Source organism: Equus przewalskii, chromosome 28 (genome assembly GCF_037783145.1).
Source record: "Equus przewalskii isolate Varuska chromosome 28, EquPr2, whole genome shotgun sequence".
NCBI classification, from domain to species: Eukaryota; Metazoa; Chordata; class Mammalia; order Perissodactyla; family Equidae; genus Equus; species Equus przewalskii.
In genome coordinates, this window is record NC_091858.1 from 14198575 (window position 1) to 14342753 (window position 144179).

The 144179-nt window shown below is 43.4% G+C and overlaps 3 long non-coding RNA genes across 9 annotated transcripts in view; 2 read left to right on the plus strand and 1 right to left on the minus strand.

Moving 5' to 3' along the window:
• LOC139080003 (uncharacterized) overlaps window positions 1–7186 on the plus strand; it is a 24006-nt gene extending 16820 nt beyond the window's left edge. For both annotated transcript variants that reach the window (XR_011534100.1, XR_011534101.1), the window contains one exon: window positions 1–7186. This exon is cut by the window's left edge. This is a non-coding gene — a long non-coding RNA (uncharacterized lncRNA).
• Window positions 7187–48768: 41582 nt separating this feature from the next.
• Window positions 48769–69439, plus strand: LOC139080004 (uncharacterized). Of its 6 annotated transcripts, none has more exons than XR_011534103.1 (6): window positions 48769–48991; window positions 52740–52836; window positions 55670–55847; window positions 56329–56400; window positions 65507–66005; window positions 66397–67496. It is a non-coding gene; the product is annotated as an uncharacterized lncRNA (long non-coding RNA). The 6 variants fall into 6 exon arrangements; XR_011534105.1 differs by having other exon boundaries at window positions 66552–67496; XR_011534104.1 differs by having other exon boundaries at window positions 65845–66005.
• A 769-nt stretch (window positions 69440–70208) lies between these two features.
• LOC139080005 (uncharacterized) lies at window positions 70209–117924 on the minus strand. Its single transcript, XR_011534108.1, has 3 exons — window positions 117733–117924; window positions 84439–84560; window positions 70209–74400 (listed from the first exon to the last, which is right to left on the minus strand). It is a non-coding gene; the product is annotated as an uncharacterized lncRNA (long non-coding RNA).
• Between the last annotated feature and the right edge of the window lie 26255 nt (window positions 117925–144179).

Genomic DNA, 144179 nt, shown 5'->3' on the forward strand with positions numbered 1-144179 from the left:
TCGGGGAAAGCTTGGCTACTGATGGAGGTGAAGCCTGGTAGGTCCAGGGTGGGGATCCCAGAGGGATGGAGACAAAGATAGCTGGTTCTGAACCCAGGTTCTTTGACAAGCATTTCCAAGCATGTGTTCCGAAGAGCATTAATCCTACCAGTGCTCTGGGAACAAAGGGTCTCAGGGTTCAAACCCTTTCTTGGACATTCTAAATCTTTGTTTTTAACTTTCTATTTTGAAATAATTATAGACTCACAGGAAGCTGCAAGATAGTACACATAGTCCCGTGTATCCTTCACCCAACTTCCCCCATGGGGACATTTATGTAGCTGTCGTACAATATCAATCAGGAAATTGACACCGACACACTCCTAATAACTGGACAGCAGGCCAAGTTCAGTTTCCCCATTGTTTACATGCATTCATTTATGTGTGTGTAAATAGCTCTGTGTAATTTTATCCCATGTATTGATCTGTGTAACCATGACCACAATCAAGGTATAGAACCATTCCATCACCACAAAGGGACTTTCCTACATTACCCCTTTGTATTCACACACCCCTCTCTGTCCCTGAGCAACCACTAATCTGCTCTTCATCTTTATAATTTTGTCATTTCAACCATGTTATACAAATGGAATCATATAGTACACAACATAACCTTTTGGGATCAACTTTTCACTCAGTATAATATCCTCAAGTTTGGTCCAGGTTGTTGCAGGTATCAATAGCTTATTCCCCTCTATTGCTGCATAATTAATATTCCATGGTATGGATGTACCAGAGTTTGTTTAACCATTCACCCATTGAAGGATATTTGGGTTGCTCTCGGTTTTTGCCTATGAATAAAGATGCTATGAACATTTGTGTACAGATTTTTGTACGAACATAAATTTTTATTTCTTCAAGATAAATGCCCCAGAATATAATTGCTTGATTGTATGGTAGTTGCATGTTTAATTATATAAGAGACTGCCAATGTACCATTTTATATTCCCACCAGGGAAGTAGGAGAGAACCAGTTTCTCCAACATTATCATTGTTTTTTGTTTTAGCTGTTCTAGGAGGTATGTAGCAATATCTCACTGTAATTTTAATTTGCAATTCCCTAATGGCTAATGATGTTGAATATCTTTTTCACGTGCCTGTTATTCATCTGTATCTCCTCTTCAGTGAAATCTCTGTTCATGTCTTTTTCTCCAGTTATAATTGGATTTTTTTGTTTTATTATTATTGAGTTTGAGAGCTCTTTATATATTCTCTGTTCTGGTCCTTTGTTAGATATTTGATTTGCAAATATTTTTTCCCAGGCTGTTGGTTTCCTCTCCATTCTCTTAACTGGATCTTTCACAGCACAAAAGATTTTAATTTTAATGAAGTCCAATTTACTTTTTCTTTTGTGGACAATGCTTCTGGTGTCATGGCTAATAACTTTTCACTTGGACCTCAGCCCAGAAAATTTTCTCTTATATTTTCTTCTGAAAGTTCATAGTTTTACTTTACCTTTAAAGTAAAGTTTAATTTGATCTGTTTAAATGTTATATATAATTCTAGTTTTACACTTAAATCCATGATTCATTTTGAGTTAATTTTTATATAAGGCATGAGCTTTAGGTCAAGGTTCATTCTCAATGCTTTTTAACATTTTAAGGGCTAATTAAAGTTCCATAATCAAAGACATCTATTTTTAAGTTTAACCTGAGTTCCCCAAAGTTGGCCATCTATCCATGCAGCAAATATTTGTTGGGCTCTTTCTACGTACAGTCACAGGGTTGGGCGCTGGGGTAGAGACAGCATCTCTGTTCTTCATGAACTATTTGTGTATGCCTAGTTTGCACAGCACTCTTGGAATTGTATTTTGTGGAAATCCTTTAGGGAATTCTTTTTGAGACAGCAGACAGACTCAGAGGCTGAGCTGGATACGGGTATAAGAAATGAGAGATGCAAAATCAGAAGAGTGCCCAGGCAAGAGCCAGCATGGAGGGCAATCTGGAGTCAAAAGCCAGAAGAGTATAAAAAAGAGCAAGGGCTCAGGAGCTGGAGAGAGAACACCAGGGACAAGTCATGTGCTGGTGGACCGCGGCTGTCTGCGCCCCGCCCGCATCTTCACTTTTGAAGATCTTAGTTGCCTTTTTCTGTCCTTATTTGCTGGGCTCCTCAATGCCAGTGTCTGGCTACAACCAGCTATATTATACATGTGTATGTAGGTATATGTATGTGTCTATATATATGCCTGCATATACCTACACACATATATGTATATATACACCCATACACATATATGTATAACATACATATAATACACACACATATGTATATATATGATATATAAACTTAAAAGTTTTTTAATGTAAAAATGTTTTCTAGTTCATACCATTTTGGAGGTAAAATCTATGGTCACAGTAACCCTTATAGCACACTTATCTGGCATTTCAGATGCCTCACATCCTCTCCAACCGTTGTGGAAGACCCAACATGTTGCTCTGTGCTCCACAGTCTTTCCCAGTGTCTTGAAGAAGGACACCTGAGCTCTTTCCTGTTCCAGCTCACAGTGGCAACACCTCACTTGGATGTTGGTGTCAAGAGTGCTGCCGATGTTGCTGGCTCTCACTCTGCCCGCACCAAGGGAATGTCCGCCACAACTCTGCCTCTACTGAAGAGAGCATTTCTGATGCGCAATAGCTTTTAGTGTTTTCTTTCTACTTTCTGCCTTTTTCTCTAAGACATGGGCATTGGTCCGTGGGGCTGGCCTAAGGTGAGGTGTCCATTACTTAGAGTCACCTTGCTCCCTGAACTTGCCTCATGGTCCAAGAACCAAAGTGTGTCCCTGCTTGTCCTCCTCGGGCACATCAGTCCCCTTGCAAACAGCTTTCCCGTGGGTCCTCCGGTCATTTAGAAATGCCCTTCCTTATCTGAATCATACTTCTGGTTCAGGCCATTTACAAAAGAACCTGCTGTTCTCAATTTACAGGCAGGTAAATTCTGAAAATAAGCTGGTAAGCCATTCATTTAGAGTTTGGGCCTCACATCCCATAGCTACAAAATTATACATCATGGCAGAGTTCCCAGGCCAGCCCACAAAAGCCTACTTATCCAAAACGCAGCTGAACTGAGGTGATAAAGCTATGTGCAGCCTAACCATGCTTACCAACGTGCTTCTGTTGGAATGCATGTCTTGTATCAACCAGGAAGCCAAGAAGATAGAGGGAAATTAATCTTGAATTAAAGTCTATTTGGTTGTTGGGATTTCGTAGCCAGGTACCAGTAAACCAGGCCCCAGAAGGGGGAGGAATCTTAGATGGAGAAGCCCACAGAGTCGTTTATCAAATCCTGGGAGCTTCCAAGGAATGTGTAAAATTATGGTTTAGGTATATGGAGGTACAGCCTTAATATAACCCCATCTGACAAAGCTCTGCAATGTCTGTCATCTTGGGATGAAGTTGAAGACCCAAAGTCAAGAGAGGATGAAGGCACCCTGTTTGGGGTGGCACCAGGTTCTGGAGCATGCCTAGATGAGTAGTAGATGGGCAGAAAGGCAGTTGAGGCTCTAACAAAAGCAGTGTACTCTTGGCCACCTGGTTCGGGAAGTGGTTTTATTCCATCTCGATTACAACTACATCATGTTCTCTGTTCCTAGCAGATGGGTTTCTCTTTTAGATTTGCCCACTCCCCACTTCTCTGTATAAGAACATCCTTATCTCACACTGATCAAGAGAACAGGCCATTAAATAATATGAGGAAAAATAACATTAGAGAGAGATTATCTTTAAAACTGACCAGATGGCAGAGACATCTTGACCAAAGGGGAAATAATGGATTGAGTACCTACCATGTGCCAGTCACTGTCCTGTGTCTTTTCACCTGCATATCTTTATTTATCCTCCTAAAAATCCTAGGATGTGGGCATTATTATCTCTATTTAAGTGATGAAAGCTGAAGCCTGAGGGGTTATGCTAGACTGAGGATCTTGGACCAATAAGTAAGCGTCATTGCAGGGCTTCCAACACAATTTCTGGCTCCAGAGTAATACTCTCTCCGTGACCTCAGCACCTCCTACCATAGAAATAGAGCATTTCCCTGTCACTACCCTAGAAACAAATACATTTTACTCATTGTTTTCAACCAGTAAAAAAAAAAAAATTATTCAAAAAGCAAGGATGATCCTATTTCTCTTAGCTACATATTCAAAAAAGGGAAGATGATGAATGCGCAAAGTAGGTTTGGCATTGAGCAGGCTTAGCTATACGCTGCTGGGCAGACTGAATGAGACGGTCAGTTTCCTGAGAGCCCTGGCAGATGCTGGCACTTGTGAAATTGACACTGAGCTAGCCAGCACTAACGAGGAAGGAGCCGGCCCACTCCTTTGACTATGTGTGGTACCCAGCTCAGCCAGAAAGAAGGGAAGATTATATGTATTATTTTATAATAGAGAGAGAAAAAAAGGCCTGTGATGCAGAGACAGTGTTTGAGCTTTTTAGATCACAAAAAAAGGGAGCTGGGACATCCACTCTGACAGAACCCATATTAAATCGAACCACAAAAATCATATCGAAGCCAATGCATAGAAGAGAGTTGTGTTTCCAGTTAGAAGACACACACACGCACAAATCCAGTTTCTTTCCGGTTCAGTCTCTTCGATAACAGCGCCTCCTGGCGCCCGTGCTGCCTTAGAATCTCCCCCTAGTGGAAAGCTGGCACATTTCAGTGTCAAGGCTTGTTGGATTCACAATAGAAATGGCTCAGGGTTTCCATTTTAAAATGTTTCTTTAGTTGGGGCTGAGCAAAAACTGATACCAAAACAAGTGGATTTTTATGGAACGCAGGTAATAGAATTCTTTCCCCTCCCCTCAGGTTTATGCTCAGGAAATCCTAATAGACCACACACATTGAACGTACAGGAATAACTCAGCCGTCTCATTCATGCCTGTGCACGTATTAGTCTTGCTCAATCCCTCGCCTCCAGGGGGACCCAACAACAATATGGATCCCAAGATGTGGTAAACACAACAGAAAAACAGAGACAATCCATTAGAAGGGCCCTTTCTAACCCCTGCTAAGGCCTGACTCTGTTGGGTAACATTCCACTTAAGTGTCTGCACCGACTTTCTGCTTGAGGGTTGCCCTTGGCTTACACTCAAAGGGCTGCTGACAGGATCCGTCAAGTGACAGTTTTGTGTGCCCTCTCCCTCTTACTTCACTAATAGGTGAGCAACTCGAGCCAAATATGAGGAAGCCACTTGCTCCAAATCACAGTGGGAAGCTGAGCATATGACCGCTATGGAAAATAATGGGGCACCTTCTCATCATGGCAAGCTGGCCACCAGCAGTGCCATGGAGCAGCCCTCAAAGAGAACCGCTGTCTCTCCCCTGATGAGCTGGACAGAGGGATGTGGGTCACTCTGCTGGCCAAATACCCTGCTCCCTTCTGGAGCGATCCAACTCCCTGTTAACTTGGACCCCTTCCAGGAGACAGACATCCTATACTAATGTAACCCTCAAGAAGAGGGAATGAAAGGTTTAACCACACTTTCCAGGCTGTGTTACCAGTCTCTGTACAAGCGAACTCTTTGAATTCAAAAGCAGTGCAGCTTTTGATGTTAGGAAACAGGAAAATTACGACAGAGAAAAGGGCATTTGAGTAATAGCTGAAAATCTTCTGGGGAGTGCTCATTCCCATTAATGTGTTAGCATTAGGGCGGCACCTAAGTGGCAGAAAAAGTCATCACACAGCCATCTGATGTGTTTCCAGCTCTCACAGAAAGAAAAATTCTTGTGTTGCATAAATTTGTGCAATATCAATATTGAAAGAAAGAAATAAGGAAAGTTATCAACACGTTTTAGGCGCTGAATTTTGAGAGTTTGTTGATAGAGAAGTTGAGCATTCTGAAATTAGCACATTAGCATGAATGTGGCAGAGGAAACCAGCCCGGGGAGACTCGAGAAGAGGATGAGGGACCTGGAGATAAAGTAGAAGGATGGGAGCAGAGAAGCTGTGATGAGGGCCAGGCTGCCAGACCCACACTTCGCCCTTCTAACAGGGGCTTCCCAGGACCTTGGGGTCAGGGGTTAGCCATGAACTTCACTGCACCCAAAGGGCTCCCTACTGCCAGAGAACAGGGAGGGGAGGCAAGGAAGGCCTAGGCAAGCCTGGCTGGGGAGGGCTTCCCTGGGTCTTTGTGGCGGACAGGAACTCCTGTCCACACTTGAGAGACTGCAGAATCTAGAAAGCACAGAGTTGAGCAAGAAGCTAAGGTCAGGGAACCAGACAAGAGCGTCTGAAGGGATCTAGAAGTGGATATGAAAAGTTGAGGTGTTAAGCCAGGGATTAGAGCCTGGGGATCAGCGGGTCTGGAGGATGAGTGGGAGGCCAGTGCTGGACAAACACGCTGACCAGGCACTAGAGCCAGTGCTGGCTCGGGGGTGCCAGCTACAGCCGCCTCATGGGGGGCTGGCTGCGTGTGAAGGATCCAAGCGCTTTAAAAAGTTGCCTCCCTAAGCCATGGAGGTGTCAGCCAAACCTGCCTTTAGGAGTGGCAAGAGGGGTGTGTCTGAACGAGTCCTTCTACTGGCCCTGGTCCTGGTTAAGTGTTCACATGTGTCCTTACGTTAAATTGATCATCCAGAGGTTGGTTTCATTCTTTCCTTACCTTCTGCTGTCTCCCTGAATCCATGCAGAATGGAGACCCCTCGAATACCGTAAGAGGAGGTATGTGAGTTTGGGTTGCCCCAATTGGTCCTGTGAATTTATTTCGTCGAGTCATCAGGGATTGGTTCAGATTGGTTGGTTGGTGAAGTTGTTAGTTAACCAGAAGCTGAGAAGGGGAGAAAGCATTGTAAACCCCACCTGGTATGAGCAGTGTGCACCAAACTTCCAGGAAGCTCCCATCTCTCTCCAGCACGGTCCTCGCAGGGAAGTCTCTCCATCCCGCAGGATACAGATGCAAGTTTACAAGCTCTGGAGGGCAGGGACCATGTGATGCAATCCTTTATGTCCAATACGTCATTATCTAACATGGCAGCCACTAGGCACACGTGGCTACTGAGGACTTCAAAGTGGCTACTCTGAACTGAGACGCGCTGAATTCAAAGACAATGTGGAAATATAATGGAAAAGATCTCATTAGTATGTTTTTATATCAATTACATGTTGAAATGATAATATTTTTGTTAAATGAAATATATGAAAAGTTTCTTCTATTTCCTTTTCCTCTTTTAAAAATAGGCTTTATTTTTTAGAGCAGTTTTAGGTTCACAGCAAAACTAATGAGAAAGTACAGAGTTCTCATCTATCCCTTGTCTTCACACATGCACAGCACCCCACGCCCCCGTCAACATCCTGCACCACAGCGGTACATTTGTCACACTCGATGAACCTCCGATGACACATCATTATCACCCAAAGCCCATATCCTTTTCCCGTTTAATGTGGCTATTTGAAAATTTCAAACTACACCTGAGGCGTTATATTTCCTAAGGGCAGCACCTCTCTCTACCTTTTCTAGTGGCAAATCCCAAACAAAGACCCTTAGATCTGTTCCATGGTAAGTCCACACTTACAGAAGAGTGAACTGATCTCAGCGCCTTTGAGATCTTAACCCAACTAAAAACTGACTGTTGTTCCTCTTTTTTATAGCCAGTTAGGAAGGAAATTACTCAGAGAAAGATTTTCATATATTCTCTCAACCAAAAGTCTTGTCTCGGACCCAGACTGACTTTCAACCCATTCCTGAAATTCAACAATCCAGCAGGAGCTTGCTGTGGCTCATCGAGCTGAGACGGGTTGAATCCTTCTGGAAAAAGGGGCTGTCTTGAGTGTCTCTGGGTGTTTCTAGCTTCTGGCCGTGTTCTCTCAGAAGGCCAGTTTCAATGTGAAAGCCCACAGGTCACGCGCTGGATCTGCTTCTCCTCCATGTCCCTCAGGGGCCTGCTCGGCCGGGAGAGTCAGGGTGACGGTAAGAGTTATAGCTGTTATTCTTCTTGGCTCCTATGAAGCCACGCTGAGTACTTATGTTTAGATTGTTTTTCCTTCCTCACTTGGTGTTTGGCTGGGGTTATATGGAAGACTTGTGCCTTTAGCAAATTGGTTTTCCACACCTCACAAACCAACTCATGCACTCGCTCCCAGTGCTCACAGAATAGCCAGTCTAATTTCTAAAGTTGGCCTGCGTTTCAAGCCAGAATCATCATGAGCTCCTGTCCAAGGCCTGGTGAGAAGGGCCTGTTGGCCTAAGAGGATTAAGCAGAGCACAGTCAGCTAAGCTTCCATGGAGACTGTTTAATGACTTCAGCTCTAATCTCTTACCAGTGTGAGCCTTGTCGACAGCGCCCAGTCCCGACTGCATTTCTTTATGACTACTGTTACTAATCTGAGCCTCTCTCTTCACGCCCTCTTTACTTCCCCTTCACAAACTCCGTTTTTATTCTTCCGAAGAATGTAAACTATCTCTCTCCCTCTTCTCTCCTCCTGCTTCTCTCATCCCACCAGGTTAGCCTCCTCAATGCCCCCTTCAGAACCTACTGGAATTTTGGACAGGAAGTAGAACTGTATTGACGGGTTCACATCATCATTTTGGAAGAACTTACTTAAACAGAACATTCACTTTCACATAAGAAACTTCTCCCAGATTGGAGAAAGCAGAGTCAATGCCTGGGTTTGTGAGCAATCTCTGCCCCTGGCTTTTCTATGACTTACAAAACCTACTTGCAGGGCCGGCCCCGTGGCCGAGTGGTTAAGTTCACACGCTCCACTTCGGTGGCCGAGGGTTAGGATCCTGGGCGCGGACATGGCACTGCTCATTAGGCCATGTTGAGGGGGCTCCCACATGCCAGAACTAGAAGGACCCACAACTAAAATATACAACTATGTACTGGGGGCATATGGGGAGGAAAAAAAAAAGAAAGAAAACCCACTAGCCCGCAGCCAGCCTCTTAACTCTGATCTACTACTCTTTCACCTGGTGGTTCCAACACTGACCTTGATCCAAAGGCCGTGATCAAAAGTCAGTTTTCCCACAATGCCCTTCTGTATTGTTGAAATATTTTCTTGATTTCTTTCTTTTGTAATAGAGCTACCTTTTCCTCTTTGGTCAAGGAGCTGATAGAAAGTGTGTCAGTTTTTGAGCCAGCCCTGAAGCCTAGTGGTTAAAATTTGGTGCTCTCTACTTCAGCAGCCCAGGTTTGGCACCTGGGCGTGGAACCATACCACTCGTCTGTCAGTAGCCATGCTGTGGTGGTGGCTCACATAGACAAACTAGAAGGACCTACAACTAGAATATTCAGCTATGTACTGGGGTTTTGCAGGGGAAAGAAAAGAGATGGCAAAAGATGTTAGCTCAGAGAGAATCTTTGTCAATAAAAAAAAGAGTTACAAAAATTTTTTAAAAAGTGTGTCAATTGCAAAAAAGAAAATCCTAACTCATGTATTGATATTTTATGTATGATTTTTGCATTAGATCTATTAGTAAAATTAGTCTGCTGTTTTTTTGAGTTCTGTGTGTGCATAACACACCATCACTGTCAAATCTGGGTATCAGCGTTACACTGGCTTTATAAGATGACATTGGAAGCACTTATTTTGGTTATTCTAGAAAAGTTTTTAAAGTATTAGAACAATCTATTTCTCAAAGACTTAATTCATTTTGAAATTATGTGGGCTTGGCATCTAGACAACTTCTCACTTCGTATATGATAATTCCTTAGGTTTTCACATTTGCTTGCTAGGAGTTGAGCATGGAGTTTTCTTTGAACTTTCTCCATCTTTGTGTTATTTCCCCATTCTCCTTTCTAATTTTGTGTATTTGTATTTTGTCTGTTATTTGGGAGGGGGGGTACTAACAGTTTATCTATTTCATTTAAAAGCATTAGATTCTGGATTCGTTTACTTTCTCTTCCAAATATCTATTTTTTAAAAAATTTGTTCATTTCAGCTCTCATCATTATTTATTTCTTCTTTTGCTTTCTGTAATCACCTGGTGTTCTTTTTAAACTTTCTTGAGTTCAATAAATAATGCATTGTTTTGATTATTTTTTATTTATTAGTGCTAAGAGCTTAAGCCTAATAATTTTCCCCTAAGCATGGTTTTAATCATAGTCCTTGGTTATGGAGTACAGCTTTCAAATTTATTCATAATTATTATTGTCTAGGTTTTCTGCACAGATGTCCTGTACTCTTTGCTCTGAATAACTACCTGGTTTAAGTTTTTGGCTTTCCCCTCCTTTGCAGCCAGGAGTGCTTGGCGTGGGGATGGGATCTTAGAACACACAGATGGCTTACCCTAGGTTCCATCCTATGACATCCGTACCTCCCCTGCCATTCTGAATGGACAAACTTTAGAATACCACTATGGAAATGGTCCTTTTTCCTCCTGTGTCCTCTCCAGGAATTTGAGCTTAATTGTTCCAAGTTCACACTCTTGCTTGGGTTTTAGAGAATTCTTTCACTCAGCATCAGGGATGTGAGCATCCTGCTTTAGATCTGGAGGGTCAACATTTACCAAGTGTCAAGCACTGGCCTGATTGTTGGTATTCCTTGCTCTTGTTACTCTCACTCAATCAGCTCTAAATATTCTTCAGAATGGTTTACGGGTTATACATATTATTTTCTGTGTGTTCCAGAAAGGGAAAGAGACCAATAGCATTTTATTCCATCATCTGTTACCAGATATATCAATGGTTAATTTTTTGAAGAGTACTTGAAAACTTTTTTTAGACCCATGGGACTCATATGAAACTTAAGCTTGATTTCCAGTGACCACCTCACAAATAGAAAAAGAATTCTCTAGGCCTAAACATTTCCTAAGCATTAATTGATCTTTCATCTCCTAAATATTATTCATCCTTCATGCCTTTTACCTCCCATTAAGCGAGTAGGGTTTATTGGCCTGATTTATCCTGTTGAAAACATGGGGCAGGCAAGGCTGGTAATAAAGGGAGAGAGTTGACTTCTGCCCTTGTCCAAGGAGAATACTGACTCCCAGACCTTTGTAGACCTGACTTTGAATTTGAAAATGTGCTTAGCTTCTCTTGTGATTGCCAGAGGCTGTCTAAGGTGGCCTGGCAACAACAACTAATGAGGATGGTCAGTAGGTGTGTCAATATTGTCTTGACTTTTTTTTAAAACCTGCACAACTTGCTTTGGTCAAGAGTGAGCCTGAGAAAGAGGACCCATCCATCTTTGGGTCATGTGATTCCTGTGGCTTCTGGTTAGGCCTAACTCCAATGAAAAAGAATCAAAAACTAATCATAAATCACACTGGTGGTTTTACATAAAACCAGAGAATAATCAGATGGAGTAGTGTGTTTCTCAGGCAGATTTTTGCTTGGGGCCCACTAACTCATCCGTGTTCATGGCCTCCATCGTCTTTTGCTCGATGCAATGGGCTTCCAGAGAGCGGCTTGCAGACTGAAGCCAACTCTGCATTCAGGGAAACCTAAGGCAGTGCCAGGTGAGGTTGTACACACTTTTCAGCCACCTGCCTTGTGTTAAGATGCTTCAAAATGCCTTCAGGCCAGAGATTCACTTCATATGCTGGCTCAGGCTTTTGAAATAAAAAATCCTCCTAAAATAAGAGTTGGCAGGCTCTCCTTTAGGGATGTAACAGAGGCAGGAACCTTGGCCCTGTCTCCATACGGCTTTGGGTGATGCAGTATCTTTGAATTTAGCCTCTATTTCTAGTGCTTGCTGAAAGAGGAGAGTATCAGCAGGACATCTTCCAAGGCAGATGGCTCTTCTATTTATTTTCTCAAAGCAGGGTGTAGGAAATGGAGAAAAGGTGATTAAAGAGATGGTGGTGGGAGTACACGATCTCCAAAGCACTGTGTTTGTGTAGGGTGAGAGCTCAAGCACAGGATAGTCAACGCATGGATAAGGACTTTGCAGAAATTTTCTGGGAGATCTGGAACTGACTTCTAGAAAATGCTTTCCTCCTGGACCTGGCTCTCTTAAGAGGCAAGATTCACCTTGCTGGGCAGGAAGGCAGCAGAGAGATAATAGCAGCATTAAACTTTTCCCAGCACAGGGCAGCCTGACCCTTCTGGAGAACTAACAGAGGTTCTGGGCTAAAAATGACCTCTCTTTCTACACCTATGTTTGAAACACTAAATCTGACTTTCGTCCTGAGAGCATTTATCAAACTCCAGTGGCCAGGCCACAGGAGAAAAAGCCTAAGGACTTCACAAAGTACAGAACCTAGTAGAAGATCTTCACATAGAACCTGGAATCCCAGTGGGTTATATCTTTCGTGTGAGCATGAATTAGATATATGCTTCCTTCCCCCTCCCCCATCATTGCCCTAGCCATCAAGGAAAATTGCCTTTTTCCAGCCTTAGTACTTGGGTTAAGGGAACAAAATCTCTGCCTTGATTATTCATAAACATAAGGCCATTGTAGAATTTTCCAACTTGAGTTCATATGATCTGAGTAGAGCCAAGAAACTCAAGTTGAGAATTAGCGTATCATGCTGCTGAGCTGGAAGGGGCCCTAGGCTCATGGCACTAAGAAAAACAAATCCTCTCAGATTTGCCTTAAAGAATTCCCATCGATAAAACTTTTGAGAAACATGAGTTTACCTGCACAGATCACAAAACTCACAGAGACCAGGCTCCATCAGCATAATACCACTGAAAAAAACAGGCAAGAGCTTCAGCTTCCAAAAGGTTTCAGATGTTGGCTTATCAGTCAAAGAATATAAAAAAAGTATTTTTAACTATGTTTAAAAAAAAGACACTGAGGGGTCTCTATGAGTTTACCAGGCCTGCCGTAACACAGTGCCACGACTTGGTGGCTTGAACAACAGAGATTTATTTGCTCACAACTCTGGAGGCTAGAAGTCCAAGATTAAGGTGTCAGCAGCGCTGATTTCTTCTGAGGCATCTCTCCTCAGCTTGTAGATGGCTGTCTTCCCTCTGTCCTTACATGGTCTTGCCTCAGAGTGTGTTTGTGTCCTAATTTATTCTTCTGATGGGGACACCAGTCATATTGGATTAAAACCCACTGCAATGACCCCATTTAACTATAATTACCTCTTTCAAGGGCCTATCTCCGAATACAGCCACATTCTGAAGTACTAAGATTAAGACTCTAATGATGAATTATGAGGAGACACAATGCAGCCCGCAACAGGCTCTGTCAAATATAAGTGAGGAATAAAAAAATAGAATAGTTATCAAGCAGATTTGAGGAAAAAATCCAAGTAGAACTTCTAGAAATGAAAAATATCGTAGCTAAAGCTTTTTATAAGCTTCAATGGGTGCTTTGGGAGAAGATTAGCACAGCTGAAGAAAGAATTAGAAAACTGGAAGACAGATCAGCAGTTTATCTGTTACAGAGTCCCGAGAGAGAGCAAGAAACAATTAGAATTGGTGAAAGACTCCAGTCCCCAGACTCAAGCATCCTGAGGAATGCAAGCAGGATTTCAAAAGGAAGAAAGAAAAAGAAAGAAACGCACACCCAGATATAGCGTAATGAAACTTCAAAACACTAAAGCTAGGGAAGATCTCAAAAGCAGGCAGAGAAGACAGATTACTCACAAAGGAATGACAGATTTACAACTGACTTCTTAACAGCAATCGTACAAGCTAGATGATAGTGGAAAAATATTTTTAATATGCTGACAGAAAATAGCTATCACCCTAAAACGATATATGCACCGAAGATTTCTTTCAAAACTAAGAGTGAAGTAAAGACATTTTGAGGTAAGAAAAAACAGATTGTGATTAAAAGAAATTCTAAGGGCTTGTTTTAAGCAGAGGGAAGTGAAATCATATATAAATATTGAGATGAAAGATGGCATAATGAGCCAGGAAAGTGGCAAATACATGAGTAAATCCAAAAAACATTGACAATAGAAATGAAATAAATAGCAACAATAGCATATAAATTGAAAGGGGGAATAGGATTAAAGCGTTCTAAGGTCATTGTAGTGTACAGAGGAGGGAAAATTATTAATTAAATTTAGATTATGGTAAGTTAAGTATGTTTCTTAACATTCTAGGAAAATCTCCAGGAGAAGAGAATTACTTATGTAACTTTCAAAGTAGTAGGAAGAAATGAAAAGAACTCAGTCCAAAAGAAGGCAAAAAAAGGAGAAAATAAGAGATGTAGAGAAAGTCAGATTCTTACAAAACACGAAACAAGATATAGAGGTAAAATATTTCAGCATTTACATTTAAATGATGGACTAAATGCCTCAGCTAAAAGCCAGAGATGTCAAACTGGATTTAAAACGCCTAGTTAAATGCCCTTTCACAAGAGACATGTCTAAAACCTAAGAATCAACAGGTTCAAAGTACAGAAGGAAAGAAGATACAATAGATAAATCTAAAACATTTCTGAGTCCATGACTTTAGTTGAATTTCCTGTTTGGAAAATTGTTAATTCTGTTATTTCTCTATCTACTTCTTAAATTAGATGTTTAATTCCTTAATTTTTAGCCTTTCTTCTTTCTTAATATAGGAACTTAAAATCATAAATTTATCTCTAAATAATACTTTAGTTATACCTATAAAACTTGGGGAGACGAGAAGGATTTTTTTCACAGTACGCCACTTTGCTCTGAAAAATATTTAATTTCATGGGAGTATACTCATGATAATACATTGTTAAATATAAAAGCAAATAACAAAGTATGAACAACATGATTCTAATTATTAAAAAAATATATAACTATTAATATTTGCATCATATATACATAGAAAACGGACAAGAAAGAAATACGCTAAAATATATTCAGCGGTAACTCAGGGTAGTAGAGTTACATTTTTAGTTTTCTTTATACCTTTTTACAATTCCTTTACATGTTCTGATATTGCTATAATGAATGCAGATTATTTTTATAATCAGAAAAGAATTACAAAAAAAAATCAGCCAAGCAATATTTATAGCATTGATAATTTAACATGAAAAAGTATGCTGGAAGGGGGAAACAGTTTGCCTGTGTTATCCTCAATAAGTATCATTAGATTTCCCTTTAGTGTCCCAACCTCATGGACATGAGCATACAACACAGAGATAATGAATATGCCCCCAAAGAACTTATTGCCTTCCCAGGTGGCTAAGAGCTGGCCTGTGCCTGGTTTTATGATCTCATGTGCCTCTCTGCTGTGCAACATGCAGTCTCATTCTCTTCTCCCTCAGAGATAATGTGGGGATAGAAGATTTGACAGTCTATAGTAAGCATTCAGGATTTCGTTAAAAGACTAACAAAAAATGCTTTGGGAACCTGAATATTTCACATGACACATACACAACTTCTTATGACATTTCCTTATTGCCATGTTTCCCTTTTGAGCTAGATTTGTTCTTTTCCTAGCTGGGCTTTCTACCAGAGGGAAGAAAAAGGAAATGGCTTTTCTGATGAAATCCCATGAGAATGCTCTGAGGACATTGGAAAATCTTTCCTGCATTCATCCACTCACTGTTGACTTGGGAAATATGTCTCCTCAACTTCAGAAAAGAGAATAATACCGAATTCTTCTGAAGTCCTGAGATGAGAAATGATATATCGCCAGAAATTTTGATATTACTGAAACAAGGGATCTTCCATCAGTGCGGGTCTGAGTCCATCTTTCCATCCGTCTACTCACCCATCCAGCCACCCCTCCATCCACCCATCCACCCACTTATCCGCCTATCCACCCATCCTCTCATCCATCCATCCATCCATCTATCTGTCCATCCATCCATCCATCCATCCATTCATCTATCCATCCATCCACCTATCCGACCATCTACCCACCCATCCATACATCTATTCATCCATCCACCTACCCATCCAATCTAACAAATATTTGTATAGAAAGAATTATGCATCACGCATAGTGCCAGGTGCTGAAAGGAAGGGAATAAGATATTATCATTGCCCTTGAGAACCTCATGAGCAAACAAACAGAGGCATGTAGAGAGCTAATTATAATGCAAGTTAGACTAAGTGCTGGTGTTTATCATCTGTATATAAAATGCTGAGGAGGAGATAATAGGAGAGCGTAAGTCATTTCCCCGGCCTTCCAGTGACTGATCATCTCACTAGGGATATAGAAAGTAAGCCAGAGAAACAGCTACCGAACAAATTCTGGTGATATTCCCATGAGTGACCTTGCACTCAGAGTTCAAGGACAGCAGGTTAAAGGAAGTGCCCTTCCTGGTCCAGAGAGATGCTTTTCCCCAAGTCCTCGGAGGCAACAATGGTATGTCTGTAAAAATGTGCATCTCCTCTGTGTGTGGGCAAGTCTGCTGGCACAGGCTTTTACAAGCTGTTTGCATCAGCTTCCCACCTGCTCAACTGAAATTCCCAGACCTCACGAGACCCATTGCTTAACCAGGGCAGAGCTTAGCTCCATGTTGGACTGACAAGGCTGGCATTTAAAGCAATAACAACAGCAGGTGGATGCCCTAACCAACCCAGGAGCTCATTTTCTAGACCAACTCAGTCCAACAGAACTCTCTGCAATGATGGAAATGCACTGTCTGGTACTGAGGCCACTAGCCCATGTTGTTAGTGAGTACTGGAAATGTGGATAGTGAGGCTGAATAATGGAATGCTTAATTTTATTTAATTTTAACACATTTAATTCAAAGGCAAATACCTTAATTTTAATTAATTCAAATTTAAATCATGGCAACTGAATTGGACTGCAGAGTTCTAGATCATGAAACTGAAGGACATGGTGAGGTGAAGAGTTTTTCTTGAACTAATAGTTGCCCCTGTAATTCACAGACTCAGCTACCAAAGTGGCTAAAAGTGGACCTCGGCTTTCAACAGCCAGTTGGGCCCATGCCAGAGTTCAGCTTCTCATCGCCCCTCCACCCCACCCCCAACTGCAATCTAGAGGTTTCCAACAATTTTTACTCTGGTGGAACAGAGGACTCCCAAGACCACTTAACTTGAATTTCATTAACCTGAGTGCCAGCCCCCTGCCCCCTGCCTTTGCCACTTCAAGACTTTTCATCAGCATGAACGGAAAGATCAGGACACTTTCAATGGCCCATTGATAAAGCCTGGGATGGGGCCAAGAATCTGAAAAGTATGTCTAGGTAATTCTCCTGTGCTGCCAGGTTTAGAGACCATGTTGCTTCATACCAGAAACAGGAACACGGTATAGAGCTTATCATAATGGGAGCATTTACTCACACAACAAGTATTCATTGAGCGTATGATCTGAGCTAGGCATTAGCATAAGTTCGGGAAATAGCAGTCAACAAGGCAGACCAGATTGCTGTCATATGATCTGCTGTGGGAGACAAAAATAAACTGTAAACAAATAAAAAGATAATTTCAAGTGGAGAGTGTTAATTGACATGTAGGAAAACAAACAGTGTAATGAGATAGAGCAGGACCAGGTTTGGGAGCTGCTCCAAACTATGTGGTCAGGGAAACTCTCTCTTAGGAGGGGACAATGAAGGTAAGACTTGAACAGTGCAAAGTCAATAATGCCAAGGTCTGGGGGAAAAGCATTCCAGGCAGAAGGAACAGCACATGCAAAGACTTTGAGATGGAAATAAGTCAGGGCTGTTTGAAGACTAAAAAGAAGGCCAGTGTAACAGTGTAGTGAACCAGCTGAGAATGGAGGTGAGGAGGACAGGGGTCTGATCATGTAGGGTCTTATATATGCGGCAAGTGGCTTAAATTTTATTCTGAAATGTGGTTAGAAACCATTAGCAAGATTTATATGGCAGATTTACACTCTTAAGGGATTATTTTTCCTGTTAGGCAGAGAATGCGTTATAGTGGGGCAAGTGTGGAAACCCAGAAACAGGCGCTCTTGCTGCGGTCCAGGCAGGAGACGTGACTTGCATGTGGTGACATGTAGTTAGATTCTGGGATATACTTTGAAGTTAGAATCAATAGGTCCGATTGATTGAATGTGGGTTGTGATTGAAAAAGAGGAGACAAAGATAAGTGATTCTTGAGATTTGGACATGAGCAATTCCTCACAGAGGAATCCTGGGGGAGAAATCGGCTTTAGAGGGACAACAAGAGTTTAATTTTGGACATTTAAGTTTGAGATGGCTATTAGACATCCAGGCAGGGATGTCATATAGGTGGTTATAGATATGAGTCTGAACCTTAGGGGAAAGATAATGCTGGAAAGATAGATTTGAGAGTCGTGAGTATACAGATGGTATGAAACTGAAAGAGATTACCTGGAGAAAGAGTGAAGAAGAAAAGAAGGAAAACAGAAGAAGAGAGGAACCAAGAGACAGAAAGGAAAGAGAAGAGATCTGAAGACCCAGTCCTGGGGGATCTGACATTAAAAGGTCAGGCAGAAGAGACTGGGAAAAGCAATAAAGTAGTAGGAAGAAAACCAAGAAAATATGGCATCACAGAACCCTAGAGAAGAAAAAGTTTCAAGAAGGAGGGAGGGGTCAACTGTGACAAAAGTTGCTGGGAACTTTCGTAAGATGGAGTAGAAATCTAACCTCTCGTTTAAGCAAGCAGAGGTCAGTGGTTCCACTCTAATGGAACTGAGAATGAGGAAGCTGGTTGGGAGAGAATGGGAGGTGAGAAACTAGAGACAATGAGAATGCATAACTTTTGAGGAGTTTTCCTATAAGGGGAAGCAGAGAGGGGCCATGGTTGCATGGGAACATAAGGTTAAAGGAAAGCTTTTGTTTTGTTTTAAAGATGAGCATGTCAAGTCAGATGTATACGTCAATGGGGATGATATGGGAGTAAGAAAGAGTTTGATGGTGCAGAATGTTGAGCAAGTCTCCTATCCTGTGAGAAATTAGTCTGTCGTCACCTGGAGAATCCTTACAGACCACCACTTGTCTCTGAGTCACAATGAGAACTACTTCTGTGGACACTCTTGAGTTTCCATGTATGAGAATAAAGGCTTTTAATTGGATTGGACAATGGGAATGTGGCCACTAACAGCTTGACATCATGGTCTTGTAACAACTCTGGGTTGTGATATCATCAGTTGACATAAATCTTACCACCCAGTGAGATGTGCCACTCACGATACGGCCCCTGGAGGAATGGGAAGCACTGGGAGATTCACCAAGCCTGGTGCCCCCTCAAGTGAGAACCAAACACAGGGCAGTCTCTTTGGACTTTCATCTGCTACCGCAACCTGGTGCCAACTCTCCCCTCCCCCTGCCAAGACAGCATGGACAGGGCTGGGTTTTAGGATCATTCATCTACTCAGCTGAGGTTGGCTCCTTTCGCCTTCATCCCTGGTTGTCCTTTTTGCCCAAACCTTCCCTTTCAGGCAGTAGACACACAAGAGGTACCAGGAACTTGGTATGGGAGGGCTGGTTCCTCCATCAGTCTCTTAGTTTTTCCTGACTTGCTCTGCTATAAGAGGTTGAGAAGAGGTAGGAGGTGGAGATGGAGCCAGGCACACTCTACACATTGATATGGATATGTTGCCACAGAGCCGGGCCTCTGAGATGGTCTTTCTAAAAGAAATAGATTCTTTCTGCTCTCCTCTCAAACCCAAAGCACACCCATGATAGAGCCAACAGCTACCCTCCAGACTGAGGACAGAGTGGCAGTAGGCAATAGATGAGATCCTTCTCTAGAGTCCAGTTTGCCAGGAAGCAACACATGTTACTATCTGACTGGAGAGCTGAGGGCTGCTTTCTAAATGGCATGGCGGGCTGCATTTTCAGTCCACCCTGGGAACAACGACCTCAGCCTTGCCAAGAAAACCACCAGTAATCCATGCTGGCGAGTGCGCACTCCCATCCTGGGATGCCCAGGCTGAGAAAGGAGCGCCTCAGTACTGTTCTGGAGTAACTTATAGGGCCACAACACTCAGAGCCATTTGTGGTTAAAATGGAGTTTACTTACTCAAAACAGAGAGCTTTGGCCATCACTTTCGCCCTAGGAAGCCACTTGGGCAAATATGAAAATGCACAGCTGTGTGGTGCCCTGCAGTGTAACTGCCTTCTCTTGGGTTTCACACCAGCTTGTGTTTGAATGAGAGAGCTCCGGTGGCCATTGGGGGACAATAGAAAGAAAGATCGGATATCACCATGTAAGCATTAAATAACTCGCTACTCCAGGAAATGCCATTGAGGCAAGAAGCCCGAGGAACAGCCCTGTGCTGGCAGCCTCTGGACTGAAATCTTGCTTGGCTTTTGTTTCTTTATATTCTTGAGGGTCTTGGAGAAAGGCATTACTACAGAATTGCAGAGCAGTTGATGTAATAACTTATAAGCAATATCCATTGAAATAGTGATTTGCCCCTGGTTTATGACTAATAATAGAATAAAAACATTGCAATCATCATGCTGTCGATGCAAATAATCCATAACCAATCTATAAATCAAAATTGGGGTGAGTTTATTCTGTTCCAGATCTGAGGACTAGCCTGGGGCCTTCCTTCCCCAAGGAAGGGCACCAAAGAAATGGGATGTACAGAGTGGTTATATACCATCTTGGAACAGAGAGCATACATCGTATTTGGTAGGAATGTCCCTTTTACAATTGTCATGAGATGCTTAGCTGGCACAGCAGGTTGGTGGTGGGCAGATCAATGGTCACAAGGTGAGCACAGCAGGTCGGTAATTAATCTTTAGTTCCCAGCAAGAGATTCTTATCCTTAAAGAAATGCCAATAGAGAGGGAAGTCACATCCCTATGTTTAAAGGCATCATTCTTGTCTTTGGGACATAGTAAATGTTTAAAGCAGATGTATAATGCGTGCTCAACAGGCCATGTCAGGCCCTTTTGGAAAAACAAGGTCAGACTGAATTAGTTTAAAACCAAATGGCTCCCTCACATATCCTATTGCTTTTCACTTATCTATCAATGCCGATAGTTACAAGTGGAAAAGATCCTGATGAGGGCAGAATATTTAATTCAGAATGAGCAAAATGCTAGAAGCAGGAGGCTCTGGATGGGGGCATCTGGCCTCCCCATGTTCTCACCAAGAGGGATTCTCATCTACTCCTCCAGCGGAGAATTTAACCCCTGCAGGGCAAAACCTCAAACTCATGGTTGACCAGGACACCAGGGAGAGGCTCAGCACAGTGACATATGGCGGAGTCACATCCTGGTTCCTGTGCAAAAATCTAGTAGGATGCGTAAGGTGTTCTCAGTGCAGGCAACAGGGTTCCCGGAGGCTTGGGGGCTCGCTTAGCTATGCATTCAGCTTCCATGGAATTTCTACCGCCTCTGCTTTAAATAGTCCTTGTGCATCCCAGGGGGACCAGATGTGACAGAAATCATGAAGCTGATCTTCAGCAGTTGCCCTCACCTCTGCCTACACTTTTCCCTCCTGTGACTAGGGCCCCATAGGCGCTCATGCCTTTGGTGAAACAGAGAGGGCCTTTGAAAAGAAAGAATAGCTTGGGTTAGCAGCCTGGACTTTAGAGGCACAAAGACTGGGCTTGAGACCCAGCACAACTGGACTGGTTGCGTGACCTTGAGTGAGTTATTTCACCTCTCTAGGCTCAAGTTTCCTCATCTGTAAAATGGGGGCTTAAACACCTACTTTGTAGGGTTGCCATGAGAATTTAATGATCAAATACATGTAAGATGCTTAGTACAGTTCCTGGCATGGAGGGTACTCAGTATGTGTTAGCTATTACAAGTTTTACTTGATACATCAAGAGCCACTAGAAAATTAGTGGGTTTCTCAGCAGATCTCCCAGAGATGAGTATGCATTAGAAACAGGTGGGTTGGCGAGCCAATGCTTAACCCAAAGAAATGCATGCCCAATCCTGACCTTCCAATGCCTGTGCACACTGGAAAGACTTCTTAGCAGGTACCTTCAAAAGATGACAAAGTTTATTCTACTGGATGTAAGGTCATCCTTGGCTCCAAATCCCTGGGTTGCTTCATGTAGCTTTTCGGGAAACCCCTTCTTGTCTGCATGCCCTTTGAGGGGCCAGCCAGGAATCCAGAAACTTGAGTTTCTCTGCATCATGCAAGGCCACAGAGAATGGACCTGGATTCTCCTGGTGGCCAAACTCACTATGAGTCTGGGGCTCCCTCCAGCAGTCAGGGGCCTCATTCAGGTCTCGGCACTCAGCAGGGCCACTGCTGTACCAGATCCAAGCATCTCTTGTTTGGTTCCTTTGCACACAAAAGGCCCTTGTACCTCCCAGGACTCACATTAGGGAAAACACAACTAATTAATGTAATTTGACTTTGCTTGGTCCTTGATGTTTGCTATTTTTTTAACAAGTGCTTCTTTAGCCACAATGGCTAAAACAAAAGCTGAGATTAATGACTTGCCAATGTAGTATTTTCACAAATGCTTATAAGCAAGTTTAAGAGGAGACAAAGGTAAGTCATAAATCATACTCAAATGTATTCGCTCCCTAGGGCTGCCATGACAAATCACCATAAGCCTGGTGGCCTAAAACAACAGAAATCTACCCTCTCACAGTTCTGGAGGCCAGAAGTCTGGAATTAAGGTGTCAGCAGTGCCGTTCTCCCTCTGAAGACCTAGGGGAGACTCCTTCCTTGCCTCTGGTTGTTTCGGCTTCCGGCGGCTCCTAGCATTCCTTGGACTGTGGCTGCATAGCTCTAACCTCTGCCTCCAACGTCTTCCTCTCTCTGGTCTCTCTGTGTCTCGCTCTCCCTCTCCTTTCTCTTATAAAGACATCAGTTATTGGATTTAGGGCCCACCCTAAATCCAGGAGGATCTCATCTCAAGATCCTTAACTAATTACATCTGCAAAGACTCTATTTCCAAATAAGGCCAAACTCCGAGGTTCCAGATGGACATGAATTTTGGGGGGTATTATTCAACCCAGCATATCAGAGAACATATGATTTAGTGAGAGGAATAAGACAAATAGCTGTTAGCTGGAAGACATGATAGAATACAAGTTCCATCAGAGACTTGCAATGAGTTGTGGGTATACAAAAGAAGGAATATCCCCATCCAGCAGTTCTGGAGGAAATGGGGAGATAAAGTAATTTGAGAGATAGGCCTTGAAGGATGAGAGATATTTTGAAAGGTAGGGCATTTCCAGAAGAGGAAAAAGCCTGAGTGCAAAAACAGAGAAAACAGAGGCTGCTCAGGGAACACGGGATTCTGCTTCCTGTATCATTTTGAAGAATAATCATTGGCCACTGTGTGTGTGTCTATGCCGTTGATGACAGTGGCTGGCACAGTGCTTTGCACACATCAGGGAGTTGGTTAATATTTGTGGACTGATGACACGGGAACGCTTTACTGCCCCTCCTCTCCAGTTCAAATTCTTGGTTTGCTAAGCTAACCTTCGTGCTCACACAAATTATCCTTCACCAACAGGCACTAAATAATATAATCAATGTAATGATGACAATAAAATTAATTCAAATAAGCAGCTAATTAAAGTTGAGTCTGGAAGGGTAACGTGGGCCTGATTACTAAATTGGTTAACTGTTATCCCTCTTCCTGGAACAAGTTCCTACTTCATTGCCCTCCTTTCATGTCACAAATTGAAGGCGTACAATGTGAAAGGCACAGACTAGGAAAATCAATCATGAACAGAATAGAATGGCCGGTCCTGTAACCCTAACACCAACATGCCTTCCACCAGTAACAACAACACGAGGTCACTTTTTCTTTTATATCCAAATTATGATGACTCTTGGTTCCTACCTGCCAACTTAACAAGGGTCTCCTTCAACAAATATTCCTGAATGGTCCTGAAGTTGCCTACCTTGGTTTGTGAATTGGTGCTCCTTGCCCTTTGCTAGCTGCCGACTCTGGAGGCCAGAGACTCAGGATAGTGCTCTTCGCCTGACTCCTAACTGTTGCTTACAGACTGCCCTGCCTGCAGGAGGGGGATCCTGGGGCCACTGCCAGTCCTGCCTAGTCACCCTGCTTTCTGCAGAGATTGCTCCCTGCCTTTCTCACCCAGGCACGGTCCGGTCTCTGTTAGCATCTGTGGTCCCCATGGGGTTAAGGCTCTGCTTGGTTACTTCGTTGTCTGAGCTCCATTTCCTCCTCTCATGCTCGGCCTCCTCGGGTGCAGCTGTTGTTTCTCAGCTCCCACTTGCCAGGTGTTATCCACAAAATGGCATTAGGTTGATCCACATACGAGAGTCTCAGAAAATCACAGAATGCTTTACCTTCACAGAATGCAAGGGATTTCATTAACCACTTGCTCCAACTTCCTCATTTCACAGAGTCTAAAAGATTTTTTCCAAGGCCACAGATATAACTCCTTAATTTTATTAAGACTTAACTTTATTATCAATCGATTGTATTCATATCCTACGGTTGCTGTGACAAAGTGCCACAAACTGAGTGACTTAAACAACAGAAGTACACTATCTCACACTTCTAGAGACTCGATGCCTGAGATCAAGGTGTAGACAGGGCTGGTTCCTTCTGAGGGCCGTCAAGGAGCATCTTTCATGCCTCTCCCCTAGCTTCTGGTGCTTTGCTGGCATCTTTGGTGTTCCTTGGCTCGTAGATTATGCATCACCCGACACCTGCCTTCATCTTCACATGGCATTCCTTCATGTGTGGGTCTGTGTCCATATTTGCCCTTTGTATGAGGACATCAGTCATATTAGATTAGGAGTCCACCTTACTCCAGTATGACCTCTTCTTAACTTAACTGACTACATCTGCAATGACCCCATTTCCAAACAAGGTCACATTCTAAGGTACTGGGAGTACTTAGGTACTTAGTACTAAGGACTTAGGACTTCAACATATGAATTTGAGGAGACATAATTCAACCCATACCATCTGTCCTCACTCCGATCAAAAGATGGGGTGGAATGGGAAGTCATCTCTATGTGTGACTGGAGTCTGTCAAGACAAAAATGAAAGACAAACAGGTAATGTGTTTGCATTAAAATATGTCTGACTTTCAAAACAAACTCCATCTTCTTTCTGTCTTTTAAACTACTTTGCATCAAAAACATTGAGTGGGGGCTCCTCCATGTTGATGCCTCTCAGGAAATGTAGGGTGTCTAAGAGGGATGGGTGCGATCAGAACCACTGAGCTCTTTCAGGGGAACAGCCAACATCTACACCGTTTGTGGCTGGCCACTGTATTCCAGCCTGGCATTCGGAGCCTCCCTGAGAAGCCATCGACATTTGTTTAGAAACTAATTGTGCTGCGGTTTGGGATGTGGAATGGAAAAAGATCAGTTCACATTGCAATCCATCTTGGAATGAAATGGCTGTTGTGGCATCAGAAGAAAATTGTTCCATTAAGGCGAAAGCAAACCTCAATTTGAAGGACAGAAAGGCCAGAGCCTTGAGATGAGGGTCTCTGTGCTTCAGAACCGTCACTGCATTTTAACAGAACTGCAGTCATCAGGACGCTCCATTCCTGCTGCCTGTAAAATGCCTTCTTTTCTCTCCCTCCCTTTCCCATAACCGCTAATTCTCAATTATCCACAAGCATTTCAACCACAGCAACATTCTACACTCATGCTGGTTTGACCCTCCAATTTTAAGAAAACTAAGCTTTCCCTCTAACGTTTGGGGGTGTCCCCATTCCCTGAACCACAATTGCCTCGAGAATCTGGAGCCCTCATTCAACACTTAGCAGAAAATCTTGTACAGCTATTTTTCTGCACACACACATCTAATTTCTCCTGGGAGCATGTTAGAAATGCAGAATCTTGAGCTCCACCCCAGATTTACTGAGTCAGAATCTGCATCTTAAGGTGCCTTGTGAGTGGGGTGTGCCCTGAATTCTAAGTGGCCCTCTCAGGGTTACAGCTGGGAGCAGGCCTTCAATGGCTAATTGTCAAACCAGTGAATGACTCCTTCTTATCTCTCAGGCACATATTCCGTCCTTTCTTGGCTGACCACCATTAGTGGTCATAGAATGCAAACTACTAATAACATTAATTATTCATCTCCCCAGACCCACTTAGTTCTCTGCAAAACAATCAACATTTTGATGACAGATGGGATGGTCAATCTGAATTTCTGAATCAGACATAAATGCTTTCTTGATTTTCTGCTGTTTTGGATTCTCTGTGCCATTGTTCTAAAATCTCTAGTAAGACTGTCATTATCATCAGTTGATTCAAACTTTTTATAGTTTGTAAGTTGAGGATTAGAGAATGTTAACCCTAAAAAGGAACTTAAGGGTCTTTGGGATCGACCTTCTTACTTGACAGATGGGGAAACCAAGTCATGGTAAATTCATAGCCTAGACAAGTTCACCTACACCTTTGGTCTTGGGTGTGTGCGTTCTGTACCACAGTGCACTGCTTCGTTCTACCCTGGGCCGGTTAGTAGGTTGCACAAGATGTTTGGCTTGGTAACATCCCCCCTTATAACAAAACTGAGAAGACTGGAAACTGAATGAAGTTTCTTCTGCTATACCCTCCACTTTAAGCTCTTCTCAGAGCTCACTGGCACAGACTAGGAGAGGAGAGTGAATAAAATGGGAGTCCCCATTGTTTGTTCTCACTATCTTAATAGAAATGTTACTTAAGGTGTCTGCAACCTATCCCAGGTACATGGGACCCGTGCAAGGGGGACAATTCTGTTTAGACATCCAGAAACGCTGAGAGGCCCCTCCACCTCCAGTTCTACTTAATTCTTTGCGAAATAACTAGACTTCAAGTATGGCTTTATCTTTCCGTCTTCTGTGTGTTTTTACAATGCCAAAGAGCCATCAGCAGTAGAGATGTTCGGGAATCAAGCTCCCAGGTTCTGATTATTCTATTACTTATGCAACTAATGGAGGCTCAGGAGGTCAGAGATGTTAACCAGCTTGCTCTTGGAAGACGAGGACTGTGGGGTCTTCCAGAAGGTCATTGACATTGTGCCCATCGAACTCTCTGAGTCCACAGCACCACCAGAGCATTGCTGTCTCCTCACCCATCAGCCCCACTTCCACCCACGCCATTTATTAACCATCTGCCTGTGTCAAGCCTGGGCTGGGCGTTCGACATCTGTTATTAATGCCCACCACTAGCCTTTTTTACTGATGCGCATCCTGAGGACCAGACGCTGAATAATTTTTATCCCAGTGAAATCAAGTTAAAACATCTATCAAGGGTGGAGAGGAAATTATAATGTATGAAGCCTGAGAAATGTGTGAAAAGCAGAAAGGAGCATCTCAAGGTTGACCTAGGGCTTGCCCAGGAATAAATATATTTATATTATATACTCAAATCAATAAATATTTATTATTTTAGGTAAAAAAAGATATAGCTGGAGCTCATACATACACACACAAGTCTCACATAGATGTATACATATATTTCATATCTCATACATATTTCATACATATAAATATCCTATATATGTATATATATACAGACAATCTCTGAGACTATGGGTCTAATCTGTTCACACTCTCTTTGGATATTTTTCGGGGGGTGCACTTCGTTCCCGGCATCCTCACAGGCCTAGAAGGTTGAAATGGATGTTAGAAGGAGAGTTCATTTTCTCAGAGTACTGACTAGAAAAAAAAAGAAAAATCACCATCATCTGTAGTGAGTAGGTCTGTCCATGAGGTGGTGGTGTTGGTACAACGGAAGCAGGAGGGAATAAGGTCAGGGCCCAGGGAGGTACCAATCAAATTGATCGTGGAATAATAAATCCGTGTCACCTCCACAGACTCCCATCCCCCACGTCTGATGAATGCCCGGCATTGGGTGCCAGGGTGTAGGCGATTTCCCAAACAGAGCATCTTAGCTCCTAGTCCAGCCTGACTGAAGGCTTGGAAGCAGCCCAAGCAAGGGGACCTGAGAAGCCATGCGGTGTGCTGGCTGTGTCAAGTGGACTTGAGTAGAATGCTCCCACGGTCCTGGACACTCCTCCACATTCTCTGGTGTGTGGGTGGTTGTCTTCTCTGGTCACTGAGCACCATGGGAAGCATTCCAGCCAACACACAAAGCCTAGCACTGGGTCTCCTGGGGCCCTTGGCAAGCTTCTTCTGCCCTTTCAACACAGGAGCTGGAGGCTTCTGCTGGGTGGAGGCCACAGAGACAGGACCCAGGTCAACAAAAGAGCTCTGCATATTGAAAACATTCCTGAACCTTGCTTTTTGCAAGCAACTGCTGCATAAGGCTGAACCACACCGACGTAGATATTCTCTCTCTGCGTGGTCTTTGAAGAGAGAAGAGATGCTATGGAAATAATTCACTACTAAAGCCTACCCTGGGGCCACGGGCTTGCCTTCTAGTTTTATGAAGTTCCATTACCATGTAAAGAAAAAGTGCTCTGTGTGTGTCTTTACTAGAGAGAAGGGAAAAGCACTCTTGGTTGACTGTCTGCTACCGGCCAGGCTCTTTACAATATCACTTTCAGTCCATTCAAAGGCCCTGCTCTCTTGGGACTTCATGGACTGCGAAGTCGGGGTCTGGAAGGTCATGGTACTCACCTGAGGTCACGCATGTGTCAGCCACAGAGGTGGGGTAAACCCAGATCAGATCTCGTTGGCTTCCTTTGCTCTGTTGCCGGCTACATAGATGATAAACAACCGGCTTTTCAATGAAAAGTAGTAACAGTTATATAATAACACCCCTTAACATTTGGGTGGCCCTTGACAGTATACACAATGCTTTTCCATTGCCCAAGACCTACTCAGATGAATCCTAGCACTGACGTCTACCCCCTTCTGCTCTGGCTTTCTCTCTGACGCCTCCTCGCCAGCTCCAAGGATATGCCTCCTCTGAGCTGGCTGTTGCTCCCGAATTCACTGCAAGCCTGCTGACTGATTGAAGGTGGGAGGCTGCCCCCAGTGGCCCTTCCCTGGGAGTGTTTTCCAGGGCAATAGATCTTGGGTGGGCCTGGGATGGTAGGGTGCTTAGAAGGGAGCAGCTCAATGGAAGCAAATTTGGCCTGTCTTAGTTTTACCCAGGGCTAGCTTTGGCTGGTGCTGGGCCAAATGTCAATGATGAGATGACTTCTCAGCATAGCCTGGCTTCCTTCCTCACCTACTAACAAAGGGGGTCTTTTGGCCAAAGCCCATTTAATTCAGAAATTGTCTTATATGTAACTCCCAAGTTAAATTGGACCCAAGAGTAAATTCGATCTGTATTGAAGAGGAACCAGAAATCTAAGAAGTTCTGGGGTACCATGAGTTTGCTACATAATAGTAATGATAATGATCGACATTTATTGAGTTCTTAATGCAGATCAAGCTCTGTTCTAAGTGTTAACTCTAGCAAATTCTTACCTCACAACCCTGTCAAATGCATATTGTTTGTGCCCAGAAAAATGAGGCGCAAAAAGATGGTGTGACTTGCCCAAGATCCCACAGCTAGTAAATGAGGACTTGGAACTTGAATTCATAACCACCACTCTGCAGTGCCAAAATGGCCCTTGACCCCCCACAGTTCACACTGTGGTTTTCTATGGGCCCTGAAGCTCCACCAAGTTCCTGGCATCTAGGAAGATCTTGATTCAGATCTGACCTTTGGGAGAAGCCCAAGGACAAATCAACCTCTGAGGGCCAAATTGGGTGAGAAATAAAGTTGTTGGCAGCCCACACTGAGTCTTGGAGCCCTTCTTATCTTCTGTCTTTCCTATCTTTCCTCCCAAATGCTTCCCACATTGTCCGTCATTCAGCTAATCCACTCCAGTGAGGCCGATTGAGAGAAGGAGGCCTGAGCACCCTAAGTCATAACTCTCCATTGTGTTGGAGTTTTGGTTATTTTAAGGTCAGCAGCGGCAAGAATGAGGCAGCATCCCTCCTGAAGGACCATATCAAAGTATACTCTTTGTCTTAGTCTGTTCAGGCTGCTGTAACAAAACACCACAGACTGGGTGGCCCATAAACAGTAGAAATTTATTGCTCACAGTTCTGCGGGCTGGAAGTCTGAGATCAGGGAGCCAGCAGTCAGGTGAGGGTGCCCTTCTAGGTAGCAGACTTCCCGTTGTATCCTTACGTGGCAGAAGGGGCGAGGGAACTCTCTGGGGTCTCTTTTACAAGAGCGTTAATCTCATTCATGAGAGCTTCACGTTCCGAAGTCCTCATCTACTAATACTATCACCTTTCAGGGTTAGGATGTCAACTCCTGAATTTTGGCGGGACAGAAACATTCAGACCATAGCAATCTTTAATCTTGACTCTGGCCCCCTGACTTGGACCCCAGCCTGCAGCCTACACAGGTGGAGTGTACGGTGTCCGTCCTTATCTTGGCAATATGGCCATGTGGTTGCTATATACGTTGGCCTTTTTAGCCCCAGCACACCGGAAACAGGTTTAATTGAAGCGATAAAGTGAATTTGTCAGGAACACAGAAAACACTCTCCTGCATGTGCTCACTCGGACAGACACTGTCAATCTAATTAGAGGGCTTTAATTATTAAAGTTCCCAGCCACTTCGAGCTGCAGGTCACCACATCACCATGCACACGTGCCTAAATGACATCAGATTAGGAACCAGCAGGCTCACCCCTGGCTGTTATTGTGGACTCTCAAATTTGTTTGATCATGACTCGTCTCAGTCATGAAGTCCCAAACATGGTCTCCCAGGCCTGATCCTGCAGACAGAGCTCTAAACTGGCTCAGGTCCTGGATTCTGGTCCTACCTCTGCAGTTGACTCTTGGGGTCTTTGGTCAGTCCTGTTTCTTCTTGGGGCCTCCATATTCCCACCTGTACTGTGTGGCTACAAATATTTGCTTAGGATCATTTTAGCAGCTGTGAAGCGTCCTGGGATCTTTGAATGAAAGACGCTCTATGAAAGCTTATGAAGCAAGTGACGGCTCTGGCCCCATCCGCCCAGCACAGCCTCTGCAGGAGACAGACTGGACCCATTCATCCTTCATACAGTCCTAATTTTGTTCCAAAGCCTCACTGTGGCCGAGGCAGCGGGGCTTTTCAGAGAACGGAGCAGTCTGAGCCCTTTCACAGTACCTTCTGTTTGGGAGGGTTGCTTTTTTTCTTTCTTCACCATTGCGTATTAGCACAGGTAAAACTACCATGGAAGAAAAAAGAACAATTGTCAAAGAAAGAGGCTCTTCTCAAGGGAGATCTTCTCTTAGGTCATTAAAAAGGTCAAGGAGGCCATTTCGCCCGGGGTTGAGGTTGATACTATTAGCATATTGGGCACTTCTGGGGCCCACCTTGCATAAATATCAGGGTGCCGTTTCAACATGTATCTTTACAGGCTTGTGCACGCTGTTTCAGAGCATATACTGTGCGGGAGAGCAGAGCTGAAAATGAACAGTATGGAAAATCCAGGGCTGGCTAGGGTTAGTGGGAGTATTTTTGTTTTTCTAGTGTGGCTCCATTGTTGCAGCCCCAAACCTTGCATGTGTCTTGACGCTGCGATAGCACTGTTAGTGTTCACATTGGTCTCCAGCCTTCCTGGATCCTTGGAGCTCACATGTCCAGCCTCTCTGAGTCCTGGGGCCCTCAGCCTCCTCAAAACCCCTCCTCTCTAGGAGGACTGGCTGAAAGATTAGGTCTCTGCTTACTCCCTCCTGGATCCATTTGAACTCTTCACTAGCCCCAGGAATCGGGTGTCCATCAAGATATCATCCCCGGGCTCTGGACATCTAAGAAACTCAGCAGTCACTCACCCCTTCAGGGCCTGTCTGCACTCTCTGTGTGATTTCCAGGAACCTAGATAGATGCTCAGACACTGTGGTCTCTAGCATTGCTCTTGTTCTGAGTCTGCAGAGCATGGCTTCCTGTTGGTCTCAGATGGAAATGCAAACTTCTGATGCAAACTTACCAAGGCCTTACGCAATCCCGCCTGTGTCCTCCTGTTTGACCTCATCTCCTCTTGCTCACCACTTTGCTCATCAAGTCTGGTCACACTGTCTCCTTTCTGTTCCACAGCCTCGTCTAAGTTCATTCCCATGTTAGGGCTTTGAACTTTTGCTGGTCCCTCTACCTGGGATACTCTGCCCACCAAGACTGGCATGTTGACTTCTTCTTATCATTCAGATCTTTGCCTAAATGTCATATTCTCAGTGATTAATTCCTTGAGCATCTTGTTTAGATTGGCCCTTCCCACTCAGTCGCTTACATATTGTACAGCTTAATTGTCTTCAGACTTTTAAAACCATTGACAGGGGCCAGCCCAGTGGTGTAGTGGTTAAGTTCATGTACTCCGCTTCAGCAGCCCAGGGTTCCCCAGTTCAGATCCTGGGCATGAACCTACACACTGCTCATCAAGCCATGCTGTGGCAGCATCCTACATAGAAGAACTAGAAGGACTGACAACTAGGGTGTACAACTATGTGCTGGGGCTTTGGGGAGGAAAAAAAAAGGAGGAAGAAAGATTGGCAACAGATGTTAGCTCAGGGCCAATCTTCCTCACCAAGAAACAATTAAAAAAAAACTATTGACAATTTTTGATGCTATGTTTGAGTTAACATAATATATTTTCTCTGTCCCTCTAGTACTAGAATACAGATTCCATGAGCAGGGACATAGTCTGACCTCCTCTGTGCTGTATCCTCAACACCATGTAATGTATCCAGCACTTAGCAGTCTCTCTATACAAATATTTGTTAAGTGAATCAACGAATGGACAACATGGAAATACTTTTTATGGACTCCTCCAAGACGTTGCCAGTGAACTTCATCTCTCAAACCTCATAGTCTGGGAGTCCTATTGGACTCGTTGTTCAGCAAGTAGAAGGCCATGGTGCTGGACCAGGGCTGGTTTTCAGTGTCCCCGTCACCTGGACTGTGTGGGGCTTGCTTGTGGCTAGTAGGCCATGATACCAACGCAGAGCTAAGAAGAAATCTCCAAAACTCATCAGAGAGTCTAACCACTCATTGGAGGATGGGCAGAGTAGCAAGATCTTGGTATGAAGCGTAGGCTACAAAGAGGGGAAACCAGGCCAGAATGACAGCCTGGAGGAACTCCCAGAGCCGTGGGAACATAGGTTCTTTGAAGAAGGCCCCCAGAGTTTTGAGTGAGCAGGTGAAGGGGCAGTTAGAGTCGCTTGGTTGAGATACACAATGACCTCCAATCCATCTCTTGAAGGCACGAGCTGCTACAGCTCCAGCTCGCCCTGCTGCCGAGGATCTGACCCCAGGTCCTGGCAGCGGTTCTGGGAGGGGTGGGGAGTATTCACTGCTGATTAAGCCTTTCCTGCTGCTGGGTGAGGGTGGATTTAGAGGAGGGGAAGGGTCTCACAAGAAGACCACCAAGGAAATTATTTCACTGTCCAGAAAAGAGAGGACAAGAGCGGGCAATAGCAGAAGGGAGGAAGGGAAAGAGATTCATGCAAGAGGAATTACTAATTCAGAATTGAGAGAATTTAAATGAGATCAGGTTAGGTTGATGGAATGGGGAAGAAGGAAGACACCATGAGGACCGGGAGATCTCAGCTTGCTCAGCTGTGTAGAGGCTGTCCATGTCTTGACTAAGGACAACAAGGAGGGGACAGGTTGGAGGAGGGTAATGTGATTTATCTCTGAATGGGCTGAATTTGACAAGCTCGTAGTCCCTCCAGAGAGAGGGTTTTTCCATAAACAGATGGAAATATAAGCCTGGAGAACAAGAGAATGGAAGAAATTGTATTACTTTGAGTAAAATGAGGCTTCTAAAAGTAACCAGGAATTTTAGTGGAAGGAGAGGGAACCAGGGGGACGTTTTAACTTGAATAAAGGTAGTAGTGATTGAGGTAAAGCTTGAAGCTGGAGGATGGTTTCTTATTCAAATGGAGGGTTTGGGATTTAAGTTTTAAAATCAATCATGTGGTTTCAGAAACCAACTGCCTTTTTGCTTTACAAAGAGAATGCCAGAGTATCTTTAGCGGGGCAGCAGCCCAGGGACAAAAGCCCAAGGCAGATCAGAAGAATATAGCTCTTCCCAACAAGGGGAGAGTTCTCCCCTGCAAGGCAGCCGTCCTCGGCACAGCCTCCTGTGAAGAGCACGTTGTGCACGTAATCCTGAAAGCATCAGGCTAAAAAAAAGAAAGTCACGTCGCTGACACTAAACATGAAAGCAAAACCAAATTAAGCTCTCTTCTTTTCTTCAAGTAGAGAAAACCGGTGTTGATGATGAAAACAAGTAAGACAATACACAAAGACGCAAAACCAGATCAAACCCTAGAAAGCATGCACAAAACTAATGAAAATAATTACAAACTATGTGAGGTAGAATATGGAACGATAGGAGCCCTCAAAGAAACTCCCCCAAAACCAAAGAGCAACTGAAATGTGTGAGGAAAGAGAGTAATATTTCCTAAGCCAGTGTTACAGCAATGAGGCAGTATTCATGATGTCACCTTGGGCCCTTCTTGCTGAGTTCTTGTGAAGAGCTCTGGGCCAGAGCTAAAAATATCAAGAAACAGGAACAATAAGGAGCTAGCGATGAGCTTCTGGCCAGGAGCTGGTCACGTGGGGTGAGGCAGATGGGAAGCGGGGCAGTTCTTAGCAAAGAACAGGAAGCGATGCTCCTCACGTGGGACCCAAAGGCTACCGCGTCAGGTGCAGGAGCAGAGAGGAGAGCTGAAGGCCTTGCCTGACTGGAGCCCCTGCTGCTGCTGCTTCCACTTGTTCCTGCCTCACAGGGTCCCTCCAGCTTCCCCAGAAACTGGCATTTTCCTCTTGAAATATAGTGTGGGCAGACAGTGGACTCTAATATTTTTTGAGGGTCTTGGAGGGCCTCCGGGAGATGTGGACCAGAAAATAGGAGGGAGTTTGATGGTCAAATCAACTTGAGAAATGTTATATATAAAACCTCCTTTGAAATCACTATGCTTATTAGCATATTCAAAGCTCTGAAAAGTCCTGCTGCTGACACGAGTTTAATTAACCCCAAGGAATATGCCAGAAAGCTAGAGATCCACGAAACATGCTTTATCGTTCCTGCCTTACGGTTATTATTCTGAATAACAAGAACCATATTCGTGGTCACCAAATTTGCTTTGACGGACCTAACTGGTTGTGCCCATCTCTCTCACTGTCCTACGTTTCTGCCCTGAAGTTGCCTGTTAAATTGAAGGGAACCACTTTCTCCAAGGAAGTTATCTGCGCAGGTCTGCATCCTGCCTGGAGCCTCTGAGCATGCCCGTGGAAAACTGCAATACTCATTCTCAATGCATTTGTAGCATCCTGGGTGTCCCAAAGCACTTTTCCAGAAATTCTGTCACCTCTCCTCTCTCACTGTAATACAGTGATGTCACGTAGCAGGCTGAGCTGACTGCATTCTAGGAGTGCAGCAGAACAAGTGTGCTTCATGGAGGGCTTAAGTCAGCAAGCTAAAGAGCTGGGACAATTAAACCCCTACTTTCCACAGCAGCTTCCACCAGTCCGGAGTGCGCCCACTGCCTGCTTTGGAGGTGCTTACCCGCTGATCCCTTCTCATGTTTAATCTCTAATTGCTCAACGAGGATGCTGGCTGCACAGGTGGTTTTTTATTGAAAGACCTAAAACTCATATTATTTTTCGGTCCCTTGCTGAGTTGTCTGATGACTATACCATAGCCAACAGGATCAAGTCCAAATGCCTTAGCTTCTCTTCACATGTGACAGCCACACAGCTTTCCAGCATCATCTCCCATCACTTTCCAGCCCTATGCCCTGTGCTCCAGCTCCCCACAACCACCCACCATTTCCCGAATAGGCTCTGCGTCCGCCAGCTGCTGTCCCTCAACAGACACACTCTGTGTTCCGTTCCTGGCTGGCGTTCTTTCCTTTCTCTGCCTGCAAAGCCTTCCTCGGGACCCCAAGGCAGAGCTAGTTGCTTCTTCCTCTGGGTCCCACAGTACTCTGTGCCTAGTTTTAGGTAGCACTGATCATTTTGGAATTGCTCTTGTGTCTGCCTGGAGCTTCCTGAAATCAGGGCCTTTCTTGCATTCATCGTTGCACCTCCTGGGCCTCGCGCAGCACCTAATGGCACATAGATGATGCTTAAGAAACATCCATTGCATGGGTGACTCATTTAGCCACTATCTTTTACTGCGGGACCTCTGGATTTGATGTTTAGACAAGAAAGCTTCCTGATAACCAATCACCAGCAATCAATGGAGAGCCGGAGAGCTGTGAGAGGGAGGAGCCAGAGCTGGCACTCCCACTCAAGTGTGTGGATGGGACAGGTCTTGGCCCAGGGGATGCCTATCACAACCACTGCGGGGGAGGAGAGATATGCGAGATTTTTAAAAATGCTTTTAAAAAGGAAAATGGATTCATAGAGGATGAGAAACAGTGGCCCAGAGGAAGAACGTATTCAAAGCGAGCCACACTGGATGAGAGAGAGGGAGGAAGAGCTAGGACAGGCCCACCTGCCCAGATGGGGGGCTCCTCCCACACTGTCGGGGGCTCTCCTTGGCTCAGGGACCGCCAGGCTGGGGGGCAGGCTGAATGCACCAGCCAAATACAGCCTCCTTGGGACACACAGGGCTCATTGCCGGCTTCCCCAGAGAGGAAGGAAAGCTAATATAGTGTTTGTTACTGGCTTTTCACCTATTTTTATGACGTTTTGTCTTCCTATTTAACTTTCCATGATTCGATTAAGATCTCTAAGAAGCATTTAGTTCCTTCTGAACTCTGTCTACCCTTGTTATCTTTCCTCAGAATTCCTGGACTCAAGGGGACCAGAACCAAATGTCCAGACGTTTAGCTCAGCCATGCGAACAGCCTCCAGGAATTACAGGCAAGTGGGAAGACAAGTAGCAAACAGGGCAGGCAGCAGAGGCTGCCCCTATTGCCTCCTGAGAGTATCCATGTCAGAGAGTCAGAACTGATCGTGAAGCTGTGTTTGTGTACAAAAATTGCTTTACCTGTTTGAGCCTAAAAATCCAGCCGTGCACAAAAGGAGATCATGGACCACAGCAATTAAAAAAAACTTCAGAGTTTATTTAGTTCTTCCCATCTCATTTCACAGGGTAGAAAGCAACAGTGGGAAAAGTGGAATTCAAACATTTATAACAGACGTAATAGAATTCTGTGGCTATTTTCCCCTGGAGAACTTCGACTCAGTTTAAGGTACTTTAAAATAGCTGCCATTTCTGATTTTATTCCGAAGCAGGAGAGCAAAGGTGAGGATAGGGACTGAAGTAAGAAAAGCATGCTGAACAATGGACACGAAAGCAGAGCGATGGAGAAGAATGTGCCTGTGCTTATTTAGATAATTCCACTCTAAGGAAGTCCTCGTATGGAGGAAACACCACAAAATATTGATGAATTAAAGGGGCATACTGAGTTGCCCACGCCTTCTTAAAATGTGCTCATGAACGGATCCAGTGATTAAGGTTACATATCTTAATTGTTAATTCAATAAACTTCATTGAGCATCTACTCTGTACTAAGTCCATGGGGATTAGAGTAAAAGAAAGGATATAAATACGAATTAGGAGAAGAGCAAACACTTATTGACGGGGACCGTCTTTCAGGCACCAGGCCAAGCATTAGCTCATTTAATCTTAACAGTAAGTCTGATTGTTTCTCCATGTTATAGGTAAGGAAACTGAGACTGAAGACAATGTAGTAACTTGCCCAAGGTCACAGAGCTGGTAGGTGGCAGTGCTGAGTTTCTGATTCACTTTAGCTTGAGTTCCTAAGCTTTATGTTCTCGTGACTTCCATGAGACTAGATCCCTGGAACTTGTAGTTGAGTGGGTGGGGCACTCCTCAGCAAAGAGTCCATAGGATAAAGGACTCCAAATGCGAAAGGGATGGTTGAGGAAGAGTCATCGGGAAGGTAGCTAGAGCAGGAGCTTAAATAATGAGGGAGGAGATGTCTATTTGGAAAGAGGTGGGGAAAGGCACTTTAAGCACAGTGCCAGGATAAACAGGAGTATCCTGCCTGATGCTAAGGAAGAGCCAGATGGTACTAGGATCAGACCAACATACCCCAGGGGCTCAGATTTGGGCCCAAAACCAGTTTAAGAAAGCAAAAAATCCTGATGCAATCAGGATGAGGAGTAAGATCTGTGGACCATTGGTGGAAATTGCTCATGGCCATCAGAGCTCTAGCTTCATGTAGGTTGGTCCACCATAGCCGTCTCAGGTAGCAAGCTGGACACTGCTCTGGAGTAGACTAGCCTAGGGGGTTGTGCAGGGTTGGCGAGCAGCTAGACAGAGCTGCCAAGAACCAGGGAAGTTACTGAAGATAGTGTCAAGTTAGTGCCTCTTCTTTAAAGCAACCTCCTTTGCCATAGCCCATGGCTTTATTCAGATAAGCAATGTGCTGCAGTCAGGGGATCTGGAAGAATGACAAGAAGCACGACAAAGAAAAGGCTGGGGTCCACACGTGCTATTTATGCCCAAGGTTCTAGCAGAGTTTGCTCTTTGTTCATTGCTATATGCTTACTCAAGTAAGTCATCAAGTTTATATGATAAAGACCACAAATTATGGCTAACATGTGGACACCAGCCAACTGAGCAGCCCCAGGGTCTCTGGGAATATTTGCTCACTTCTCCTTAGAGAGGCATTACTATTTTTTCTTGCACACCCTGGATTTTCTCTTTTTCCATTTTCTGCCCTTAATCATCTCTAATGCTTCCTCTTCCATTCTTCTTGCAATGTCTCCCATCAGCCTCTGGTGGACTAGATCCATGGCTGCACCTCCAGGTCCAGGCTTTTACCCTGAAGGGCGTGCCCCCTTGTGGTCACGGACCACCTGAACCTGAATTCCCTCAGAGAGCTGGATTAGTGCAGACCCCTGGGCCACACTGCAGACCCACTGAAACAGTCTTGCTAAGCTCGAAGCTGCATTTTAAACAACTCTTCCAGGTCACATTTTGCTCACTGAAGTTTGAGAACCACTGCCCTGGGAACAAAGATTCTGGAAATGACAATGACCCAGGGCTCATCCTTTCCCTTTGTTTTGTGTTTACTTGTCTGTCTCCTCTGTTAGACTATGAGTCCCTAAGGATAGGAATCATGTTCTACTCAGCTCTCAAACCCTGGGTCTTGGGCAGTGCATGGGTTTGTGGCATGAATAAATTGTTAGTGTGTAGAACTCTGTACAATGTTTGTGGAATGAATAAATTGTTGATGTGTAGAGCTCTCCTCTCCCTCCTTGCCCTCTTCTCCTATCCTTTCCTCCTCTCTTTTCTCTTTGGGCCCCCTCGGTCTTGGGCACAAAACGCAAATGTTTTAAGAGATGGTTAATGTTTAAAGGGAGAGAGTCAGACCTTGGCAGCGCCATGGCAGGTTGCTCAACTGGCAAACAAACCCACCTTCTCCTGTTCTTTCCTAAGCCAACAGGAAGCAGCCAGAAGACGGTCACTCACCCAGCAGCGGCTCAGACCAGCATCCAACCCGCCCCACACAGCAATTGTGCAATGTGGATGCAACAGTCTGAGGCTATAAGCAATCTTTATTAAGAAGTCCTATCTGACATTGAACAGGCCTGATAGTTGGCCTTTATTTGTTGCCCCTTCAAACAAGTGGAGAAAAATTTTTAAAAGTGTCACTTATAGAATCTAAGCCTGAGGCGAAGTATTCTATCTCCATCTTTGACTTCCGCCAGTTCTTGCAGGTCGAGGCTGCGTCGTGGGGTCTCCATGGGGATGCTTTCTGCTTATCATTAGCCAATATGTCTCTGAGTTCCACTGATGTAACGATAATAAGGAAGATCATGATAGCAATTCTTTAGTGATTCTTTTTTTCCCCCATTCCTATCACCCCTATGCTTGTCTAGTCTCTTATCTCTTATGCGTGGACCACTGTAGTTCTTTCCATTTTGATAGATGGCCCTACCTCCCTCCAGTCTACAGATTGATTCTCTTACACACTTGTTTTTTTCACATTTTTCTCCTGTTCAGAATTTGTCAATGACTTCCCATTACTTATAATGGTGGTCTACAATGTTTTTAATGCATACGTTATTCTTAATTTATATATTTATTTATAAATTAAATGCATGTGCTACTATCAATCCATATGAACTATTAGAAAAGTTTACTTTCATTGTTAATTTCTGACAAACGTAAATATAAATAGGAGTTTTAATATTTTCTCCCTGTACCCTAACGGATAATTTTGAATACCGCACAGTGGACACCACAGAGGATAGCTGAGATTGAATCGTTTTGCTGGGCCATCAAAGGCTTGTGAGAGCTAGGTCCATGTCAGTCCTTCCTTTGCTCAACATTTTTTAGAGACCACTATAGCCCAGCACTGGGCTAGGTGGAGGGTAATATAGGTAGTCACAGCCCCTATAGATGAGGAGCTGACAGACCAGTGGAGGAGGTAAACACATTAATAAATAACTCTTGGAGAGTCGTATACATCATCATAGAAGTTTGTATGAGAACTTAAAGGAGAACAAAGAAATAACTTTGCCTGTGAGAGTCGGGAAATGCATCACAGAGGACTATTTGAGCTTGGTTTTGAAGGATGAGTAGGATTTCACCAGGTCATAAAAGGGAGAAAGGGTCTTTCATGCACAGGGAATAGCATAGGTGAAAGCACAAAGGTGAAAAAGAATATGGTACATTTGACAAGGGACAAGGAATTCACAGAGGCTGGCAGAATATGTGGGGAGTGACAAAAGATGAGGATTAGAAAGGGAAGTTGAAGTCAAGTCACGGAGGACCTTGTCTGCCATACCAATAAGTTTAGATTTTATCCTGGAGTTAGTGGGAGTCATGGGATGTTTTGAAAAACTGCATTCTCCCCCAAATGTGTTTTTACCTCTCTTCCCCACGGGAGTAGTGGAATGTGAAGTAGAAATAATGAAATCAGCAGCTCTTCACGGCAGGCCTGGCATACCTTCCCTTCCCTGGATGTGCTACCCATGGATGTCTCTCCCTTCTCGGGGCCCCTATGAAGATGATGGCCTGTTCCACTCAAGAGGCCCCAGACCGATGGCCACAGCCTTAAGACAGCAGGAAGAGCCCCTCCCCAGAGTGTAAAGTTCAAGAATGTCTGGTGTTAGGACTAAAGCTGACAAGGGCTCAACTCCGTGTCTGGGATCAATGGTCATTGGGAAACCTTCTTGATGAGATCAGGATGCCTCTCACCTATCAAAAGTCAATCAACCCAAACTTTAGTAAAAAATTAAAGTTTTGAAATACAGCACAATTTCAGATGCATGTAGTACAATGAATCCCAAATTGGAGAGTAAGAATTTTTCATTTCTTTATCTCCATAGTTTTCAGGTGGGGGACACTGCCATCTATTTTCTCTCTTTATTATGCTTTCATTAAGAAATTAATGTTTTTACAGTGTTCCAAAATAAGCTATTCACTGTTTAGGTTCATTAGCTTGTCTAGCTCCTCTCCTAAGAAGCTTCACCTTAAAAATCTCCTTTGAAGAGTTTTCGTTCATTTAATCAACCTTAATTGTCCCTAATGATTGCCAGGCACTGACCTTGGCTAGCTTTTCATTTCTAAAGGATTTTCCTTCATACATGAAAATGATGCAGACATCACCATCTCTACAATGGGTACCTTGGGTAGTTTTGCCCAAGAGGGATGATGGACTTACCCTGAGCCATCTACACTTTCCCTCTTGTGACCAGGGCCAGGCATTTATAACATCCTTGGTCTGTGTTTGAGGTGGCCTGTGTTTGAAGACTAGAGCTTTCCTCTGCAGAATAGAGCTCTACTCTGTGCCATGCTCAAACAGCAGTGTTGAGCTTTTAGCCCTATGTGCTAACAAAGGGAAATAATCATTCAGAGAGAAAACATTGTGTTGAATTAGAAATGACAGAGATCTTCATCTGAAGTGGGAAAAGACGTCTTGAGATCATAAAAATGAAATGACAAACACAAAGTGTAGCTGTGTGGGGCAGCTGACACCCTGGGAGACAGCAGAGTGTGGTAGACAATGGACTGGATCCAAGTCAGAGACTGCACTGCTGGTCTCAGCTCTGAACTCCAGCCATCTTCTTGAAAAGCTCACACCCTTTCTGGCTCTCCATCTTCCCCTCTGTCAAAAGAAGGTACGAGGTGGTTGCTATCAAGGAACCTGGCTCTGAAAGACTGCATTCATTTCATCATAGTTCCACACAGTACCAGCAAAAGCAAGATTCGTGAGGTCAGCACTGCCTCTTGCACGGGTATATCTGAAATCTGGCGGCTTTCATCATTCTAGTCTAGAAAAGTGTTGTTCATCTGCCATTTCCCCTTGGAAATACTTTGGAAGGGACGAGGATGAAGCAAACATTCTTTGCTCTCTGCTCTGCTCATCCAGGCTTCATTCTGCGGCTCTTCTAATAGCTTCACACAGGAGGGAGGATGGGAAAGAAGAGAGAAACATACAAGGGAAGCAGTTATCTAACTCCTCATCAGAGACAGAAGGAGCCAGAAACCATTGCTCCACTCAATCATGGGAGTTGACTTTAGAGTCTTGAGTGCTATGTTTAAATATTCTTCATCACAATTCTCCTCTTTGCCAATGACAGTGATAAAGCCAGCTTACCTCACTAAGGTATTATGGGAGAAATAGTGACAAAATTTAAACACACACTGTCCCCAACAGACTGTTTGTGAGCTAATTGCCATATATAACATTAATTGTTTCTTACCTGCGCAGGAGTGGCCCCCAAATAAAGGCCTTCATCCCATTCTCCCTGCAGGAGCTACGCCCAGGCAGCAGTGGCTAGGGAGGCAGGATGGTCAGCTGCCGTTATTATGAGGGCCCAATGAACCTCTTAGGCACGACAAGCAGCCTAATTGAGGCTGAAGGCTGGCCTCCAGTTTAAGACCACAGATTCAGTCAGCACGGATGCTCTAGCCTAGGCAGTGAAGAGCTCAGCAAATGGCAAGATAGTCTAGGAGCATCTGAACAAGATGGCCTGTGGGCTGGGATTCAAGTAATTTCACCAGTGGGGGACACAAGTCAGAAAATACCATGGATATGTATATTCGTTTATATTCATACACTGTCCATATATCATTTATTTATTAATGCTTATTTACATTTAGACTTATCACAACCACTGGAGGCTGATCCTCCGTCCAACCATCTCCTGTGGTTTGTCTCCAGTAGAGGTTGGCAAACCGCAACCCGTGGGCCAAATGCCACCTAGGGCTTGTTTTCGTGTGGCCCATGAGCTGAGAATGATTTTTACACTTTTAAAGCGTTGTAAAAACAACCCACAAAGAAGAACGTGCCACAGAGACCTTATGGGATACATAAGGCCTAAAATATTTACTACCTGGCCCTTTGTGGACAAGCTTGCCCACCCCTTGATCTTATTGGTCTCTTGTGTATAATATGATTTATGGTTGTTTTCTCATTTTGTCCTGTCAGCCACCCTGTGAAGTAGGTAGGAGAGTTGTTGTGATGTCCATTTTAAAGGGGAGGATGTAGAAGCCTGGAACAGTTACCTAACTACTCCGAGGTCATGGACATGGTGGACAGGCTGGGAGTAGACCCGAGGTCCCCTAAGTCCCATCCGGGACTCTTATCAGTGGATCACGGAGAAAATGACTGACCCAGTTTATCTTCCCAGGGAGAAAAAAAATTGAATTGCATCCAAACTGATTTGGGAGGATTGGGTCTGTCCGCCCTTTCTCAGCAGGCAGCTCATTGGGGAGAAAATCGTGCAGAGTATTTGGAAATGCTAGACGTGTTTACTTAGCCTCATTACAGACTCAGGCGGGACAAGCAACAAAGTTCACGTTCCCCTGCAGCAAGGTCCCAACTCCCCAGGCTGATGGTGGCCCTGCAGTTGCATGGCACTCATACAAATGGCTGCTTTCTCCCTTCTGCTTTGGCTCCCCCATTTCATTCACTCCCCTCTGCACCCTCAGTGAGCCTGCCCTGTGAGGAGCAGCTGGAGGCAATGAATGCCCACATTATCCAGCCCCGGCTGTCAGCAGCCACAGGCCCGGGCGGGCAGCGGCAGCTGGTGTGGAGCCCTGTGTCCCCGACATAAACAGCCAGCCAGGCTGAGTAGCTGCTTGTTCTCCTTGCTGCGCTTGACCAAGGTCTTCCTGACCCTGGGACCCCCCTGCTGCCCCAGGGCTGAAGAGGGGCTTTGTGCCCTTAATTTAGCCCTTAATCCTCCTGAATGCTACCAAGGTGGAGACCTGTCATAAAGGCACCCATGGCCACTGGTCTCGAGTTACCTACAGGCAGAGAGATCAGAAGCTGCCAAGGTGGATGATTTAGGAAGTTTGGGTACAAACGGTAGGAGGTTGGACTCGGTGCCTTTGGGGATTTTCTAAGAACTTACAATTCCAGGTCTTCAAATATCTTCCTACTGGCCTGCTACGGAGTCAGAGAATGCTGCTCTTAGAGATGGGCCTCTAAGGAGCCAATCGGTTCAGTCATGAATTTAGTCATTCTGGTCATTTAGTAATTTAGTCCTCACTGTGCAGAGACCAAGCCCCAAAGGAGGAAGAACAGAGAAGGGAAAAGGAGGAAGACAGGCAAGAGGGGGTCCCTGTTGACTAAGTCAGAGCCTGAGAGCCCTGAGGATGCAGAATGAGACACGAAGGGAGGGGTCAAGGTCAGGGAGGGGCATCCACAGTCCTGAGGGGGCTGCAGGAGTAAAGTCTTGCTCTCCTTATAGGCGGCCTTGATGTTTCCTCCTATTTCCTCTTGAAGTGGCTCAAACCTAAGGAAGTCCTCTCCACGCATCTTCATGCAAGTCAACGTCTTCCTGTCTTGACCCCAGCAGCTGCCCTGTCCTTTCTTCTTCACTGTCACAGAGGTCACAGAGGTCCTTTTGCACGTTCTAGTTCGGAATCTGCAAGTCTTATCTGAAAGAGCACGTGGATCTTTAGCTCCTTTCTCAGGACTCACCCCTCCCTGCCTAGCACTTCTTATGGCCCTTCTTTCTTTCAACCTTGAGTTACAATTTTCGGAGCCCTGCCCTTCTTCTGACTTTAGCCTGAGAGCCACTTGAGGGCTGGGCCCCGTCTGACTCAGCAGCACCAGCCACTTGTCTAGCCCATAGTAGACAAGCAACAAATATGGAGCCACTGCAGTATTTCCTCATGAGTCTTCCAGCCAGTTACTAAGAAAAACTTTTAACAGTCTAGGTAAGAGCCAGCTAGGGGATTTAGATCAGCTCTAAGTCTAAGAAAGACTCTTTCTAGTCCAGAAACTTCTTTTTTTAAAATTAATGTTATTCAGGACATCAGGTTGCATCAGACACTAACAGACATTTCCAAACTTCTTGGCAATGCACCCGTCCAATACTTCTGCCAGTGCAAACACTGCCAAGGATGGGGGAGAAGAAAGAGCCTTCTTTTTCTTTCAAAGTCATTCACATATAAAGATCAGCTAAGGTTTATAGGAGACAATGCTTACAAAGGGGCTCACAATGCTTTAGCTCGGAAACTGCTTTTTTCTCTCTCAGTCATATACCATGCAGGCCCCTTATTATACTTGCCAGGAGAGAGAACTTGCTGTGTCTGCCTATTTGCTGAATCACTGTTGATTTAAACTCAGCAAATGGCAACAAAACGCTGTTTTAATGAGATTTTAAAGTTCAGCTGTGAAAATGGAAAAGCACCCAGCACCCAACCACTCAACCACCTGAGAATATTGCACTGAAATGTACTTGTCACTCACAGGGGTTCTATTTGTGACCCGCCAGATTGCAGTAATGGGAAAGAACCACAGGCAGGAAGGATGGGGAGCCCTTGGCTTGCTAGGGACGCCCTTGGGAGAATCAAATAAATAATGTTTGCAAAGCGCCCAGCATAGTGCATGGTAAGGAGTAGATGCTCACTAAATGTTGGTTGTCCCGTCTTCACTCCTTTTTCTTCTCTTCTCTTAGATCTCATCTGAGCAGGGTTCATTGCCGTGTTCAGTATTCTTCAATACAGAGCTCAGAGTATGAATGCTTTCTTAGCTCTGAATAATTGCATAAATGCATTCACTCAGACACTAAAAGAAGACCATGCAGGGGCCAATGATGAGAATGTGCCACAAATCAAGAGTTATGATTAATCTAATTCTATGTACTCAAGATCTACTAAAAACAAAAATATAAATTAATCTTTTATTATTTCAATCAATCACTTAGGCCCTAATTTGTCCTATTAGTAGGAAGTCAAGTATCACCCTCTTGAGGGCCTCTATTTCTCATTCAAAAAGTATTCCTGTGTCTCAGGGCTAGCTCAGTCCAAAAGTGCTGATGCTCAGTCCTGGTTTCAAATCCAGGCACAGGCGGAACCAAAAACTTTTACTGGTCAACTCCAGTTTCTCCACGTCCATGCCATGCAATATTGTAGACAAAGCTTCACATGGCACAGTCCACAGATGCTTGCCCATGCAGTGGCAATGCCCTGAGTTTCTGCCCAGGCCAAGTAGTGCTCTGCTCCTGAACTCCGGTATTCCATCTCCAGCATCAGCCACATGCTCTGCAGAAGGCAGTCTACCCTGAGGTTCAGAGGCTGACAGATGCGTGCCTATAGAGCAGGCAGGTGCAGAAATGAGTGGCATGGACTGGATTTAAGAAAAAATCAGTACACCGGCTTTACAAATGTTTAACTTTAATGCGAGCAGGTTATACATATATGTGTGTAATATTGATTACATTTTATATTTATAAAAATACAAATTGAGACCTAGAGATGTTTAATAATAAATCAAAACAAATGTTTGTAATTCTTTTCTTCTTTAATGTGAAAATGGAAAACTGACACCTTGTCTTCTGTACCAAAATGTCTAGTGTTCCATTTTGTGTTCTGAGCATGAAAAGAATATGTGCACTGTTAGAATTCTGATACATCAATCGTATCATGTTTAGTTTTCAGTACTATTTTGCCCTAAAATTCAATAATGTTAATTTATAGTGCTTCCTTTCTTCTATTAAGATTAATCGAGAAAAGTAAACAGCAGTGTTATTTCATTGTGATTAAGTCTGAAATACACTTGTAGGAGTTCGGTCTTCAAATCTACAGTTTTGAGAAAGAAGTTCAGGCTATTACTTTTATTTCTGGAAAGCTCATTCCACTGTAGTTAAACCGGATTATTCCCAACAAAATGAGGTTCTCAGTGGTAGTTTTTTAAGAAATGAGTGAATTGATCTTACATTTTTTAGCTACAGTGTATAGATCCATAACTCACAGACACTCTTGAAAAGAAAGATTCCAAGTGTTTCAGTGGTCTAGTTTTTCTGAGTTGGATGGAGATTTTTCCTTGGATCATATGAACAAGTCGGTTTCTTTCAACAATACAAAAAACTGTTCCCAACCCAAAACCGCTTAAACTGATCCAGCCAAACTCCATGAAATACAGCAGAATATGACATCCGTGCCTCAGTAGGGTCACACAAATCATTGCCTATCAGCAGTTGAAGCCACAGAAGCATATCCAGTGCTGGTGTTATTTACTACATCCCTGACATTTTCTAGTTCTAACCTTTTACTACTAAGCTATTGGTGGTGATTAAAGTAATGAAGAGGCATAAGTTCTATGTCTTTATTCATGTTGCCTTACTAAGTTCACAATAAGTCTGACATTAACGCCAATCAGATCACAGATCACAACATGTAAGCAGGCAGATTAATATTGACTACTCTACCTTCAAACTATCAAGATTAGCCTGGCACCCAAAAATAAGTCATTTCCTGATAATTATGTCCACCATAATGGTATCATATCCAAGCAACCTTCTAGCCATGAATCCTAATCAACTCCATGAAAAAAGATATATATGCTGTATAGTATATGTAGTATATATATGTACTAACATACTAAGTCATCAGCTAAAACACTAGAAATTATTTAACTTTCTTATATAATTTGTGCTGTAGATTCTTAGCCATATTTTTAAAACACTAAGCGACAGGACTTCCGGTTGCTTCTGTTTGGGATATATCATGTCTGTTGCATTCAGTAGACAGTCTTTAACAAACTCACCATTTATCAGTGGTTTCGATGCCCAGGCAAAATTTTCCTTTAATGTATTGTGGCATTTAACTACAGTGTCATTCAGTGTATTCACATAAAAAAAAAACCACACACACTTTTAAAATGCCTGCCTTCTTTTGAGTTTAGAGTTTTTCATCATGCATCTTTTTTCATACAGAACATAGTCAAGACTGTATTTTATGGCATAATGTATATTTTTTTGACATAAAACACAACCTTCTCTGGGTACCTTTCATTTCAGAAAAGCAGTGCACGGGACTTTAGTAGATCTGGTGTGTGACATTGAACCAGGCAACTTAACTTCTCTGGGTCTCAAATTCTCTGTAAATGATGGCTGGTCACCGGATAAACTCTAAGGTCCTACCAATTCTAATATTTAAAATTTTTATGGCCCTAAGTCCTAATGGATCCTTGTGGTCCCAGTGACTCCTCTATCTTAGAGGCAAGCTACCTGCAAGAGAGACTTTTCCCAAGGAAAATGAGCCTGTACCCCAAGCTGTAATACTCACAGCAAAGCAGTAGAATTATTAGCAGCTCGAGCATTGCCTAACCTTCGATGTGACCACCTGCAAAGTATTTCATTGCTTTTCACTTTGTGTCCACCTTTATATAAACTAGAGAAAGGGAAGAAGGAAGATGGGGGAAATGGAGGCGGGAGGGAATCTAACGTTGTGCACCTACTGCAAAGTCAGGAGTATGCTTGGCCTTTGATATACAAGGTCTCATTTAATGCTCCTGATAAAACCATGTATGCAAGAGATGGTAGTATCCTCACTTTACAGATAAGGAAAAGAAGCTCAGAGAACTTAAGTATTCTGGCCAAGGTGACACAATTAGCAGCAGATCCAGGACTCGAGCAGCTCAGTTTGGCCCCAAAGCCCATGTTGTATCCATTATTCATTGCGTGATTCTTGGTTCTAGTGCACAGGATTCCTTGCTAGGGAGTGTCCTTCGGTCACCCATCTTCTAGGAAATCCATGCTAAACAAGAATTCTCTCTTCTCTTATGCTCATTGGGCCTGGAGGTTATGGATCAACCTTGGATCAACTGGCCAGAATGAGGAGAGACAAAGCCAGGATGAGGAGCCTGGTGTGGAGGTAAACAAGGCCAGAAGCTGAAGGTCCAGGCAGAGTCCCGAGTCCAGGCTGGGTGAGTCTGTAGGAGGCAGGGTCAAGAAGAGGCTGACAGTCAATGACCAACCAGGAGAGGCAGTGAGCCAGTCCAAGGCACAAGATCTCATTGTACGTAGGTGCTGCCATACCTTGTGCCTCAACTCAAAAGTGGTGACTGTCAGAGAGTCAAGTCCTTTTCAGAAGGAGATGGAAAAACCAACCAATCATACTGATTTTATACCATCTAACACCCCGTGCTGCCTGGCATTGACAGAACATCAGTGGTTAGCTATAGTAAGAGGTAATCTCTTGATGGCATTTGGCATTTGCTTCTTTTCCTTCTTCCCTCCTTCCTTCCTCTCTCTCTCCCTCCCTCCCTTTCCTCCTTCCTCCCCTTCCTCAGGTTTATCATGAACATTGAAAAAAAAGACAGAAAACAAAAGAAACCAACAGAAGGAATTATAATGAAAAACTACAGTTGCCCACCCACCCTTCCCCGTGCTCAGCCCTAGTTGTTGGAGGTAAATGCTTTCTGCTCCTCATTCTCGTGGTTACAAACCTGACTCTAAATAATTTATATACTATTTCTTGACTTACTAATCCAAGACATTGTCTAGTCACTCAAAGGATTTAACTCACTTTTTCCTCCCCTCTTCTCCTCTTCCCAATTTTTGACAATTATTTTTGTTCTACTATTTATTTCCTTTGTCCTTTTGGAGAATGTAAACATATATTTTCATATTCCATCACCCTTAGAAACTGCTTCTTTTTTTTTCCAGCTTCATTGAGATATAATAGACAAATAGCGTTGTGTAAAGTTAATGTGTACAACATAATGATTTGGTTTATATATATATTATGAAATATTGACCACAGTAAGGTTAGTTAACACATCCATCACCTCTTATAGTTAGTTTTTTTGTGTAATGAGAACATTTGAGTTCTACTCTCTTAGCAACTTTCAAGTACACAATACAGCATTGTTAACTATCATCACCATGCTATACATTAGATCCTCAGAATTTGTTTATCTTAAAATTGAAAGTTTATTACCGTTGGGCCAACATCTAGACATTTTCTCAACCCACCAACCCCTGGCAACCAGCGCTCACCATTCTAATCTCTGCTTCTATGAACTTAGCTTTTTTTTTAGATTCCACATATAAGTGATACCATGTGGTATTTGTCTTTCTCTGTCTCACTTATTTCATTTAATATCCTCGAGTTTCATTCATGATGCTGCAAATGGCAGAATTTTCTTTTTTTAATGGCTGAAGATTATTCCATTATATACATGCACCACATCTTCTCTATCCATTCACCTGTCGGTGAACTCTTAGGTTGCTTCCATGTCTTGATTATTATGAATAATGCTGCAATGAGCACAGAGTTCAGGTATCTCTTCAAGATAGTGATTTTGTTTCCTTTAGATACATACCCAGTAGCGGGAGTGCTGGATCACATGGTAGTTCTATTTTTAATTTTTGAGGAACCTCCATACTATTTTCCACAATGGCTGTATCGATTTACATAGAAAGTGCCTCTTGATTTCCAAATAAATTAGATTAAGATATGAGTGCTCCACCCTTCTTCTCCCCATATCCTTCTCATTTTCTAACATGTGGAATTTGTTTTTACATTGTCAGAGTTGATCATATTACATTTTTTTCTCTAACCATATTTCAGTCTTCTGTGTTCTATTAGGCTGATTTTCAAAGCTGGAACCCAATAAACTTTATGTTAATATAAACTGAAATTATTGGTACATACATTAATCAATATTTTCCATAAATATTGAGATAGCACTGAGCTAGAATTATACTATGGGCTCAATGTCATGAAGCATGTGCTGTGCCCTCAGGGTAAATGGATTCCATTCATGACACTCCCCCATGCCCCAGTACCATGCCACTGTTTGATGGGGCTTGTTAGTGGGCAGGCTTCACTTTGGTGTGAGCAGAAAGAGGAGTCTGGCTAGAAAACTCTTGAAGTCAAAAGTGTGTGTAGGGAGGGGGCGGGGAGGAGTTGGCTACACCGAAGTCTAGACGCCCTGATTCTCAGAAAGAACGTTCAACATCTGCAGAGAAGGAAGCTCTGATTTTTGCCTGGAGGTTTAGCTGCCAAGGCTCCAAACTCCAGGATGGGTGAGGAGAGTGTGGGGCGCCACCAACTGGTCAATTCATCTGCAGAAAATCTCTACAACCTCACCCCTCTACCCTTACCACCATTCTGGAATATGGCTTCCTTGATCTGATTATCCATCAACAGGCATTTATTTTCTTTACTTTTTCTGAAAATGTATTGGGATCTCTCCTCCATTGTCTTCTCCAATTACCTTGACTGTTACGAGTTTATTCCCACGTTGTTATTTTACTGAGGTCTCCGGAAGGAGGAGTAAACCATGGTCATATGTGTATTTTATTTTATTTCTGATTGTAACATAGTTCAACTTTGTTATAAAGAAAAATTTCAAACCATCAAGAAAAATATAAAAAGGAAAGGAAAAATCCATATAATCCTGCAACTTGGAGACAACCACTGTTAATATCTTGATAAAAATCCTTCCTGAATCTACCAGCTTTTCTGGCTCTGCGTGAAATTTTCAGAGGGGCTTTGCCTATAATTTTCTCTCTGAGTCTTCACTTCTCGGGGAGCCAATAAGCCAAAGATGGGAATAAATAGTTAAATGGGGTGCTCCTCATGTTCCGTGTTGTAGCCACAATGCAGAACTTTCTTGAAAGAGGAAGCATTTAAGGTAAGAGATTTTTTTCCCCAGGATTATCCGTCCTTCTCTACTTTGACTGCTTCTGACTTTTGGAGCATCTTATGGTGGACACGTTGCGTCCCCTAAGCATGCCGAGTCCATCTGCAGAGATGGGCTTTCTAGAGCAGATTCTTCTGGACTCTTCTTTCTCTGGGTCAGAGTGTGAGCATATGAAATATCAGATAGTTTGGTTTATGAAATTGACATTTCACAGATTGATCAGGCTCACAAGTGTTCTTATGATTTGAAAAGAAACATTGCCCATCTAGTTTCCTTTGCCTGGTGTATGGGCTTTCTCTCTGAAGCACAGATCCTGGGGTGGAAGGGAGAGCTGGTCAAGATTCAGAAAGCTGAGAGAGAAATACTCATGGAATAGCTGTTCTGACCATTCTGCTTCCCTTTAGGAACAAGCTCTTTCTCTTTCTCCTATCTTGCTAGAGTTGTGTTTGTCTGCTTGTTTGCTTTGGATGTGAATTGGAAAAGAGACAAGTTGGACTCTTCTCCAATTGATTGCTGCACCAGCTAGAAGTAGCAGGAACTAGCTTTTCCTTCTGCTGTGTGGGGTGACTGGGTCAGAGATGAGAGAACGCTCCACAGGCGTGGGCCTAACAGACCCAATTACTTGGTTCTTCACATGAGCGGTCCATGCAGGCACCCATGCGAAGGTGTCAGATGGCTCTGTGCTTCTCTGGGCCTTCAGTCAACTCGCCGAGTCTGCACTTTGCCTCTGACTTGGCCCAAGCTCCTGGCAGAGAAGAGGCTGCAGAGCGGGGACAGCCTCAGTCGCTCAGGCACAGACAGGCTTAAAGGAACAAAACCGTCACGTTTCCTGTCTGAGGAGAACAATGGAATTTTCCTTAAGTGTTGATTCTTTTCTCCTTTACTCCCTTGTGAGACACTTTAGACGAACTCTGCCACCAGGATGCTGAGGCTCTGTGCCCAGGCCGTCAGAGTGCAGAATTCTGCCTAACGATGACAGCTTGGAAAATGTGCTCTGTGAGGCCAGGGAGCATTCTCTTACGAACATTTGTCAACTGTCACAGGGATCAGGAGACAGAAATCTCTCAGCTTCACGAATACCCAGATAATTGGAGTATTTGCTGAAACTTTGATCGAATCACACATTTTTTTGAGTTATAGTTCTTGTGGAGATGGACCATTTTATGGTTATTGTGGAAGTGAATTCCTCTATAAGAAATGTGCATGTTCTGAATTTGTTCTTCTGGCCAAAAATTCTGTAGCTATAGCCTGGCAGTGAACGCTTTCCAACTTTTTTTTTCCTCAGTGCATCAGCTGATTGGACTGAGATGTCAAACGTGGAAATAGGAACACAAGAATAGAAAAGTCACCTTGCCAAGCTCTCCACACCCAGGAGAGAACTGGTAAGAAAGCAAGGGCCCCAGGAGAACAACTACTTATCCTTCTAGACTCAACTACCTTCCTTTATGCAGTGAAGGCTTCTTGGACCCTGAGAGGTAGAATTGGACTCGCTGATCTTTGTGTTTGTAATATATTTCTTATTACACATTTTGCAATTATTTGTTTATGTTCTTCTTCCCTATTCGAATTTGAGCCCCTTGAGGGTAGAGACTCTTACCTATTTTTGTATCTCTATCACTGAGTACAGCATCTTACACATACAAGCTAAAAAAAAAGTATATTAAATGAACAAATGAATGAATGAATGGCATGTGGATCACAGACTTTCCTTTCCAATTCACAAGTCCAAAAATGCTGTTGTCTCCTTGAAACATGTTTTCAGGCCATTAGTAATAACAAAACAACAGCTACAATTTATCCAGCGCTTAATCTATGCCAGGGACCATGCTAAGCACTTTATACATGGTATCTCATTTAACCTTGATCGCTCCCCTAAGTTCATATATATTGTTATGTGATCTTAGGGTGCCCTGTACTTCCCCATTGTACTATCCATCACACTTACAAATAATTGTTCTCTATCTTTCCTTGGACTGAAAGCCCCTGAGAGCAGAAACCTTATCTTTTTTTATATGATGCTTAATCCTCCACATATGGGCTACATATGTGTAACCTGTATAATAAATGCCATGTAAGACATACTGAATTAATTTTTGTTACTGTAATGAATTCTTATAAATCCCTGTTAGGTGTTATTGTGAGTATTCCCCAGTATAATTGTTGCAATCCTTTAGCTCTGTTCCTTTCCATTCCTCAGACAGAACATGAAAGCAACACTCAAATTCTCCTCCTAGTAGCTGAACACATTGGTGACCTCTATTATCACCATTAGGTTACTCTGTACCTCAAGCCTTGAAAGAGACGCCTCCCTGCTCCTTTTGGTCACTGTCAACACACCTGTGTTGTTGTCTTCACCAACATGACATTGCTTATAGGCGTTGCCACTGCTGTTTTGGGATCCCAGGCACCAACAGAACCAGACCTAGGTAGGCGCATCCGCAGGCAAGACAGGGCAGGACAGGGTTCAGTGCAGAAAGTGCAAGAGTCCGATGTTGACATCACCACTCCCACCAGTCTTAGGTGTGTGCCAGCTTAGAAAGCTTAAGGCACTTCCACTTTCCTGGGAGGAATAAGGTGGGTCTCCATTTCTACCAATCGGAGGGAGGGAGCTAGATTCCATCTCAACCAATTTTCCCCACTGATTACCACACCCAACGGTTCCACCCTAATAGGATTTTCTGCACTGTGTCTAGAGGTTTGTTCTGCTCAGTGGGGCTCCTTGCTATCATCATAGATCCCAACTTCTCCTTACTGCTCTATTTTTGAGCACAACCATCTCTTCGTGGTCTATTCCTAAGGCCAGGAAAGAGTTGAGTAATTTCCGCAAAGTGGGCTAGGAACATTCCCAGTGTAGCCGGGCGCTGAACCAAGTTTCTGAAAATGGGATGCTCACTGTGTGGCATTCTCCCATTCACCTTCATGAAGTCCAGAAATCCAGATTACCTCCACAGATCCTGGCCAGACACTCCACTGACCTCTGGATCAGGGATCTAACCATTTCAGAAAGAAATTGGCCAAGAGTGGCAGAAGTGTGATTTCAGCTGGCACTGGCAGTGTCTGGTATTTCAGGCTTGTGGCTGGGATCATGGAGAGGAACAGTGGCAACTCAGAGTTTCCATTATAATAACAACCTCCAGATGCCTATTTAAAGTGCCTAGGCATTTGTTTTAAAGCTTGGGAGGCAGCATTGACAGTGGAAACAAACTGGACTAGGGTCTGGGGGTCTTGGTCACCCACTGTGTGATCTTCACAGAGTCACTCAATCTTCTTGGATTCCGTTTTCTCATCTATAGCGTGAGGGACTTGACAGGATAGAGGTGTTAGCTAATGCTATGGCAGTAATCATTTTGTAATATACCAATGTATCAAATCAACACGCTGTCACCTTGAACTTACACCATATTATACGTCAATTATATCTCAGTAAAGCTGGAAAAAAATGAGGGAGTTGATCGGTTCATCTCTGAGTTTCCTCTCAGAGCGATGGGTGGTTCTTTGAATGTCTTTTATTTCTCCCATGAGAATCACTTTATCTTAAGGCAAGCTACTTTCCTGTTGCCTGTCCCTCTCTCCTGTCTTGTCCCTTCGCATTGTAAACTACTTCTGCAGTCCCATGAATCCAGATCTTTCACCTCAGAAGACAGGTTTCTTTTTCTGAGCCACACTCTGAAAAGGGCCTTCAAAACCAGTTCCTGGTGTTCCTGAAACTATCTTGTGTCTTCTCTCTTTTTTTCTTTTTTTGAGGAAGATTAGCCCTGAGTTAACATCTGCTGCCAATCCTCCTCTTTTTGCTGAGGAAGACTGGCCCTGAGCTCACATCAGTGCCCATCTTCCTGTACTTTATATCTGGGACACCTACCACAGCGTGGCTTGACAAGCAGTGCCATGTCCACACCCGGGATCTGAACCAGCGAACCCCAGGCCGCCGGAGTGGAACATCTGCACTTAACTGCTGTACCACCAGGCTGGCCCCTATCTTGTCTATTCTGCGTCATAATATACAGCTTTATGTCAATGTAGGATGACAGCTCCAAATGAAAAATAAAACAAGTATTTCATGAGAGATCATCTTTGCTACTTATTCAAGATATTCCATGCCTTTTAAAAAAAGTTTATTTCTTGATTATAAAGGGAACTCATTTTCTAATATAAAATTTAGAAAATTATGATAAGTTTAGAGAACAAGGTAGGGTAACATTATTCTCTTTTTTTTAGAGAGGAAGATTATGCCTGAGCTAACATCTGTGCCAATCTTCCTCCATTTCCTTTTTTTGGATGTGGGATGCCATCACAGCATAGCTTCATGAGCAGTGTATAAGTCCATGCCTGTGAACCCTGGGCCATCAAAGTGGAGTGTGCAAACTTAACCGCTATGCCACCGGGCTGACCCGAGGTAAAATTATTCCTAATCCTATACTTCTGCCCCTTCCATAGAGAAATTCCCATAGAATCTTGGTGTATTCTCTACTTTCTATGTAGCTTTTTACATTGTTGAGATCATGCTATTTATGTTATTTCATCATTTTTTCTCACTTAAGATTATGTAATTAGCATTTCCTCATGTCATTGAAGTCATTTATAAACAAATTTTAATGGCTTCATAATGTTCTATATTGTGGGCATTGTCCTGAGGTTGATCAGTTAGGTTGTTTCTAGTTTTATTATTATTTTTAAAAATTTTTTATAAGTGATGCTGAGATGAACATTCACGTCCATATATCTCTGTGAATTTCAGATTATTTCCTTAAAAGGCATTCCAAGAAGTGAATTACTAAATAAAAGAGTATAAATAGTTTTAAGACTCTTGATACTGTTTTGGTCTTAATTTTTCAAGCGTATTTTATGCTTAATATCACCATTTTTTTCTCTTAAAGAGTATACCCATCTTAATCATGAGAAAACTCCAAGTGAAGAGAATGGCTCTCAACTATAAGGATAGAAAATTAGTAAGTGCAAAAAATCTTAAGCTGTATTTATCAGAGGCCCTATTCAATGCACTGTGCTTGAAACATTAAAATATAATAGGAAATTACTAGGACAAGCTGTGTGACTTTGAGTGAGTGCCACAGCCTGGCTGCACGCCAGTCTTCTCCTGTGTAAGGAGAGAAGCAGGAACCCAGTGGTTTATACGCTCTTTGCAGTCCAGCTTTAGATGATTCTGTATTCCTTCCCAGCAGCGTGTGGATTATAAGGTAACATCTTAAGGGTACTTTGAAACAATTTTGAGTTTGAAGTTTTCTTTGAAATGGTGATTGTTGGAAATGCCGTCTTGGGGGAGTGGGGTGTTGCCAAATGGAGTATAGGTTGAGTTTGGAATCAGACGGACTTGGGTTTGAATAGAAGCTTTGCTAATTATTAGTCATGCGTGTCCTTAGGTCAATTACTTAGATCCACTGGTTTCTTCAACTGTGAAAGGGCTGATAACAGAGCCTATTTCACGGGGTGGTTGGGGCTTAGGTAGACAAGGCGCGTGACTAGCACACAGGAAGTTCTCAAGAACCTTCATCGTGAGAACTGCTAAGTTTGGTGTGCCAGAATGAGCTTTACTCCCAGGGCAGCAGGGGAAACTGAGGTTTGGAGAAGTTGCCTCTTGAGAAAAATTAGACAGCAAGTTAGTAAGGAAGCCAGAAATCATCTGTGGTTTACTCGTCCCAGTTTCATACTCCTTCATCATCACATAATTCAGGAAAAAGCTGAATGAAGACAAAGATTTCTAATGGAAGTTTGGGTGACGATATCATTGCTTTCCTAACCATGACCCAACACCGACTGCCAGTATTATGTGTGTACAATCATATTTTATCCAAGTAAGATGGGAGAGTCATGAATAGACGCCACTGACCAACACAGATGAGGCCTACACTCTTCTACCTGGTGTCCAAGATCTCCCTTAGCTTGGCCTCGGTCAACTTTTCCATGCTCACTTCCCATTACAACCCCTCACGGGCCCAACGTTTCAACTAAAATCCATAGCACATCATTCTCTTAACACAGGGCTTTCACCATGCCTCTGCTAGAGCTGCTGCCTCCTTCTAGAAGACCTGAACTCTGTGTCACCTGGTAGCTTACCCCCCATTCTTCAAGGCTCAGCCCAAATGTCAGTCCTTCCTGGGTGAAGCCATCTCCTCTTCCCTAGACATACTCACTGCTCCTGGCCCTGACTGAGTTACCAAGACACCTGTGTTTATCCCCATGTTACTTAATGAGGCCGATGTGATTTAGCTCTGGGACATGTGGGTGCGGGACATTCTCCTCCTTTGGCAATTCCTGCATAACCTAGAGCGGATCCAATCTTCCCAAAGATGGGCAAGGTTTGCTTCTGCCAGGCCTCGGAAACCCAGAGAGTCTGAACCTTAACACAAATGCGTGGTTGTTTTTCTAAGGAGGGAGCAAGAAGGAAAATGTTCTCTCTAATATTTTTTGTTCTGTTCAGCAGCAAAAGCAAATAAGAAATGAATATCTTAAATAGGTCATCATGCCACAGTCATGATTTATGTTTTTCTCCATTGTTACAGTGGGAATCCTTTTTTTTTTTTCATCTTTGGAACCTGAATACCTGTGGCAGGGGGTATTAGTATATGCATGGTGGCTGCTCTGTGGTTCGTTGAAAGCTCTGACAATGAGTCACTCACTTACTGAATGATCATTACTGAATCCAGTAAGGTGCTGGGGGCTCAGGAGACACACCAGCCTTTTCAGCTGAACTCAGATCCAGCATAACATTCAGCCTTTTCAACCCCAGAGAAGGTCACTGTATGGGGTTGCCCCACAGAGGTCTCTGTAGTTCTTTGCGCCTGCATTCCACACACTTCCCCTTTGTGTCCATCTCACTGTAAGGTCCCGCCCTCTCCTTTCTGCCTGTCTGAGCTCCATCATGCTTAGACAGATCCCTCTCTCTTCTTGAAGACTTCCGGCCCCACGTACACTCTCAGATACACAGTCTCTTCTCTTTTCCTCTAGTGGGTTTGTGTTTGCATGTCTTATCTCCTCTGTAAGACTCTAAGTTCCTGCACCAGGGGTTCTCATCTTCTTTTAAACTCTTCAGTGTACTTAGCAGATTGCTAGGTACACAATGGGCTCTTAATAAATAATTCATTCATCGGTATGGACATTCTTCACATTCCAACAGATGAAAGCGCGATCCTCTAATCTTGCTACTCAAAGTGTGGTGTGGACTAGCTGCATTGGCATCTTCTGGGAGCTTGGTAGAGATGCAGAATTGCAGCCCTGCCCAGATCTACTGACTCAGACTCTGCATTTTAACAAGCTCCCCAGGGGACTCGTATGCTTGAGAAGCACTGCACTAAATGACACCAGTTGCCAGACTCTGGATATTTCCTTGCTCACTTGGTCCACTGTTTTTGCTCCCCATATATCTGGCTCCTCCCACATCCCCCGACCCCCTCTCCTTCCCCTCCCTAGTGCTTCACTTTAACCATTTTCTCTCCAATATTCTCCATTCTCTTATTCCTCTAGTCTCTCTATTCCTGTCTACAACACACCAGCAACTCACTTTCTCCCGTCTTTTCTTGTTCTTGGAGCCTCTAGCACCTACCATGCGACATAACAGGGCCTCCTGTTGTTGACTCAATACATGCCTTGCTCATCAAACACCTATGTGAGAGGTATTTGGCACGAAATCTGAGCTCAGTCTTCTCTTGAATAGGTTATAGCTCTTTTTGCCATTTCTGTTTATCAGCTCACTCCTAACTGAGCAGAAGTTAGGAATTCATTGGCCAGCCAACCATGTGGGGTGGCAGTGAAATTTGTGCTCTTCCTTTATAGATGCAGCTGCTAAAAAGAATTTGAGAGCTAAGCAGTCTTCATTAGTTATGCCTAAACCTTCAATTCAAAGAAAAGTGTGCCTCACTTTAAGACACCCAAACACAGAAAATCATACTTGCAAGAAGGAATGCCAGGGTTTGCTTTAAACAATAATTCTTCCACTTAAAAGACCTTCGAAAGGTCTTTAATCTAGTAATCTTTAAAGTGACTTGAAAAATTATATTTACTCACATCTTGATAAGAGCACAGGTGTCTTGAAATGCAGAGGAGATGTATCTTCAGTTTGTGTTGCTGTTCTTTATACAGAATCTAGGAAAAAGCCGCTTTGGAGCCTGCATTACAAAGAAAATTACCCCCATTCCCCATCTCCATATTTTGTAGCAGGAACTAAGCAGTTAAGTTCTGCTTCTGAATATCATATTACCTTTTGACTCACTTTTTCTACCTGAGGCTTGATTTACAACGATAATTTTCTTTAGACATTTTAAAAAGCAATTGTTCATAAAAAAAAAAAAAAAAGAGAGAGATATTCGACAGAGTCTTAATGCCAAGGGCCGACAATAATTGGGTGGTTTGAGTTCTCTTCATTTTTCTTAAATCTCTGATTGCTTGCATAATAACTTTCTTCCTCAATCAATTAGTCTAACAATTCACATCAATATTTTATTTTTAATGGTTGACTACTCATTTCATTAAAAATGTAAGTGCATGAGCTCGATGTAAAATGATTCCATTGGGATAGGCTTATTTAAATATTCATAACATAAAAATTAATAAATCTGAGCACAGTGTTTGCATTTTAAAAAGTCAGGCTATTGTCAGATGTATTTGGTCCTAGATGAGATTCACTAAATTGAAAACCTTGAGCATCATCTTTTTATTGATTCTTCTTTACAGTAAAATAATGCAATGGAAATGCTACGAGGACAGTATTACTACCCAATAGCTCATTGCTTCTCTCAGCTTCATCCATTTATAACTAGCTTCCCTTCCTTCAGTCTTTCATGCTACCTTCCACTCATATCCCCTGGATTCTGACTACTCAGTCAGCCTGTCTGAAATCAAAGAAGTTAAATGCTGGGTGTGCATAATGTTTATTTCCATTTTATTCACTCTTTCTACCCCACTCCCCAATTAAGTCAATGAATCATAATAGTGAACAGCAAGAGCTCTTGGGAAACTGTCTTCATTGGGTTCCTCCCAACTGGAGGAAGAGGCAGAGGCATCTACATCACAGGCTGTTTGTTGTAGGTTGATTCATGAGCATACATAGCCTTAGAACCAGCAAATTGACAAATCTACACCTTGAGTTAGGAGGTGGAAGAATCCAACCAGCGCAGAGCATCTCTGATAAGTTACCAAAGACTTGAAAATGCCACTCAGAAATAAGGATGCTGGGGTAGGTAAGGCCTGTCCTCCCCCAGGAACCCCCAGTAGCATGGTTTGGGATTACTATTTTCTCATATTCCGCCCCAAATCACTACCCTTAGTGAAGCTTGTCTGGATTAGACAGAAAAGGCCTCTGCTACAAATATGAGGCCACCTGGAAGGATGGATCTCAGGGGGGGTGACATTTTGCAGCCTTCTACAGTCTCTATCCCCAGTAGTCTGGGTAATGCTTGTGAACCGAGTTATTGGGAAGAACATGGAATTTGGAGTCAGGAGAGCGACGTTCTAACCATTATCTACTAAATCTCTAAGTTCTCTTCTAGTTCTAAAAATATGTATAAAAAGAGTAGATCTTTAAAGAGAAAACCCAGGGCTGGACTGCCAAATAGGTGACAGAAAAGTGATCCAATTCTACCCCATAGGGACTTAGGTCACACTCCTTCATCTGGAGCCCATATAGAGCCTCAAAATCCTTCTCTACCCACTCCTTTGGGCAACTTCTGCAAAACGCTCTGAATCAGCCCCTGAGCTGAACCTTCTTTGCCATCCCTGAAGGTGAGTGATTAACTAGGAGAAAAAATTCATTTCCACTTGAGGAGGGCAGTCACAGCCTCCCAGGGCCTGCACATCCACAAGGCATCTGACTTGGGAGGTCAAACCCCAGGTTTGAGGCTGGAAAGAAAGAGAAGCCATCAGAATAGCCACGACAAGATCCCCAAGTTGGTTTGAAATGGTCTCTGAAGCCGAGCACACAGACACGTCTGTTTCATTCTCAGAGACCTGGGGCTGTGTTTGCGATTCCCGTCATCCTTTCTAAATTAAATTCGTTTTCTGGGCTCAGTAAGGAAAGAAAATACTCAAATCCATACACTATATTTATTTGATTTTACTGAAACTTATAAAATTCAATTGTTTTATGATAAATGAGCCACATGTGGAATCCATACATAGAGCAGAGAGACAGATGGTGTATAGTCTCTCCCTGCGTATGTACACACAGGCGATGAATGCGTAAGATATACAAAGACCCGAATGTTTAGAGATTGTGTGTATAATACACACAGCTGAAAAATCCTGTAGTCATCTACTCCAGAGTTTCTCAAAGAGTGGTCTGTAAACCACGGGCATCAGAGCCTCCCGGGGTGTCTGTTAAAATGCAGAATGGGGCTCCTACTTCAGACCTCCTGAATCATTCTCATCCACCCCTCTTCCAAGACCAGTTCTGGGTTGGTGATATATTACTGGTCAGCAGGGAGCCTCTTGAAGCAACAAATGTCATCTGTGACTCTGAGGACCTAGTATGTGCTTCTGGGCATGGCTGCATTTCATAGGCAAGTGTAAATGCATTTAGGAGTTATCAGTGATTTTAACATTCTCTTTATCCCTCCTTTCCTTTAGCAGCTAGTCGTGGCTTCAATTGTTTGTGCTGCTTTTCTTCATTAGTCCTTCCTTCTGGGTTTGTAGCACATTATGCTTAGTTATGGTGAAGTTTCCAGAACCATCTCTCGGTTCATCTGGACTTGCTTCTTCCCCCTAAATCATCATGGCTCCTTTGCAGTTTCCTGGCCCTGCCCTTGACACAATTAAAAGCTCCTGATTTTCTGAAATCCAAACATTAAATGGGCAGAATGAGCCACAGTAAAAATGAACAATAGCAACGCTGCCTATTTATACCCTCTCCCTTCACCTGGAGGCAGTCCGCAAATTTAAGCCAACGTGGTTAAGCGGGAATACAGTGGGTCTCTTCATCGTTACAGAAAAGCAGGAGTGAATTGTGGAACCCGCTTAGTTGCGTGAAAATCACTACCCAAGGGTGCCAGCCCCGTGGCCGGGTGGTTAGGTTTGTGCGCTCTGCTGCAGGCGGCCCAGGGTTTCGTCGGTTCGAATCCTGGGCGCGGACATGACACCGCTCATTGAGTCACGCTGAGGCGGTGTCTCACATCCCACAACCGGAAGGACCCACAACTAAGAATATACAACTGTGTACCAGGGGGCTTTGGGGAGAAAAAAGGAAAAAAAAATCACTACCCAAGCGGTATGGATAGTAACTAAGTAATACACCACAAGGGACAGAAACCGAAGGAAGAATTTCAGAAGTTAAACGCACTAAAGGTCTCAGCTTGGCCAGGGCTCCGAGTGCAGAGCCTGACTTTGTAGCTTCCAGTGGCGGCTGTAGGTGATGAAGGACTGAGAGGTCAGAGAGCCTTCTAGCATTAGTGCAGGACCAAAGGTGGAAGGTTGCTATTCTCCAGGAATTACCTGGATCATCCTGCACAATCAGGATGGGCTGACGGCCTATACACGAAACAGTCGGCGGCCACAGGATTCGAAACGCCAAGCCAAGCTCCTGAAAATGCTGATCTTCCGACACGCTGTGCGGTGGAGAGCGATTTTCTCCGGGAGAGCTCATTTTTCCTTAGCATAGGCATCCTCTGCGCTGTCCTTTGGGAAAAGAGCTGTTGTCAAAATTTCTGCTAAGGGAAGAATCTTGCAGATTTTATTACACTACAAATTGTTACATGCCAGCCCCGAGTAAGAATTTATCGCAGCTCTTCTGTAGGATTAAGGAGTTAGAGATACAGGGTAACTTGTGGTGGCGGCCGAGAGAAAGCTGTGCAGCTGGAGATGCTGAGCCTCTGCTTTCCCAGGACTGCCTTGGTGGACAGGGAAAAGAGTCGATGAGAGTGCAAGCCCTGATTTGAGCTGGGTGGGTGGCATATGTGGAAAAAGGGGCCAGTGGACCTACAGTGATAACTGGGAAAGAAACAAGGCGATCATAAGCCCCTCAAATGAGGAAGATAACAGTTATTAAGCACTTTCCATGTGCCACTTACTGTGATAACAGTTTTTAAAAACTATGACTACTCATTATAATAATAACATATAAGCATCTAATATCATCTGGTATCATCCCCACAAGAAGCCCATGAGGTTCCCACGACAATCTCTGTTATACAGACAAGGAAACTGCAGGTTAGGGAATAAAGTCTCTTGGTCAAGGTCACGTGGTCTGATTCCAAAAGACCCTGCTCTTCTGTTCTATGTGCCTTGTGTTGGATGATGGCGCTGAAGGGTCGCGATAGCTCTGTGTGACAGGTTTACTCTGCCTCTCCATATTATAGATGAGGAAATGGAGGCCTACAGAACTCAGGCGTGGTGTTGCCTGGAGGGACACCTCGTAAGTGACAGCTCTGGGAATCAGGTCCAGGTTTATCTGATGCTGAAGGCTGCTCCTCGATAGGTGAGAGTAGAGAGGCTGGGGAGGGCAACCTTCAGAGCAGCAACGGACATTGGCTGAGACTTGTGTGGGTCAGATCCTAATACAGGCCTTGATGTGCCACCTCAGTCTGGAGCTGACATCGCCCGAACCCTGAATACAATTGTGCAGACAGGACTCTCAAACCTTAAAGCAGAGGATACATTTAGACAGAACAGAACTGAGTGACAGAACAGAACTGAGTGACAAAACGCATGGCTCAGACAATACAGGGTGGTCAGGAAGGGCAGAAGAAATCGGTGTGAACCCAAACGGTTGGGGAAACTCTCGTGGAGGAGGGGATTTGAGACGCATAGAAAATATGGTGGAATTTGGAGAAGCAAAAATTATTTAATGTGCATCTTTTTATCCGATACCTCCAAATGTTCTCAATGTGCTAGACATGATGGAGGAGGCTGAAGAAATGTGAAATACATTTTGTAGTCTGAAATGGCTTAGAGTCTAGTTGGTGAAGTAGAACACACAGGAAGTGACAGAGATCAATACTAGCCAATATCCAATTAAGGGCTAAATTATGTTCCATTATCTCTAAGTACTGTAGAGTTTCAGAGGACCAGAGATCAGTAAGGGGGAGGATGGTCAGGAAAGGCTTCTTGAAGGAAGTGGGACTTGCAGGGGATGCAGTGGCCGGATGCGGGGTATAACATCGGTAAATGCACGCAACGGTGGAAGAACATGATGTGTTCACGGGTTGGTGAGCAGTGGAGCCGGTAGGGATGATGGCAAGCCTCAGTATACTTGGAGGCTGGGATGAACTGAGTCCCTCAGAGCCACCCAAATCATTTGGATTCAGGTTGCTACCCTGTGAGTTAAACTGTAAAACTTCCACACAGAGGATCAAAGCAAGAGGTGCGAATCATCTAAGAGACTGCCTCCAGCCCTGCAGGAGTCAGGAATAACGGGGACTTAGAAATGTTGCTTATCCATCTCTAAGGAAAGAATATGGCCATCAGATAAAGGGATAGTCGATCACAGAGCTGGGAACATCGCGGGGTGAGTGTCCACTATGCCTGTCTCAGCAATGTCCAGAGAGAACGTGTCCCAACCCTGGTTGTCCTCCTGAGTGGCTGGTTTAGTTCTCATTTGTAATTACTGCAGCCTCTGTGAGCATGGCTACGGTGGGTCCTTCCCCAAGAGAGGCCTCTATCCTCCTCACAAATGAGGTGGCCAAACCTCTGAAACTGGTGATGGAGCCCAGCCTGTGGCAAAACCTCCCCATAAGGCCACTCTATGGGGACATGCTGGTCTGCCACTTAGCTCCCCTGCATGACCCCAGGGCTGTTGCATATGCCTCTCTGGTTGGGCACAACTCCAAGGGTGATGACTTAGATCCATGCACAAGTGCACCTGGTAACCCTGTGGGGCCCGTTAAATGAGTTTCCATTTGAACTTCAATAAATATATCCTGAAGGCCCTCAGCAATTCTCAGGGCTGGGGAGCATGGAGAACTAAGTCGGAGCCCTTTTCTGGGCCCCCTTGGGCTCTGGCAGCTGAAGGAGTGTAGTCACTGGCATCAGGAGCCACATATTAACAGGGAGTAAACTTCCCTTCACCACCCTCTTCGGGGAAAACATTCGGCATTCACCTCCTATCTTTAACAGAGCCTCGGGTTCTGGAAGCTGTCAGAAAATCATCAGCGTACCCAGCCTCGCACACGAAAGAGACGAGATTGGGGCACCAGCTACAGCAGATACTTGAAAATTCCAGGCTGTGCTTATCTGACCTGACATTGACCTCTTGTCAAAGGCAGCTTTGTTTCCTTGGTGGTTAGTTTTATGCCAGAAAATACTTCTGTTTTGTAAATGACCGGCCAGTCCTGCTGGGCAGAGCAGGGCTCCTGGCGTCGTGGTTGAGGGAGATGGCCCAGAATCTTGAATGGAACTGAGGACAGGACTGACAAAGAGGAGGTGGCTTCTGAGAGCTCTTGGGTCTCCCACAGAAGATGGTCTCAGTGACATCTATCTGTCCATGTGATGGAAGAGGCACAGCCACACTATCCGAGCAAGGGCGTGATCATGGCATCTCACCAAGGACACGTTTCCCTCAGAGGAAGGAAACCAGGAGCCCCTTCAGGCCAGATAATCCAGCCTGATGTGTCAGGTACCTGGGACCTTGAGAGGAAGAGAGTGGAGGTGGGGAACTTTACGACAGGAGGGGGAAGTGTGTGTGTCTGTGTGTGTGTGTGTGTGTGTGTGAGTGTGTGTGTTCACACACGTGTGTTGAATTGGGGGACAGTTAGGATAAAGAGTTTCCTCTGGCTGTCGCAATTTGGGAGTTGTGGGGGCTTATACATAACACCCATGTTCTCCACCTGAATTCAAAATCCATAGAGAGAAAGATACAGACAGTCAACAGTTGGAGATCCAAGTGTCAGCTTTACTACAAACAAGCTGGCTAGCCAGTGTGGCTGCAGATCTGCAGCCCAAGGGTTATGCCAACGCTTTGCTCTGAAATGTCTGCATGGACCAGAGCTCAGCAGGCCTTCCCACAGGGCCGGGCCCCTCTGCAGGCACAGGGGCACCAGGATGGATCCTCTGTGCCTGTAGGCAGATCTGGAACAAGAACCAGGAAGAGCTGAGCCCTGCAGGCCCAGATCCTTCTCCCAGGATATCAACCAGACAACTGACTTCCTCTCTTCCTCCCAAGAGGATGAATGGCGGCTAAGGGGGTGACCTTAGAAGAGGTTCCTGCTCACGAAAGTGCAAACCTAGGGGGAACCCCCCCAACAAGTTCTATGCAGACAGAAAACAACAACTAGAATCTGCAGTCATTGCACTGTAAGGCTTCGCTCATCTCTGAGTGTACCATGAACTTCCAGGATGTGCACTGGTGGTACCGGGGTCACCAGGCTTGGTTTTCCAGGCCCAGAGAGGCCTATGCACTGCAACAGTGCAGCACGAGTAATGGAATCAGGAGAAGTGTCTATGCAGGTAAAAAGGGCACCCCCAACCTCCCTGTACCTTGTGTGCTTCTTGAGTATTCGTCTTACCTCCAGACAGGAATAGTTGCTCCTAGAGAGCAGGACACATGCACAGCCCTTCTCAGAATTGGCCCTGTTCCTCTTCAGTTTGATTCACTCATGGCATAGGAACTTGGTCCCCATCCACCCCCATGTGACTGAAAGCTGTCAGGTCTAGAGAACAACTGAGACTGTTCCTGTCAGTCCTGATCTTGGAGACTATTGCAATCAGTAAATCCCACCATTGGAAGGTGGCCTTGTGTAAACTACCCCCATGAAAATTTCCTTCAAAGAGATGAGGGGCTGTGGGTGGGGGAAGTGGGCAAAGGTGGTCAAAAGGTACGAACTTCCAGTTATCAGATAAACAAGTCCTGGGATGTAACGTCCAGCATGGTGACTCTAGCTTATAATACTGTGTTGTGTATTTGAAAGGTACTAAGAGAGTAGATCCTAAAAGTTCTCATCACAAGAAAAAGATTGTATTGATGCGAGGTGATGGATGTTAACCCAACTTATTGTGGTGATCATTTTATAATATATACATACATCAAACCAGTATGTTGTACATCTAGAACTAATAAAACGTTGTATGTCAATTATATCTCAATAAAACTGGAAAAGTTTTTCAAAAATTCCCTCAACAATCCCTTTCAGATAGTTGTTTGTATCGCTTCTCTTTTCCACAACCTCCTTTAGTAACCGCACTGAATCCCGAATTGGTTTTGTGACTGTAATCTCAATTGGCTGGCTGCTGTGTGGCAGGATCGTGTTTAATTTGATTTTAAGCTTAACTGATGCCTTACTTCTTTTCAAATGTCTGTGGTGGTACAAATCCTCCTAAACTATGTTGCAGGATTTTAGGTTCTCCTTGCCTCGCCACTGTGGGGGAATTACTCTGAGACAGGTCCAGGCTAACTGGGTGGGTTGAATATGCAGATGTTTGCTGGGGTTGCAGCAGGAAGCCAGGTGGAGAACATGGAAGGGCAGCTCCAGGTTGCTGAGTCACGGGCAAGAAGAGGAGAGGGCAGAGCTGGGAAGAGCTTCCCATTAGGGCCCAGAGTGAGGAATAGAAAGCAGTCAGGGGCAGATAGGGAGCGAGGATGCTCAAGCACCAATTGAATCCTCTTCACTTACCCAAGTTGCAGGGGAATCATTAGTTTTCAGCTGTCTGCCTGTCTGCTTCCCTTTTTTTTTTTTTTTGCTGGGGAAGACTTGCCAGCATGGCCACTGACAGACAGAGTGGTGTAGTTCCAGCCCAGGAACGAAGCCAAGCTGCCAAAGTGGAGCATGTTGATCTTTAACCACTAGGCCACTGGGGCTGGCCTTCTGCTTCCTTTTAAGATCCTGCATCCTGCTATATAAGCACAGGAATCTAGACACAACTAAGGGCCTTGCAGCACCCAACAGAATGTTCTGAAACTAATTGTCCTACATGGAAAGACCTTACAAATACTTATATTAATTACTTCTGTGAAGTACTTCTATGTACATAAAAATGGCAGTAAAATATTAAATGCAGAAGATCACCAAGAATATAGATGGAATGAAAATCGAATGACATCCAACTAATGGAAAGTTTAGTGTAATAGTATTTAGTCTAATTTTTCAGCCATCGTCTTGGACTGTGATGATGTTCACAAAGATTGGGAAGCTTTTCCTGCAAATCTTCACCCGGATCTGGGAAAATTCTGCTCTCTGCCTGAGGGATGCAGATGAGGACAGTCCTGCTCCTTTGTGTGGCTTTGCAGGGCGTACAGGATACAGAGAGAACGTGACTTGAAGAAATGACGCTGTCTGTGAGTCCAGTTTATTTGTGGACTCCTGAGGCTTGAGTGTAACCAGAGTAAAATAAACGTATATATGGAAACTGTATCTGTGAATTGCATCCTAACCACTGTTTCCATCTCTTTCTCTTTGCCTTTTAATATAGTTGAAATGTCCCAATATGAGCTAGAAAACGTCTGTGTTTGTTGATGAAATCCAATTGTATGGATATGATGGTGTTCATAAATCCTCTAAATTCAGTGCTCTGGAATTTTCCCAGATTGAAATCAAATACACTCCTGCCTGGCTCTCAAATTCCAAGTCAGTGGTATCTCCCACCACACACAGCCTGTCCGTGACATTCCTGTGGGAGGTTATCACAATGCAGGGACTGTGTGAGTACTCAGGGCTTATCTAATCATGTTTGCTTGACACTTGTTTTACTGTGTCCAGATCTCACCAGCTGATCAAGTGACCGGACTGTCTAGTGAGCTGGAAAAAAAGAGAGCTTCCTACAGATGCTTGCCCTTGTTTTAAACTCATTCTCCGGCAAGTTAGAGGAGTTTCATCTCACAGCTTGGACTACATCATTCCTGGTCAATCACTGCCTTGGAAACCTGAGCCCTATCCTAGCTCTCTAGTTTCAGGGAACATTCCTGAATGGGGCAGGTGTTTGGTCAAGATGATTCTTAAGGTCTTTTCCAATTCTCCGTTTTGTGGATGCTGAGATCTACTTGCCACAGCATGTAGCACAGTTCCTCCCTGTTCCCTACAACCCAAATTGGCATTCAATAAATATTTGTGGGATGAATGAATGAGTGAAAGAATGAGTGGATGAATAAATGAACAAACGGACAGAATTGTCAACTGATTACAGCCCCAAGTCCTTCTCCCAGTTCGTCCCTGGAAAACCATTTTGTTTTGGGTAAAAACTCTTGCAGAAAGGACTCCTGGTACCCAAAACCCTCCCCGACATGCCAGAGTTCCAGTGATAGGCAAACAACCGTATCTACTCTAGGGTTTCTCATGCCGTGGAGATGTAACTGATACCCTTCAAAGCAAAAGAGGTTACCATTTCCACCTCTTAGGATGGCTACTATTAAAAAAACGGAAAATAACAAGTGTTGGTGAGGATGTGGAGAAATTGGAACTCTTGTACATTGCTGATGGAAATGCAAAATGGTACAGCTGCTGTGGGAAACAGGCAGTTTCTGAAAAAGTTAAGCATAGAATAACCATATAACCCAGAAATTCCACTCCTAGGTATATCCTCAAAAGAATTGAGGGGTCACCCTGGTGGCACAGTGGTTAAGTTCTCATGTTCCACTTTGGTGGCCCAGGGTTCGCCGGTTCAGATCTTGGGTGTGGACCTATGCACCACTCATCAAGCCATGCTGTGGCAGATGTCCCACATATAAAATAGAAAAGATGTTCACAGATGTTAGGTCAGGGCCAATCTTCCTCAGCAAAAAGAGAAGGATTGGCAGCAGATGTTAGCTAAGGGCTAATCTTCCTCAAAAAAAAAAAAAAAGTCAAATTTCCTTAAAAAAAAAAAAAAGAATTGAAAGCAGGAACTCAGGTACTTTTACATGAATGTTCATAGGAATAATATTCACAATTGTCAAAAAGTGGAAACAACCACCAGGTGAATAATAAGCAAAACATGGTATACACATACAATGGAATATTATTCAGCTTTAAAAGGATGGAAATTCTGACACACGCTGCAACATGCATCATGTTTCAAGGCTGCATCAACCTTGAAGACATTATGCTAAGCGAAATAAGCTAAACATAAAAGGTTTCATATCATATGATTCCACTTACATGAAATATCCAGAAGAGGTAAATTCATACAGACAGAAAATAGAAAAGAGGTTACCAGAGGCTTAGGGGAGGGAAGAAAGGGAGGGGAGTTATTATTTAGTGGGTATAGAATCTCAATTTGAGATGATGGAAAAGTTCTAGAAATGAATAGTGGTGATGGGTGTACAACATTGTGAGTGTATTTCATGCCCCTGAACTGTATACTTAAAAATGGTTACCATGGTAAATTTTACGGTATATCTAATTTAGTGCAATAAAATGTGGTAAAAACAAATGAAACAAAGCGGTGTGTGAAGGACCAGCAGTAGAAGGAGGATATCAGGTGAATTACGCCTCAAATCCTGCTAACGACGACAGCTAGCATGTCAGGGTGACTGCAGCTTTTTCATATCACTATCTCAATCCTTGCAACATCTCTGGGGGATTGTTATCCCATTTCATCAACAAATAAACTGAGGCTCAGAGATGTTGACTCACCCAACATCATACCATTAGGCAGCAGCAGAGCTGTGACTTGAACATCTTTCTTCACCTTAGAAATGCCGCGTGCGGCTGGCAGAAATGCAGCCCAGTGTAGGACCAGCGAGTAAGGCTGATGAGGCAGTAAGATGCGCCAACCCAGACACCACAGCCCAGCCTGCAACCCCCAACTGGCCTCACTCTCACCTTCCCCTGGGAGTGGGTGGAGGTCACAAAGCTCCCAGCTGGGTTGATGGCGTTGACACACATTCACTTTGAAGATATATCTTGGCTATAAAATAAACAGAACTTCCAACCTACCCCCCTTTCCTTAAAGCTTATGTATTCAGGGATCTTTGCAAGGCGTTGACATAAAATTCTAATCTTCTGCCTATCAGAATCCAGCACTTCTCCCACAGTCCCATAGGCTGTCTTTCAAGAAAGCTTTTCCATAGTTTGACATTTGAATCCAGCATCCTTGGCATGAAATGATTATTTGCAAGGATCACGAGTTGTTTCCCCTACCTGGTAAAACTCATGCATATCATTTTCACTTTATACGTGAGGTTAATCTCTTCAAGGCCCCATTTAGCACAGAGATAGCTATACATCTCCTGGTTTTATGGTTGCAGAAGTCACTACATCAAACCATCTGCTGGCTTTTTCTGAGCAAAGCGATCCATCTGGGTAATTAATCTTGACCACTCTCCTGCCCAAACGGGGCACATTCAGCTCTGCCTGTTGCTGTCCATGGCAGCTTGAAAGATGGCAACCAAGGCCCCTCAATTCTGATTTTTGTCCCCAAGTCATTCACCCATGGAGTTCCTCTTGTTCTTGGTGTTCCTGCAAGTGTGCTGTTAATTGAACTCCCCAAATTGTTATTTTCAGACAGTGGCTGCTTCAGGATGCCAAGGGCAGGCCATGCACACTCCACCTACTGTCGATCTGTCCTTTATTCCAGGACTCATTTTCTGGAACGGGCTTGGGTCACCAGGCTTGGCAGCAGGCTCGTCCAAACACCCGCCAGCTGCAGCTGGGGAGAGGCAGTGGTGTCTAGTGGTTAGGAACATGGGCTCTGACCAGACTGCTAGGATTTCAATTCTGGCTCCACCATGAACAAGTTCTGCGACATCGGGAAAGCCTCTTAACCTCTCAGTATCTCAGTTTCCTCATCTATAAAATGGGAATAGTAATAGTATACCCATGCTTTAAGTAGTTGGGATTAAATAGATTCTAATACATACAGCACTTACAATAGTGTCAGAAGCAGAGTAAGACCTCAAAAGAGGCTAATCCCTACCGCTCTTAGCATTATTAATATGTACGTGGTTTTACAGAGCAATTCACCAAAATGCTAACCTTCAAAATTTCCCGGCAGCACCTTGTCAATATCTATAATTTAAGTACTCAAAGGCCATCATGTTGAGTGACAATCTTTGCCCTTCCTCCAATCCTCTGTAAATCTTCAGAGGCTGCTGCAAATTGGAAGTCAAAGATTATGAATCTGCAATTGCCAGAGTTGATGAGTCACTTACTCCTACACCAGTTGTTTGAAGAGTACTTTATCATTTACCCAAGACTTTGTCTTCCATTGGTTACCTGACTTTGCCCTCACAGCTCTAGCCTCCTGCCATATTGATTGAGAGCTTTGATGTCACATGAAATCTGGTGCTCCTTAACTTTTGCACTTGCCTTTCTCTTGGTGCGACATGGCTCCTCAGGGACATTTCGACTCTTCCCCATTCTCCACAACTCCTCGCGTGGCTCATCCTTCTAGAACTTTAGGCATTGGCTTAGGTTCTGCCTCCCCTAGGAACCTCCCCAACTAGTCCCAGCCCAGTATGCACGAAGGGCCCCTTTTCTACATATCTCAGCACCTTGTATTCATCACACACTGCTATCATAGTGTGTCGCTTTTCACTGCTAGGTTCCTTGAGGGCAGAGACTGTGTTGTTTCTTGTGGTCTCTCTTGCCCTTAGCACAGCATTTGGCATTTCAAGGGTGTTCAGAGAATAAATGAACTACCCACTGATGGATACAGAACTTGACAGGGAGCGTCCTTAGAGAAGGGGAACAGTCAACGTGGCTGAGAAATTTGGAGAAGGCTTCACAGCAGAGTGACATGTGGAATTGATTCTTTAAAGATGCGAATGAGAGGCCGGCCCTGTGGCCAAGTGGTTAAGTTCACACACTCCACTTCAGCAGCCCAGGGTTTCGCTGGTTTGGATCCTGGGCACGGACCTAGCACCACTCATCAGGCCATGGTGAGGTGGCGTCCCACACAGCACAACCAGAAGGACCTACAACTACAATATACAACTATGTACTGGGGGGCACTGGGAAGAAGAAGGAAAAAAAAAGAAGAAGAAGATTGGCAACAGATATTAGCTCAGGTGCCAATCTTTAAAAAAAAAAAAAGGAATGTTTTTGACAAGCAGAAGAGGTAAAGCAAGTGTCTTTAGACCAAGGAACTAACAGCAGTGAGACTTATAGGTCTGGAGATCCACTGAGGCTGAAACCTGGGTGGGGCAGGAGGAGGAGGAGGGAGCTGGAGGGAGAGGGGCACCGGACTGGAAGGCAATGCTCATTTGGGGAGTTAGATTGTGAAAGATGCTCTGACCAGGAAGAGACTGAGCTTTATTCTGCAGAGAACTGGGATCTATTAAAGTATTTTAAGCAGGATGGTGTTTTAGAAGGAGTCTGCCTGAAATAGCAAGTTGCAGGAAGCACATGACAGGCTTGCATCTATGGCGCACATGGATAGATAGGTACTTCTGCTGATATATATATATAATTTCTCTGGGAAGGTATACTCTGGAAATTAGTATCAGTGGTGCGTCCTTCAGAAGGGAACTTTTGTCAAGAGTCAGGGGTGGAAGGAAGACAATTTTCTCTGTGTTCCTTTCCCACCGTTTCCATCTTTTCCATGCATTTGCATTATATTTTCTAAGAGTATGCATTTTAAATAGCTGGTAAAACTGTTAAGAATGAGGAATGAAAGAAAGGAAGTCAGAAGGCAAGGAAGAAATGAGTCATGTACTGCAATATGAAAGAGCAGATCACCCTCCAGCGTCTGGCCAGGAAGACCAGCCAGGAGACAGTGGGGACAGGGAGGGGAGAGACGGTTAGTGCCCATGGGGGCTCGCCTGCCCAGAAAGCCAAGCCCATGGCACAGCTTCAGGTTTGCGATCTCCTTTTTCCCTCCCAGAGGCAAGTGCCCAATTATAAGTCCTCTTCTTTCATACTTTGGTCCCAACCTCTACAGTTCAACAAGGCCAATTCATCTTCAATTGTAATCACAGAGATAGTTCTTGCTCTTCCGTTGATCTCCACTCAGTTTCCCATCCATCACTTCCTCAGGTGTAGACCTCTCTAGGCAGAGACCCTGCTCCTGGTCACCAGCTCACACAGCTGGCACTTTGCGCTGAGGCCATCGTGGGAACTACAGTGGGCAGAACGCAGCTCTGTTTTCAGGATGTTCGGTATCTGAACAGAAGGAAAGAGCGCTGGGTCATGTTAGAAGTCCAAACTCAGGAATAGCACATCAGCAGAGAGACCTACCTTGGTTCTCACAATGACGGCTTTGGGATTGTGAAGAACTAACAGTTTTAGACTTCCTGTCAGAGAAATTTCTAGAGAAACCACACTATTTTTCATGCAGAAACTTATAATTTAAGGTGCTGAAGGCAACACAAATATAGGTGCACTTCAGTTTAAGAAAACCCAATAAAAAACAAACCTGGACTTTGCAACTAGATGTTAAGAATATACCAAATAAAAAGGTAACTTTTCCAGTCCGGGTCTCAGGAACACCTCCTTGGCACTGTCTAGTGGATCTTGAGCAAATGACTTCACCCATCTGGGCTTTGGGCTCCCCTTCAGATCCGCAAGATATGTCAGCTCTCTCCTTAACTCCAGCAGCACAGGTATTTGCATTCTGAAATTTCTTGATTTCTTCATCGATGCCCTGGTACCTGTTATCCTAGAGTATGTTCAGCATCATTTCTCAGGATGCTGACGGCTCATCTAAGAGGGGCTGGAGTGGTGGAAGTAAGTGGGGCACTTGGTGTTCAATCACCCAGAGGCTTAGCCCTTCAAAAACCGGGGAGGTGGAGGAAGATTTATTTTGTTCTAAGCACCTGTCTGGTGCTGCCCAGCATCACAGGACTACAGCTGGGAGGTGCCCGCGATGGGGGCCCTTTAAGTGGCAGCAAGAACCTCCCTTGCAAATGAATTTGTTGGTATGAAAATAGCGCTCCTGATACTGCGAGCAGATCAGCACTTGTGTCTGTCAGTTTTTCAAAAGCCTCTGTTGACGGGAGCTCAGCTCTCGCTTGCTAACAAGGCTCTGAAAGTGGTTTGAAATAACTTGAACAAACTTTTCAAGATGTTCGGCCTTTTAGGAATATCCAGCAAATAGTAAATACCATTAAAATTCATTGTGCCTAACATAATCTCACAATTTAAATGGCATAGTCAGCTCTGCATAATGAAAGTTAAAATTATGTGATGCACAAGGAATAAATTTAACCCAATTATTTGACTCAAAATTAAATTAAAGACTGTTACTTTTTAACATATTTTACATTGTTATATGACTTCTCTTAGAGTCATTTATATCTAGGCCATATTTCTTTAAAGCAGATAACATAAATTTGCTCTCTCGCGCGTCCATTTCATCCCCAAGGCACACAATATTTCTTCCATCTAACTTCGTTTTCTGGTGATAATAGTTGATGCATCTTGTTATTTGTAATGTTCCCTCTCTCTCAGATGCACAAGGAGAACAACCGATTTCCACTCTGTTTCCCTCTCTTTAATTTGGAGTGACTCTACGGGCCACAATAGCAAATGCTAAAGATAGTGTTCCTCCCTCCCCTGGTCCAGCAGAACCTCTAGAGTAGAGTGGCCAGATAAAGCAGAGGACTGGGTGTCCTGTATTTTCATTTGCTAAGTCTGGCAACCCTACACCAGTGCCCTTATAACATTCTCAGCTCCTCCCAACACAGACCGCCACCTCCCAGTTCCCCACCCACCTTGACCTTCTACCTACTCCAGCCTTTGCGACTCTACAGGAGCTCCCGCCCCCAAGCTCTTGCTCACCTGCTTGCTTTCGTGACCCCCCACCCACCCTCCCACATCTTGCAGTGCTGAACTTGTGGACAGGGAGCTCCCCACTGCGGGGACCTGTCTCCAGCCTTGGATGGCTAAGCTTCCCTCTCAGTCCCTGGGTTCCGTCTTTTGCCAAATATTTCATACGCCTCTCATGGCCAAGTGCTCAGCTCTTTGCTGAGGATGGCAAGAGGAATTCACCCTGGTCCTGTACCATCTTCTATTCATGATGATTGACAACCAAAGCATATGGACAAAACTAGGAGAGAAGACTAAAAGGTCATCAATCTGGGGGCGGGTTCCTAATGTATAGGAACTTCTTAATGTGAAAATCATGCATCCAACACCACAACCAAATCATCCTGTATGTCCACAGACCATCTAGACAGAGGATATGGACTCTGCTTTCTTATTACTGAGTCACTGGTTCATTAAATGAGCTGGACTCAAAAGAGAGTGCAAGCAGAAAGCAATTATACTATTTTTTCTGTGCTAAATCGAATGCTTCGTCTTTGCTTCTGGATGAAATCTCAGGTAGGGCCTATGGAATTAACAAATAGCCTCATTTTTCAGATAATAAAAATGTCCAGTTCAATCCAGAGTTCAAATTTGTCATGCAATTTAAACTCCTTTCTACTCGCCAGATTGGGCCTGATACAAGATTAGGAGCTGGCGGTGGGGTAGGGCGTCATGGTTGACTTCATCTCTATTTTCACTCCTCCTCCCCATTCAGCCTCCCTGGAACTGGAGAAATGGAGAAAGGGAAGGAGTCAGAAAGGACTCACTTGGTTGTAATCCTTGCAATCTGGGTCAGGCTGATTCTTTCTCCTGTGTAGCGCTTGCGTGGGTTCTTTGGGAGTCTTCCCTTGACACCTCGCTTAACATCATGGAGATCTCCAACCTGCAGTCCTTTTAAAGAAGTCAAAGTTGTATCCAGCTGGCCACTCACTTCCCTACCCCATAGACCTGGTACACCCTTATGTTTGGGTATCCTCGCTTCTCAAGCTCTGTCTCTTTATCCTGCTCCCTGGGAGAGGCAGCTCCAGTCACAATCTTTTCTTTGAGCTTTACAGATGGAAGGCAGATGCCAGTCTGCACCCACGCAATTCTGGGCTACACAGGTGAAGTTCTCTGAGTGGTTTCTGAAGTGTCTCTTGCTTTGCTTAAGGTGAGGGCGAAATATCCACTCCCGTCCTCCCAAGCCAGGGTGGGTTGGGGTGGGGGCAGGAGTGGTGGGAATGCCAGACACCACCAACTCTCTTCAAACTAATCCTTGCCACCAGCTGGTTCAACCTCCTAATAAATTCCTAGCCTCCTCTTTTAAACTATTGAGGTGGATGACAGAACAAGTTTGGGACCATCCCTTTGCCAGCCCTACACAGATGATCCAGCTCTCTCTTTAGGGCAGTTCTCAGCTTTGGGGCCTCACTCAGATTTCAATTTCAATACTGGAGGAGGATTATGTTAATATCCCATTGCAGTTACTACTTAGGAAACTGTCATAAAGGTAGAGAGCACTGAAAAATCAGTTTTAGTTGGAGAGCTCCTCGAAATATAATTGTGCTAAATTTTGACTTGTTTTTACTCCTGAATTTACTTCTCAGGAGAGTGAGGAAGCAACACAAGGACTACTGTTCTGAACTTAATATGAGTGTTCTGAAGGGAACACTGGACATAATGAGATGTGCTCCTTATATTTTTAGAAAGGGGATTTCAGAGGGGGAAGTATGCATTTCAAACGTAGCCATGCAGAGACACTAAAAGGGAAGATGGGGTATGAGGCTCTCTGAAAATCAGAATAATAACAAATTTGCTGATGCAAAAGACAAGAGCAGGTCTCTAGGGAAAGCTACGTGGTTGCAGAGTGGACTCTGTTGAGCTGGGCTCTAGAAGGACATGAACATAAGCTAGAAGGAGACCACATCCAGAGGGATGTGCAAACGAGTAGCCTGAACCCGGAAGAGAAGTTAAAGGCCAGGAGGAGCTGAAGCTCGAGAAACAGTAAGGGCAGCACAACGTCTTGCGATTCAAACTCCATCAGGTGCTAGACTCTGTTCTACACACTCATGTTTGAACTTGTTTGATTATCACAACAACCAGTACTATTTTCATCCCTATGTTACAGGTGGGGAAACGGAAGTGCATAAAATTAAAGCAGCTTGCTCAAAGTCAGACAGCTGGTAAGGGACAAAGTCAGAATTCAAACCCAGGCACCCAGGCTTCCTCACCACCACCCAGGACAAGTGAGGAAGGACTCTAGAGAACCACTGGTGGAGATTAGAGTTATTTTTAGGAAGTGGTGGCTGACACTTCACTCACTGGCCAAGCCCTAGCTGATCTCCCCAAACTCTCGAGGCTTCCCCATGCTGTGGCTGGACGGGCACAGGAAGGCTCCTGAGAGAACTTGAAATTCAGCCCTTGGGTTTACTGGTCATGAGACTGGGGCCTGACTCCACTGAAGCAGCCTGAAGGTAGGGGACCGGCTGATGCTCCCGCTCACGGTTGGGAGAGGAGAGAGGGCAGTGGTAGGAATGCCCTCAATTCCCCAGTTTGGCAAGGGCCACAGCCAAGAGGGCTGCCTGCTTGGGTGAAGGGATCCCAGCAGCAAACTGCAGAGAGGAAGAGTCGAGGGGCATCGTACGAGGCCATTAAAAGTGCATGGCCCTGCTGGGGAGTGGCATCCTGGTGCAGAATCCACAAGCATCTGAGAGAGTATGTGCAGGGAGGTGAAAGAGGGAGCAATAGCGGTGGAGAGGTGTACATAACAAACCGACAAAAGGATCCCATAGGAACTTTCCAATATGTGTACATCAGCAATGAAAGGGAGCATTACACAGCTCAGAGAAAAGTACAGAACCACAGGCCCCTTTCCCTGCCCCTGGCCTGGCCCCGGCCCTGAGGGAACAGGAAGTAGCGGAGAGACTAGGGGAGGGGTAGGAAGAAGGAGCAGGTCTGACCTGAGCTGAGCTGCTGGATGGGAGAGAGGAGAAGCTTCTGTTGGATGAAGGGGTGAAGTTCTGATTAGGATTATACTGGACTTTCTAATACTTGGAAGTGACTGGAGCACTGCAACAGCTGCTCAAGATGACACTGAGGTGTGGGGAAGGGCAGCTGACCGAATGGGCTTGAGGGTGGCTGTGGTGGGAGAAACACAGAGCTATTTCCTGATTTCACTCTACCACGTCCAGGCTGTTCAACAAGCAGTTACACACGGAAGTGGCAGGCGGGCATCAATAATAAGACACCCTTTATTTTAACATTTTAATGTTTCCGAAATCCAATGTCTTGTAAATCCAAGTGCACTTTTATTATTTTTTTTCCCTGAAAACGTTTTTTGAATTTATACTGTCTTAAAATATATTGCATTTTAGGACTGAGAATATTTTGTAATGATGGAGCCATTTAGAGGTTTTACAGGTTTTTAAGCACCCTCATTTGCGTGATTGCAAGTTGAATGTCACTCTCTGACCTTACCACTCTAGGAAGTTGTGCTGTCCAGCCTGGGTGGGGGAGTCAGGAAAGGGAAGGACAGGAGTGAACAGGGGTTGGCCTGAGACCATGGGCAGAGAGCACAGGGAACTCCCAACCATGGTCCTGGCAAAAGACGTCCGGGAAACCACAGGACAACCCAAGGTTTCCAGTCCAAGGGGTGAGGTGGGAGCAAGAATCTGATCTGAAGTAGAGTAGGCTACAGAGGATTATGTGAGTAAGTGAGTCTGGAGAGATTTTTAAAGGAAGGAATCTTAAAAATTAAAAAGAAAGAGTATCCATTTACCCATCAGTGGACACTTAGGTTGTTTCCACATCTTGGCTATTGTGAATAATGCTGCAATGAACATGGGGATCAGATAGCTCTTTGGGATACTGATTTCATTTCCTTTGGATATATACCCAGAACTGAGGTTGCTGGATCCTATGGTAGTTCTATTTTTAATCGTACGAGGAACTTCACAGTGTTTTCCATAGTGGCTTTTTCAATTTACTTTCCCTACCAAGAGTGCAGAAGGGTTCCTTTTTCTCCACATTGCTGCCAACATTTATCTACGTGAGGTGATTGATGTCAACTAAACTTATTGTGGTAGTCTTTTTGCAATATATACATATATCAAATCATCATGTTGTACACCTTAAAATAATACAATGTTATATGTCAATTATATCTTAATAAAACTGGAAATAAAATAAGCTACGGGGAAAAAAAAAGAGTAATAAGTGCATTTGGTGGATCCATGGACAGAAAGAGAACTTAAGGAGTCCAAGATGGTATAGACAGTCACAACTACATAGATTTATGTCTTTTGTTGTTAGTGCCTTTGAGTCGATTCCAACTCCTAGCAACCCTGTGTACAGCAGAGGGGAGCTCTGCCCGTGGATCTTTCCTCTGAAGGTGGGTCTTTCCACCTTCCGGCGCTTCATCAGATGGTGCTCCACTGCTATTCCCAGGGTTTTCGTGGCCAAATTTTTCAGAAGGGGGTGGCCAGATCCTTCTTCCTAGTCTGTCTTAGTCTGGAAGCTCTGCTGAGACCTGTCCACTGTGGGTGGTCCTGCTGGTATTTGAAATCCCAGGGGCACAGCTTTCAGCATCACAGCAACACACAGCCACCACAGTACAACAATTGACATGGGTGGTGTGGTTCCCTGATGGGGAAATGAACCCAGACCACAGAGGTGAGAGCATGGAATCTCAACCACTAGACCACCAGGGCTGGCTAAATTCAGTCTAAGAAAGAATCAAATTGAACCTGCAAAATAAGGTTAAGCAACTTGTCCAAAGTCTCACAACTAATAAACCACACAACTACCACCTCCGATTTTTCTTCAGTTTTATCCCTTAATGTGAAGAGTCTTCAAATGGAAGGAGTAAAACAAAGATGCTGAGAAGGAAAATAAAGCTCAGGATGGTAAAGAAATAGGAAGAAAACATCTAGTTCTAGATCATAAATACTGGGTCCCCACACTGCCACTCTTCCCTTTGGACCAATGATGCATTGATGACGGCATGACTTCCTGCAGAGCCTGGCCAAGGTGTAAGAATCCTGCTGGCATGGTGCCCCGGGTGGCCACCGCCATCTGCTCCACGAAGCTGCCTCTTCCACGTTAATCTGTCTTCCCCCATCCAGATGTGTTCTCACCAGTCCAGAAAGAACTTAGGGTGGATCCCAGAAAACCCTTGTCATAATCTTAGAGACATTGTGGGGAACAAGATCTCCCAAATTTCAAAAAGGTGAATTTCAAAAGTGGAAATGGGATGATTGTTATTTCCTGGCAAAATTCTAAAATTGAATATTAAACAGAAGAATTGAAGCTTCTCAGAAAATAAGGATCTGAGAGTCCACAAAAGCAAGTCATGCAATACTAACTTCATTATTTTTTCATGGTGTTAGTATCCTAGCAGGTAAGGGGAATTCATAGATAAAGTATTTGATAAAGGCCCTTAAAAACAGGTAGGAATATATGAATTGAATGAAATGTGGTTTGGTGAATTCATACATAATTAAAAACCTATACCCAAAGAGAAAAAGCAGCTCTGTGAGTGGATATCATTGTCACTGTCAAAAGACAAGGAGCATTTATTTATTGCTTTCATTGCAGTCAAAACTCATTAATGATTTGAAGCCACAGAAAACATCCACTGGTGGAATTATCTAACATCTCTGATAGGACCATGATTATTTGGGCAAAAAAACATATGTAGAATCATTATTTGTGGGTAAGGATAATTTCAACCCGTTGTTTATGGAGAGCGATGGTTTGGAGAGAGTTCTAATTTATACCCTAAAGCCTTTTTGGGTGATGGGAGCAGGGATTCCCATGCTGAGGGTAGCACCTTTGACTACCCCAGGCACTTCCGTGCCACATTATGGATGTTGCTTCATAGTCATAACATTCTGATGAAATTCAATGCATCATATAATCAATCTTGGTGTCACTTTTGGTTGTTTCTTCTAGCTAAACACTCTGAGTTCTTTCAAGGCATAATATGTCATGGCATTTAGACATTTGCCACCCCACCCCCATCCTCTGAACACGGTCTAGTTTGTCAGTGCCTCTCTTAAGATGACACCTAATTAAGTGACACCTAATTATCAACTCCAATACTTCAGATAGGGTTTAATCACCCAAGAGCACAGTGTCATAATGTCCAGTCTTGATCTAGAAACTATCTTACCATTAAAACAGTTCATTATTGCATCAACTCTTTAGTATGTGCGTCACACATTTGGTTCTTCTGAGCTGTAAAAAGCTCCCATGTCTTATTCATTCAAACTGCTGTTGAAACAAATATCTTTCATCTTGTTCCTGTTGATTTTTTGGAAACTGAGTAAATGCCTATACATTTTATTCCTGTTATAGTTTATCATATTAACTTTAGCTTAATACATCAGAAAAAGGTTTTTTTTAAAAATTTAAATGTATCATCGGTATATTAGTTTAGCATGAATCATCTGCACTCATTCAACAAAAACTTGAAGGCCTACGATACACTGGGCATGGCATAAGCAACAAATATTTAAGTCATGAGTTCCAAATATTTATAATCTACCATAGAATGAGTATCTTTTAGAAGAAATAATCAAGGAATTTTAGATAGCTGGAACACATTCCTTCCTTCAAGCAGCTTTCTCTCTGAGCATCATTTTGTCAGGGAGGAGTCATCCTGAAACAGGCCATGGTGCCTCCCCTTGTGCTCTGCCCACTGGCTCCCAATCCTGCTTGTTGCAGGTAAAGATTAGATTCACATTTCCTTTTTTAAAGATTTTAGTTTTTCCTTTTTCTCCCCAAAGCCCCTGGGTACATAGTTGTATATTCTTAGTTGTGGGTCCTCCTAGTTGTGGCATGTGGGATGCCGTCTCAGCATGGCTTGATGAGCAGTGCCATGTCCGTGCCCAGGATTCGAACCGGTGAAACCCTGGGCCGCAACAGTGGAGCACGCGAACTTAACCACTCGGCCACTGGGCCAGCCCCTAGATTCTCATTTTCTTAATAGTCTAAACAAGCTCTTCAGTTCTCTCAGCCCCCAGAAACTACACCTTCAAATGAGTCCAGGCATATCAAATTTCCTGGATGTTCACGTCAACTCTCATCCCTTTGATGCTGGTGGCTTGAACTTCTTGCCCTTCCATTAATGCATCACTTGAATTAACACATAGGAACAGTTAGGCATTACATGGGGGTCATGGAGGCAAGAGTAAATATCTCACAGTGAGGAGAGCTGGTTTTTCCTAAAAGTAGTTATGTGATTGAGAGCAAGTCATGCTACTTCTCTGAGCCTTGGCTTCTTTCTCTGTCAATGGAGGGGATGAACTTGTGGGTTAAGTGTCATGTCCACCAGATTAACAGAATAACCATGATTCTTTCATGTGCATGAGGCATACTAAATTGCTCTGCTTTGGGATGCTTGGGAGGGGAGATTGAGACCCTCCTTAGGACAGTGATGATATTTTGGATTTGCAGATAAGAACAAGGAAGAGAAAGCTTGGCAGAAGTGCTCTACTGGCTAAAATTAAGCTCCCGGTTTTATACCAACTTTGACCTCTGCAAGGATGGTCTGTGCATTCAGCTTTGAATAATTCATTTTGAAAACTGTGGCCCCTTTCAGGGAAGTTTTCTTTTGAAGGAAACAAGAAAAGTGGGAAGGAGAAATACTTTAATTGTGTGTGCGTGTATGTGTGTGCACGTGCACACGTGTGTGTAATACACATAGAGAAAAATGATTACTCTTGAATAAATAGCTATAAAGAGAATACCCTTGTAACCACCGGGAAATCCTTTTGAAACTGCTCAAAATGCTCAGACTGGAAGCTCAATACCAAAGAGAACTCACTGAGCCCAGGATGTCAGCTCACGAGATCCGGGGGCCCAGGGTCTCCGTCTAGCTGATTTCTCTCTCCCAAGCCTGGAAAGTGTGAATGGTCACCTGTCTGCCAGGTGGTCCTGCCTTACCCTGGTTCCAAAGGAGCCAGGTGAGACCCCTCCCAAATGAGCAGGAGAACGGGGGGCTCACTGACGTTATTGTATACTTCAGTCAGGAGTCCAGCCCGCCATCTGAGAGGCTGCAAAGACCAGCCTCGTGAAGACCTGCACAACGGGGACGCATGTCTTTGGGGCTCTCCCAACTGCCTTGCAGTGTCTCCTGTAGGTGTCCCTATCAGTGACCTAATTGTCTTCCTTTCGATAAGGATAAGAATCCAGATTGCCATCACACGCACCACCCACCATCGCCAAGTAAATGACAACTGAGTGTCCACGGCTAAGGGTTTAGAGGGTAACTGCTGGAGAACATCCTGCCAGGTCCTAAGGAAAAAGGCTATGAAGTTGGAGCAACAGGAAGAAGAGTGGAGTATTTTCCTCTGTCCCCTCACCCTCTGCTCCACCCCAGGAAGGACCACAAGGTCACTGCGGGACACTGACCTTCCAGCAAGCCTGGTCTTCAGTCACCTGCACTCCCCGCTCCATCCTCCAAGCCAGGTCTTTCTCAGAGGCCCCTGAATTCTGTTCACGGGCTTGGAAACATAGCTAACAGGAAAGTTCATCTAGTGAAAACAAAACAAAACCAATTATGGGAGTTTGCTGCTGCTCATCACCCGGAGACTGCAGTAGGTTCATGGATAAAGTTTGGTGAATGCAGAGTTCACAGCAAGACACTTCTACGTAAGCACCAAACCTTACCCATTGTCCTTGTCATTATCAATGACAATTTAACGTCACATCTTTCCTGGAAGAACATTTAGCACGTATTAAAGATTCTGAATTAATTTCTAGAAATATAAAATTCCATTGAAAAAGCAAAGGGTACCTTTTCCTGTCCAGCCCCTGTGGCTGTCTTAGGCAGCATTCCTCTCCGAAAGCAAAGATGGAGTTGAGGGGGGCGAAATCACATTCCCTCTTCTTCCTTCCATTGCCCCCTTTACCTAGAGATTGTTGTCCTCAGATGCCAGCGGGCTTCTCTCCCCTCTCCACTGCCATCCGCGAGTTTCAGGTTAGAAGCCCACAGAGTAGAGACAAAGGGCATGTCCACTGGAGCCAACGGTCTGGCTTCCAGTCCCAGCTGGGTCCAACCCTCTCTGTGCCTCGGTTCTGTCATCCGTAAAACAGAAATAATAATAGAGCTCACCTCGGAAATTAAACACATAAATACTGTTGTTCCTGACATGCTCTAATCAGGCTTCTGTCCTCATCACTCCTCTGAACAGCTCTGCTTAGGACTACTGGCAATTTCCCAGTGGAAATTCATCAGGCTTCATCTTATTTGACCTGTCCACAGCACTGGACATAGCTGACTGTTCCCTCTTTCTTGATCATTTCTTTGCTTGGCTTCCAGTGTAACGGTTTATTCTGGTTCTTCTCCTATCTCACTAGCCACCTCTTTATCTCTGTTCTGGATTCCTCCTCGTTTTCTGGACAGTGGCATGCCCCAGAGCTCCATGCTGGGACTTCTCCCCTAACCATGCTCACCCTCAGTTCATCCATCTGGTCTGTGACTTGAAATGCCATCTCTGTCCACTTTTATATTCCTAGCCTAGACTCCTCCCTTGAACTGCAGACTAACACCCAGATGCCAGCTCAAGTTCTTTCCTTAGACAGGTCATGAGCATCTCAAACTTCATGGTATCTGAAACCAAACTCCCTATCTCGCCCCTTTCCCTAAATAGCTCTTCCAGCAATTTCCCCCATCTCAATACCTGTCAACTCTATCCTTGTAGCTGCTCAGGACAAAATCCTTGGAATCATCTTTCACTTCCCTCTTCCTCTCACGTACCGCATCCAATCCATCTGCAAAGCCTGTGGACTCTACCTTCAAAATATAACCAGTTATTGACCAATTCTCACCACCTCTGCTGCTATTACTGCAGAGTCTCCATCCCTCTAGCCTGGATTATTGCACTAGCCATTGAATTGGTCTGCTGATTTTCACCCTGATGTCTTACAGTCTATTTTCAGCAGAGCAGCCGGAGGATGCTTTTAAAACAAGTCATTCCTACAGCCAAAGCTCTCTAGTGTGTTCTCCGTCCAACTCAGAGTAACAGCCTATTCCTCCCAGAGCCCTGGGAGGCCCTGTGCAGTCTCTCTGCCAGCTCCTTCTGACCCTACGCACCATCCTCCCTCTTGTTCACCCCACTCCTGCCTTCCGTGGTTTTGCTCAGGTATGAGACACATGCTTATGTCTCAGGGTATCTGTATGTTGTTTCCTCTGACTGGTTTTATCATAGCTTGCTCGATCATTTCCTTCAGGTCTCTGCCCAAATGCCATCTCATCAATGAGGGTTAAATAGAGCAGTATCTACCACATGCACCATCTGTGCCCTCAATTGCTTTCTTTTTCTCAGTAGGACTTAACACCCTCTGATATACACGTGTGTTCTTGTTTGTCTATTTGCGCATTGCCTGGCAACTCAGTAGACTCTCATCTCTATAGCGGTGGAGGCTCTGCCTGGCTCACTGCTACAGAGCCTAGATCAGTGCCCAGTGCACAGGAGTCTCTTGGTAAACACTTGCTGAATGAATGAATAGCATTTAAAACAATATTTGGTATATAAGAGGTCAAATGTTGGATGAACGAATGACTAAATAGTATTTTGAAGTGATTGGCACATAGGGAGCACTTAATACCTTCCTGTTGAATGAATGAATTAAAGCATTTAGAACAGTAGCAACACATCACAAGCCTTTGACAGGTTTTAACATTTATGAGTCAAATGTCAAAACTCCATCATCAAGAGGTGCTCCTTTTCCCCACACTCCCAGAGGACGAAAAGAAGCTCCTCCTTGGGCTTTGAGGGTAGGGAGGAGAGGAGAATGCAGAATGAGTTGGGGTGGGAGGCCCATCCCTGGGAATCCCTATCTCAGGAGGCCCCAGGACAGGGACTGAGAATGTGAGGACCCTGTGTTGGGTTGCAGTCTCTTGCATGTCCACAGAGGCTCCCATGAGTCTCGTCTATACTGACTGTGGATCTCTGAATATTTGGAGACTAGCGGTATCATCTGCTATTCCCAGATGCTGTTTCCTTACTATCGGATCAAGGAGCCCAGGGAAGGGAGGTAGCACTAATGATGTAAAAACTTCTTTCGTGCCCTTGGTCTTAGTGAATGAAGTGCCAACCTGAAACTGTATAACTGGGATACTCGAATTCATAAAAGTTTTAGGACTGCTCCAAGGATTTATCAGACATTTGCTTTTTGGTATGAATTAGTACACTCGGCTTTTTCCCTCCAAACTCCTTATTGATGCCAGTCTGAACTCAAGAATGTGAGTTTTGCTTGGGATGGAAAGAAGATGGAGGGAGAGAAATTTTATAGGCCAGTCACCAGGGAAAAGAACAGTGGAAGCATTTTTGCAAATATATGGGCCTAAGAATGATAGAGTCAAGCAGATACGAGGGTAGAAGTTTGTGGGGTGAGGGCAGGATCAAATGTAAATTTCTTCCAAATGAAAAGCAGGCAGCATCCATATTGACTGTGTTCATTGTGTGAGGCCAGGAAAACCAACCCTCATGACCCTATTCCAGGGCGATGGTTTGATGGTAATTCAGTCGGGCAGCTGGAACCCAAGGGAAACCTCTATGCAAACGTTTCTCTAAATTTATTTTTTCTTTTTACCCTTTTGAAGGATCTCAGTTTACAAGACTATGTCAATACTCGAGCAGTCCAACCGAAGCATCTAGTGTACAGAGCTCTGTGGCCTGGGATTGGCGTTGAGTCAGTAAATGCACAGGCCTGGCAGCCATTTGTCCTTCTCCTTCCTATTTACATGGAAGTTTTATTAGTTTTGTAGGTTTGGCGTGTTAGCTCTGTGACTGCTGGCTCCTATCTACAAGGAGCACTGTTGCCTCCTCGCCCTGACTTTGCAGCCCTAGGGTTGAGTTTAGGAAGTGTCTGCTATCCTCCTCCAAGTTCAGGGGAGAGGTCTTTCCCCAGGGCTGGATGAATAAAATTATACACAGGAACTGAGTTTCAAGAAAACTCACCAAGGGAAACCTGAAAGTTGGTCAACAGGGGGCTTGCTTCTAATGCTTATTTATCAATTCTCAATTACTTGATGGGTAGTCTGTAAGACCGAAGAAACTCAAAGCAAAAATGATAAATTGCCAGGCTGCTTAGAGCCCTGTGAGGCACATTTGGAACCTCAGAAAACTTAAAGTCACCAACACAAACCATCGCTGGTCCTTCAACGTCCTCTGCAACATTCCAGCCAAGTGGTCCTCTGCCCCATCCTGGAGCCACCCCTGGCACAGTGATGAGCCCCCATGCCACTGAAGCGACCAGTTCATCCTTGGTTAACTTTATAACTTGGAAAATCTTTATAACTGATAATAACAGGCAACTCAAATCAATATTACAGGGCCAGCCCCAATGGCCTAGTAGTTTAGTTCGGTGTAACCCACTTCAGTGGCCTGGGCTTGGTTTCCAGGCATGGACCTACACCACTCATGAGTGGCCATGCTGTGGCAGAGGCTCACAAACAAAATAGAAGAACATTGACACAGATGTCAGCTCAGGGCTAATCTCCCTCAGAAAAAAAATTTAATACTACATTCAAATTTACAAAATTATATAGGATTTTTTTTATGACAGAAGGGATAATCATAATTACACACCATTTGGTTCTTCCAAACAGTTGTAGACACTGCTTATAAAATCAAAGTACCAATGTCCATGAGAGTGGCCCCCCAGCTCTGCTTTATATACCGTGAGCCTTCACAACAGGCAGTGCAAGGGGACTTTGTGAATTAAATTCACAGCTATTACTAACAGTTACTGATGATGCAGCGCTTACCATGAGATGGGCGTGCCACCAGGTGCTGGTACAGGCACAGATCATTTCATTCCCACCACAGCCCTACGAAGAGGTTAGCATTACCTCTGTTATGCAGATGAGAAAACTGAGAGGTTAGGGTGACATTGGAGTCAGCAGCAGAGCTGAGAGTTGAACTGTGCCTGGTGGGTTTGATTTCCAAGCTCACGCTCTACCCACTCCAAAAAAAAATGATAAAAATAACATTTGATTGGAGCAAGTAATATTTTCTTAACCTTATGTTTAGAGTAAATAAAACTGTCTTGAAGAACTTTATTTAAAGTGATAGGAAATGCAAGTTTTAAGAAAGTGCTTACTTTTTAAATGCAGCTTTAAGACAAGACCCCAGGGCTGGCCTCTTACTCTCCATCCAGATTTCTACCCAAGCCCCTCCAAGACAGAAATTGTAGGTCTGAGACAAGAGGAAGCCTCATTGAGAACAAAAAGGTGTGTTTAGTATCTTAAGGATACTGGGGCAGGCTGGAGAGATGTGTCTTCAGGGGAGAGAACTCTGGTCACAGGTGGAGGGAGCATGGATGGAAGAGAGATGAGAATAGAGGCAAAGGGACCAAACAGCAGTCATCACAAAGTTTACACACTTCTCTGACACGTGTCTCTGTGAACGAGAAGTTGGTACTTCAACAGTGACCACTATCCAGTTCTTAATACAAAATGTAACCCCTCAGCCTAAGAGCTTTGAAACCATGGCCTGTTTTTGAGTGTCTTTATTCTACCTGCACATTTAATTATACTTATTCTGGCCCCACGTTTGATTAATTGTCTACCAGACTATAGAATTCTACTTTGGAAATGATCTTCCTTAAGGATCTTGAAGACTTGCTCCACTGTCCTCCAGGATCCACTGCTGCTCCTGAGAAGTTTGAAGACACTCTGGTTCTTAATCCTTAACATGTGCCTAGTTTTTCTTTCCAGAAACTTGCAGGATCTTCTCTTTATTCCCCCATTCTGAAATCTGACAATGATGTGCCTTGGTATGACTCTCTTTTCATCCATTGGCTGGGCACTGGGTGGGCCCTGTCAATCTGTGCATGTATGTTCTTCAATGCTGGGAACATTTCTCAATTATTTCATTAAACATTCCCTCCTCTTCGCTTCCTTTGTCCAGATCTCTTATTATTTGTATGTTTGTCCTCCTGGACCAGCAGTTCTCAACCACTCTCCTAGACTAATCCTCAGATTTTTCTCTTTTTTCTTCCTATATTCTACATTTTTGTCTCTTTGTTTTACTTTTTAGTTTTATGTTGAATTCTTCATTTTACTGCCCTAGTTTTTAATTTTCAAAAGTCTATTTTTGTTGTTTTCTAAAGGACCACTTCTTTAAAAAAAAAAAAAAAGCAACCTCTTCTTGTTTCATGAATGAAATACCTATCCTTCTCTCTCCCAGGGTATTAATGTTAGCTGTTTTCCAAGTTTAATTTTTTTCCTGCATTGTCTCTTTTTCCCTCCAAGATTGTTATTTTTTCAGTTTCTCTTGTTCTCCATCTTTCTTCTGATACCTACTCATCCTTGATTGTCTGCTTATATTTATAAAGAAGGGAAACTTTGTGTTCATGGTGAGCTTCGCGGAAGAGCAGTGGTTCTCAAAGATCTCAGGGCCCCACCTTCAGAGGTTCTGATTCTGTAGGTCTGGAGCAGGGTGCAAGAATTTGCATCTTTAGAAAGTTCCCAGATGATGCCAATACTGCAGGTTTGGAAACCACACTTTGAGAACCACTGCTCTGACTGGCTCTTTTCTTTGGGACTCCCTGAGCTCACTATCTGTAGATATTTCCTAAATACCTTGGGTTGGTCAGATTTCTCAAAGAAGGGTCTTCCAACCTCATGCTCAGGGTCTAGGCCTGGCTGCCAGTATTTTGCTAGCCTGACAGGGCTTGGAGGGAGGGTCTCATCATTAGGTACATAAATGTCCATTTGATCCCCTGTTTTATTACGATGTTCTTTTAGTCGGGGGATGAGGAAGATTGGCCCTGAGCTAACATCTGTGCCAATCTTCATCTGTTTTATATGTGGGACCCCACCACAGAATGGCTTGATGAGCGGTGTGTAGGTCCCCGCCCAGGATCTGACCCCGCAAACCCTGGGCCACCGAAGCAGAGTATGCGAACATAACAACTATGCCATATGCCACCAGGCTGACCCTATTATGGTATTCTTGCCATCAACTATTTCTAGATTCCTCCAGTTCAGAGACCCTATGTTTCACTGTCTCCAGAGGTGAAAACCTCTTGAGTCTTGCGGGTGGGGACGAGTGTCTGTCCCTGAGCTAGGCAGTATGAAGGAAGAGATATGGGGATCCAAATTCCCAGATGATCCTTCTAGAGCCCCACTTTTACCCTCAACTACTGGAAACACCAATTCCTGAGTACTTTGGGAGTGCTGAGGTCCAACAAGTTTGCCACTCACTTCCCTCTCTGTCAGCTCAGGATTCTGCTTTCCTGGCTCTGCAAAGTCGCTTGCCCCTGTCCTTCTGTTTCCAACTTCCAGGATTTTGTTGCTCTTGTCTCCTTCATTTTCTTTGTCCTTGTGGGTTTATTCCCTTTGTAAGCTCCCATTACTGTCATTTTAGTAGGCTTTCAAGAAGAAGGGGAGATAAATGAAAATGTTCAATCTGCTATCTTTACCCAAAAGTCCCTAACAGCACTATAAAAAGATTTGGTTTACTATTAATTGCAGATAATTCTGAGCTATTTGTATTTGTAAAGACAAATGTGGCCTCATTGTGACTATTTCAGGTTTATGGGCTATTTTTTTCTTTCTTTTCTAAAGAAAGCTTCTTATTTCAAAATGATTTTTTTAAAAGCACCAATAATGACCCCCAGAAGAAAATATAGAGACTCTGACTTTTCTGGCTTCTCAGACTTGTATTACTTAGAAAATGCCCTCAAGAAACAGTAGGGCTCTAAATCAGATTCATTTCATTATTCGATGTAACATATTCAAGTCGTCAGAATTTTTACAATGCTTCTAATGAAGTGCTCAGCATAATGAATTGAACAATTATAACGAAATGGGGTTCTAATGAGCAATTATCATTCCAAGAGAGAACATTCCAGCTTTTTTTATTCTCCTTCTCTCAAACTGGAGGCTAACAAGTAGTTATGAAAAGAATTAATGGGCCGTATGTGTAAGTAGCACAGCCCTCAGTTGAAATGACTCTTATAAACCCAATTTTCCTCTAAGTTTTTAGGTGGCGATGCAGCTAAAGGAAATGGGCTCTCATGACTCTTTTGCGCAGTTGGTGGGAATGTGAGTTGATACAGCCACTATGGAAAACATATGGAGGTTCTTCAAAAAATTAAAAATAGAGCTATCATACGATCCAGCAATTCCACTTCTGGGTACATATCCGAAGGGAATGAAAACAGGATCTCAAAGAGATATCTGCACTCCCAAGTTCATTCACAATAGCCAAGATATGGAAACAACCTAAGTGTCCAGCAATGGAGGAATGGATAAAGAAGATGTGCTATACATATGTGTGTGAGAGTGTGTGTGTGTTTGTGTCTGTGTGTATATATATATATATATATGTACAGACACACACACGCAAGGAATATTATTCAGCCATGAGTAAATCCTGAAAAGAGGTAAAGTAAAGAAGTAAATCCTGCCATTTGCAATGACATGGATGGACCTTGAGGGCATTATGCTAAGTGAAGTAAGTCAGACAGAGAAAGATAAATACTGTATGGTATCACTCATATGTGAGATCTAAAAAAGTTGAACTTATAGAAACAGAGACAAGAATGCTGGTTACCAGGGGCTGGGGCGTGGTGGGGTGGGGGAAATAGGGAGATGTTGGTCAAAGAGCACAAACTTCCAGTTATAGGATGAATAAATTCTGGAGACCTAGTGTACAGCAGGGTAGTTCTAGTTAATAATTCTGTATTATATACTTGAAACTTGCTAAGAGAGTAAGTCTGAAATGATCTCACCACGAAAAAGAAATAGTAATTGTGTAACGTTATGGAGGTGTTCGCTAACACTATGGTGGCAATCATTTTGCAATACATACGTGCATCAAATCAACACATTGTACATCCTAAACTTACAGTGGTACACATCAATTATATCTCAATAAAGCTGGGGAAAAACAGAAGAAGTCTTCTCAGGTGTGGTCCCAGGACCTCTCCTGATCCATATGAGCTTTCACAGGTACAAGATGGAGCTGTGTGGACGTGGTGTCAGGCAGGAATTAATGACTAATCAGAGCTGAGAACTGAGTCTCACTCTCAGAACACTATCCTTCCCTCTGCCCTATGAATTTGTGGTGTCAGTGACAATACGAGGGGACATGGCTGAGAGGTTCTTTGCTGCCCAAAGATCTGAGGGAGAAAAAGCCTGTGAATCATCACTCTAGTTAAGATAAAAGCTGTCCTTTACTGAACACCCATCTTGTGTGGGCCCATAAGCACCATGCTAGATGACTTCCTAGGCTCTATTTTGTATTCTCACAACAACCCGCAAGGTACATATTTGACAGGTGAGAAAAGCCAAAGCTTCAAGATGGTGAGTGAAGTAGCCAAAGTCTACAGGCAAAAAGAATCAGAGCCAGGAGTGCCCGGCTCCACACTCCAGCTGACCTTCAAGGAGGAAGCCACTGTCTTGGCCGGACCCTTCCTGGCTTTCTTTCTGATCCCCTCTGTGACCTGGATCAAGCCATTTGCTCGCTGCCTGCTTTCTGGAACCTGCTTTGTCTAACTCCAGGGGCACTGATTATGTTATAGCCTAGAGTTATGTAATGTGAGGGCTCTGCTTTGACCATCTGCTTTCCTTGCTGGGAAGGTAAGAAATGATGAAAATTACCACTTTTATTGGTTATAGTGCTTATGCTGTAAGTAACAAAAAACTCCAAATTGATCAGCTTAAACAAATAGAGAAAACAAATCATCTCACATAAAAGCAGTCTCGGTGTGGAACACCTCTGGGCTTGATTAAAAGCCAGTGACTTTGCAATGCCACTAGAGCCCTAGACTCTTCGCACCTTCCTGCTGTCATTCTCAGGACACTGAGGTTGCTCCAGCTGGGTTCTCCCAGGGCTGCAAGGTGGCCACCACTGTTCCAGGCACCCTATCCCAACGCAACAGCATCCAGTGGAAGATGAGGAACCAGCACTGGCATTATTGCCCTTCAAAGACTGGCAGGCCTGAACTCATGCCTCATCAGCCAGACTGGGTCACCCTAAATCCATCACTGACATGCGGCACAAGGTTGCCATGATTAGATTAGATTAACTTAGGTTTACTCTTGAGTCAGGTTAAGAAAAAGTGGACTTCTGGACAAAATCAGGGCTGTGACAGCAAGGAGTAAGGAAAGAACTGGCCATTGGTTGGAGAATCAATAGTGACTTCTACTCAAGTGAAGTGTGCTAAACTTCTTTGAAGAAAAGGGACCTAAAATCAAGGTTTTCATGTTTCTGTATTTTCTATTATTCTCCAGATTGGAGATGTGGGAATGAAAAGGGTTGGCTTGGGACCTTAGTTGGGGAGCTCCAAGGAAACTAAAGAAACTTCATCTATGTTACGACTTAAACTAAATTTCTAAGCATTTAGACAAGTCCTGTGACAGAGAAAAACATTTAACTATCAAAACTACAAAGCAGCAATAGGATTAAGAATGCAGGAAGAAAGGGGTATTTATCTTTGAGGTTAAAATTTAAAGATGAGGGCTCTTATTAGCTGATCAGAAATGAGTTGAAAGCTGGAACCCTGTAAATGCCTGCAATCTGATTTCAGTATTCTGAGCTCCCCTGTGGAGTTGGCACATTGCTCCAGTTCTCCCAGTAGCATTTGGACAGAGTTCTCTGCAAGGCTGACAAATGATGCAACCTGCACCTCTTCTTAAACGTCATTTGCGCCGTCAGCATGAGGTTTTCTCAGTTCAGTAGTGTAGGTCATGTAGGGATATTTGATTCATCTGTGCTACTCTTGAAGAAATTGTGGATTAATGAACTCCTCCAATACATACAAAGTGGATTTTTTGGTGTTTTTTTCTTTTTGAGGAAGATTAGCCCTGTGCTAACATCTGCCGCCAATCCTCCTCTTTTTGCTGAGGAAGACTGGCCCTCAGCTAACATCCATGCCCATCTTCCTCTACTTTATATGTGGGACGCCTGCCGCAGCATGGCTTGCCAAACGGTGCCATGTCCGCACCTGGGATCCGAACCGGCGAACCCCGGCTGCCGAAGTGGAACGTGCAAACAACCGCTGCACCACCGGGCTGGCTCCCATATAAAGTGTTTTTAATTCTTAAAAGAAAAGAGGTGCCTGTTAAGAAATAGTAACATCCTCAATTATCAGTCATTCAATCTTCCATCGACCTCAGCCAACAATAAATCAAATACCTGGAAAAGAAAGTCTCTCTTTTTAAAACACAACTCTGATAACATTTCTATGTGAAAAAGCTTCCATGGTGTCCTATTGCCTACAGAACAAAATTCAAACTACTTAACGAAACATCCAAGATCCTTGGGAATCTGTTCCCTCTTTTCCCTCCACTCCTGTTTCCTCCAGTCTTATCAGATCCTCACCGTTTCTGGCTGGGATGAACTTTCACATATCTCTGCCTATGTCTAATGTCACTCCTTTATTTCTACCATTTAAACACCTACTCATCTTTTAAGACCCTGATCAAACCCAGTTCCTCTACCAGACTTCCCTTATCAGCTATCCCTCGTTGATTAATCAGAATTTATCAATCTCATCTCTATGGGCTCCTGTCTTCGTTTCCACCTCTGTGTAATGCTTTTGATATTCAGCCCCGAATAAAAGTTCTTTAGTGTCTGCTGATCTTTCTGGGCCACTAAACTAAGAGTTCCCTGGAGTGGAGACCAGCTACATTTTCATCAGTCCCGTTTCTTCTGTCTGAGCACACAGGAAGACCTCATTTCCTAGTCTTCCTTGCAGTTAATTTGAGGCTATGTGTGTTTGGGTTCTGACTGATGGGCTGGGGTAGAAGTGGTACAAGCATCTTCCAGGACTGGTCTTTAAAAATATTTGATGAGCCTCCAGCCCTCTCTTCACCTTCTGTGGATAGAGACCAGAATCACAGGATGAAAGGAGCCTGGATCCCTGAGTAATTGCTTGTAGGAGAGCTACCCAGGAGAGCTGCCGACCCACTTTGGAAATTGTGTGAGGGAGAAATAAACTACTACAACACTAAGCCGCTGAGATTTGGGGCTAACTTGTTATTGCAACATAGCCTAGCTCACTTTGACTAACACAGCTCCTAAGGTAGAGGAGACCATGAATTATTCATTTTGTATTCCCCTGGTGCTCAGTGCTTTGCATGTCTTTCCACAGTAAGATGAACACTGAATAAAACAACTGACATAAAAATTATATATTTTCACCTGAGAAGGGACTGAAACTCCCTTAAGAGCAACATCTCTGCTTTCTGTGAACATGAGATTAATGATTTAACAATCGCGTGTTTCTGATATTTGCTGGCAGACCTTAGAAAAGAAAGTGAGGGGAAAGTGGGGTAGAAAGAGCTGCTAAAAGGAGCAAGGCATTCTCCCCATGGTTGGCTGTCCTGGTCCTTCAGGATAAGGCTTAATTGTCACCTCTGAAGCAAGGCCTTCACGGCTCACCCCACTACAGGAATACCCACCTCCCTTCTAACATTATTCTCTACCTTAGCAGTTATCTTCATAGAATTTACCTCACATTGTAATTATTTGCTTGGTTTGTTTGAATTCCAGTCTTAGTTAACTGGAAAAATCACCTAACCCAACATAATTCCCCAAAGAGTTCAAATAAATGAGATATTACTAATCATTCTTTCACCAATTCATTAGTTGATTTCTCAACAAATATTTACTGTGATTAGGATGTACAGAATACTTTTCTAGAAGGCGCTGAGAATTCTAAGTAGTAGATAGCATGCTCCTCCTCCTCTTCAAAGACTTATAACTGAAAACATAAAGGAAAGTGGCCTTGTCTCCTATTTATACCTGAGACCAGGTGCCATCCCCTCTCTGTTCCCGCTCTGAGTCCATTGTTGCACCTGACATGGAACTCTACCGCACGTGACTTTTATACTAAGCACAACCTCTATTCTCCAATCCCTAATTCAATCCACCCACATCTCCTTTTGTAATCAATTCATGAAAAGATACAATGCCTTCCACATAGTAAATACTCAGTAAGTGCCTGCTATGTAGTTAAACAAACACGCCCACAAAGCTGACTTTGCTGTGGATTTTCTGTGGATTTCCCCCGATGAAGGGAATCTATCTCCCCATCTTGTCCCCCACCAAAGAGAAGGAGTGTCTCTTCCTTGTCGCTCAGTTCCTGAAGTCTGTGGGCCACAAGCCAGGATTACTTCCCAACACTCTCATGGTCACTAGGACCTTCTAGAGCCATTTCCAGCTTGTCTTGCAGACTTGCCAAAATCGCTGCCTGCCCCCTCACCCCATCCTAACACAGCAGTTCCATCCTGGAACCTGGCTGAGGTGGGCTCTGAACGATGGGGGCTTTTCTCCCTTGCGCTTGAGAGATGCCTATCTCAAGTGTAAAGCGAGTTGAATATTTCTGTCAGCTTTTTAAAAACTCCAGTGATTCAAATGTGTGCCCTAAGAGGCAGCTCAGAGAAGTAGAAAGAACACTGAACCGACAGTCCAGAACGCTTTTTCACATTCTGGGTCTGCCCCTTACTGACTGTGTGACCTAGGGCACACAGGGTCATAAGCTTTCTGGGTTGAACCGGAAGGTCATCACCTTTCAACCCTAAAAAACCAACAAGGGTGTTTTTCATCCTGACAGCATAGGTTCTATTGACCATATATCGTGTTATCTATTCTCGGGGCGGAAACAATTTGCTGACATGGCGGGTATCTAAGAATTCTGCCTGCTGAATTGTCACCAAAGCAAGACAGAGCCCAGCAGTTGTCGGCTGTCCCACTAGGCTCCTTGAAATATCTAATACGGCGAGACATTTCTCTGAGGCCTCTCAGTCTCAGTATTTGCTAGACTCTTGGAGCTTTGTTTCTATGAAGGCTTTTCTAGCAAACAGGATGTTTATATCAATAAGTGCTATGGTATTATTTAAGTTAAACAAACAGCAATTTTGAACGGAAGCCAATTTGAATGGCTAGCATTTATTTGTATGTGCAAGGATAATCAGCTGCATAATTCACTTCTTTGTTGGGGTTCATGCTGAAATCCCACGTCTCTGGACTGTGATTAGACTCCCTAATCAAACGCCTCTTTAGAAATTATCCTCCCCCCACACTCGAGATGGGCATCTGAAGGATACTTTCTCCTGCACTTCTTGAATGTGAAGTAACAGCACTTACAAATCCTTCATTAAATAACCAGTGAGCTATCAAGGTTATGAAACAGAATGAAACGAAGTGTTCAATCAATTATTTAAAGATAGGCTTTTTTAGCAATGTTCACTGTCATAACAACATCTTCTAACAGGAGAGGAAACCTCACTACCTAGTTTCTTTCACCAAGCAGGGTAGTAGCTTCAGCGGGTTCTACATCTAGAACTGGAAAAGCTTTACTAAGTCAAAGAGGCTGATTTGGGGTAAGTCTTGTACAGTCGTTGGGGTACTTCCTAGCAAGTGGACTGACAGGTGACCAGCGACTGTCTCTGCTCTGAATACGTGGGGATGCCCTGTCTCTGTTTTCACAGTTCTGGGGACATGTTCACTCGATGAGCCTGCCCTGTACATTCTTTTGTTCCTCGAGGCACAGTCCAGAAGCTGCTCATGATGCCGGTCCTGCCCAGGGAGAATACACTCCCTTTCCACCAACACTCACCAGGCAAAATAATCAGACATCAATTACTTGGCTGAGTGAGGACAAAATAACTGAGCTGGACCACGTTGCCAGCGCAATTCCTGTAGCTTTGGGTTAGCATTTATCTGGCCTTGCAGCAGCAAGCTCTTTTCCCCTAAACGGTTGTTAATTAGAATGCACTTGTTTACCTTAATGGATTGATAATTCTTAGTATCACATTTTAAAATAATTTTTTAAAGTTTGTTCCCTCAGGAGAGAAATGGCATAAACTAAAGGGTAAAGATCAGGCATTGAGTGTTTCTAATGCAGGATTTTTCTAACACCTCTTTTCTAATGCAATTAATCTATAAAACCTCCAGATATTTCACTGTGGTGTTTCAAGGGATCTCACCATCTGCCTATGTCTCAGGCAGGGTGAATTACTTAACAACACTTTTAGGAGGCAGATGTGGCCAATGCGCTGCTGTTTCTCTATTTTCCACATGCTGTATACGTGACTAACGTACTCACCCTCCTCTTCGTCTAATGTAGCAGAGAGATGACCCAGTGGGTCCCCAGTTTGGTGGAAATCACTTCTATCAGAACCCCAAGATGAAATGATGAAGGTCACCTATGTTCACTTCAACCTCTTCCTCGCTCTCACAAGGAGTTGGGAGGCTAAGAAGCTACAATGTGTTGCCCCGTTTTTCCCTCTGTTCTTTGTCCTACAGGAAATGGTATTTTAATGGGCTTAATATGTGCCAGGAACTACTTCAAGGGCTCAACACGTATTAACTCCTTTATCCTTACAATAACCCTATGGGGTAGGGACTATCATTGCCCCCATTTTAAAGATGAGGTAGTTGAGACACAGAGAATTTAAGTAGCGTGTCTAGATTCATAGCTGGGGGTTGGCAGGGTCGGGATTCAAACCCAGGCTCTCTGAATCCATGAACCACACTCTTTTCCATTTCACAAATTGAAATTAGTGAATAGGCACTAAATTTCATCTGTGTGATGACACTAGGAATATCAGTGATATTAAGATCCTTGGGAAAAAATCATATATACAGTCTGAGCACTGAGATCAGTGCCTTTAGAGATTGCCTTAGTTTGTGCTTAAAATAAAAAAATCTAAAAACAAACAAAACTAGACTGCTTTGTTTAGTGCTTGAAATCTCCCCTCTCCCCTCAGCCCAGGTCTTCTTCCACCTGCTTATGCGGGAAGCCGTCTCTTCGCAGTTCTAACCTGCATCTTCCATCAACTCAATTAGAATGCATCCTTTCTCCAGATTCCTGGTCCCTGAAATGAGCTCATCTCTTTGGTCCTCCACGCCCCTCATCTGGGTTCTTCCCATCAGATGCAAAGGGATCCCTGATCCCCTCACCTCTCTCCTGATAGGCAGACAACTGCCGGCTTTCTCTTCCCACTTCAAGTTTCTCCAAACTAAACATTTCATCTCATATGGTCTCTTTTTCCTTGATTATCCACTGTTTGCCCCAACAAAAATAGAAAGAAGCCCAATGCTAACCACCCAATCCAGGCTCCTGAGGGTCACATGTTGGGGTCTAGACCCAGTTGTCTCTCTGCCATCTGGCTCTCATGGTCTACCTGGCCTCATCGCCTCTCCCATCTGAGATGTGGATGCATGCCCTGTGGTCCCTCCTATAAAGGGAAAGAAAAGCTGGGCACAACCAGAGACCAGGAGTGGCTTCTCCAAATGGGAAATTAGGACATCTTCTCAAGTCTGTTCCATCACTGTTGCCATTAAAGAATAACTGATGCTTGTCCAAGAATCACAGGCAGGTGCCAGAGACAAGTTTCTAGAGCATAACACAGAAAACTCAATTCAGTCAGAGATATAGGGGCAAAGTTTAGACTAAATTAGAGAATATTTAAAGCAATATGTCAACAGGCAACCTAAATTTAGCATATCTAAAACTGAAGTTGTCATCCCCACTAAAACCCTTGTTTGTCCGCCAGTCTTTGCAGCCACTGGCTTCCTTGATTTCTCCTTTTCCTTCATATCCCATCAGCAGTCTTGTTGGTGCCACTTCTAAAATACACTTTAAATCCTTCCATTTGTCTCCATCCCCATCTCTGCCTCCCTGGTCCACGCCACCATCACCTTCACCTGCGCTCCCCCACCGTCCTCCTAACTGGTCTCCCATCTCACTTTGCCCCTCTATGTGCATTCTCTGCACAACAGCCAGAGCCATGTTTTAAAAACATACATTGGACCCTGTGACTACCCTGTTCAATGCCCTCCAAAGTCTCCTGATTGCATGTGAAACAAAACCCAAACTCCTCCCCACAGCTTGCAGGCCGCTGCAGTTCTGGACTCTCAACCTCTTTGACCTCATCTCATACAACTCTCTGTCATGGCCCCCAAACTGCAGCCACACCAGACTTTGTCTCCTCATCGTTCTCACCACTGGGCCCCTGCGCTTGCTGTTCCCTCTGCCTGGGAGACGCTTTCCCAGGTATCTGTGTGGTTCGCTCCTTCTTATCATTCACGCCTCAACTCAGATGGCATCTAGAAAATCACAACATTCTATAGATTAGAACAATGCAGTTCTCATCACTGTTGGACGGCGGTTTTTCCTAAGAGAGTTCCGAGTGAGTCTAAGAAGACAGCTGAAGAGCTTCTACTAGAGAGGCCTTCACGGACCTCAAGTCTAAACTACTCATTCTGGCCCAATCATTTTTTGTCACATTCTTGTGATTTGCTTTCTTCATAGCGCCTGTGCCCACCTGGAGTGATCTTGTTCATTTATTTTCTACATGCCCCATGAAGATGGGGGGGGTCCTTGAAAGCAGGAGGCTGGCTGCTTGCCCACTGTTCTATCTTCAGTGCCCAGAACAGTGCCAGGTCACCACAAAGCATAACATATATTTGTTGTGTGAAGTTTTGTGAATGGCAGCAAGGTATAGAATGGCCTTGGGAATAGGGGTCATTGGGTTTCCTTCCTGGCTCTCCATGAACGAGCTTTGTCAGCTTAGAAATACGCTTCAATTTTTTCTTCATCTAGGCTTGGACGCCAATGGAGATTCTTTCAAGGTCTAAGTTCTATAACTAGTGGGAGGAAGAGGAAGAGGCTTACCTTAAGTAGAATAACCTGATGCTGGGCCTTTCACAAATAGATAGGATCAGCTATTAGGCCTTGAAATCCTTCATGAATCAAGGGAATGTATAAGCTTACAGTTTTTTAGTTTTATAAGTCATATGTATTGTATTCTAATTCTTTGTAAATCGCCCTCTATGTAAGGCATAGGTAGTACCACTCAATAAATCACAGCACTTTCTAGATTAGAATAGTTCATTTCCCACCAGTGCTGGATGGCGGTATGTTTGTTAAAGTGAGTTCTGGGTTACTCTGTGACTCCACCAAGAAGGACGGCTGAGGAACAGAGTGAGCACAGAAGGCCTGGCTCATCATCTGAAGCTCCAGCTCCATGGGTGGAAAGATGAGGTTCAGACCATGTTATGAGGTACAGGAGCAGACCTAGGATCCAAGTCTCTAACTCCCAGGAGCTGTTCTTGCCTCTATACCACACGACTGCAACTCAGAGAATCATCCGGGCCCAGGTCTTCTCATGGCCTATCCTGGGGCCCGACCAATGTTCTCATGCTTTCAGCTAATGAATGTTTGAGTGTCTATCTCCCAGACACCATCCTCTCTCACAAGGTTTTCCTTTGGGGCAGAAACATCAAAGGGTTTCACTTCACTAGCCCGTGGTTCTGCAACTCAAAGTACCTTTGATCTCCCCTTCTAAATGATAAACCTAATAAGACCAAGAACTGTGCTCTACAACCTAAGCCATTATAAACATATAAGAGTCAGTCAATCAATTAAAAAAAAGTAAATCTGTGAATGAATCTACTGGGGGCGGGAGACAGGAAGCTGCATTCTCAAAGAACTGATACACTATAATCTTGGGAAAGCTGCAAATCATACAGGAAACTTGAGATTCCTGTATGAACGAAAAGACTAAAATTTGGGTTTTTTAAAAAAAATGCATACCAAAATTGAGAGCTGGCCAAAGAGTTTTCCAATTTATTGCCTCTTCCTTAGTTTCAGGATTAAACATATTTGACTTGATTTGATTATATAAGAAAAACAGAGGAGACACTTTGGTCTGAATTACAGACCATTCTTATCTAAAGGCCCATCCTTATCTAAAAGTATATACAGAGATTTTTTTTCATCCCTAAGATAAGGTCAATTCACATACACACATGCAAGCATGGTCTGTGGCTTCTTTTTCCAGTTCCTTTGCCTGAGGATGCAGAGCTGACTGGCTGGCCTACATTGGCCCTGAATATAGAGATGATCCAGATTCCCCAGGGACTGAAGGGTGGCTCTGTCTTGGCTCAATGTCTTCAGCAATCCAGCTGCCACACCATGGTTCCCTGGTTGTAACTCAGTCCCAGTTCTGGCTTTAGCTTTGTCTACACAAAGCAGTGGTCTCTGCAGGGCTGCAAGGATCTAAGGGATCAGATACATAAGTTTAACTTCTGGTTTCCTGCGTAAAACTATGCAAAGAGCCCTGCCAGCCACCCCAGAAATGCCTTCACTCTGCCTGGTCCTGGGTTTAACCTTATGTGGTCCGTGGGGACTCCAGGGTCTACTGAGATTGCAAGTTACACCTGGGCCCCCAGACTAGCTTGATACGGAAATGCAACTTGGATCCAGAGGCTAAGGTTTCCAACCCCCCAGTCAGGACCTGTGGCCTGAAACATGATCTGGTAATGGGTCGGTCCTGGAGTCACTATATTTATTGCTTTGATCACTTATGGGAAACTCTAGAGGACTGGTTTAAAACACCGGCTTAGCGTGAAAAGTTTTACATGTGAATCCTGGCTTGGTCCTCTGTTAACAAATCTCCCTTGGATGGGTAACAGCTGTGTTAGGTAGAATAATGCCCCACCACCACCACTACCAGCACCAAAGATGTCCACGTCTTAATGGAACCTGTGACTGCGGTGCCTGGGACCTCTGACTAATGCTATCTCACATGGAAAAAGTGCAAAAAATTAAATTAAGGATCTCGAGATAAGAGGATGATCTTAGACTAGCCAAGGGACCCAGTGTGATAATAGCGATTGCTAGAAGAGGGAGGTAAGAGGGAAGTTCAGAATCACAGGAGGGGATGTGACAATGAAAGCAGGGCTTGTAGCCAAAGATTTGAAGATGTTATGCTGCCAGCCGTGAGAAAGGAAGAGGGGATTGCGAGTCACGGAATGCAGGCAGCCTCCAGAAACTGGAAAAGGCAAGGAAGCAAAGTCTTTCCCGGGGCCTCCACAGGGACGCAGCCCTGCCGACACCTTGATCTTGGCCAAATATGACCCACATCAGAATTCTGACCTCCAGAACTATAAGAGAATACATCATACTGTTTTAAGCCACTAAGCTTGTGGTAATTTGTTACAGCAGCCATAGGAAACTAACACAATAGCTAGTGTCCATCACTTTTTCTAGCCTACACTCAAATGACTTTTTGACCATGGATTTGTTAACCAAAACCAAATGTGAACTCATGGATGTTTGAGGATATGGACCAAGAGGACCAAGAGAAAGAGAAGAAGAACTCAGACACCAAGAGCCAGGAGAATACAAGATATCTCATAATTTTCCCTACAATTTGCTTGTTAGGTAAAAAGTAACACTGATTTATTTTAAAAAGAACTTCTAGGTTATAAGTGGAATCTGTATCCAATTTGGCCCAAACTTTCTTTTTAACAGCATCAATATCTGAAGCAGTAAATTAGGCTCCAAACAATGACCTTCAGATCTTTCAAGACTCTTTTAGTTCTTTCTACTATACTTCTTTCTGCTACGTTACTTCATCAGGAACATGAACTGAATACATTAGTACTTATAAATGTTCTCGCATAACAATAGTCAAAACAAAAAGAGCTTAAGAGTTGAGACTAGAAAATTCAGTTAATCAAAAAATCATTCCCTGAGCTTCTGTTTTAATCAAAGTTTTATTTGAATGTGATCATTGGTGTAGTAAATCATGAAGCTAGGACAGAGAGTCTTCCTGAATCCTGGATCTCAGCACAAAGCTCATCGCCCCAGAGAGGTCTTCTGTGGCCACTCCTGCCCCCAACCCCATAGTTCTCTACCCCATTGTCTTATCTGATTATCTTCATTGATAATCTGAGCTTATATTAGTTATTTACTTATCAGGTCCTTGCTCTATAAGGACAGGAACTTTGTCTCATTCACTGTTAGCTCTACAGTATCCTATAGTACTTAGAACAGGGCCTGGTACACAGTAGGTACTCAATAAATAGTCACTGAATGAACAAATTACTAGAAACTAGTCATAGGTTCCTTGGTAAGGAGGCAGGAACCCAACTTTTAGTGGATTCGCCCAATGGGCCAGCACTGTGTGGAGCCTCATGTAACCTTCATAACAACCACAAAATGGGATGAGGGCATTATTATGCCCATTTTACACATGAGGACCAAGCAGACAGCACATCTTCTCAGGTAGTTACCAAAATACAAACTAGAAGCCAGGATAGTAGCTTTTTCTTCCTAGGGCTTGAGTGAGGATGGAAGGATGGTGAAAGAAAATATGGAAGGGCCAGACTGATTTTTAACTGAGAGCAAGTTGGTCGGCTGGAAACCTAGACCTCTGCAGAGGCTCAAGCTCACCACAGGAGGCCTCAAGTTTGCCAGCCTTACTTGCCTTTTATTCTGCTCAAATTTTCACTCCCGTTGAAGTTTTATTTCTCCTAAGAAAGCACTACCAAGTTCTCTTCCTTTCCAGGACATTTCTTCTGCACACCCAGACCAAGGAGGCCTTGGCTCCCAAAGAGCATTGCTGCAGTGGGACTATTGTTTCTGTTGCATCCCTACGGATGGGGTTGTTGGCCCAGCGTGCAGTGATGCCTAAGCACCGAAAGGCCTCCCTCCCCACAATCCTCTTCTCTAACAATCCCACAATGCCTACATTTCCACAACTACAATTCCACTTTGGGTTGAAGCATGGTGTTTTCAGAAGGCGCTCATTAACTACAGATTTATTTATTTCACCTAAGAAAGGATTCATAAACACTCATCAATGATTTGATGTGAATTATTTTATAAGATTTTACAAGAGCAGACTCCTGAGGGAATGAGAGCTTGAACAGGTACTTTGACTGGGGCAGGTGGGAAGAAAATATTGGGGTTAGAAAAAGAAAACAGAGGAGGAACAACATTGAACAACTGGCTAACACGTGCCAAGCAATGCACTCTGAGTTCTAACGAAGACGCGAGCTGACGCAGGGTGTCATCCTCATTATTATGGAGTCACTGTATGTTTATCAGGCACATTGAACTGATCTCAATTTAAAATGAGAGGAAAAGAGAGATGGAGAATAAAATTAAATTTACATACCATGGACACCAGGGGATCCCTGCCATTCCAGTAGAAGAGTATACGCCCCCAAGTAAGTGCAATGAGGGAAGCATGCATTCCCTGGTCTTGTCCTGTGAGCCCTTCCTAGTGTGAGCAGCTCCCTAGGCTGAGAGAGATACTAGTGTTTAGAGATACACATTCCTCCCCCATTCTATATGGCCCTCCCTTGGAAGACAACTACCTCACCGGGTGTTCCACTAAAGAAGCTTTATCGGCACTGGCGAAAAACCTGGGCATTGGAAACCAACCTGTGTTGGACTTAGCGGCAAATAATGGTTAACCTTGAGTTATTTTTGATCCGTCTCTTGTCCCGACACCCCACATCCAACCCACCAGCTATCCCCATCAACTCTCCTTCCAGAGCAGACACTGAACCTGCTGCTACTTCCCATCTCCACTGCCATCCCAACTCTGCACCGCCAGCATTTCACACCTGCGCCATGGCCAACTTCCTAACGGCTGTCCCTGCTTTTCCTCCTCCCACCCTGCCATCCAGCCTCCCCACAGCACCAGAGACAGCTTGAAAAGGGGATCCAGCTCACAACCTACCCCTGCTCAGAACACTTGGAAAACAAACAAGCCCTAAATGATGTAATTCTCCGCCTAACTGGCAGCCTCGTCTTGCCACGCTCGCCCCTTAGCTGCTCCGCTCTGGCTCATTCTCTCCCCAGGAGCTTGATCCTAACTGCTCCCTCTGCCTGGATGCTCTTTCCTTTCACCTTTGCCTGGAGGCTCCTCCTTGTCACTCAAATCTCCGCTGAAATGCCATCTCCTCAGAGGAGCTTTTCCTCATGATTCCCTGTCGAAGTCTTCAAATAGCGCTTAATATCGCAATGTGTGATGATGCTCACTTTCCACCAAATGGCTATGCCCCGTTAGAGCAGGGACCTTGCCTGTCTTGATCACCTCTGCATCCCCAGTGGAGAAAGCTACCTGTCACTTACTGGGGGCTCCAAGTGGCACCTCCCTAAGGGCTTATTAAGGACACACTTAACTTTGTTTTCTGCTTACTTGTTCATTTCAGAATCTGATGCCTGAAAAAACTGCCTACTATGCAAAAGAAGAAGACATCTTATAGATGAGGAAATTGAGGCTGTAAGAGACTAAGTAATTTGCCCAAGATCCAAGATCACAGAACTGTAGGTGGTGGCTGGGTTTTTAACCCAGCCTGTCTGGCTCTAACTCATAGGCTCTTTCTCCTTTGCCACAGAGCCCTCTTAGGGGTTGAGAGCTAAGAACAGGGTAGAGCCAGCCTGGGAAGCACCACAGCAAGGAGCCTGGAGGGCAGGGAGCTGGGGGAAGGCTGCTGGTCTTTGTGGTGGAGATGACCTGAGAGCCACAGGCTCAGGCCACCACTCATCGGCTGAGTGACCTTACAGGAAACTTAAATTCTCTGAATTTCCACTTCCTCCACTGGAAAATGAGAACTATAATATCTGCCCTACAGGTTGGTTGTAAGGATTTCATGAGATACTATACTTACTGTGTTTAGCAAGGCGCCCGGCATACAACAAGCTCTTAGTAAATAGTAGCATCATCGTCATCAGTATCCTCTGGACAAACTTGGCACATTCATAGTTTCCTTCAAAGCCACACTGGTCCTGACTCTGCCAGTGTGGGTCAAAAGATCTCCAGAACGACCAGCGACGTCTCCTTTCAGCTAGGGCTTCACCTGGGCAGGGGCTAAGAGTGTACGCTTCTTTCGGTAGACTTAGGGGAAAAGGTCCAGGAAACGTATCCACAGATAGCTTGAGAGAAACGAGAACTAGTCCCTTTCTTTTTTGGAATCAGCACCCCAGCCTTGGTGTACCCAGAGCTGCTAACTCTGACTTGATTTTCATCACCATCTTCCCCTAATCCCATGACCTTTCAGCTAATTGTGTTTGTTACTAACTCAGCCAGGCACAGTTTACACCAGGAAAGGATTTGTTTTGTGTGCTCAGTATTACTTAGGTTAAATGTTGATTCAGGTTACAGATTTAGCAGGGGGAAAGCTAGCATAAGTGTTATTAGTGCTGGCCCGTGTAAACACGATTACAGGGACAGCCCTGTGTGCTTTCCCTCGACAAGACTGGCATTCTTCTCTTGAAAGTTATCTCCACGTTTCAATCTCTTTTTATGTGAGTTCTCTCTATTCCTTCTCTCACTATCCTTTCTAAGTCTTAAAATCCCTAAAACCTCCCCTAAAGATTCTCATATCCAGTGAAGAGATTTTTTGGGCAAAACAGCTGGGTTTATGTTTTTGTTTCATTTTGTTTTTAGCAAAACACATTCCAGGTTACTTTTCATGATCTTGAAGAAAATAAATTTCCCATTTGAAGTGACTAGACAGTGGCTATTCTCAACTCTAGCCAGGTTTAGTTCAATAGAGCAGAGGAGAATCCTCAGAGCCGGAGCGTCAGTCTCTACAGAACACAAGTCCCCATTTGGAAATCACACACACCCAGGAAAAAATGTGTCCCTAAAGTATGCATTTGGGTTAACTTCAAATGACCAATCAGAAATGCGTATTCGGTCTTTGGCATGGACCCTGAGGACCAAGGTCTGTCAGCTGAAGCTGCAGGGCTGCACCACCCAGAGCTGGAGGAGACCTCACACTACTCTCAGCTCACTGCAAGGCTCCCAGTGTCAAGCTAACTTTCTATGGAGGTAACATCTCTCAGCTGGATTGTCAGGAAAACCTCGGTAAATATGGATGGGAATCAAGGTTTGAGTGGCAGTTTGATGGGTCAGACCATAGAGTCTAGAATCAGAATCCTTGGATCAGAAGGGATCTTGAAAATCTTCTAGACCAAGTACCCATCAGATGCATGAGTCCTCTCTACTCCATCCCTCCATTCGTCGTCCCTTCTATGCTCCAACACCTGCAGCGACCGGGGAGCTGTCTCTGTACAGCCTATTAAAATTAGACTATTAGAAAACTCTGCTCCTATTGATTTGAAAATCTGTCTTCTTTTTGCTTTTCCGTCCACCCTTGTGACAACTCAGAGCAAGTCTAACCCCCCTGCCGCAGCCCTTTTACCATTTGAAAGCAGTTCCCAGTTTTCTTTCCTTCGGGCCAGCCTCCCATTTCCTTCAGCTTCAGCTTCTCTCGCATGAATGATTGCACCCCTTCGCTAGTCTGATCACTCTTTCCAGTTTGCCTAAATCCTTTTTTAAATGCTCTGTTCACCATGGTACAGAGCACTCCAGATATGATCTGATATGTCATATGCACTGTTCCAAGCAGTGTAGGGTTATAACTCCTCATTCTAGATTTCTCTTAGGGCAGCGCAAGGCATTTGGGCAACCACATGGCACACGTGCTTTTTGCAGGGCTCACCATCAAATGGAATGCTTCAGTCTATTTCAACACCCTCTCATTCACACATGGGTATCTCAGAATCAGCCTCTGACAACACAGAGAGAGTTTCACATGCAACCTGTGGACTCTGGTCAACCATTTCTGATGTCGCAGTTTCAGCTAGTAGTGGGGGCCTCATCAGGACCTCATGCTAGGGGCAGGGCTTGGTGACTATGGGCCAAGTCACACGTAGTCATGAGATCCTAAAGAATCCAGTTTAGATGTTAAGGCATGGTGTTCCAGCATCTGACCTTACAAGTGTGGGCATCCTTGGGAATTCTACACAGCTATGGGGTTTGACTGTGGGAGCATGAATCCAAAGATAAGTCATAACGGAAGGATCAGTCCACATGTCTGTGATAAGCAAGACACACTTACTACCTCATAAGAGCCCAGGCTTTGTCTGGTCCGGATCCTTACAGCAAAGATCCAGCACATATGTGAGCAATATCCAAAATCTGGAAACAGTTCAGAGAAAGTAGGTTCCTGGGGCTAAGGATTAAGAAAGTTGGGTGCACAGTGGTCCTCAGTACAGGGACACCAAATGCAGGGCAGGAATCAGAACTGGGGCACTGAGGTCAGACTGACTGACTTCATGCTGAAATGCAGCCTTATTCAAGTCTAGCAATCTATTTCCTTACAGGCTGTAAGCAAAAGCCAGAGGGAGCCTCATTCTTGCTTGTCATCCCACAGGGTGGGGAACTCAACTGCTCCTGTGTTCTCTGGCTCCCCCAGTGGAACCCCTTTCTCTGGCCCCCATCACTGGGTTTCTAGTATACATGGTCAGTTCAGGCACATGCTTTTATCTGATATTACTGATTAATAACAGTTCGTACAGCTATAGACAGAAAAAGCAAATTAACCAACTTTCATTCAATATCTGTTTCCATTTTAAAAGCTTATACTACAATTTTCCCTTTGTCTTCAAGCAAAGTTAGTGGCCTCTTTTATGAATTCTCACTGTATGCTGTGCTTTCCTTTCCTAATTTTTGCCACAAAGGTAAATAAATGATTGTGTAGTGATTTATTTGGTGTCTGTCTCTCTGACAGAAGTTCCTACTATGTCTGGTCATTGACATCCCCCAGTACCTAAGACAGTGCGTGGCACACAGTGGGTATTCATAAATATTACACGAGTAAATGAATGAGACAAATCATGGCTAGAGTTAGGACTCTACTTTGGGACCAAGATTTCTCCACTAGGTCCTACATAATCCTTTGGGTTAAAGGTTTACCCGCTGGCCCACCCCATTTACCCAACCTGCTTGGGATCAAGTGCCTGTCCTTCACTCCCAGCCTTTTGACAACATCTGGTCACCTTTGGTGTCACCTTCCTTACCCATTTTTCTGATAGACTTCTCCATTTTCCCGTCTTTGGAATCCAAGTTTTTCTATCTCTATCCTCTGGCTTTTGATATGGGCCTGGCCTTCTTATTTAAAGGATGGTGGATACTATTTTTCCTTGGTTTGTTTTGTCCCTGTGTAGGCTGTGGTGGTCCTGTATTCTGAGGCCCCCAGTGTTGGACTGTGTCATTTTCACTGAACACCTTGTGAGCCCTTATCAAGTTCCTACAAAGGCTCTCCTGCCAATTTGGCGTCACTGAAAGGCCTGTGGCCTGGAGTCTCTGGGTAGAATTCACCTTACTCATTTATGTGACAGAGCCAAGGGGACATCTATTCCAACACTAACTTACATTATAATGTAGAATTGATGAGGATTTTTAGGCTGGTTAATTTTAAAACTGCAGATGAGAAGCAGGCCCCAGGAGTGGAATTTGCTTGCCCTTTGTTGGGAAACATTTACATTTCTAAGGGACACCTCTATCTGTAAAGATGCCTCTTCTCCGTGCCAGGAAGAAGGGGGATGGCCTTATCTCTGGAAACTCTTAATGGGGAAGGCAAGGACTTAAGTTGTTTACTGTCTGACAACCTCATGTAACTGACCCCCCCCCACTCCCCCCACCCCCAAAATCCTCCTTTGTCTTCAGCTGAAGATAATATTTAAGCGGTGACTTCTGCCATTTACTCAATCCGGTTTGATTCTTATCTAAAAGTTGTGGGACCACCCAATGGCCGGACCTTACTGGTACTGGTACCATTTTAACTTTTTTTGTCTTGTAAAGGGATAACTCACATACCTATGCCTTAAATTTAACCTTACTCTCCACCCATGTTTGCAGCAGTAGCGGGGACAGCAGCAGCAGCTCCTCCTGCCCGTGGGTCCTGTCCCCATGCAGCAGCTCTGACTGCCCACGGGTCCTGTCCCCACGCCAGCGGCGGCAGCAGCAGCTCCCCATGCCGGCAGCAGAAGTGGCAGCAGCAACATGCCGGCAGCAGCTCTGCCTGCCCATGGGTCCTGTCCCATGCCAGCAGCAGCAGCAGCAGCTCCCCATGCCAGCAGCATCTCTGACTGCCCATGGGTCCTGTCCCCACGCAGCAGCTCTGCCTGTCCATGGGTCCTGTCCCCATGCTATTCCACGCTATTCTCTAAATAAAAGAGCACTACTGCTAGATCTTAAGAGCCCAAGAAATCTTTCTTTCGACTCCTAGGCTCACCGACCCTGCATCAGAATATTTAAGACCTCTTCCCTCCCCAACATTCACAGTAGTTTTTAAGGGAGGAGCTCTTTGATAACAAAATGGAAGAGAGAGAATTGGCATGACACTTAACACAAGAGTGTCAAGATAAGCAAATTTAAAGATCACTGGGCTAAGCAAGAGGCACAGGCCAGCAATGTGACCATGGACAAGTTGCTTAAATTTTGTGAGCCACAGCTTCCAAATGAAGGAATTTGATAATTTCTTAAATCCTTTCCAACTTTAATGATTCCAGAGTATTTTGAGTTTTAGAAGAAAGTTCTTGATAGAAATCTCCTTTTAAGAATAATTGCTGACCGCCCCAGCTTGAGCACCATCAGAACTTTGTGTCAACTTCTTCATAAACCAAGTTGGATTTACATTTGTGCCTTTGACAAAACAAGTACTGGCTTTTTAGACTTTTTCATTACCATGAGATTAGTATATTGACATGGTTCTTGGAGCAATCTTAGAGCACAGGGAACGGCTTATGATTCTAGCAACCTTGCAGTAGGTTACTCATTCTTTGGTATTTGCTTTGACATTTATTTTTGTTCTTTAGTCATATTGATTCAAATATCATTAGCACAAAAATGTACCAAAAGGTAATTGCATTGACTATTTTGGCTCTGCTCAGTTATTACTTTGCAATTCATCTTTTACAGCAAAACTGAACAGGCCAAGAGGGCTGAGTTTGAATCTTAGTCATACCTTCCAAGCAAGTGGAGAGTTTATTTTAAATGAAACAGAAGCAAATCACAGGAGAGGAGAAAACACTTGCTAAATGGTAAATGGCTGATTATTTTTTTACCTGCAGTAACATTGATTTATAACATTATATAAATTTCAGGTGTACATCGTTATATATTTTGATTTCTGTGTAGATTACATCATGTTCACCACCTAAAGACTAATTACCATCCATCACCACACACACCTGCCTAATCACCCCTTTCTCCCTCTGCCCTCCCCCCTTTCCCTCTGGTAACCAACAATCCAATCTGTGTTTGTTTGTCGTCGTTTTTATCTTCTACTTATGAGCGAGATCATACAGTATTTGACTTTCTTCCTCTGACTTATTTCACTTAGCATAATCCCCTCTAGTTCCATCCAGATTGTCACAAATGGCCAGATTTCATAATTTCTTATGGCTGAGTAGCATTCCATTGCATATATATACCACATCGTCTTTATGCATTCGTCCCTTGATGGGTACCTAAGTTGCTTCCAAGTCTTGGCTACTGTGAATAATGCTGTGATGAACATAGGGGTGCATGTATCTTTATGCAAATGACTTATTTGAAACTGTTTATGCAAGAGAATGTGTGTTAGGAGAGGAATGAATGGACCTATTGAATTGTCTTGTACTAAAAAGGAAGAAAGTGTAGACCAAGTCCCATAAAATTGTATAATTTCCATTGAAAAATCTCCCTGATTGCTTACATATTGCACAACACGGTTTACTTTAAGATTCAAATAACCTGAAGGTTTCTAAGGGCCCACCAAAGAAGAGAGAGAGAATCTTTTGCGCTGCAGGACTGTCTCCAAATAGGAGATCTTTTCTCCCATGAGGTCAGAGCCTAGAAAAAAAGAAAAGAGTAAGAAAGCCTCTACTACCTAGTAATTTAACATTTTTAGTAAACTTTTTATTAAAGTCTACTCTTTCTAATTGAGATTCCAGATCTGGAGGAGATTGGGTTTGTATGAAAGGAGTCTCCCATTATCATCGTACCCTTCTTAAATATCTGTTATAATATTAACATACGTTTAGTTGAAAGTGGAGAGTGTTACCTCAATAACAAATTAATTAATTAAAAAAAAAAAGAAAGAGAGAGAGAAGCCCTAACTGGTGGGCCTAACCCTAAACGGAAGCAGTATCCCCACAAGCTTCCTGCTGAGTTTGTGTTGTGGTCATGCTTTCATAATTAAGCAGCCAGTGCCCTGTCTTTTACAAAAGAAGAATCAGTCACAATGTGGCAAAAGCAGACAAAAGAGAATAAAAACTAGTCAACAAAAGCGAAAATAAACAAGTGGGATTATATCAAACTAAAAAGCTTCTGCACAGCAAAGGAAACCATCAACAAAATGAAAGGCAACCTATGTAATGGGAGAAAATGTTTGCAAATCATATATCTGATAAGGGGTTAATATCCAAAATATATAAGGAACTCATACAGCTCAATAGGAAAAAACCAAACAATCCAATTAAAAATGGGCAGAGAAACTGAATAGACATTTTTCCAAAGAAGACATACAAATGGCCAACAGGTACGTGAAAAGGTGCTCAACATCACTAACCATCAGGAAAATGCAAATCAAAATCACAATGAGATATCATGTTACACCTGTTAGAATGGCTATTTTCAAAAAGACAAGAAACAACAAGTGTAGAAGAGGACGTGAAGAAAAGGGAACCCTTGTGCACTGTTGGTGGGAATGTAAATTGATTTAGTCAATATGGAAAACAGTATGAGGGTTCCTCAAAAAGTTAAAAATAAACTACCATATGATCCAGCAATCCACTTCTGGGTATTTATCTGAAGGAAACAAAAACACTATCTTGAAAAGACGTCTGCACTCCCATGTTCATTGAACCTATTCACAATAGCCAAGACATGGAAACAACCTAAGTGCCCACTGACAGATGAATGGATAAAGAAGATGTGGTGTATATATACATATATACAATGCAACACTACTCAGCTATAAGAAAGAAGCAAATCCTGCCTTTTGCAACAACATGGATGGACCTTGAGCACATTATGCTAAGTGAAACAAGTTAGACAGAGAAAGACAAACACTGTATGATCTCACTTACAAGTACAATCTTTAGAAAAATGAACTGACAGATACAGAGAACAGATTGGTGTTTGCCAGAGGTGGGAAGTGGAGGGTGGGCAAAATGGTGAATGTGGTCAAAAGGTATAAACTTCCATTTATATGACAAATAAGTTCTGGGGATGTAATGTACAGCATGGTGACTTTAGTTAATAACACTGTATTGTATATTTGGAAGTTGCTAAGAGAATAGATCTTAAAAGTTCTCATCACACACACACAAATTTGTAACTATGTGTGGTGATGGATGTTAATGAGACTCATTATGGTGATCATTTTGCAATATATACATATATCAAATCATTACACTGCACATCTAAAACTAATACAATGTAACATGTCAATTATATCTCAATAAAAATTTTTTTTAAAGAACAAAAACTCATATTCCTATAGAGATCCCATTTTGTGGGGAGTTTGTGTACTTTCACTGACCACCCCCTCGCTTCTCAATCTTCCTTCTCCCCAACCTCTAGAATTTCTTCCCTTTCCATAGATCACTCTTTTCTCACCCAAGATCTCAAACCCGAAATCTCCAACCCTAGATTTGCAACACCAACTATCTCAAGAAATGTTGGAACACTCTCCCAGGAATCCTAATTCATTCAAATTAAAGTTTAAAAAGTGTATTTTATTTTCTCTCTTGAAAATTGGGGGCAGGCTCTGGTTTTAGGTCCCATGTGTAAGGAGGTTGAAAGTTGTCGTGCCAACCTAACAACAGCTAAAAAGGTGAACAGACTGAAAAGTCAACACCTCTTCTTGGATCCATAAGAGATGGAAGAACACAGGGCAAATCCAGTCCGCAAGATTGGGGAGACGGATAGGAGAAGACAGGGAGTCACAGCTTCTAGGAACAGAGACTTACAGGTGGAAATGGCTGGGAACCCAGTCCTGGGGTAGGAAAACCTGAGCTGTAGTTGAGGAATTGCTGGAGGCTCAGTGTGGACAACTCTGAGAGTTAAAAATTCCAGAGGGACCCAGTCATGGGGGGCCCCTACAGTATTGTGAGACTTAACTCCAGGAGCTCGACCAGGTTCCCACAGTAAATATCAGAGAAAAGTCCCTTCGTGCTTCTAGCAAGGCGGAGAGGTAAAGGAAGCATTTGAAATATGCAAGTGCAGTCTGTTCTCCTTAACAACGCCTGCCCTCAGGGGAAACTAGTTGACCAGAGTCTAACCTGCTGAGGTGTCATCAGAACCTAACTGACCTGGGGGACAGCAAAGGATCTATCTTATTCCATGGTGGCATATTGGATTAAAACCGTCAGTGTAACAGTTACCGCAGATCTATTTCTGAATGGGAGGATATTTGCCAAAGTCAACAATGGTCACCCTTGGAGTCTAGAATTATTTATTTTGTCCTTTTTACTCTATGGATTTTCTTACTTTCAACAATGAATATGCATTATTTTTGTAATAAGAACATAGCCAAAATTTACTAACAAAATAAATACTACTATCTTGGATCAGGTTCCCCGGAAAAAAAAAATGGATGTACCTATAAAGAGACTTCAGTATACTAGAGCCTTGCCCACTTCTGTAAGCCACAGAACCTGAGGCGGTCTCTCAGTGTTCTGTGCTGTCTTCTCCACATCTGTGGGGTTTGTGAGGCTGTCCCCATTGACAATCTATCTGATCACTATCTTTCCCAGGATGGCTTAGCTGTCATTCAAGTGGAGTAACACAGGTAGACATGATAAAATCTGAGGAATTCTTAAATATAGCTACGAAGTCTCAGCCTTAAAAACTTATTCCTCCTCTATTACTTACTAGATGATAACATGAAACAGAATATTTAACATTGCGTTAATGTTAATTGAAGCTGTGCAGAACTTAATATGAGCAGGAAGAATTTACTATATACACTGCCGTTATTTAATCTGTAGTTGTTCCAGAGGGAGGCGCTTTGGAAACGAATCAGAGACACATATTTTAAAGAATATCAAATATTGAAAAATAACCAGGAGATACCCAGGAGGAATGTACTTAAGAAGGAAAACATTTCAGAAAAGAATTGTACCAGAAAAAATAACCACAAAACAAAGATGCAGCCTAGAGAAGCAGCCAGTCTTTTCTCTGTCATTAGCTTGGAACGTGGCCACAGGCACATTCCGTGTTGTGTGCACGTCTATAGCCTCGGGGTGAAACTTACTACGTATATGTTGAACGATTAATGTAGGTATCACTTGTTACGTAGCATCACATTATAACTGGGCTTAATAATAACCTTATACAGGAAAAGCAGCATTTTGAAGTTAAAGCGTAGACTCTCCAGCCAGACTGTCCAGGTTAGAAACTGGCAGTGCTCCTTAGACCTGTTCTGCGACCGTCAGCAAAGTTACTTAATCTCTATGGGCCTTGGTTTCCTCATATCTAAGAAATGAAACTAAACCAAACAAAAACCTTAGTAATAGTTCATGTGTCCAGGAATTAGCAGTCTGACAACCTCACTCATCTTGACCACAGCTAGATATCAGGATTCAAGGAAAAGGGCCTCCGGGCGGCTAACAGGGAGAGTGACTGACAGAGATGACCCACATCCCGGGCACCGAAGGGCACATCTTTGGCTCAGAAGAGTATTCCCAAGACCTTGACCAAAGCCTATGTACTTTTAAAGTAATAATTAAAATACAGTACTTCATCTGGATTCCCAGTGTGTAGATAATTAGAAACAAAAGTTGAGAATGAGAAATGATACCTCACAGGCTGAAACTGATGATAGAGACAAAAAACCAAAAAGCTATTAAAACAGGCAGAACTAAGAAACCCATAGAGCTCAGAGGGGCTTTAGTGAGCAACTCACTATCCAGCCAACCTTAATCACCCCGAGGACACCTCTGTATTTTTATAATTCGGTTCCTCAAGAGATGCACCCAATAGGTTCTTAAGCTTTGGTTTTTCAAAACAACAGACGTTAGTCATCTGTAAACTTCAGTGATACTGAACTACTTGCTACCCAGAAATGCCTTTAAATGAGATATCCTTACCTCATTGATAGGTAAAGTCCCAGGATTAACTGGCCCGTGATGTGTGTACCGTTTGACTCAATCAGACTGCCCATCTCCTAAAACACACTCCCCCCGGGAGGCCAGCATTAGGGAAGCACGAATGTTTCCCTTGGTCGTTCAATGACAGAAGCAGCAGTCATACAGCTTTCCAAGCCTGGAGGTGACCAGGACACTCAGGAGGCGCATGCACATTTATTTTGAGGATGGCCAGATGGCAACGAGCCCATGGGGGAGGCTGGGGCGTGAGCAGAGCGCTCCTTTTGGCTTTTACACTGGCAAAGCTGTGTGTCTTATCTACAAAGCTACTGAAGGAGGCAAAGCTCCCACCCAAAACACCCTCCCACTTCTTTAACACTCATCTAACACCTTTCTCTTCTTTTAAGGTCAAGTTCAAGGCCCACCTTACCCACAGTGCCCTCCCTGACTACATAGGTTCTTCGGAGTCTCTCCCTCCTCTGAATCTGCTCATATTATTATCTGGACCATTCGTTTGACACTTGCCGTAACTGTTTTGTACTGTCAACTCTCATTTCCTCATCAACTGGTGGCGAGCTTCTAGAAAGCACAGGCTGTCTTAGAGGGCTTTGTATGTCCCATCGCAAAGAGCACGGGGCCTCGAACACAGCACGTCCTCAATAAATATATGACTGTTGTGTTCTTTGAGCAAACATTTACTGACTGCCTCCTATGTGTTAGCTACAAAAAATCCCTGCCCTCATGGAGTTTATAGTCTAGTGAGGGAAGACAGACAATAAAAGATAAATAATGTAAAATGAGTAGTACATTCAACAGTGTTAAGTGATTAGGAGAGAAAATTATAAGATGAAATGTGGGCAGTGAGGGAGGGGTTGAAATTTTAGATTGTGTGCCTGGGAGAAGGCGATTTTTGAGTAAAGACCTGAAGAAGTTGGAGAGCGAGCCACGTAGATATCTGAGGGAAACACATTTCAGGCAGAGGGAACAGCAGGGAAACAGCCTGTAAAGAAGGGCATTCACAGACACTGTTGTTGAACCCCTGGGGGCAGGACTTTTGAAGTTGACAGATATATATATTTCTTTTAAATAAAGAAATATATATACACACACATATATATTAACTTGAAAAGTCTTGCTTATTATATATATTTATTATAATTATATATTTTTATATAATTATATATTATATATAAAGCTGGCATTAATAGACACTATTGTTTTTTCAAGTATATTTATGTGTATATATATCTCAAGATATATATGTACATTGAGATATATGTATATATCAAGATATGTATAGTGATTTCATACATACATATATATTACACATATATAAAATCATATATATATATATAAAATAAGGCTGGCATTAATAGACACTGCTGTTGAACCCCTGGGAACAGGATTTTTCAAGCTGTAAGAACTGAGCCACATTAAACAAAGCACTACCCAGCCCTTAGAGGATTAGACAGAGGGTCTTAAGCTTTTTTGTGCCCTTGGCCATCTTGGCAGGTGATACAACTCCTTAGATCATCAGCCCTAGGCAGTCCACTTTGTCACAGCAGAAACAACATTGGCTCTAACAGATGGAAGAACAGTCCCGCATGGGGCAAGTTATCAATGAGGCTGTTAGCAAGCACTTCCATTATTAGCTCCTGCCAGAAATTATAGCCAGCATACCTCGTTAAATACAAGATGAATCGACAGTGGGAAGCTTGCCAATCGTGAGGTTCCGTTTCAAGCTAGTCTGGAGTTGCCCCAGAGAGACTCGATCTGATTGGTTAGCCAGGTTACATTGCCTAGCCAATCAGAATTCAAGAGGCCAGTTGAAGCAATTTTGTCCAACCTGGCCACTGTGGTGGCGCCTGCCGATGACGATCAAAATGAAGCTTTGATGTACTATTGTAAATTCTCTCTCCTCCGACAGGAGAAGCTACCTTCTTGTTCATTTTCCTTTCCTTAAAGACCCGTGGTAATAATCTCAAAGCTATTGTAGAAAAAGATAGCATTAAGATTTTTGTCCTTTGGGGAAAACTGCATGAGACGCCCTCCTCCCCACCGTCTCCCGACCCCCTCCCCACCCCATGGCCCATGAGCATCCACGCCTCTCAGCCCCTCAGATATTTCACAGCCTCAAGGAAGGGCCTTGCAACTCTCTCCACTATTCTCTTCCTTTTTTTCTTTTTTCTTATTGTCTTCTAGAACTACAGAGCTGATTTTGAAAGTCACTTTCTGCCAAGACTCTTTGTTTAAACATCTTGTGTATGTGACACTGCCAGGCTGGGATTGACTTATCAAATAAAAGGACATTAGAAATCCGCAGAATCGGATCAAGCTTTAATGAAAAACCAACAAACATTAAAAGGCTGCCACTAAGCAGCGACGGGTTGAAGGCAGGTCCGGCTAATTGGCAGCCATGGCACCTTCCCTTGCCGCCAGGTTCCGGAGAACTGGCCCTCAACCCGGCTTCTCCAAATTAAGCCAGTTCTCCCCAGGGCTTGTGCGGCTGCATTGCTAATTGGGGTGATGCGGAGCACCGCTATCCAAATGGAGTTTCTTCTAGACATAGATGCTTCCTGGAACTTGAGGATTTCTAAATACTCCCTAAAACTCTAGCTGCCATTTTGTAACTTGCATTGATCAGTGGTGAGGCAATTAGTAAATAGTTTCTGTTCTCACTAAATGGTGCAATCTCGACTCCCTGTGATCTGGGGACTGAAAGATTGGAGAGACATTTGGAGGAAGAAATACATTTTATATTGGTGGAGTAATATAAACTGATTTATGAAATATGAGTCTTTTAAAAGATAGAAATAGGGGCCGGCCAATGGCATAGTGGTTGGGTTCCTGCACTCTGCTTTGGCGGCTGGGTGTTCACGGCTTCTGATCTGGGGAGCAGACCTAGCACTGCTCCACAAGCCACGCTGTGGCGACATCCCACATAAAATGGAGGAAGCTTGGCAGGGATGTCGCTCAGCGAGAATCTTCCTCAAGTAAAAAGAAGAAGATTGGCAACAGATGTTAACTCAGGGCCAATCTTCTTCACACTTCACACATAAAAGATAGAAATAGAATGATTCTCTTTGTAAACTTTCAATTCTCAGAGTTTGTTCAATCAACTGATTTTTAAAGCAATTTTTCTCACCTCTTCTATGCATTAGAATCATCTGGGGTGGAGTAGGGCACCCAACGCAGACCAGTCATTCAGAATCTCTGGAGATGGAGCCCAGATATCAGTAACTTTCCTCCAAATCTCTCTAGTTGATTGCAACATGAAGCTGGGGTCAAGAACTGCTGTTCCACAGGAATCAAGCTTGTTGTTTAAAATAAGAATTTTTTAAAATGTAGAATGAAAAACAGTGTTGTATAGGACTTTGGAAAAACTGATTGTTACAATCCCCACTTATCCCTGTTTGGATGTATCCTTTCATGGGGTCCTTTTTACCTGCAAAATGCATATATGTCTCAGAGATGTGGAGAAAATGAGTAGGAGGAGCGTTGTCTTAGTCTGCTCAGGGTGCCAAACAAAGGACCACAGTTGGGGAAGCTTAAACAACAGAGATTTGTTTTCTTAAAGGTCTGGAGGCTAGGAGTCCGAGATCAAGGTGTCAACAGGCTTATTTCTTTGGAGGCCTCTCTTCTTGACTTGTAGATGGCCATCTTGTGTGTCGTCACGTGATTGTCCTTCTGTACATCTGTCTCATAAGGACATCAGTTACATTGGTTTAGGGTCCACCCACATGACCTCATTTTACCATAATTACCTGTTTATAACCCTCTCCCCAAATACAGTCACCTTCTGAGGTACTTGGGGGTTAGCATTTCAACGTATGAAATTGCGGAGGACACAATTCAGCCTATAAGAGGCACTCTGAAGTGATAGTGGGGTTTTTTTTTTCTTTTTTTGGTGGGGAGGAGAGTGAACAAGTTTATTTTATTTTAAAAAAAACATTGAGAATAAACATGAAAGTTGCCTGGGCATGTGTAATATTGAGATCTTGAACCAGGGCCCATCGTGATGGGAAAATTGTGCCAAAGGAAGGAAGTCTCAGGACTCACTGAAACCCCAGCACTGGGCTATTCCAGAAGATGCCTTGTAAAGATGTGAAGATCAGCTACTCATGTGAATCCTTCAATTGCCTCCATTGTTCACAATGCCCAGACAGCCCAGGGTGCCGTCAGAGGATGCTGCAATCGATTTTCCCTTCCCAAGAGGTCTCTCCTTTCTTGGCTTTTCAAATGCTTATAAAATTTGTATTAGTGTAAGAGGTAAAGCAATGTATGCAATGCATGAAGCCTTGGTACTCTTGAATTCTAGATATCTGTTTAGTTAAAATACTAAAAAATAATATTTTGACCTTACTAATCTACCCCTTACATTTGTGGTCCTGGGAAATACCAACTCAATGGGTTTGACCTAAGGCACTGAGTTTAGCTTTTATAAAATTGAATATTTCTAGAGAAAGGAAGATAAGGAAGAATATAGAAGCACAAAGAGGTGTATGTGGTACGTGTGTGGGGTGTGTGTATTTGTGAGAGCACAGATAAGGGAATAGAACCAGGAAAAGTAAAATATAAGCCATGACACCATTGTGGAGGATATCATCTGTCGGGTTGTGGATTGAGAAGACCTGCTCTAGACAGGTGATTTTCTGGTTCTGAGTTACTGTTTGAATAAATAATCCAGTCCCTTGAATTCACCTGTAACAGGAGCAAAGATAATCACCATTTCATGAACATTCTGTGCTCCAAATCAGTCACTGTGCCATTCCTTCAGCAAATTGTTTCTGAGAACCTAATCTGTGCATAGCATTGTCCAGAGAACTGTGGCCGACACAAAAAGGTACAAGATATACCCACTCATCTCAAAGAGCTTAGAGTTTAGATGAGCAGACGATACATATGCAAGTTCAAAGATAAACATCATGAATTTTACAGAGCAGAGCAAAGGCGATCATGGGGTGATGGTATAGAAATGCCCAGGTAGCGCCCTAAAGGAAAAAATTTGACCCTTTCAGATCTAAAGGCTGCAGTAACAGATGTGAATTCAGAACATCCTTGTAGGCTGGACTCAGGGCAAGGAAAATGGAGAAGAGCAACTTCAAGAATGGAAGGACAAAGAGCCGGCCTGGTGGCACAGTAGTTAAGTTTGCGCGTTCTGCTTCAGCGGCCAAGTTCACCGGTTCGGATCCCAGGTGTGGATGTACACACCTCTTCTCAAGCCATGCTGTAGTAGGCATCCCACATATAAAGTAGAGGAAGATGGGCATGGATGTAAGCTCAGGGCCAATCTTCCTCAGCAAAAAGAGGAGGATTGGTGGTGGATGTTAGCTCAGGGCTAATCTTCCTCAAAAAAATAAAAAAATAAAATAAAAAAGAACAGAAGGACAAGAGTAAAATGGACTAGCTATTTTTGTTTGTTTTTCACTGGTTTGTTTTAGATTGCATTTATCAGATATGGGATTCAGGGGAAAATCACTGAACACATTTATAAGAAAATGCAAGTCAAATTTCAGTCAATCCCTCAGTTTCTAACAGGTCTTTCTTTCAGTCCCTTCCCCGCTTCAAATGAATAGGCACACAAACATATGACTTAATGGCCAGCTCACACTATGATCACTGTCAGCGAGAAACTAGATCTCAGCTAGGGGCACGGTCATTTAAAAAGGTTCAGTTTGGTCCTCAAAATAAACTGGTCATTACAGAACATGTGAGACCTGACCCTTCCCAGTGTGGCTAAAATTGGCCTCCTGAATTAGTCATTGCTCAGGAGAGAAAACACACCACGGGCTGAGGGACTTTCAAAAGTCTTTTCTTTCTCGAAAAGAAATCTAGGCCAAAATCAGCAACCAGAGTAGACTCAAGTTTACAAAAGCTATCTAGATGCTACCTCAGGAATGTGTAGGAAACGCAGGTCTTTCTTAAGCAATATCTTTTGATCCAATTTGCTTAAATAAAAAAAAGCTGCTGCTGTGTTTGGGTTACCATACCCTTTTCTGCTATTTTTTTAAAATTCTGTTACTTTACAATAAAAGTCGAGTATGTGGAATACCATAGGGGGTGATTGCTTTAAACAGGGAAGACTTTTTCTTGCTCCTCTGTCCCGGGAGTCTACACGGGGGTATGGTACTAACCTGCTCTTTAAACCTCGGATGTGTGAGCACATGAGGACGTGATCTGCCTGCTCTTTATCTCCTGGAGAGCAGGGTGTGCCTCCATTCAGCGGGCTAGGCCAGCCAGCCATTGTGCAACCCGTTCTCACACATGCAGACCCCATGCTCTTGCTACACTGTGTTTTCCTTTTACTAGTAGGAAAAATACATCCTTCTAAATGGTAAGTCTGCTCACGTAAGGAAGCTGAAACAATTGCATGGTTTTCGGCTAGTGGCTAACTAGGTTCCCTTGTTCCTAGCTCTCCTGGGTGGGCAGCAGAGGTGAATTATAGAGGAACTCGGACGATGAGTGAGAATTCCCTCTCCCCAACTCTATACTTTGTCCTCCTCTTTCTGCTCCACCTCTTGGAAACACATCCAGTTAGCAGCAACATCCAGCATCCTAATCTCTCCCTTCTGGAACCTCCACTCTCACTTAACTCATATGTCCTGGCAATAAAGTCATCATGGAAAAACCTGTGTCATGCTATTTTCTCGATAGCATACCCCTTCTAGCTTTCCAAGTAGGAAGACCGAGGGGTGGTGAACACAGATGACTTCATGAACCGGCTAGATGACTCCAATATGTGGATTTGGTGGTGTTTGTGCATATGCCCCGGGGATCCTGGCAGGGGCGAACACAGGCCTGGGATAATGGGGCTATTGGTACTCCACTTCTGCCCATTGTTACCCTGTGGGAATACTGACCCAGCATTATCCTAGGCATTTTCAAGGGAAGCTCAAACTCTCGAGTTGAATATGAGATGTTCTGATTTTCCAAGGTTGGGTCAATTTTTTAAAACGTTGTAAAAACTAAACAAAATATGTCTGAAGGCCATGTTCAGCCCTTAGCTGCCAATGTGAATGTCTGCCACACTCATGGCTCCCATCTTAAATGGGACTAATACCTCCTGTTTGCAAGGGAATTGACGGTTAATGGAAACAGGTGGAACACTGAGTGTCACTGCCTACTTGGTTGCCTTCCTACTTTAAAAATTCAGCACAGAGGTGTGGGTGCTGGCGTTTAGCTACGTTAACTCTAGCTGGATTTTGCTTTCTCTGTTTGTATGAGATACAGCATGCTTACCACACATTGGGCTCACCAATGGTGAAAGTCTGCTCTGCGTGGGTGGAGAAGAGGGGATGCCACAGAGCACAAATCTCTACTTCCTCTTTCCTCCCTCTGCTGGAAAAGAATGGCTGGGCTTAGTTAAGGAGGTACAAGGCTAGACTGAAGCAACCTAGGCTTTCCTGATTGGATGGATTTGGGGCAAAACTGTGGGGTGAGTCATGTGGATAAACTGTCATTTGACCCAACATCCAGCATATTGCATGGAATTGTAGAAAATTGCTGTTCAATTTGGGTGTCCTCTCCCTGCCTTGCCAGACACTGTGCCTCATCTCCTGTGCTTTTTCAAGCCTCCTACATACACGCTACGTACATACAGGCTGCTCTCTGGCTGCCCAATTCTGCCTCCCACTCCCACCTCCATTCACATACCACCTCCACTCACATAACACCACATTGGGCCTTGTATTGAAATTTCCGCTGCCTGCCGCCCAACCCGAGTTTGTTCCAATTATCCAGTTACAACAGAGGGAAGCTAGAGGTCTCTTCAACCTCTGTCTAAGCAACTCTTCAAGCTCTGTCTAGAGCAACACTGTCTAAAACAAATATTATAAGTCACAAATGCATGCCACAAATGTAATTTTAAATTTTCTACTAGCCACATTTGAACCAGTAAAAGGAAACCAGCAAAAGAAATTTTAATAATGCATTCTAATTAATTCAATACACCCCAAATATTATCATTTCAACACGTAATCAATATTTTAAAAAATTAGTGAGGTATTTCACATTCCTTTTTTTGTACCTGTCCTTTGAAATCTGGTATGCATTTTACACTTATAGCACATCTGGATTGAACTAGCCCCATTTCAAGTGTTCAAAAGCCATGTGAGGCCAGTGACTACTGTTTTGATAGCACAGGTCTAGAATTTAAAGAGAGAAATCTCCCTAACAGAGTGGTCGAATTTCCACCTCCAAGTCTTTGTCAGCGAGACAATGCAATTGCCTAGAATATCCTATACTGACTAATTTGAATAAAAATTCAAAATGCTTTTGGCAAAATTAAAATGGTTCATTGAATCTTACAAAGCAAAAGTCAACTGGGCTAAATGTAAAATTCTTTATTCATGCTCATAAGTCAAACACATAAATATAGAATGAAGGAGACTGGTTGACAATTCATGTAAAAAAAAAATCTGTCTTTAAGTTAACTACAGTCTCCTAAGAGCCATACTGTGTTAGGATTTTTAAAAATTGACACAATCAATATAGTAACCCAGGACACAGAAAATAAGTGGTCAGATCGAGGACTGGATTAAGGAGTGTGTCAGCCATGCCGATGTCCAGGGCTCCAATGTCATGGGATGTGTAAGAACATGGAGAAAACGTCGTTTACCAGAATTCTTGGTTGAACTCCTTGACACTTTCTGATAAACTCACTGGCATGAGATCTGAGCTCTCTGAGGACATGTTTGAGTTATAATTGAGCATCACGAACTGGCTTTCCAGGAGGTAGTTGCCTTTATCTATAGGATTTGTGTTTTCTGGGTAGGGTGCACACGGTTGGGCAAGAACTGAACTGATCAGCAATAAAAGGGGACCAGAGCTCTGCTGGCTGACATTCCCAGCCTGACTCCAAGTAACAGACAAATATTTAGGGCATGTCCATCTGAAGGGGCATAAAATTATTAACCTGCCTAGGGTACTTATAATGTCCTCTTTAGGCCGCAACTAGAGAAATGTGCTAAATTTTAAATATAGCCTTTTAATATGGACTTTGACAAGCTAGAGTTTCTGATGAGTGATGGAGAAGGATGATATGGATGATGAGCTGTTGATCAATTATCTCAAGTTTGGAGACCTAAAGATGTTCAACCTAAGAGAAGGCTAAAGAATATTCGAAGGATTCTCATGTGAAAGATGGAACAGATTCATCCTATTCTTTGATTCTCTGGATACCAACCGGGTGTCCAACAATTCAATTCAATTCTGACACTACCAGGAGTTAGCATCAGATCCCACAAGTTAAAGGATCTCAGTTCCCCCAGACTGCCCTCACTTCAGATGCCAGTACCAGACCTGCAGTTCTCTCTGACTTGGCTAAAAATTCAGAGGTTCCCTCAACTACCCGCCTCAGCTTTCATAATTTGCTAGAATGACTAACAAAACTCAGAAAAATGCCATACTTGCTATTACAACTTATTAAAAGGATGCAAATGAAGAACCAGATGAAGAGGTATATAGGGTGAGGCTCGAAAGGGTCCGGAGTGCAGAAGCCTCTGTCTTCATGGAGTTGGGGTACTCTTCCCTCCCAGTACATGGATGTGCTCACTGACTTGGAATCTCCCCAAATCCTGTCATTTGTGGGTGTTTATAGAGGTTTCAGTGCATAGACGTGATTAATTAATCATTGGCTGTTGGTGATTGAGCTCAATCTCCATCCACTCTCCCCCACCAGGGGTCAGGGTGGTGGGGCTGAAAGTTTCAACCCTCTAATGTTGGCTTGGTGTTTGACTGGACCCCCGCATTCTGAAGTTATCTAGGGGTCCCACCTTAAGTCACCTCATTAGCATTAACACAGGTGTGATAGAAAGAGGCTTATTACGAAAAGCAAAACACACTCCTATCATCCAGGAAATTCCAGAAGGTCTTAGGAGCTCTGTGCCAGGGGCCAGGGATAAAGACCAAGTACATTTTTTATACCACACTGTGATGGTTTACTCTTTGTGTCAATTTCACTGGGCTAAGGGATGCCCAGATAGCTGGTGTGTGTCTGTGAGGGTGTTTCTGGAAGAGACTGGTGTTTGAATCAGTAGACTGAGTAAAGATCTGCCGTCACCAGTGTGAGTGGGCATCCTCCAGACCACTGAGGGCCCCAAAAGAACAAAAAGGCGGAGGAAGGGAAAATTCTTACTCTCTCTTCTTGAGGTGGAATGTTGGTCTTCTCCATCAGACATCAGACATCAGAATTCCTGGTTCTCAGGCCTTTGGACTCAGACTGAATTATACCATTGGCGTTCATGGGTCTCCAGCTTGCAGATGGCAGATTGTGGTACTTCTGGGCCTCAGTAACTGCATGAGTTAATTCCTATAATAAATCTTCTCATCTACATATATATACACTCCCATATATACCCTATTTCTGTTTCAAGAGAACCCTGACTAATATGCACACGTTATCCACATCATAGATTACTTGATGGAAGTTACAAGGAGGCAAGTTTAATTAAACATCAGAAAGGACTTCCTTAAAATTAGAATTCCATCAGTTGAAAGTTGGTTTTGTCCCTCGGGCAGTGAGACAATGAGCTCCCTTATCTCCAGATATATTCAGAGGGAGGCTAAATTTGTCAGGGTTGTAGAGATTCTTACTTTCTTTTTGAATGTTGAACCCAAATACCCTGAAGATCTCCTTACCATCCCTAATAGTCTAAAATATAAAAAAAATCAAAGCGTCAGGATTTACATTTTCAAAGAACAATTCTTTCAAGGTGTCAAGGTAGATAGAAATCAGATGGAGAAACTTCAGGTTTTTCAGGTACCTTGACAAATATCAAAATGACTCCTATAATTGTCCTAAATCAAAAATACGTGAAGTCAGCATTTCAGCACCACACCATGGCTATTGCTTCACCAGAGCCATCCACACCCCCAACTTTGTAAATGCATGCACAGCTTCTTCTCAAACAAGCAAACACTTAGGTCCGGGGGGAGTGTGAGGGTTGGTCCAGGAAAATCTGACTAATAGGAAGAAGGAGGGTAGAGCATCTTCCATGAAATGTAAACTTATTGATCAATGCTTTCTTTTGTCTTTAGAAAAATCCCTTAAACTAATTTGGTCAGAAAGTATAGTTGTGACTGTTTGTTTGGCCAACAATTCCTCCCAAAGCATGTATATAATTATGACTGGGCAAATCAAAATTACCTTTGTTAAAAGGTAAACAGGCATATTAAAAATTTTAAGAGTTTATTTGAGTAAACATTGATTCAAACCGAGCAGCGCCAAACTGGAAGTGGTTAAGAGCGTTCCACCCACTGGAGCTGGGCGAAGACTTTTATAGAGAAAAATCACAAGCAAAGCAAGAAAATCATTTGATTGGCTGCAGCTTAATCGTTTGTCTGGTTTGGAGAAGGCTGCTGGCTGTTTGTGATTGGTTGTCCTTAGGTTTTGATTCCTTAACCTTGAGCGTTTACAGGCTTAGGTTTTAGTCTGCTTAATAGGCTGCTGAGGTATTAGAACCTGCTCAGGGCAATGGCCTCCTTGTTTAATCAATTTAACACTTTCTATTTTTGTAGCCAAATACCTTTGATTATTGGACCCACAAGCTGCTCCAGAGCATCTTTAATCAGCTCCATTTTCAGGATACAGAAGTAGTGAGATTGTTCTTCAGGGGGCAAGCTGACAGTAGTGTTGCTACGATGTGCTTCTAGCACAGAGCGTACATTCATATGTACTTAATATGTCAGCTTAGAAGAATGACTTACTGATGAAACAAAAGACCTCTATATTTCCAAACCCGAACGGTCCCTTCTCTGACCTCATCTTACTCAACCTCCTAACAGCATTTAATCTACCTCACCACTCCCTGTTTCTTGAGTTATTTAGTTCTCTAAGCTTCCTTAAGAAAGGGGTGTGGACCCCTTGCAGTAGGTGTATTTCTGTTGCAACTATTCACTGCTTATCCTTGGGACAGAATTACGCTTCCCCATCCTAGTCACAACAAGCTTGACCACGGGGAGTAAGTGGAAGAGATAGATGACACATCCCCCGACATGTGTAATGTATGGGACTCGGGAATTCCTAACATTGCCTTCTCTATCTACAGCTGATATCTGAAATGAATTTTTAGAATTTCTTCCTTTTGTCTTAGGCCATTGATTTCCATTAAGTTACAAATCCTCTTGGGTGAAGAAACTCTTAAAGACATTTAAAAGGAAGAAGAGAATTAACATTTATTGAATATCTAATATGTGACAAGGCCTGTATTAGAAACTTTACATGTATTATCTTATATTATCATCACAATCCTATCATTATTCCACAGTTGGGAAAATGAGGGTAGGTAGACTTAACTCTTACCAATGGTCTAACAGATAGTAATTGGTTACTGGGATTAGAACTGAGTCTGCAAGTGTCCTTAGCCATAGTTCTTTCCCCTCTACCATGTTGTTTCCCTGTTTTGTCATAGACATTTAAGTTAGAACAAATGTTGCAATGGGGAGGAGAGAGAAAGAGGTTAGCAGATGCCTTCATGGATGAGCCCTACGGAGAAGGATCTGGTCGTATTGATTTAGAATCCTAGAAGATAAGAACTAGAAAAGATCTAAGATATCAAGTGGCCCAACCAATCAACTTTACCTGTAATGAAATGGAGGCTCAGAGAAGGGAAGCAGCTTTTTCAATGTGGATAGATAATTATTTAATATTTTACTAGTAAGATTTTGCTAGATTATACTATGATAACAAACAACCCTAGCCTCCAAATTTTGGTAGTTTACAATAACAAACATTTATTTTTCATTCTTGTTACACATCAGCTGTGGGTTGGCTCCAGACTACCAGGCTGCAAGTTGGCTATGGGTCTGTTCCACATGAATCAAGGCTGAAGGAGAGGCTCTTTTTGGAGCATACTATTCTCACAGCAGAGGGAAAAAAGTAAGAGGAGTTAGTGGAAACAGCGTTTAGATGGGTACCATGTCATATCTGCTCACATCTCATTGGCCAAAGCAAGTCTCAGACCAAGCCTGACATCAGTGGGGGAAGGAATATCTATTTTTCACAAGGGAGCACAGCAGCTCATATAGCTCTGGGCAGGGATGTCTTACCCTCTTCTAGAAGGAAGGAGTGAATAATTGGGAACAATAACACAATCTACCTCAGATATTAATTCGTGTTTCATTCACACTGAAGTTTGCCATTCCCAGTGAAGATGGCAGCTCAGCCATTGCATTCACTTGCCTCAGAAGCATTTGTCTTGCCAAGGGAAAGCACAGCTTGCTGTTTTTGGTTTTGGAAAGCCTAAGCTAGTTCAGATATCTCTGGGGGGTGGGGAGTGAGGGGAGAGGTGAGTGCCTTGGAAAGAGGAGAAGGGAAGAAGATATAAGAGCAAAGCCTTCCTCAAACTTAAAATAGGAACAGAATTTGGGAGCAAGGGGTGGTGAGGAGAGACTTGGTCTCAAGAGCTGTGACAATCAACCGAAACTTGCTACACCGTGGAGGAATGGCAGAACCCCATAGGAGCATACTTCTGCGGTGTTCTTGGGGAGGCCAGGATACCAGCCTCAGTGAGAATCCCAGCTTGGCGCAGGCTTGGTTCTCCATGTGCTCAAAGAACAGAAGTCCCCTCCCAAGGTTGTGGATGGTCTAAGATGCCAAGGACCTTTTCACAACACTCTAGGATGTGGAGCAGAGGAGGAAACATCATAACATTAAAGTTACTACCAATGCCAACATGGTGGAACGGGGAGCAGAATACGTTTGATTTAAAGAAATAAAATAAGTGACATTTCTTCCATTTCATATTGTGGAATAAAATTCATTCATCAGGATCGCACAGCTAGTAAGGAAGAAGACAATTCTTTATACTTTCATTTAAACAAATGTTCATCATTCTCCGTGCCAGGCCCTTCATATTGGTTTGCTAGGGCTGCCGTAATAAAGTACTAAGAACTATGTGATTTAAACAACAGAAATTTATTGTCTCATAGTTCTGAAGGCTGCAAATCCAAGAGTAAGGCAGGGCCATGCTCCCTCTGAAGGCTCTAGGAAAGGATCTACTCCAGGTCTCTCTTCCAGATTCTGGTAATTCCTTGGCTTGTGGCAACGTAACTTCACATGGTGTTCTCCGTGTATGTGGATCTATGTCCAAACGTTCCCCTTTTGACAAGCACACCAGTCATATTGAATTAGGGGCCCGCTCTACTCCAATATGACATCTTAACTGTTTACATCTGCAATGACCCTACTTCCAAATAAGGTCCCATTCACAGAGATGAGGACTTTGACATATGAATCTGGAAGAGACACATTTAAATCTATAACACCCTCTGAGAAGCACTGAGGTATAATGACACTGAGACAGTCATGGGCCCTGACCTCATGGGGCTGACCATCTAGGGGAGGACAGACACTAAGCCCATCAGTGTGAGTGTGAGGCAGATTCCAGTTTCTGTTTCAACTTCCCTCTTCTCTGCCATTCGAGGGTTAGTTATCTAATTAGATGATTATCTCCAACACTCTTGAGAACATCTATTGATATGTGGCAGCCTTTGATGGTGAGTACACCCACCTCATCGCCCCCCGACCCCTGCCCAAAAAGTCAGCAGCTGTTCCCCTTGTGATGTGGCTTTGGCCAAGGAACACATCCCATAGGAACTCTCTCAGAACAATGAAGTTAGTGGCTAATTGTTCCCTCCAGTTAATTGGGCAGCTGATGCAGTATTTCCAAGAGCAGAAGATGCCGCCTTCAAAGTGGTCAAGGTGCTGGAGGACTGCAGATGGCATCTTCACAGCTTTCAGGAAATCTCTCTTGATGTGAGATATCAATTCTCCCACTCAGGCTCCTTCCATGCCAAGCACAGACACACAGGAGGCCTCCTGCTTCTGTGAATTCCGCCTCCAACTCTAGTTCATTTCTCATCCTTATAAAGAGAGAAGCGGCTTCCCTGCGTGGGTTGAGGCACGCGCAGAAATTTAAGAATAAGTTCTCGAGAACCTGAAATTGAGAAGAGGATGCAGTTTGGACAAGCTGGGGAAGGATGATTCCAATATATTTTATGAACGTTTTTCCACTTTGCATCCTTCCTGTGTCAAAAGATAATTTTCTCTAATGCGCTGAAAAGCTTCTGGGGCCAGCTGATTTATGTCAACTCCGGAATTAGACAAGTGTTAAAGACCATGCCCTTGTCTCACTTCTGGCCACTTTCTTTAAAAAAAAAAAAAAATTAAGGTGGGGCTGGCCCGGTGGCCGAGTGGTTAAGTTCGCGCGCTCCACTGCAGGCGGCCCAGTGTTTCATTGGTTCGAATCCTGGGCGCAGACATGGCACTGCTCATTAAACCACGCTGAGGCAGCGTCCCGCATGCCATAACTAGAAGAAGGACCCACAACGAAGAATATACAACTATGTACTGGGGGGCTTTGGGGAGAAAAAGGAAAAAAAATAAAATCTTTAAAAAAATAAAAATTAAGGTGAAATGAGATGGGATGTTCAGCCCACAGCTCCAGCTCTGGTTGGACATCTCAAACACCCTCACTCTATCTGTCGTCTCCTTTTTTCTAGGGAGCACATCTGTCTTCAGGGTTCTAGGGTCAGGAAAAGAGTCTGGTTCACCATAAATGCCCTTGGCCGAAGGTCTTCCACACTGTGATGTAGCTAAGGCTACCCCACCACCTTGGCCCACACACTGACACTTTCCTTTGGCCAGAAGACAAGGCCTGGGACAAAGGAAATGGGTCATCAGCATGGTTGTTCCTTCTCTGCTACCTCCCTCCTGTTCAGGGGTATCATCGACTGCTCTCTGCAGTGATGTGCCCTGTCTTTTCCGTGACCTGGCCATCTAATTAAGTGGCTACTGGATATATCTTTCAGGTTGTGACTCAGACGTTTTGGGAATGCTCAAGTTCAATGAGACGCATTCAGAGAAGTGGCACAGTATAGGTTGAGAGCTCAGGTTGTGGAATTGGATGACTTGGGTTTGAATTTTTTTTCTGCCATTTGCTAACTATATTAACTCAAATGACTTATTGATCTGTGTCCTTTTACTCATATCAATATTTTACAATATTAATAATCTCAGTATGAATTAATACTTAGTAATATTACTAATAGCACGAGCATATGACTTCAACTTGGTCTAGTGGGTTTGCTTTACTGACTCAGTTTCTTTTTCTTCCTTTTTTTGGTGGCAAATGGAGTTTTTATGCCTATTTTTCAATGTTTTGGGGGGGAGTTTAGAGGAAGGGAGAAGAGAAAAATGCCTTTATTTCTCTAAATAACTGACCATTTCTGGTCCACTAACTGACCATTTTCTGACCACAATCTCCAAACTATCCAAATGTTCTAGTGGAGAGATTATATTTCAATGTATCACTCGCTGACTTTTTATCCCTTCACCTTATACCTCTTCTCCACAAAGGAGCCAACATTCTCAAGCCACTCCAGGCGTCTGAGCAGGACACTCTACCTGGCAGCTACAGGGCAGACAGACAGCCCCTTGTAGGAGAGGGGAGAGGCTGATATGACCGCGTGGTCCAGGGAAATGGACTGAAGTGATAAAAATTAGAGCAACAGCAATAAGGATGGTGACCATTGATTGAGCATCTAGTATGTGCGAGGCTTCATCCTAGGGACTCACTTAATTCTCCCCATTTTACAGGTCAGAACATTGAGACCCAGAGAAATTAAAGAACTTATCTAAGCAATTAGATGGCAGAGTTGGGTTCAGAAACTCAAGGCCTCTACCTCCTTCTAGAGATTTTCTACTTCCCTGCTCCTCTTCACGCAGGAGTGTAGGAATCTGTCTCATTGGATTCTCAGGGATCAAGACTAGCCGCTTGATTCCCTGTCTAGGCAAAGTAAGCTTTATCCCACCCACTATCTCCCTTCATGAAAAGTAATCAACGACGTGTATTCTCAAGCAAGTTGTTAGGAGAAATATAAGCACTTGCCATGTTTTGGCTGCTCACCATTTGAACCCCTTCTCAAGTTCTACCTCTGTGTGAGCCTTCATGGAAAGCAGCTGGGATATGAGGTTATGGCTAAAATACAACCGTGATTTACTCTTGCCTAAGATTTTGAGTCTGGAGCAGTGACTCCTTTGAGCAGGGACAATTTGGAACTCATTTTGGTGGCACCACTGGAAGCATTCAGGGTCCAGTGGTACCCATGCAAGCAGTAGTGGTGGCAGAAGCACCCAACCCAGCCCGTACCCATTATGTGGTGATCTAGCCTGTGCCAACCATTCAGCTCCCCTTGGTTCTTGTCAGATTCTCCATCCTCCCTGTTAATTCTGTGAGCTATCCCGTACTCTACCAATAAGTTCCTTTTCTGCTTATAATAACCAGAGTTTGTTGTTTGCAAGTGCTGAAGGGGCATGAGCAATTACAGACACACAAGTAAACAGAGCCAGCTTCATCAGCTTAGGAGGAAATAAATCTTACTTTGAGATTTCGCAACTGCAGAGGCCAGCCTTGTGATCCATCTCCCCTGCCTCGCCAAAAAATTGGCATCATTTACACATTCTAAATTGCTTATCCTTTTATTCTGCTGAGCTGTTCTTTAGAAGACCTGTAATGAAAGACAAATAGATCTTGATCAAGAAATGGAGGAGATACAAGCGGTGTTCCAAATGGTGGCTAATTGTAAGAGCTCAGTGTGAAGGCCAAAGGCAAACCGTCTTGCTCATTATAGACTGTGCATCCTCTCAGTCAGTTTCTTTTGTTTACTGATGTCATGTTTTTCAGTTTGTTTTCCACAGCTGTATCTCGGGGCATGGCTAAGTAGAGTCCAGTTAGCCACGGCCATATGGAGCAGTTTGGAAGGGGCCACAACTAGCCTGGACCTGGCCCCTGGGAGAGGGAGGGGAACAAGCTACAAATGTGGGGAAACAGCCTGGAGTGGTAGAGAGAACATGATAAACCAGGCCAAGGCCCAATGCTGGCAAGCAATATGTTTGGTGTTGGGGCTGGCTGTGATTGACATGAGGCATGGGTATCCTTTCCCCAGTAGGGTGGGGAGGAGGGTTCCTGACTCTTTCCAGCAGGCAGCCATTAGATAAGCAATGCAGCAGGAAGCATAGACCCAACCCTTGAATGGAGAAGAGGGTGGAGCTCAGGACTCCTGTGGAGCGCAACACAGGGCCCTACTTCTAAACAGACTGCAAGACCCCAGGTTTTGCAAGATAGTGATACAGAGAAAGAGAAAACAGAGCAAATGCCGGTCATGAGACCCTGGCGCAAAAGAAAGGCAGAGTCTCCAGCAAAAATGGATCTGATGTAAGTATTAGAACCTTCTAGAATCTCTGTAAGTACTAGAATCCCTGCTGTCTATGATCAAGGTCATTGCCGGGGGAAGGACAGCAGCAGGACTAGGCCCATACATGGAGGCCATGTGCTCAGATAGGAAAAGGACACTGCAAAGACTGAATGACCACTTGTAATGCATCTTGTCTCACTCAGTGCTTCTTATCAAATTTGATAGTATCAGAAATCCAGAAGAATCCTACTAAATGAACTGGTCTATGTCCCATGTAAAGACCAAAAAAGGAAGCAGAAGCAATCCAAAAGAGTCATATTCCTTGATTTGTTTTAGAGAAAGAGATTCCCAAAACATCCTTCTGTTGCTGTTCTGCTGTTTATTTCCTACTCTTGTTTTGCATCAGACTCAAATCTCTCAACTTTGATTACAATTGGGTCAAGTATACGAATGAAGTCATTAGTTAGCATTCTCAAGGAAATTCCTTATTTGTTTCAAAGTTCGAAATTATGTCACTTTAGGTAATAATCTAGAGTGTTTTAGGTTTTGAAGATTCAAAAATGAATAAAATACAGTCTTGTCTTTGGAAAACTTACAGTATAGTTTGTAGCTGCCTTTTCTCAGGACACATCAATCCTAATTCCTACAAACTGGTTTGGCGATTTAGCAAGGGGAGGAAATTGAATTGGGATAATGGCAGGATAAGTGGAAAGGACAAGAGAGGTAAAAAAGCATGCATTGATGAGCCCCATCATTCCTGTTTCTGGAATTGGCTGCCTCCCAGCACAGGGGACTAGGGCTGCCACAGCGGGACACCTTCTGCTGACAGCATTCATTTCACACCAATCTGACACGCGCGAAGAAAGCGAGTGTGATTCACTCCCTGACTGACTGACAGGCACAGGGTGGTGTGTGTGTGACAAACTATTACCCACGTGACTTTTGCCTCACTTAGTGAGAGCAGGAACAGCAAAGATACACATACACGCACAAACACACATACAACCCCTCCCCCACACACACATAGGTGTAGAAAGCTTTCTAAATATAAAAATCAAAGGTAAGAAAATATACAGGAAATTATTTATGTGCCCATCTTCTTTGTATCAAAAAGTAAGCGAAACAAAAGTACCATCAACAACACAATAAGAGCTTTTACATATAGAAAGAGTTCTGATAATTCAAGAACAAAAAGACTAATACTATAATTAAATTGACACAAGAGATTCATAGAAATTCACAAAAGAAAAAACACCAATAGTAAACATGTGTGGGAAAAGTACTCAATCTCCTCAGTAAGTAAATGAATTAAAATTACAATATAACAAAATTATAAGGAATGAGATGCCAATCTTCGTTTATTAAATTGACTAATATTTTATACAATTCTCAGTGTCGGCAAGGATGTGGAGATAGTTGCATTCTCAAATACTACTGTCAAAGGGCGTATCAGTAAACCTTTACTGGAGGCCTGCCTCCTCAGGCAAGTCACAACCATCAAGGATCCCAATTTTCCTATCTGTGTGATGAAGAAGAAGATCTCGAAAGGCTATTCATGTTGGACTGGTTGTGATTTAGTACACCAATTCTTAAGCTCCAAGCCAGCAGAACACTCCAGAATGTTCTGTGACTGAAATCTGATAATGACTTTCTTTCTTCTGAAACAGTCAAGCTAATGGAGAAAATGTTCAAAATTATATGTTTTTCTCCAACATTCCTTTTATAAGAACTTTAGCACTTGCAAGAAGAAAAGGAAAACAAAATCAAGATACAAGCAAATACAAACATAAAAAGCTTGAAACAGTCCATCTTTCTTTTATTTTTTTTAGGAAGATTAACCCTGAGCTAACATCTGCCACCAATCCTCCTCTTTTTGCTGAGGAAGACTGGCCCTGAGCTAACATCCGTGCCCATCTTCCTCTGCTTTATATGTGGGATGCCTACCACAGCATGGCTTGACAAGTGGTGCACAGGTCCACATCTGGGATCCAAACTGGCAAACCCCGGGCCACCAAAGCAGAACGTGCAAACTTAGTCGCTGCGTCACGGGGATGGGTATAATAGTTTGCTGGGTTCTGTCTTTGTTCATGATGTTGCTTATGGACATATGTGTCTATGATTTTTTGTTACAAAGATAATGTGGCCATATTTTCTGCTGATAAGTTATTCCTACTTCATTTGATGGGATTGAACATAAATGTCATGCTATTCCACAGAGAATGCCATGATTTCCACATGGCTCTTCCCTTCCACCACTCACTCTTTCCATCAATCCATGGTCATTTAGTGCTCCCTACATGCTGGGCACTGTTCTGGGGGCTAGAGATATAATCATGAGCAAAATAAATTCCCTGCTTCATGGAGCTTACATTTTTACAAGAGAAAACAGACCATAAACAATGAGAGATAAATATCTGACATGACAGATGGTGATAAAGCAGCAGAAAAATTCAGCAGGGTGAGGGGGATAAGGAGCCTTGGGGGTGGGGAGTGGAAATGAGATTGCTGTAATTTACAAGATGGTCAAGGAGCATCTCTCTACTAAGGGGATATTTGAGCAGAGTCTAGAAAAAAGGAAAGGTTAAGACATGCCCTTATCTGGAGGAAGAACTTTCCAACTAGAGGGAAGAGCAAGTGCAAAGGCCCTGAGGTGTGAGCATGCTTAGCATGTTCAAAGAACAGCAAGGAGGCCTGTTTGGGCAGAGCAGCAAGAGGAAGGTGGTACTGGTGGATGTTGAGGGCTGACACATAGCAGGAAAGGGGACAGATCATGCAAAGCTTTATAGGCAGGGTGACCAACCACCTCATTTGCCTGAGATAGCCCTGTTTATGCCTATTGTTCTGGGCCAATTTGTAATAAGTCCCCATTTCACTCTTGAAATGTCCCTGTTTGAAGAATAAATTATATGGTCACTCTACTTATGGGCCATCATATGAATTTTGGCTTTTGCTTTGAGCAAAGGACAAGCTATTGGAGGATTTAAAGCAAAGAAGCCACATGCCATGGCCTTCATTTAAAAGGAAGGTGGCCTGGGTGGCAGCAGGGACAACAGTTGGAGGCTCCTGCAATAATCTAGGCAAGATGTAATGGTGGTTTGGGGCAGGACAGAAGTGGTGAAGAGGCGGTGGAACTCTGAACATATTTTGAAGGTAGAGCCTACAGGACGTACTTACAGATTGCACTGGGGAGTGAGAGAAAGAGCAGAGCCGGGCTGACTCCAAAGGAATATGTTTGGAAGCCTGATTTATTATACATTCGATTCCCATAGAACCTTCACACATTATGGACCCTGCTTGCTTGAAGTTTAGGTCTTGCACGTTCACCGCTGCTGTGAATAAAACATGCATCACCCAAAGGAGATAATCTAGTAAACAGAGGTTGCAGTCTTGGAGCGCAAAGACCCACTAAGTGAGGAGTAATATGTTGTTGGCACTGGCTCTATAGAGCAGTTCAGGGCTGTTGGAAGCTGTTGTGGATTCACATAGATGATGCGGCTCAAAGGACAGATGCCTTACCAGCTTTCTGACTCCATGAGAACCACTCTTGAACTTCGGGAGAAAATGTTGCTTGCCGAACCTGGTTAACCCTTTCTTTGCTTCACACACGATTCTACACAGCCATTTTCCAGCAAAAGAAGGTACATAGAGTAGATGATTTCTGCTTTGCGCCAGCGTCTCAGTGAGGATGAGGCTGTCCCGCCCTTTAGGGTTGAGGAAGGATCATTGGAGACTGATGACATTGTCAAGCGGCTAGGTGTGACAGAGCTCTTGCCCAAATCCCAAAACTATAAAAACTGTTGAACAATATTGAGTAGTTCGGAAAGTTGTTTACCATGGAAATTAGATGCCGTGTTTGTGGTACTTTCTGATCACTTCCTGAAGAATCCTATAGTGCTATTATCTGCTCTACTGGTTAACTAATGAGAAATACGGTAAACATCGTCCTAGCAGAGTACCCTGCCACTGACCTCCGATACTTCCTCTCCATTTATTTAAGTCTGTCTTCTTCTTATTTCCATCAGAGAAGTTTTATGGGTTTCTCCAACAGATTTTTCACATTTCTTTTAAAGGCTATTGTAGGTATTTTATGGTTTCATTGTTATTGCGAATGAATCTTTTTTCCATTAAATTTTCTAACGGATAATTACTGTATGAAGAAAAGCAACTGGCTTTTGCATACATTTTTTCTCTACATTTTAGCGACCATACTTATTGGTTTCAATATTTTTTGGTTGATTTTCTCTGTATGAAAATATGTCTCTAGAAAATAATCATATTTATGTCTTCCTTTGCAACCTATGTATATCTTATTTTGTTTTCTCCCTTATTTTGTTGACTATAGTCTCCATAACCAGATTGGATGCTAGTAATAAGGAGGCATTCTTGCCTTGTTCCTCACTTTTATAGGAATTCCTTTATTAATTGACTGTTTAATCAATGGTTGCTATTGGTTTCTTCTCGATGCTCTTTGCCATATTAAGGAAGATTCCTTCCATTCCTAGTATACTAAGAATTTTTATCAGCATTAGCTGGGGTTTTAGGGCACCAATGAATAACACCCTATCTGTTCCCCATCTTGAGTCTAGAACCAATTCTGAACACAAGAATTAGACTGATGAAGATCAAAACACCCGTTTAATGGCAAGACTAATTGGAGAACGTGACGTAGATGTATGGATTCAGGTGGCTTCCTAATTCTTCCCCCTAGAAATAAATTCACCCAGGTAAAGGCAGGTAATGGCAAGCCTCCTGCACAGAGGCACAGCTGCCCTAGTAAATATAATACCACATGGAGGAAAGCATTCCAGAAAGGAGCCTCTCTTGCAAGTAAGCACATCTAAAATAGATCAGAAGGGGCAGAGGCAAGAAATCTGTCTTTTCTCCAAAGCTCACCAGACATTCCCATGGGAGGAAGATAGAAAGGACACATTACTGTTAGAAATTCCTTTATGGAAAGATGAGGCCCAGTAAACGGAGGTTCCCTTCGCAAAAATGGCTGATCAATTTTGTCCAATGATTGCTAGGCATCAGTGTTAGTTATCTAGTGCTACCTAACAAATTACCACCAACTTAGCCACTTAACACAACATACATTTATTGTTTCACAGTCTCTATGAGTCAGGAATCTGGGCATGATTCAGCAGGGTCCTCTGCTCAGGGTCTCTTATGAGGCTGTGATCAAGGTGTTGGCTAGGGCTGGGGTCTCATGTGAAGGCTCCACTGGAGAAGGATCTGCTTCCAAGCTCACGTACATGGTTGCTGGCAGGATTCAGGTCATTTCGGGCTTTTGTTCTGAGAGCCTCGGTTCCTAGTTAGCTCTTGGCCAGGACCATCCTCAGTTCCTTGTCATGTGGACCTCCCCAACATGGCAACTTGCTTCATCAAAGTCAGCAAGGGGAAGAGTCTGCTAACAAGAATCTTTTGTAATTTAATCCAGGAAATGACATTCCCTCAATGTTGCTGAATTCTCTTGGTTAGAAGCAAGTTACTCACGAAGAGGGGACTACAGAATGTGTGCACACCAGAAGGCAGGGATCAGTGGGGGCCATCTTAGAGGATGCCCACCACAGGCATCTGTAAGTAAGACATAACTAATAAATCTCTTAATTCTGAACAATTCTTAAATTCCTGAAAGAAAAGTTGCTTGAATCATGACATGCTATTTTTTTAATCAACTGCTAGGTTAAATTGCTAATACTTTATTTAGGATAATTGCACATATATATTTATAATTTATTTGGTCTACAATTTTTACTATCTTTAGTGGGTTTTGAACCTGGGTTATGATAGCCTAAAAAGTTGACTTGGTGAGTGTCCATCTTTTCTTATGCTCTGACAAAGTTTAATAACATCTGGAAGTAAATTTTTAACAAAATTGTCCATCTGTCATTATTGGTACATTTAAGTTTTGTACATTAGTTTGTCAACTTTGATATTTTAAAATTTCCTTTAAATTATTCATTTTATCTGGATTGTCAACCATTATGGTATAAATATCTTTCTCCCATAATTTTAAACTCTGCTATATCTGTAGTCATATTTCCCTTTCTCATTCTTAACATCGTATGCATATATCTTGTGAAGTGTTTTCTTGGCCAGTCTTACCATCAGTTTCTCTCTTGATATTTTCAAAAACCAGCTATATGGTTCTACCAATTTTAAATATTTTTTTCTAATTATTAATTTATTCTTCCAACTTTACTTTGATCATTTTTTATACCTTCTTGATTTCAGTTTTAGTTAATTTTCCATCTTTCTTGTTTGATCACAAGATAATTTAAGGTTATGAATTTTTTTCTGAGTATGGTTTTGGCTGTATCAATACCTGCAGGTACTGAAGTGTGCTATTTCCATTTTTATTATCTCTAAGTAGTCTGGATTTTAGTTTTGATTTCCTCATTTATTCAACAGGTGTGATAAAAGGTGGTTTTGCTATAATTTTTAAGTTGTTAGGTCATTTTTGTCATCTTCTAATAGTTTCCAGTTTATTATACTACAATCAAATAATAATATACCCTAAAATACTACTAATTTTTGCATTTTATTGAGATTCTCTTTGTGGCTTTGTACGTGATCAACTTTTGCAAATGTTCATTAAGGACTTGATAAAACTCTGTAAACAACAAAATTTTATATGTCTACAATTAATTTTATTATATATTCAAAACATTTATGGTCTTATTTATTTTTAAACTACTTAATCTGTTTAATACTGAAAGAGTAATATTAAAATCTACCATTAATACTGAGAGCTATTAAATTCTCATAAGCTTTCTAATAGTTTTATTGCCTTGTATACATTTTGCTATGATGGTGCGTGAAGTTTTATGACTGTAATAGGTTTTGTGTGATTGTATCTTTTATTATTTTTAATGTCATCTTGTGCCATTTAGATCCTTTTGTCCTTAATTTTACATTGTGTGGGAATCTCGCCATCCTGCTGGGTTTGTTATACTTCATTGGGATATCTTCTCCTGTCTCTTTATTTTAAACCTTACAGTGACTTTTCACTTTTAAAGTGCAATCTTATAGCAGATATGCAACTAAATTTTTTTTTTAATAGCATAAGAGTCTTTGTTTTGGCAATGATTTTAACCCATTTGTGTCGAATGATTTTGCTTACTTGTGCTAATTGTTAGAAACATAGCACAAATACCTGGGGCATATGAGATGGTAGGCTCATACATTCTATAAACAATCTTCTTACTCGTTCCTATTTTAGCCAGAGGTGGTCCTGCAGAAAATGATCAACTCTGCACTGAATAAATGTAGGATCTTCATGAATTTCTTGGAGCAATCAAACCAGGTTGTCAACTGCCTCGACTTAGATCTGTTATTGGCATGCTAGGCTTAAGTGAAATAGAGGCACAGAGTAGAGGTCTGTGGGCTCTCTTCTGCAGAGCAAAAACTGCGTTGACAATATTTCATTTCATCTCAGCTGCTCCCCAGTGATGATAGATGTGGCAGCAATGTTGTTCCACAGCCTATCTTAAAGGGCCCAGACCAACAATTTTAGGGTATTAGGGTACTGAGAAATACTAAGAAAGCTGCATTTGTCAATGCTGTCTTTTCTTTAACATGTGGATAGCATCCTTGCTCTGGGTAATCTCCATAAATCTCCAGGTCTCCACAAAGCCTTCACATTCTCACTGTCTTAACTTGCTCAGAAACCGGACAGAAGTCCATGCTTTGCATGTTGGGAGCTCTGATGGTTCCCTATTCTATTAAGTAGAAAGTTAAACTGGATGAAAAGACAAAATGACTGTATTGAAAGAAAACACATGGACTGGGTAACAGTCTCCTTTTGGTCTGTTTTGGGTGTTCTAAGGAAAATCAAAGAAAAGATAATATATTTTTATTCCATCCCAATTCTCCTCCTATAAGAGTTATTGAAAAAAGTCTTTAATAAACATAGAATCCTAAGTAGGAAATAAGACAGCTTACAATGTCTCTGGAAGAATAAAAGGTAAAATTTGCATTACTGTAGAGTTACTAAGGGTGACAATATGAGAAGGAAAGACGAAGATTTTTTAAATAACATTTTTAAGTTCACATGTAAGTTCTCACTTTTGTAACTAAGTCCAGGCATTGAACAAAGTAAGATGTTAAACTAGTTTATATATATTCTAGAATTGAGCATTAAGTAAAGATGTGAGGGGGTAGTCACCGGTAATGGGATGTTTTGATACCCTGATATGCGTTCCAAAGATGCAGAACCTGAATTTCATCCTGAGGAACCCTCAGACAAACCTAAA